We start from the raw sequence: 110,521 nt of genomic DNA, 5'->3' as shown, positions 1-110,521 counted from the left end.
AATTATGTTACGCACTGGCTGGAATTTGTCATCAATTTCCACACATTCCCAGGAGTTTATGATCAAACTGTCCAACTTTCATTTGGTCATGAAAAGGTAGCAACATAAATGACACAGGAAAGTTCAGCAGCATCTTTGCTACTGCTTTAGCATGGAGACATCTGGACATACATCTGCAGTGTCAAGTGGAGATAGCTGAAACCTACATCTTCCTCACGTCCGAGTCAACTGACGCATGACTCGTGTCCGTATAGCCATCCATCCCAATGGAAGCATGTTGGGGCAAGTGAGTCCAGCTTCTTGTTCTGGGTGTGAGCACATGGCTGATCCTCACCAGACACATGAGCCCGTGGCTCCCCTTGGGATGAGCTGCAAAATAAAAGCCTGAATTAGGTTGTTATCAGTATTGGTAACTTCAGAGCTCTGTGTCTGGTCCCACCATGGGTTGCATCGGACCTCTAACCCATTGCCTGTTATGGAGAAAAAGCCATGGTCAGCACCTCACCAAAAGGGAGACACAGCAACCCTAGGTGTAAATAAAAGGGCTGAGCCTCTTTCTGTGCCAAGCATCCTAGTCACTTGAGTGAGCTTGTACTGAAAACACCCATGCCACAGTAGCAATCTTCACAAAACGATCCCCCAGCTTTTCTCACTTCTCATTTACCCCACAGTGCTGAGCAGGGTCTCCAGCTTTCTGCAGAGTTACTCCTCTGTGCATGTAAAGAAAATACAGCTGCATGCCGAGGAAGAGAAGGGTGACCTGGAAAGATGGGGAAAGATGGATTTTTTTCTGAAAAAGGGGCCACAGAGCAGCTCTCAGATTCCAAGGTGGTTGTGTGGGATGGGAGCTGCAAAGTGATCTCAAGGCATCAAGTAGCATTTCCATTCCATTTCTGTCTGCATCATAAATCCCTTATAGTAAATAAAGGCTTTTGTGTGTACCAGGTGTCCCGATGGCAGAACTGAGGCGTGCAGAAAATAAAAGCGCTAGTTAAGTGACTCTTTGTGAGCATCAGGATGGTTTCATTCAGAGTTCAGGCTAAGGGGAGGATGATCTTGTACCTAAAGTATTCTGAGAGATTCAGTCAAGCCCTGGCTCTTTCACAGGGAGCTGCGGGGATACGTTTGTAATCTGGTGGGAGGCAGAGATGGAGGCCATATATGTAGATAAAGAGAGGCTGAGGAGAGAAGATTTTTTTTGATTTATCCCTGCTGGCTCAGGCATACATCTTAACCCTTCTAGCGTTAGCCCTCGTGAGCGCAGCGTAGTATCTCTGCCCAAGCACCAGGAACCTCCGTGTCTGCCATCAGCTGTGCTTCCCTGCTGTTTGTACAAAGCGCAAAGCTAACGGCAGAACAAATCTGTGCAAACAAACAGAGGCTGCATAACTGTATCCTGGGATGGAAAAAAATCCCCAAAGCTCACAGCCATTTCCTAGAGAAAGCTGGAAGGAAGTACGGGGCTGTGGTCCTGGAGCAGGTTGGATTTAATGGCAGGGAGGTTTCTATTGCTTGAGGGGGGTCCCCTGCCATGGCTCCCAGCTGCGTGCATGAGGGGTCTCATCACTGGCGGGTGCACATGTATGTGGTGCCTATAGGGGCGGGTTAGCCAGGGGCTGCTGAACATCGAGGGGCCAGGGCTGCACACTTGGCAGGAGGGAAGAAGAAGCTCCTGCCCTCGGAGGGCTGCAGAGAAAAGCAGTTATGCTCCCTCTGCGGGCTGGGAACACAGGATGGGTTAAGAGTGATGGGAGCAGTATGCCTCTTACATCCCCTCCAATACTGGCAGAAGGAAAAGCTACCTTTTGTTGGCCCTTCTACCCTGTCCTTCCCCGGAGGCTGCAGGCGCTATGTTGGCCATGGGGCACCTGGACAGTGCATTTTGGAAATGAGCAGGAGAAGGACCAAAGAGGGATGTAGCCATGATGACATTTCTGCTGAAGCTGCTGAGACCCCACCATTGAGTCTCCTCCTGAGCGAGGCCAAGGCTTCACGCTCAGTGGTCAGAGCAGCTTCACAGCAGCTCCTGGCCCCAGAAAGGTCTCAGTGAGGACACCTAGCACACCACAAAAGCCTTTATCTACTGAGCAGGATTTTTGAGACAACCAGACCTCACAGCATCTTTCCAGACACACTTGTTTTGTTGGTCACGACCATCCATGCTGGCCAGGGGGGCCAGTGGGGTCCTGGTATGGGCTGCAAGTATCTATCTGAACTGCAGCACCTTGTTCTTCACCAAGGCCAGCTTATGCCTGCCAGACTCTCCTCTGTGTGCACATATGCAAAGATGGAAAACTAACAGGCAATTACTTTTCTTGGAAAATGGTGTTGAGCATCACTTACCAAAAGTGCAGAATGCCTTCCACATCACACAGGGTCCCCACAATCATGAAGGCGGTGCAGAGGAAAGGGTGGCCTGCAGGAAAGGCTTCTCCCAGTGCCATCATTTTCTTAACTCATCTTTCAATAAAGAAAATGAATGCAAGCAAAATCCAGGATGGGCAATAAATCGGAGAATAGAAAATAAAGAAAGGAGGTTCCTATATTACTCTAGTCATCGTTACACGTGAATTAGGACATGGGCTTTTTTTCTTTTAAAGTACATGAGAAAGTGAAAGTGACAGTCTGACACTGTATAAAAATACAGGCATTATAGATAAAAGTTTTTTTATAAAAATCATCTTAATTTAAACAACAGTTCCACAGAAGTATTCCGCCATGGGTCAGCTTCCTGTGATCAAAAACTCTACCGCAAAACTAGGTTCTATTCCCTCTCCACTGCCATTATTTTTGTGTGATGCTGAACAGATTCCTTAATTGCTCCACGACTCCCATTCATAAATAGTTGTACTTCCTTTCCTGGAGATTTTGTTTTTGCTTTGTCTTATAAATTAATTATATTTTTTAAAAGCTACTAATGATACAAAAATGTGTACTGCAAAGTTTGGAAATTAATGCTGCATTAAAATTGTCTTGATTCTGCCTCTTGAACTTCCATTTTGGACTCTCCCTGAGGTACAAGTGATTCAGCAATTAAATTCTGTAACATAATGCAGATAGGGGACAGAATTAAGGTTGCACACTAATCACCCCTTTCCTTCATCTCCAATGCTTGACTTTGAAGCCTTAACAGAATTCTTTTAATGTATTGCTAAATGCCACTTTCTATGTAATTTTAAATAAAGAGGTAAAAACTCAATTATTTTATGCCTACTGTTATGTCTTTTCTTGTATGCGTTCATTATATGGTATTACTAGAAAGGCCATGTTGACTACTTGGCATCACTACTACCTCTGCCCATGTCTGGCCACACCAGGTGGTGCTTGTACAAAGCTGTCGTGTAGGGTACTGCTGACAGGATGAGGGGTGGCCCACCAGGAGATGGGAGGAGAGGGGAGGATTGAAGAACCCCATTCTCTCTTTCTTTCCATTTCCACAACATCTGATCCAGCCAGAGCTGGTCATCAGACCTGTAAGGGCCTCACATGGCAGCTAAGGCCACTCCATGCCACCCTTGCTCTGCTAACTTGGATGCCCTGGCAATGTTCTCTCTGGAGGAGCATGTCCTGTCAGTGGGTCTGGAGATGGCCCACCTCAGCGCTCCCAGTCCTGCTGTGTAGACATAGCCGTGCTTTGAGGCACAAGAGCAGTCATGATCAATTAGTTTGAAAATCCACTACTAACTTTTTCTAGGGAAAATGTGAAAGGACGGAAGAGAAATTGCCATTTTCGAAGTTCATAACTCAGCAAAATCTAGATGAATTTTTTATGGAAAAAGAAAATGCATTTCCATAGCTCCAGGGATTCCTTCTGCAACATTTCAAAGGCCGGCTGCAAACACCAGCAATGCAGAACCTCTCAGTAACAGAAAGTATTAAAAGATCAAAATAGATGGGTTAGTATTGACAGTAGTGGTAATAACACAGTCCTGCACCAATCCATTTGGCTGTTGCTATAATCAGTCCCTAGGTTAGTATGAGATTGCTGGGGTTCCTTGTGCTTTGTGTGCATGGGTGTCACTGGGTGCCTGTGTGCTGGTTTGTGTGTGTCCCCTCTGCATCAGCCTGGTCTGCTGTGGAAACCAGAATGCAGGGAGGTGTGTCAGTCTGATGCTCTTCCCTAGGGAGTGCTGGCAGCTCTTGCTGCAGGGAGAAAGAAAACATTCATTGACTCTGCAAAATGTGGGTTAGTGTAGCGTTATGGGTGGGTTTTGTGATGTATTTTCTTTCCATTTGGTATTAAACAATAGTATGAGAAAGCCCTTGTACAGCAAATGCCTACCCTGCCTGTGTTGTTTGGATTGCTTGGCAACAGGCAGAGATGTCATATCGGTATCAAAAAGTAAGGTGGTCTAGAGGATTGAAAACCTGCTGGTAACATCATCCGGTGATGAAAGCATCACAGCCTGCCTGTCTGGCCCAGAAGACTGTAGGAGTCATACGGTGATGAAACTCCTGGCAAATGGACCAAACCTGGTCCTCTCACCAAGAAAGTCAATGGTCTGAGTGGGAACCAATAGGGAGGGTGCAGCTGGGCTGGGTCCTGTTTATTGACAATTAAAATGGAAGCAATAACCATTTCTAAAGAGCTGATTGGAGAGAGGAAAACAAGTAAAGAAATAAACAGAACGAGCAGGATGGGCCATTTAGCCTCATTCAGATCTCAGGTTTAGGAAATGCAGAACAAGTGTTTTCTGTATTACACTCGTCAATTCGAACAGATCCAAGCACCATGGTTGTTTTTCTAGGTGCCAAGCCTCCTTATTCTTTTGTTCAGATATTTTCTGAAGATATGTGGAATAAAGTCATTCCAAGATAATTTTATTCACTGATGTAGCTTCTACAATGACTGTTTCAGGTAGAAACATGGTGTTCCGTGTTTCACCCAGTTAGTAAAATCCAAATCTGAGTTTATTAACCCTTGGAGGGAGAGAGGGGAAGTGGTGGCTCATGGCTCTGACCTCAGACATTCACAGACCTCATCATGTAAGAAATGAAGGAGGAGAAAAAGAGGGGAATCAAACCTCTTAATTTGGGAACTTACATATCCAGAGTTATTTGCCAGCTATTTCATTTCAGTAGCACTTCTGAGCCCTGTCGCATCTTGGTGTCCAATGAGAGGGGAGTTCATCCTGTTTATTGCTTACACCACGCTTGCTTCCTTCAGAGCAGGACTTTCTGCTGGGGATGAAAGTGGCTGCAGTATTTTGGCTGTGCACTGACCAGACTATGCACAACACCAGGCCAGCAGCAGCATGAAGCCCCAAGCCACATGGGTGGAGGGAGTTTGCAGAGCAGGTCCCCGTAGCCCCTGGCCATGGCAGAGCTGTGCAAACCACTCCAGGATTAACCGCATACCTGCCCAGGAGTTCAAGGTGAGACTGTGCTTCCCTTGATTCACATGCAACACCAAAGGCTCCAAACTCCCATCGGGAAAGGCTTAAAAAGCTGCAGAAAAAGCCAGAAGGTGAGTGGGAGCAAGCTTTCCTCCCTGCCCCCTGACTGAAGAGACTGGGAGTTGTTGTAAAAAGAAATGGTTGGTGAAACTTTGTATTTTGCCAGTGACTTCACTAGGACCCAGATCCACTCCACTGATTTCTTCCTCCTGAAAGGTAAGCACAAGCCCACATCAGTGGATAAACATACTGCACCCAGGAATTTGTGGACCATGGTCATAGCAAAGGATGTAGTAAACTCAGATATTGGATTATTTGCAAATTGCAGCAGTGAAACTAATCTAACCTTTCAGCGGCTCTTTTAAGTGATATTATTATTAGCCCTTGTTCAGAGGATGGCAGGCAGGCAGCCAGTAAAGCACTTAGAGTTTACCATCATCCATCTGCTCCTCTATATATTTGAAGACTGTAGAAATTTTCCTTTTTAGGACTTACTTGGAATATGATTAGTGGGCCACTTGCCACATTGCTATACAACTGTGTCTGTGTGCTTTAGGCAGAGGTATGTGACAGGTATTTTATCAATGAGGGACTCCTGATTGAACAGTATTTCCATTCATTCCTCTGCTTGTTTATTTGTGTAGCAAAACTGCCCCTGGTGTTCTCAAAACATGGATCAGGATAACAAACATCTTGCACTGCAGTAAGAGGGTTATACAAACTTATACACATAACCTTCAACCTCTCAAGGAAATTAAGGTTAAAATTAAAAGGCCTTATTTTTAAATACCTGAATGATGTTGGTTTCTCTTAATTTTTATAGTTGTAATTGCAAGAATAACTAGTAGAGCAGTGTCTGGGATCCTAGGTAGATGGTAGTCAGGGATTAGTATCATGGCACTGTGGGGTGCTGAGACACAAGAAAAATTTAGCCCCTGTTCCCAGACCTGTGCAGTCTAGGTAATCATTGTATGGTGCTTTTCCTGTGATTTTTCAAAATGTAGCCTGGCCAGCACTGGCCTGGCAGAGCTCATTGCAGAGCTTAACATTAATGGGGCTGGCAGCACTGAGGGCGAGTTCAGCCCTTCTGGTGAGGTACTGGCAGCTGAGAAAGGTGATTTACAACAGACCTCGGTTTATGGGGAGGGTTCATATAAAGTCAGTTCTTCCTTGAATTCCTTCAGGGTTCCACATCACTGATCTTTGGACAAGATCAAAGGTGTAATTATGTTAAATCATGTTAAAGAGCCTTCTGTTTCGGGCCATCTTGTGATAGCGCAGCTTTTACCTAGGCTTCTGCAAGCCCCTGCAAAGCTCCTGCATTTTACCTACACTGCTCCTCTGCTCCTGGCTCCCAAAAGGCGCATTTCCAGAAGCTGTTGTTTTTCATGTGCTCTCTGATGAGCTTGGGAAGGGCTCGGAACGTAGTGTCTCCTGATAAGCCTACAATATTCCTAGCAATATCTCTGAAATGGTCTGTGTGCCAGAAAGCTGGAGCTTCTCCTTCCAAGAGGGAATTTGAACTCTGGGGAGGTGAGCAGTATAAATATACCTCTTATTCACTGTGCAGCCTAGTTCACCCACATTATGCTCTGATGACCATAGCACCATACCATGCTGCTTGGTTTCTAAATGCAACTGCTTGTGGTGGGGCAGCGAGTTCAATTAAGAGGCAGCTCCTGCTCCAAGCAGATACAATTTCCTAACCCGGACTAGGACATGGCAGGACTTATCCAGCACATCCCCAACCAAAGAGACCGGGTGGGTGATTTCCAAGAGACCCAGATCTTTAGGTTGTAGATAAGCCAGTTCTACCATGAAATGCATAGATGGATGGAGGGACAAAATGATGCCTCCTTAAAATTTTTGCCTTGGGTACGGGAACAGTTCCTGGAGAGTAGTTAGTATTTGTGAGAAGGGCAGCTGACAAGGTCAGAATTTGGATGTGGGACCAGGTCACATGCGAGGTGACTGCTCCCACCAGCCTTGGGTAGGCTCACACCAACTGGGCACATGGCCCCTCGAAGCCTTTCCCGTGCACCTCAGCAGGCCCCTCTGCTCCCGCGGCACTCTTTCTGCCTCGCTCTCCCAGCCTGTGACCTTCCCCAGACACATTTCAAGTGAGCGTCTGCTGACTTAACGCACCACCAAACCTTTGAAGACCCGTTTTGTATGTCTTTCACAGGCAAAGTGTGTCGCATAATATTTCCTCGCAACTTTTAGTGAGATTTGAGTTGGCATGCGCCACGGGTTTCAAACAAGCAGGGGGTGAAGCGCTATGATCTGTGGGCAGCTCTACTGGCTTGTTTGTGTTGCTTTGGTACATGCACAGACCAGTGTGTGAGGAACATGGAGACTGGAAAAAAAAAAAAAGAAATACTATGGCTTTGAAAGCATCGAAGCATGTGTTCAACTCCTATGGGCTTCAATGGGCTGTAAGGACCTGCTGAATAGGGCTTCTGACTGGAGTAAACACACTTGGATTACACTTGGACAGAGAAATAACAAGCTCTTTCAGGTTCAAAAAGTACATCTTGTGGCTCATTAAAAATGGTTTTCTACAAGGCTCCTCTGAACACCTGCAGTCAGTGCTGTCCCTTTCTCCCACACAAACTCGATACAGTCTGTCCGAATCCTTTCCTTGAATATAAATGTGTTTTTATCTGTGAGAAGGTGCACTTCACCATGCAGGGCCCCTTTAAGCAGGGCTTCACACCCCTCCTTGGCAGCAACCTCCCTCCCCAGAGAATGGACCCTCCTCTGGCTTCCAGGATGAACACCCTCACACCTCTTGGCAGGCCCTAAAAATCAGGCATCCCATACTGGTTCCCACAATCCAGGCACCATTGTTGTGGGTACACTGGAAATTTATGAGTATTTAAAAGTAGCAATCATATTATTTCTTTCTTTGTATCCTTTGTGTCTGGAGAAGACGTAAGGGAAGTGGATAAAAGCTTTCAGAAACACTGGTGGCAATAGATTCCCTGTTTGAAATACCTGGACAGTGGCATGTCTTTTGTTTTCTGGTTTTCAGGGTTTTTTTCAGAAAGTACTGAGCACCTCCAGTTTTCAAATCAGGTTTCTCTGAAGACTTCTCAACTTGGCTGTCCAGACATACCAATCATTTTTTTGAGCATTTAGGATGTGAAACTCAGGCAGCCTGTTCCTTCTCTATATAAAACTGAAAGAACATGAGGAATAGGGGGAAAAAAGAAACTATTTTGCATAGAAAAATGGCAGATAGCAACTATGCTTAAGAAAATTGCAGAACATAAAAAGAAATAGAGAACTTCTTCACAAAGAAAAGCACTTTCACTGTACCTGCTAAGACATCCAAACTGCTGCATGGGCAACTAACCAAGACAAGGTTATTAAAACAGATGTAATTCTGGTTTTAATACTATACAGATTTGGCATTAATAAAGAACAATGACCAAAGGTCAGAAGTTGTTAACTCTAAAAATGTTTGGGGTTCAGACTATTTTGAGAAAGCATTATTTTCAGGCATTTTTATTTTCAAGAGGGCTTTGGGTGAGCCATGTCAGATACAGGAAGGGAGCGCTGAACATGTAAAGACTTTCTTTACTAAATTATTTAGTGCTCATGAAAGGTGCCAGATGGAGAGCCTTGGGGACTCAAGTCTTCTTTTCATCTGCAAAACTGCCACAGAATAAAAAGTGACAAATTTACCAAGCTCCTTTTACAGGCAGCTTCTGTGGCTGCCCGAGCCCTGACCTGGAGCTCTTGCCCCCAAGGGGCATGAGTTTGCTTTGCCACCCTGCCTGTGCAGCCCTGGATGTTCCTGTTGCAACGCATGATCAGGGTGATACGTGGTGTGAGAGACAAGGCAGAGACCCAGCTCTTCTCTGGCAGAAGGGCTGAAGCTTGCTCGTCCTTCACATGTTCTGCTGGCAGGTTGCTGATAAACTCGGCGTTGGATCATCTTTGGGTTTGAACTTGTTCAACAAGGTGAAATGTCTGGTGATGAGTAAAAAAAGAGATCGCCTGTTGCCAGGGGTAGGGCTGGATGATTTAATGGGCTATTTATTATCTGTCTCCCAGCTTTAATCATCCTGTAAGTAATGAGCCATCCAGTGTTCTGAAACACTTCAGATTTGTAAAGCCCAGTCAGTGTGTACAGTGCTTTGCAGCTAAATAAGCTGATGAATCTCTGTCCATATGGTCAAAGTCAAACATATAACAAAAAGTGATACAATAAATAAGAGAAGGGCTAAGGAAATCCATGGCTGCCATATGCCAAGGCACAAACAGGTAAAATTTTTCTTCATGCATTTTTTTTTTTTACATAGGACCAAGATAGAAGGCGAACCTGTTCAATCTGACGTGAGTTCCTTAGCGTAAGTGCAGCAAAAGTCTGAAATGTGACTGTCTGAAGTCCCTGGACTTCAGAAAAGTCTGAAATCCCTGGACTAAGGATAACACATCACCGCTGCTTAATTCAGTGATGCAAATGGCAATCTGAAATCTCAGAAATTATCTAAGTCCACCTAAAACAAAGGTTGCTCTCTTCAAGCCAGAGCAGGATCACACCACCCATTAAACAACTGACCATACAAATAGGAAAAAAGGACTAAAAGTAGAAGCACTGACAAAGCTCTCGTCATAGCCTAGTAGTGTATGAAAGGAATAAGAGATAAGGAGCCTCCAGCCCACAAAAGGTGTGTCCATGACTGATATATGGGATTATGCCCCAGGGGCTTGAGAGGAATGTTTCCTTCTCCAGCAGAAGAAACCTGATTGCAGAAACAAGCTTCAGGTCCTGAGAAGGTCCTCATAGGAAACCACATCAGTTGTCCAGTGATGTCTGACCATAGACCTGTCAGGTGGAGATAAAAGCATTGCCAGTTGCCTCAGAGCCCACAAAAGAGGAGGAGGGTTGTGTGTGCCAGCAGGCACCATGCCAGATTACAAGCAATAAAAGGAGTTTCTTTAGCCCCTGGAGAGGGAATGTGTATAGGATCTGGCTCTGATGCAGTCCAGACCTTGTCTGTGCTCTTCCAGGAGGAGTGTCAGGACACCTGCAAAGGCAAGTATTCTTGCTGGACTGTAATTCCAGACCATTCCTCTGGAGACTGGCTAGTGTACTTCGGGCTGGCTTTTAGCACTGAACCAGTGCCAGAGCACGGATGAATGTGACCAGCTCTGTTCTCAAAGACGAGGTGAGGGAGGGGCAAGATCTTGGCTGTCCTGCCTCCGAGCATGGGAAGAGCCAGCTGTAAAAAAGTAAGCACCAAGAGAGGGTGGTATGAAGGAGGGGGATCCATCTTCCAGATGTTCACATACCTGATCTTGTGGGAACACCAGCCAGTTCCAAGGAGGCAAGCCCCAGAGGGGTCTTTTCTCACAGCAGCTCTGAATCAATGGTCCCAAAGAGACCCAGGCAGCTGGATGTATTATTTTATGGATCTGAGCCATGATGTCCTACAGAATCAAATTACACGCTGAGGCCTGAGAATTAAATAAAAATATCCCTGATGTCTTGGTAGCTTTCCACTCCAGTCTGCCACTGTGTTGCACTGGGGAGCACCAAGTTGGACACCGGTGCAGTTTCACAAGTCCTGCATGGAGAACTTGTGAAAACCACCTCCCTCAACCTGCTGGCTGTACTCTCAGTAATGCAATCCAAACACAACCCCATAGTATCAGCCTGTCCCTGTTTCCACCTTCTTTGCAGTCCCTTGTTGCTTTGGAGCTCAGTCAGGAGTTCCTGTCCAAACCAGAAGCTCTTCCTTTAATGTAGATCGTGTAGTGCAGGGGGTGCCAGGACTGGTACTACTTCATTATAGGGCAGGTGAGAAATAAAGGCCATTTTCATTTACAGAAGAATTGTATTCATAGCTACAGCAAATACTGAGTTTTCTGAGGAGTGGCTGGAGTCAGAAAACCCCAGCACCCATTGGATATGAAGCTTTGTCAGTCTGCACGTGGGTCCCAAAGACTCCCATCTCTGCTGTGTGACCACTTGTCTTGACCAAAACTTGGTCAGCAGAAGCTCTGTACAAAGAAGAAAAAGCAAAAATCCAACAGAACCAGGATGATGAAGAGGTTAGGTGGTGTTTCACTGTTGCAAAGAGTACTGCAGAAGCTCAGATGCCATTTCAGGAGTCTGGGAGGCGTTTCTCATGGAAAGCTGGAAGGTGTGAGAGCAAAAGCAACTCTAGGGTAGAAACAACCCAGTTACAGTGCTCAGAGTCCAACAGCGCAGGCAGGCAATCACGTATCACAGCGAGAGGCATGCCGCCAGAGCACAACTTCGACAGAATATCAAAATCTTCAGCACAAAGATTCCTGGCAAATACAAAGGAATGGGGTAAGTAATCTCCTATCATAGAAACATCTAAGATTTGAAGTAACCTCCGTAGGCCTTAAATTTCATTGCTTCACATGGGGCTAGTGTGTCTCAGGTTAATTGTGTGGACCTCTGGTAATTGGCCCAAATATAGCACAAGGAGATTTTCATGCTAAGCCAACATCAATACTGTGCATCAAAGGCTGCCCTGAATTCTCCCCCTCAGTTGCTCAGTCATCTTTGATCTAAAAAATGAAAAGAATAAGGGATTTTGTTGTTATTTTTATTCCTTCTCCCCTACCTCAAGATTGAGGTTACTGAAAATACAAACAGAAAAGGTGGCAAAACATAAAAAAAAAAAAAATTTAAAGAGAAGCAGGGATGATGGAGTGAAGTAAACAGAAAGAAATAGGCTTAAAAAAGAAAAAAGAGTTGCTGATGGGAGAGAAAGTAGACACGGGATATGGCAGTGAATGGGGTGGTGAAGAAAAGCCCAGGCCTGGTATTATGAATGAGGAAAAGGCATCAGTCCATGACTCCTGTAGGGTAGGAGAATCAGGTCCTGTCTTCTTAAGCCACCCACGTGCCAGCCATCTGACCTCACTGTGGTCTGCTTCAGAAGCCACCAGGAAGCCACTAAGACCTGCAGCACATATGCAAAATGTCCTTGTACATTTGAACCTCGTTGAGAATAATAATTATTTGGGAAACAGTTGTTCCTATGTCACCCTCATACTACTCATTGTCATGACCCAGACTGGACAGACCAGGGAGTCGTGTTTAATTCGAAATTCCCTCGGGCTAAATTAAGGTGAAACGACACCAAACGATCAGTTAAAGATTTTATTCATGACAGAAGCAGAGCGAACTGGGGAGTTGTGGTAGTATGTGGCAGGGTTTCTCACAACAGGAACTGGCATAAGACTACTTCTGTAAACCGTGTAACCCGGGGTAACCATATACATCAATTCAGGGAATAAGGAGATCCAATCCGCTGAGTCACGAGGTTCAGAGCAGACCCCCTTGCTTTCCAGACTCCTCCTCAGAGAAGGGCCCAGGGGCGGCTGGATCCACTCTTAGTCTCAGACTTGGTCAATGGTTTACGTCTTAAAGGGATGAGGTGTAGGGATTGTGGAAAAGGAAAAGGAAAGAGAGAAGAAGACAGAGAGAGAAAAAGGAAGAGAGAAAGATTTCACCGGTCCTGGGTCCAGCGTTGGTTCAGTCAGCCGAGGGGTCCAGTCCCGGTGGGCTTGCGCACCCGGGGCTTCAGTTGGTGTCCTTTTATCATCCTTGCCCCTCCTTCAGGCGGGCATCCGAACTCGTCAGGTTAATGAGCAGTTTGTGAGCCTTTGGGCTTGGGGGTCGTCTGTGGAGTAACTTCTCCTTCCCTGCAGACAGGGCCATTGTTTGATCTCTATACCAGAACAGCTTATCAGAACAGGGAGCTGCGCACCCTCCAGCACGCCCTGCCCCTCCTGTTGCTGATGTCTGAGCTGATGGGCTTTTCACCTTGGTTCCTTGCTGTGCAGGGTTTGTCTTTAAGCAGAACTTGCCCCACCACGGTGGCTGAGACGTTAACTCTTTCAGTCTCTTACACTCATATAAAAAGCAAAGGAGGCCCATGCCACCCTCTGTTGCTGGCTGCAGAGGAGTGAAGGAGCTGCTTCATCCATGCTGAGCTTGAGGGAGTAAACCAAGCCTCTCATGGGCAAAAGAAGGAAACCAGAAGAGCCAGAGAGAGGAACGTGTAGAGGGAGATGGGAAGCAGGAGAGGACATGTGGAATTCAGGGAATTTGGGGATTCAAAGCCTTTGTTCTAAGATTGCACTGGAGACTCAGTTCTCCCAGCAGTCCTGAGTGCTTCTTCTTGGGCAGCTCCACAAAAAGAAAAACTTGCTTTCAGCAACACTGAGACAGAGTAGAGTTGAGCTCTGGGGTTATGAAAGTTTGGCTCCAGGAAGGATTGTTCACGAGCTTCCCATTCAGACTTGAGCTTCAGGCCCATTAATTACAGAAGGACAGATCCCCAACGTGGAAATCTGGATGAACTCACAAAATGCATGAGGACACTCAGACCTTAATCCTCCAGTCTGGCCTCACTCCTTATTTACAGCCCCAGGAAATCTGTTTCCAAGAAAGCGTCTTCTTCCTTATCCTGTGCTATTATCATCTCTCCTCCCAGCAGTCTTGCATTCACCTCCATGGAGCGCAGTTTTGGGGAATGAAGCCCAGCAAAGTGTTCCACACAACAAAAAAAATCAGGAGAGATGGATTCATGACCTTGCAAAATGAATTGTTTGCTCTTGTTTAATGCTGAGCTGATTTCTTAAAGCCGGTAAAAGTTACCTCCTGATGAAATACTGTGTTTCAAATCAGTTCCAAATGCATGGAGTTCACTGACCCTTTGTTTTCCAGCTTGGCCACTAAGCTGGAAAACTTGCTATTTGCACAGCTCTGACTGTGAATCATTTGTGTTCTTGGCTATGAAAATGATTTTAAAAATATGCAAAAAAGAACAAAGAGCAATAAAAAATCAGGAGCATGCAACAAGCAAAGAACCAAGAAAAGAAAGAAAGAAGAAATTCATTCCTGAAGCTGTTTGAGCTAGTTTGATAAAAATGTCACCAGAAATTTTTACTGTATTCATATAAAACCTGACCAAAAATTCTTTCTGCTCTGTAAGTAAATCAAGTACTGATCAGAAATACAACATTTCAAAAAGTTGCCCATGTGAATCACAAGCAAAAGAGACTCCATGTTTTTTATTAAAAATTAAAGCTGTAAAGCAAAAGGACAAAATTTTGTTAGGAGTGAAAATGTGTTTGTCTGGGCATCTGATGTGAAAGAGCATCAGGCAGCATCACCAAGGTAAACAGATGAAATATGAAGCCCCCTTCTACATCCGTGCCAGAAAAACAGCAGGTATGTTTGACATGCTAAAAATGCACCTACTGTTATGTTGACTTTTAATTGGAATCATTAGAAAAAATGACCTTAGCAAACGCAGCTTTACCTCCCCACCTTTTGTTGCTGTTTTTTTTCCAGTCTCATCAGTGTGCATTGCAGGCTGATACCTGAGCCTTGCCTTTATTGCGTGTTAGGGCTCTCACCACTGTGCCATCTGGAGCAGCACGGTCATACGGAAACCACTATCAATTCCCCTGCAAAGCCAGATAATGGGATTCACTCTCCCTTCTTCCCATTACAGTCTTCTAAGGGCCAAATCCTCCCTCCACTTACAGCCCAGAAAGTCCCAGCCACCCAGTGATGCTATGCTGCATTTACACTAATGCGACTGAAGGCTAATTTTGGCCCCGAGTTATTTGTATACTCAGATATTAACTTAATGTAGGTCATTTTCTGAGCTTGGTTCCTCTCTGCAATGTATATCAATTTACTGAAAGCGAGAGCATGCTTCTTAGCTTCCTGTATCGCAGGTATGCATTCAAGGCATTGGCAGGGAGAGAGTTTTCATTTTGCCAATTATGGCTGTGGTGGCAGTAGGATGAGATTGACTTGCACTTACATCCATTACTGTGTTGCAAGTTTTGTTTGGTGCAGAATATTTTATATGATGGGTTTCTTCTGTATCATTTGGCAATCAATCCTTCATAATTTGAAGTTCCCTTTCCTTGCTGAACTGCTCTCCTCCTGGTGGAGCTGGTTTGCACGTTGAATTGGAATAGAATGAAAACTCACTGAACTACAAAATCCTGTTGCAGAGATTTTTGGCAATGTATGACCAACGTCCTCTTTATTCCCAGCCCATTATTTCCTTCAGCATCTGCTCAGCTGATTAGTTTTAATGAGCAGTAGCTCCACCAGTGCATAAGGGAATTCACAGCTCAGTAGGTAGGGGAAAAGAAAACGAGCAGTGGAAAATGGTTGCGTGCAGGTGGCTGTCTCCAGAACATGTACCTTTATATGCATACCAGACGTACGATGGGAGGAAACATCCTGCTTGTACACTGCAGCCATTGAGAAACTTTCCTGTACTGAGTAGTGGTTCCCATTAGAAGAGGGTCTTTGAGATCCGAAACCACAGGTAGCTACTACAGATACACAGGGAAAAGTGAAGTTATGTCTTGGAACTGTTATGTCTCCAGGTACATGTAAGCCATGACCGGTTATTTGCCTAAAAAATGCCATGTCATACGATGCATGATCAGAGGAGGAAGCCTCCATGCTTGGATTTTGAATTTTGCAATTTCCCACTGCCTTGCACATTTGTCCTGGGTTTTTCCCTGGGACCAGGTTTCCCTCTCCTTCCCTGAGCCCGCACACGCAGAAGAGCAGCTCCGTGCTGAGCAAGGAGCACAACAAACAGAAACCAAACAGCAGCAGTGGGAGAACTAGGCCTGCAACGCTGCTTGCAGGCAAAGCTGCCTGCTTCAGCCCCAGCATTTGCTCCAGTTTCCATACCTGGAACATGCAAAAACCTTCAGGGTGTCGGGTCCCCAGCTGTTAATGGGACTCAGAAGCTGGAGAGCACCTTTCCGTAGGGCTGCTTGCTGGCTGCAGTGAGGGACAGAAATGCCAAGGTAAAACAAGTCAAAACAGAAGCAAAGTTGTTGCGCTCCTGGCCTGGTGTCTGTCATTCCCTGGAACAGTCTTCCTCCCTCCATCACTGCAGAAATAATTTCAGCAGGAGATTGAAGACGCTGAAGACTGTTGAAAAAATTGTAGCGGCCACAGTAATAGTCGGGTGGGAAACGTTTATTTTCTGTAACCAGACAGTACCGATGATACAAGCCCTGCTAACAGAACCATGTCAGCAAAACCAGATGAAAGTGATCTCTTTTTTCTTCTCTTTTGGTTTTTCAAACTGGGACAGGAGCTACTCAGCAATCCCCACTTTCATCCCCCCACAGGGGAAGCCCTGCACTTCCATCACGATAACTATGTGGGTTTGGGTAAGCAACCCCCAAATGGGTGAGGCAGGGGCTGTGGCTGACGAACACGCCAGACACAAGCCACCCCGCTGGGTATCGCAGCCCTCAGCAGCCGCGCGGTCCCTCTCCCGTGCAGGGATGCTGTGTGCTGCAACTTTCCGGAGCACAAAGCTGGGGGACTGTGCTTGCATGGGTGGCTGCGGCATGGTGCTGCAGGAGAGGCAGGGCAGTGCTGCTGAGCACCAGCGTCATCTTCTCATATGTCCCCCATGTAGGGGTAACTGAGATCAGACCTTAGGGTTCCCTTCCCCACCCGTGAGCCCCGTACCTCCCTCAGCTTTGGCGTCTCCTCCTGAAGAAGAAGAAGAAGAAGAAGAGGGAAGAAGCTGGCTGTGCTGCTGCATTGTGCAAGAGGCTGGGGCTGCCTGAGTGAGTCTGGCGCGCAGCAGGACCGTTTTTGACATCCTCCCCTGCGTACATCCCAGGTGCTGCAGGAAACAAACCCTTCCCACTTTCCCTTCCTGTGTGCATCTCTCCTCTCTAGACTGGCGAGAGCAATTTGCAGTATCAGGTCATATTTGTAAGGTATAGTTGAAAAAATAAAAGTGTATTTATTGTCCTGACTTGACTGAAAAGCCGATGCACTCGTAGTCAAGGCTGTTGGAGGAGTAGGCCCACCGCTGGTGGTACCTCTCACCGTAGGTCTACTGCTGCCTGAAGAAAGGCCGAGAGAAAAGATCCATGGTATGTATGGTCAGACCGCACTGCGCATAGCCCATATGGAGTCTATCTTTAGCCTTTAAAAAAAAAGAAACAGTGGCGGTTGCTCGGAGATACAGATTTTCCTCCCCTTGCCGTCTTGCACAGAAGGAGCCCCCAACGTAGCGGTGCTGAGCTACATCGTGTAGAGGAGCCCATTTGGCCCACCAGCACCCAGCTGCTCCACCAACAGCCATGCCGGTCTCTGAAATGCGTGAAGGTGATAAACACCTGGAAAGGTTTATTTTCACCTCCTCAGGCCTGTGTGACCGAGCTGTCAGCTGTGGCGGGGCCAGGCTGGGTTGGGCTGCCAAGAGCTACATCTCCTCTCTGGGGAGTACCACCACCGGGACTGCCGGCACGGCAGGGATTGCAGCTGATCCCTAACTCTCATCGGTCCATTGAAGTTTCCATTTAAGTTAAGCACTTTTTTGACGTGAATATTTTCAGCGGAGGCTTTAACAGGTAGGCTTTGGGAGCAGAATGGGCAGGTGGAGCAGTGGCACGTACCGGTCTGTGGAGGTGACCATTTGCCGCAATGGTGCGAGAGAGGTGGTGGGACAGGCTGGGGGGGCCTCTTGTGCCCTGGGGTAGCTGCAGCCAGGCCAACAGTCACTCTGTGCCCCCAGCTGCCATTGTGAGTGACACTGGAAGTGTTCCTCTCACTTCCTAAAAGCTGGTCAGACCAACAGAGCTGTAGTATCACACTCCAGTGAGGGAAACTCACAGAAATCCTCTTTACTCTCCTTTTTTCCTCTTTCCCCAGCAAACATACACTAGTTATCCAGCTTGTGTTTCTCCAGCTGTCTCGAGTGCACTGTTGTACTACAAACCACGGCGATGGCTTTTATGTGCTAGAGATGCCGCAGCTGAGTTAGACGGAGCCCTAGGCTAACATGTGGCTGGAGGAAGCCCTGGTTAGCCAGGGCTATGCTCATCCTTTGGCATGGTTCCTGTGAAACACTTGCACTGCACCACAAAACGATTTGGGAAGCTACCAGTTCCATAGTCAATGCAAATCAAAGCAGCCTGTGCCATCCTCCTTCGTGTTTCCACCCTATTAGGAGTTCCTGAGCCGAGGATGAAGGAGTAAAGCGAATAAAGTCTCTGTCCTAAAGAGCTTCCAGCTGAAGGAAAAAGATAGGACAGAAATGCGCAAATGTTCCATTAACTAAAATATTTCATGGAGCAGGTTATGACCAGCCAAGCATTGGTTTGTTCTGACAAACAGTAAGAGGACCTGGTGACTCTCGGACTCTAGAAATTTTAGGAAGGATGTGCATCTGTCCCAGAGTGATCTCATGAGACGGTCATGCTGTTAGCTGTTTCCCTGGAGTGATTTTGAGTTAGTTGGTTCTTTTTATGCTATATATAAACACTATCAGATGTAAGATTGAAGTTTCTTACCCATGAGACCCATAGGTCTAACACATTTGCTAAGGAACAGAGCAAACATAGAGTGCTCGGTGGCTGTTTAAGGCCAACAGGACTGAATGCAAACACCTTCTGCCTGAAATTGGTCATTTCCACTGGAGAAGGAATAAGTCTCATTCCCTCTGAGTGAGGATCATTTCCTATGCCTGTCCCACATCTCTTTGTTTATGTTCACATATTCCTGACATCTTCCAAATATTATCCTGGGTAAAACACTCAATGACTTATTCAGCCTCCTGAACGTTTGCTGACATTACACAGAAACCCCAGCCTGGATGCCCCTTGCGCATGTTATGCTTTGGATTGTTCAATTACTCTTTAATCACAGTTTATGACAAACTTTTTTTTTTTAGATGTTATTTGAGAAATAATCCTAATTCCTATCAAGGTATGCATTATTTGTGGAACAACTCTTAGAAATCCATTTCAGCCAGTGGATTACTTGTTCACCTGAAAATCTGCGTATGAGTGTGTATCATTTGTTAACCACTTTCTGAGGTTTTTCTTTCAGAAAGACAATAGTCTTTGAGTTAAGCATAGTCTAATTCAACAGTCAGGCCTCACTGCAGAAGTGTCTGCTGTCCAAACACAAAGGAGAGTTCAGGTACAACACACACCTCTTCCTTAATATTGTCCTTCCGTTCATCTCCCTTAGAGCCAGGAGAAAGAACTGGACATTGCAGTGGCTCCAGAGGGCCAGCAGCATGGGCCCTTCCAGTCCAGGAATGAAGAAATGTGCATCAGACCATGAGCACAACTGAGCTGCTACATTAGCTTCAGGATGCAAATATCAGTGTACTGACATAGCGAGATAATTCAGGAAGAGACCTCTCTTGTGGTGGGTCTGTACAGAGCTTTAACACAGCTGGGACCTAGGACATCACTCTTTCCCAGGTGCTGCTGTGGTGTGTGGTGAGACAAGGGAGTGCTGGATTTGGTCCCAGCTTCTCTCAGCATTCGGTGCTTCTGCGGTAGGATGTGGTCAGGAGTTTTGACAGTCATTTTCTCCACTCAGGCAATGCTGATCAGTTGAAAACAAAATTTTGCTTGAAAAAAATAGTGCTTTTTTTGAAAAACTGTGCATAGGAGGTCAAAATGAGTAGACAATAAACCCAATGTGAGCTCTTCCACAAATTAAGCATCCTGACCAGTGGCCTATTTACCAGCTCTTTTAGTGTCCTTTTTACTGTCAGCATATCAAAGATTCCTTTTCCTCTGTAGAAAACAGAAGAAAATTCATAATCTCAAAAAGTGTGGCAGACTGTGAAAACCCTTTTCAGCACAGTTTCATTTGAATTTAAGAAATTTAGTTTCTCTCCACTACCCACAACTGTCAGATCATTTCATCCTAGTAAGTGATACACTGAAGAGATGAACCGAATGAAAAATAAAAAGGAAGAATATTTTTAGTCTTATTTGTCGATTAAATAACTACTTATATCATGCATGTTAATTACAGACGTTGCAAAAATCAGAAGAAAAATAAAATTAATTAGTTCAACAAGGGCGTAAAACCAGTGAGTTGCTATCCACTGCCACCTGTCCCGCGCGCTTCAGCCATCATATAGCGGCAGCTGGACACACGGAAAGAGCTGGTTCAGTTGGTTTCCGCTTCCCCTCATCCCAGAGCAGAACCGGCGTTAAACCCGCCGTGGCTTCCCCCCCGCGACCCCTCCTTATCTACAGTCGGCAACAAACATCCCGCCGGCGGCCGTGGGGCCTCCTGAGCAGGGCACGCGGTGCTCAGCCTCCCGGGCTCACATGCTCTTTTCTCCTCCCGACAAAGGCGGTCTGGGAACCGGGGCATCGCGGCGGGGTTTAATCCTCCGTGCCACAGCCCTGGTGGCTCCCAGACAGTGCTTCTCTTGCAGAGAGAAGAAACATGTGATGAGGCGTCCGGCTGTGTGCACCACGAAAATGCCCCTATCTTCATTGATTTTCATGAGAAATCCCTCGAGCCTGTGAAAAGCTGGTATTTCCTGGCTCGCAACCTGGCTCCATCACCGCCTCCGGGCAAATCGCACCCTGTACACCCCGCTCACATCTCCCCCTGCCCTGCTGTGGAGCTGCGGAACACCCTCTTGCAGGCACTGGGCTGGGAGGACAAGGTTTGCAGAGTAAAGGGATGCTAAGGGCGAGCAGGCACCCTTGGCGCAAGGAGGAAAGCAAGTTCTCCATCACACAAAGTCATTTCCCAAATTGCAGAAACCACAAATGCCCACTTTACGTCCAGGGCAAATGGGGTTGCCACTTCGGCGTGGTGCCTGCCGAGGAGCACATAAGGCTGCTTGGCATTGTGTTACCTCTGAAATGCAACATTGAACTATTAAACTTTAATAGCACTAAAGAGGCTGGGTCATGAAACCTTTGATGCACACTCGTAATGGGCAAAGGGAGAAAGAAGCCTTTCAAGCCAGATTTATTTCTGCACCCTCGGATTCCTGCTGAGACGAGACAGGTCTGGGTTGCAAGGCTCCACCGTCCTTTCTTCTGCCCTCTAGTGCCAGATAGAAAAATTGCATGTAAAGAAAGACTGCAATTTTCTTCTCATAATGCACTAGCTAAATAGAAGAGGAGGGAGAAAACATTATTTGTAGCTGCATGCTTTGATACTGGTGAAGGGAAAACATGCCACTGTGGTGGGCTGACCCTGGCTGGACGCCAGGTGCCCACCAGAGCTGTTCTATCACTCTCTCTCCCCCCCAACTGGACAGGGGAGAGAAAATATAACAAAGGGCTCATGGGTCGAGATAAGGACAGGAGAGATCACTCACCAATTACCGTCTCGGGCAAAACAGACTTGACTTGGGGAAAATTAACTTTTAATTTATTGCCAATCAAACCAGAGTAGGATAATGAGAAATAAAACCAAATCTTAAAACACCTTCCCCCCACCCCTCCCTCCTTCCCAGGCTCAACCCCACTCCTGGTTTTCTCTACCTCCCCCCCCAGCGGTGCAGGGGGACGGGGAATGGGGGTTGTGGTCAGTTCATCACACGTTGTCTCTGCTGCTCCTTCCTCCTCAGGGGCAGGACTCATCACTCATCCGCTGCTCCAGCGTGGGGTCCCTCCCACAGGCTGCAGTCCTTCAGGCACAGACTGCTCTAGCGTGGGTCCCCCGCAGGGTCACAAGTCCTGCCAGAAGACCTGCTCCAGCGTGGGCTCCTCTCTCCACAGATCCGCAGGTCCTGCCAGGAGCCTGCTCCAGCGCGGGCTTCCCACAGGGTCACAGCCTTCTTCGGGCACCCACCTGCTCCGGCGTGGAGTCCTCCCCGGGCTGCAGGTGGAGATCTGCTCCACCATGGACCTCCGTGGGCTGCAGGGGGACAGCCTGCCTCACCATGGTCTTCCCCACGGGCTGCAGGGGAATCTCTGCTCTGGTGCCTGGAGCACCTCCTCCCCCTCCTTCTGCACTGACCTGGGGGTCTGCAGGTTTGGTTCTCTCACATGTTCTCACTCCTCTCTCCGGCTGCCGTTTCTGTGTATCCTGCAACTTTTTTCCTTCTTAAATCTGTTATCCCAGAGGCGCTACCACTATCGCTGATGGGCTTGGCCTTGGCCAGTGGCAGGTCCATCTTAGAGCCGGCTGGTATTGGCTCTGTTGGACACAGGGGAAGCTTCCAGCAGCTTCTCACAGAAGCCACCCCTGTAACCCCCAAGCTACCAAAACCCCACCACACAAAAACAATGCAGCCAGAAAAAGTAACGTCACGGAGGCCACTGTCAGGTAGGGTTTATGGTGCTGTTTGGGAGCCAGCCGCGCCGCCGCAAAGGCCGTGCTGGGGACAGGACAGTGGTATTGCTCCTGCTGTTGAACTGGACCCAAGCCTGCCAAAAGCGATGGAGAATCCCAAGCAAGGCAGGCGCTCACCGCTTCGTGCCGCAGGTCGGGACAGGTGTATCTCTGTAACCGCCGGAAGATGTGTCTGTTCCAGTCTCGCTGCTTCCTTTAGATTAAAACCCTGACAAATCTTTGTGCCAAAATATTTACACTAGGGAAGTGCCTGCTGTTTAACACTTTGAACCTCATTTAATTCACACTTGTTCTTAATCTCTTCCTCTGAACACCATCTCATTGGGCTGAGTCAGACCTGTTACCCTGACTGCTCTCTTCCAAAAAAGTGGTGGGAAAGGCAGCTGCGCTGGGGGAGCGCTCTCAGTGCTGGCGTTTCCTTTTGTGTGCTTCTGTACTTGACATTTTTTTGCTCACCCCAGGTGTAGGGGAAAAGCCATGCTGCTATAATTTCAGAAGCTTCTGTAAAATAGGGGAGCTGTCACCTGCATATTCAGCTGCCAAAAGCAGACAGAGCTCCAGGACATCCAAGGTAAAAACATCAACAGGAGAAGATGCGAAAGGGAGGCAAAGGACTGAACAACAGGGTTGACTGATGCAGTCAAAGGATGATGCTGAGGACCTGGTAAGCCAGCATGTGGGGCTGGAAATCAATTGCCCCAAGGTGACCGATGCCAAGCAAGCCTAATGACAACTAATGCTGTTGAGCAGGCTTGGTCACCAAATGGACAAGGGGCCCGTGGGAGGACAGGCAGCACTTCCCGAGCCACCGAGCAGTGTCGCACCAGCCTCGACTCCCATCAAAACTGCAGTTTTGAAGCTCTAACGTCCTTCTGATGCTCGAGGCAGCACACTGGATGGGGGTTCCTCACCGAAAGGGGGAATCCTGATGGAAAGGACATCCCTCCAAAAGGGCACTGCCCGGGGACGCATGAACTCTTCCTCCTTGCATTTCTTCTGTACCCCACTATTTTTCTCCTGCCTTCCTCTCCTGCTGCTTTGCCTTTCACCTGGGCCAGCGAAGTGAGACCCTGACCCATCCTGTCCATGGATGGGACCCATCCGGTCCAGGGGTCTGGCTGCCACTGATGGCTCCCTTGGAGCTGCCATGGGCACCAACAATATCCTGAAAATGCTGTGTCCCCCCAGTCTTTTCCCATCCTCTCTGTTTTCCTCCTCTGTGCACACCTTGCAGTCACAGAGGAAGCAATTAGGAGGAATGACCAGAACCAAGTCTTCTCTCTTGTATTTGTTGCTTGACAAAACATGAGCTTTAAGCCACATCCTCCCTTTGAAAAACCAAGTTATGATTATGTACGTTTCGCCTAACTACTTGTCGTGGTTTAACCCCAGCCAGCAACTAAACACCACGCAGCCGCTCACTCACTCCCCCCCACCCAGTGGGATGGGGGAGAAAATTGGGAAAAGAAGCAAAACCCGTGGGTTGAGATAAGAACGGTTTAATAGAACAGAAGAAACTAATAATGATAATGGTAACACTAATAAAATGACAACAGCAATAATGAAAGGATTGGAATGTACAAATGATGCGCAGTGCAATTGCTCACCACCTGCCGACCGACATCCAGCCAGTCCCCGAGCGGCGAATCCCTGCCCCCCACTTCCCCGTTCCTATACTGGATGGGACGTCCCATGGTACGGAATAACGCGTTGGCCAGTTTGGGTCAGCTGCCCTGGCTGTGTCCTGTGCCAACTTCTTGTGCCCCTCCAGCTTTCTCACTGGCTGGGCATGAGAAGCTGAAAAATCCTTGACTTTAGTCTAAACACTACTGAGCAACAACTGAAAACATCAGTGTTATCAACATTCTTTGTTCTGAACTCAAAACATAGCACTGTACCAGCTACTAGGAAGACAGTTAACTCTATCCCAGCTGAAACCAGGACACTACTCAATTTCAATTTCAAAATGCTTATTCTTGTTTTTGATCTACTTCTTTTGTGTATCCTAATCAGGACGCTTCGAAACTTTGGCATGAATTTTCCAGTGTGTTAACCTCTCAGCTCCAAGCCCTGCAAGATGACGAGCTGTTCAGTGTCACAGAGTGAGTTCAGGTTTAAATTGCTGCTTCTCTTGGTCTGTTTATTTGTTCAATTAGTTCCTCACATTCTCCTACAAACAGGACTCCATCCTCACCATAAAAAAGCTTTTTCTTATCTTTCAGTGTAATTTCCTGTGTTTCAGCTTGTGCCCCTTGCCTCTCATCCGTTCTCTGGATACCCTGAGGAGAACCTGGCTCTGTCTACTTTACTCCCCCCAGCAGGTATTTATACACACAGATAAGATCCCCTTTCAGTTTCTCTCCTCCAGGCTGAACAGTCCCAGCTCAGGACTGGAGAAAAGATGTAGCAGGAACCACGTAGGTGATGGATAAAGAGCTAGTGACAACTCCATGGGCAGGGTGATGAGGATCTCAGCAGCAGCAGGACCCACTGAGCAGCTGCTAGTCTCACTGATTACGTGAACACCGTAGCCCAAATGAAGCCTCTTCCCTTCCCAGCCCAGCTTGCCCCAGTAGTCACCCATTGGCACCAGGGCTGGAGCGCTCTGGGTGGCTGATGCGCTGGGCCCATCATTGAAATACAAGGAAAGCAAGGGAGAAAGGGAGACGATGGTCCATGTTCTTCTCTTACAGCGATGATGCGTGTGTTTTTCTTACAGCAACATTGTCCTCCTGGGTTTTATTTTCTGTTTTGTTCTCTTTCACTTCTCATGTTTGTGTTTGCAGAAACCATCCTACAGTTGCTATATGTAAATAAGTCACCTGTCAAAGTGTCACCTCTCCAGATAAGCCTTCCTGTCCCAAGCTGAACACGCCAGCTGCCCCCAAGCCCCACGCCATGCCCTCTGCTGCTGCAACCCATGGTGAGCTGTGCAAGCATGCTGCCCGTTAGAGCCGCACAGGGGGGACCGCACGGCCACAGCCCCTGTTTGCGCACGCTGAGAGCATTGGGTGGTGAGTACAGCAGGGACCTGACACAGTCCATGGAAGTAGCCACCTTCCACTGCTTCCACCACCTCTGGTACCGTCGTTGGTCAGGCCCTGCCTGGGATCTCCTCCTACCTGAGCTAGCTCAGCTGCGTGCCTGCCTCAGCTCTGCAGCAAAGATGCTCCCTTCATCCAGCACGGTTTTGCTGACCTGTGCCAGATACTCTGAATTAAACCCACCCTACCATCCATTGCTGCCGGTGCCGATTTGGGATGAGGCCGAATGTCTGCTTCCAAGCTTGGCACCCAGAGGAGCTGCTTGCTGCAGGTGCCCTAGTGCCTGAAATTTCAGCGGCGGGGCCCAATGATGGCTCCATGGCTCCTCTATGTCCCCTGCTGTGCAAAACCATCCGATTCCCTGTAGCCCGGTCCCCGGTGACTCAGATGCTTCAGAGGCAGCGCAGTGCATCAGCTGCCGCAGAGCAGCACTGACAGACGCCGGGGAGAGGAACAGCCGAGAAGAGCCGAGGCACAGCCAGAGGCTCCCAACATGAGACGGTGTTTATTTTTAGAGTGCCGTAGCACTAAGGATATGGCATGAGCCGCTTCCCTCTCGTCACTCTGACGCCATCACCCGCCGCCCACACACCCACTAAGTGGGTTATCGCAGCCCATCAGGCTCCCAGGGGGAGAGGAAGAAAGCAAAAAGGTCACTTCTCATGCCAATAAACGGCAGAATACATTCAGTGCTGTGGTATTTATTAATGGACTTTGGTTTAACGTGCTGAAGGTGTCTTGTGCAAGACAACATCTCTCCTGCCTCTCAGGGCTCTGGGACCAGCTATAAGTCACCTCTCCCAAACCCATGACAAATCCCAGAGCTACAGCACTTACAGAGGGCTTTCCTCTGTCTCAGCTGATAAACCACTTTCTGTATCCTTGTTTTTTTCCTGACCTGTCAGTATCCTTTTCTCTCTGCTAGACATCGCTAAAATCACTGTGATCCCAGCTACCATCCCTCTTCTCAGCTGCCTTCTCTGTCATTTTAATTTTCCCACCTGACATATCAAAATTCACACTTGTCTGAGATGTTTATGTGTCTTTTGTGCCACAGTATTTAAAGGGACTCTCAACTGATGTTGTTATCCTCATCTAACACAGGGAAGCAGTGCAAACTGCCCACCCCCCCATGCCAGGGAGAGATGAGCAATGTGCTCAACACAGCAGAGACCATCCCAGCCCATCACACCTCAGGGTCACACTTTTCCCTCCTTTCCTGTTTTTCCTTCAGTTAGAGTCAATTCACTGATCCACAGACCTCGCTCCTCCCCAGTCACCATCCTGCATGTCCTTCCAGCACAGAGCTCCTCACCAGGAAGTTTCAGCCCATTCTGTTGCACTTTTCTTGCACATTTTCCTTCCTCCAACTCGCTTTTTAAAATTCTGGCACCAACAAGGCGCTTGCTGAAGTAGCACATCTCTGCTCTTCATCTGCCTAACCATCTGCTTGAGATAGTGTGGGGCAGGGGGTGTTTCTGCAGAGATTTGTAGACTGAAGGCCAGAAGGAACCAGCATGATCTAGATCAGCTGCATAATAAATGTCGTAGACAATCAGGCAACAGATCCCACAGCAAGTCCTTTATCACTCAGTGCACTATCCCTAACCAGTGAAAACCCAGCCTTCCTGCCTTTTTTTTTTTTTTTAAATGGCATTAATTAAAATATTTTTTGTACTATGAAAATATGTAACTTTACAGGGAGAGGACAGCTGAGGTTTGGAAATCTTAATGACCAGATTTGGGAAGACTGCAAAGTCTCAGGTGAGCAGCAGTTATTCAGGTACATGTACACAGTGACCTAGTATTTTAAGCTTGCACGGTTTGATGAGAAAATAATTCTATCCCATAAACCATGTTGAAATTCCTAAATGTTTTGTCCCAGTGAATATTGATACCTGTCTCCTCAGGGAGAGCTACAACGGCCAGGAGCTGGTGCTGAAGTTAAACCCTTGCATAAACCCAAAGCAGTGTAATGGGCACCTCCTATTCATGCCCGCCCAAACACTGTTGGGAGAAGCCCCAAAAATACCTGTTGCAGCAGGAATTAATGCCACCTCACCATCCAGCCCATGGCTTACAAGCCCCATGACTAAAGTTACCCCAGAGAGGTCTCTGCAGCTACTGATCCTGGGTAGCTCTACACCCACAAGCACAGATCTAGCTTTGCTCCCAGCCATCAAAAAGCTGTCATTTCAGCTCACTTAACGTGGAAACATGATCACCATTCCTTAGCCTCAGGAGACTGAAGAAACTAAAAAACCTTAACCTAGATGGAAGGCTGCTATGCTCTATTCCCAGCCAAGGGATACATGACAACACAGGGGTATTTGTCCAATCCTAGCTCTACTAGGTGCCCTATATGTCTCCATTTTAATCCTGCTTTCTGGTAACACTGCCAGAAACAGGGAGGACTAAAGCCTCCTCACCCCGCAGCCATAACCAGCAGACTCTTATTTGGCCCTGGCAATAAGCTAGCTCTTACTAGCTCAAGTCAGATCTCCCAGCAAGTCTTCTCAAAAGCCTAATTATAGCCCAGATCACCAAAAATAACATTAGCCTGGAGAGGTCTGGAAATTCCCTCCTCGGTGTCAGAAAATATCCAAAGCTGAAGCCCAGCAGCATGGGTCTAACCTCTACTCCAGAGCCTGAGGTAGGATTGGGGGGGTGATTTAATCAGCCAGTTGTCTCCCTAAATAAAGGGCAAGAGAAGCTAAGAGATGTAAACTCATTAAAAATGTGCACAAAAGTATTAATTTTCTTTGTATTTGTAAAAACAGTCTTTTAGTCAAAGAATTGGTGCTTCCTTCTTAAAATATCACTAAAGCTTCCCCAGTACAGGCTGAGTCTCTTTAACAAAAGGCAGTGTGATACATGGTGTTCGTTTAGATATCTACACATGAGAACATACTGCAGGCATCTCTGTGAAGTGCTTCATAAAATTATTTTTTGTATCACTAATGACAAACAGCTTTGGCATCTCTCTGGGTAGAAGCTGACATCTTGCAGATAGTTCACTTGGGCCTCCCATGGAGAAGAACATTGAGAAGCAACACATAGAGCTCTCCATCGCAAGCTGGTGGGAGAAGGCGGGTGTGCCAGGCTGCTATGCAATTTATGTCCAAGAATATTTGTGTAACTGGACAATCTCTTAAATACTGTAAAATATGAAAAGGATCCTTCAAATCCTTATCTGCAGATTTCTTGCTTAGTAAAAAATACGTTGCCCATGGTCAAAGAGAATTGGCACTGATAATTTAGTATTTAATGTCATATTTTAGTAATTTTAAGAATCAACATACTCTAAATAGCATGGCAATTTGCTAGCTCCGGCAAATCCCTTTTTTTAAGGATTGCCTTAAGTAGAAGTAGAGTGGTTGAGAGACACTTAGTTGATTTAGCAACATTGGTGGCTATTTCTTTTGAAAGACACTCTCCTGAAAGAATACTGCTTTCTCTCCAGACCTTTTGGCTTAGACTCACAGTTACCACCAGGGAACAGGCAATGTGCAGCAATTGACCCCATGTATGCTCTTTGTCTCTATCAAATACAAGCTTATTTGAGTTAGTTCAGCCTTCTTCTGTACAGTCCTAGACCAGTGCTGAGAGCAAGAAACAGCAGATGCATCCAGATGATTTCCTTTGAACAGAGCAGCTGAGCCACATCCAAATGACTAAGTTCAGATAAATTGAGTCATCAGATGCCCACTTAAGACAAATTAGTTTAGAATGGCTACGCTGCATTTGTCAATGGTTTAATGCACTAGAAGTGTATTTATAAGACAGGGCTAATTTCCTAGTCTGTGAAGAAGAACACTTTGAGAAAGCAACTGCTCCATCTAGCAAAGTATTCTCAGATGCAGTCAAAAAGGCATTTGGAGCATTAGTTTACTATGATACATCTTTGGCCAAGAGTCACTCTTAAGGTTGAAGAGATACGGTCTTTGGTTTTTATAATACATACAGCTGAAATAAGTGCCAAAACACTGAAGACATAATAAAACATGCTGTACAAGTTCTCTGCTTCTTCTCTTTGACCAGATTAAATAGCAACTGAAATGCAAACCAGCACTACTACTATATTACTTTTTGTCCACTGGATTTTAAAATGCCAACAGGGAATGATTCTCTTACTTCAGTGTCATCTGTATTGGGTTTGTGGGGCAAGGTTTTGGTAGCTCGGAGGTGGCTTCTGTGAGAAGCTGCTAGAAGCTTCCCCTGTGTCCAACAGAGCCAATGCCAGCCAGCCCCAAGACAGACCCGCCACTGGCCAAGGCCGAGCCCATCAGCAACAGTGGTAGCGCCTCTGGGATAACAGACCTAAGAAGGGAAACCTGCAGCAGAGTGAGGAGTGGGATGAGAGAACCAACCGTGCAGACCCCCAGGTCAGTGCAGAAGGAGGGGGAGGAGGTGCTCCAGGCGCCGGAGCAGAGATTCCCCTGCAGCCCGTGGGGAAGACCACGGTGAGGCAGGCTGTCCCCCTGCAGCCCAGGGAGGTCCACGGTGGAGCAGATCTCCACCTGCAGCCCGGGGAGAGAGGACCCCACGCCGGAGCAGGTGGGTGCCCGAAGGAGGCTGTGACCCCATGGGAAGCCCACGCTGGAGCAGGCTCCTGGCAGGACCTGCGGATCTGTGGAGAGAGGAGTCCACACTGGAGCAGGTTTTCTGGCAGGACTTGTGACCCTGCGGGAGACCCACACTGGAGCAGTCTTTGCCTGAAGGACTGCAGCCCGTGGAAGGGACCCATGCTGGAGCAGTTTGTGAAGAACTGCAGCCCGTGGGAAGGACTCACGTTGGAGAAGTTCATGGAGAACTGTCTCCCATGGGAGGGGCCCCACGCTGGAGCAGGGGAAGAGTGATGAGTCCTGCCCCTGAGGAAGAAGGAGAAACAGAGACAACATGTGAGGAACTGACCACAACCCCCATTCCCCGTCCCCCTGCACCGCTGGGGGGGGTTAGGTAGAGAAAACCAGGAGTGGAGTTGAGCCTGAGAAGGAGACTGGGGTGTGGGGAAGGTGATCTAAGATTTGGTTTTATTTCTCATCACCCTACTCTGATTGGATTGGTAATAAATTAAACTAATTTCCCCAAGATAAGTCTGTTTTGCCCGAGACGGTAATTGGTGAGTGATCTCTCCCTGTCCTTATCTCGACCTGCGAGCCTTTTGTTCTATTTTCTCTCCCCTGTCCAGCCAAGGGGAGGAGTGATAGAGCGGCTTTGGTGGGCACATGGTGTCCAGCCAGGGTCCACCCACCCCATCAGCAAAGCATCTCACTTGAGCCAGCGCTGTTTGGGAGAGACATTAAAAAAAATGCGGCCATTTTTGCCGATGGTAGGGTCAGCAGGAACAGGCTGGTGGGGCAGCAGGTCAGCTCGACCGGCCAGCCCATGCAACCTCCCTCTATTGCTGGCCATGGCGCTCTGCTGCTGCTGGCACACAGGCGTGTGCAGTGTATTGAAACCCTCCTCGCAGCAAAAGGAACAAAAGCCTTATTCTTCAGGACTGTAAATTTCTTCAGCTTTTCCCTGTCTGTCCTTCCCTTTGCCCCTGCTCATGCCCAGTTCAGACTCCTTCCCTGTGTCCCAGAGGAGCAGGGACAAGAACCAGGGTGGCCAGCTGAAGGGGAATAGGGGAGGAGAGTGGGAGCAGGGTAGGACAGGACAACACTGGACTAGATTGCTTGGGAAGGTAGTTTCCATTGTAGAAACAAAATAAACATAATAAATCATCTGTCTAGCATGGAGGGAACAAAAGCAAGGCAATAGACTAATTTCCTGAAGGCTCTTCTAGACTTTTTTTCCCTATTACACTGAGACGGCAATCCATACTTTCAAAAATTTACTGTCTCATAATAGCAGCCACTGGGTACAAGAAAAAACCCAAACAACAAGTACTCATCAACTCTGAGAAGCAGTGATCAGGGTTATAAGCAGCCACTGTGACTCACTTCAGACTTCGTCAAATGTTACACAACCTCTTAAAAGAAGGGGACTTCAGAAATTTTCTAAGTCTCCAGTTATGCAAAGGCAAGAGACAACTAGAATTATTCTCCTTTGTGTGGAAAACTGCTGGAAGGTAGACTGCAGCTAGAGTATTGGGTCCAGTTTTGGGCCCCGATAAAAGAAAAACATCAGCAAACTGGAGCCAGTTCAGAGGAGATCACCAAGGTGGCTGGGGCTGGAGCACTTGCCATGGGCAGAGAGGCTGAGGGAGCTGGGCCTGGTCAGCCTGGAGATGGGATGGCTTTGGGGAAACTTACCTGCAGCCCCCTCATACCTATAGGGAACCATCAAGGAAACAGAACTGCACTCTGTACAGCAGGGCAGAGAGAGGATGAGAGGGAAGGGTTTAAGGAAAAACTCCTTCCCCATAAGGACAGTCAAACATTGGAACAGATTGCCCAGAGCGGTTGTGCAGTCTCCATCCTTGGAGGTTTTCAAGACCCAACTGGGTAATGCCCTGAGAAACCTGCTCTGATCCTCCTTTGAGCAAGATGTTGGACCAAAGACCTCATGAGATCCCTTCAGACCAGAATTACTCTATGTTTCTATAGTTTTTACTGAATCTGCATCTAGGAAAAGATTTAACAGCAAATCCAAAACATGCTATGAGTTGCAGCCACTTCCAAACAAAGACTATCAATTAACTGTCATTCAGGCCACTAAAAATGTGCTATGTAGTTTTAAATTAATAAAGAATTGTATCACTTGGCTATTTTCTTGTGTGAAATTGAGTTCGCAGATCAAGACATCCAGCTATAGGTGTCTATACAAGCTGTGTATATGTGTGTCCTCATATTTCAGTGGAGCCTGAAGAGCTACTCAAGCTGATCAAGATGCAGGATCAAAATTCAGCTGATGAAGATGCAGATGAACAGCTCTCCAGGCTCCATTGCCTATTGATCCGATCTCCACGGACAAAGCAGACAATTCAATTTATGTACATCCGCAAGCTGAGTCCCAACCACTGCCTAGTAGTTTATAACTTAATTTCTGCATATTACATACACATTCCTTGCTCTTTTATGCTGTATTAGCAGACAACAGCCTAACACAATCTCCCATTTAACTGCTTACAAGGCAATTCTAGTGTCATTTGCTTGGGAGTTTTTACCATGCTGAGCTCAGTCTGACTTGGCAGCTGTTGGTTAGGGATGGAAAGACATTGTAAGAAGCAGAGTAGACCAACAAAACTTTTTATACATCTCAGTGGAGAAGCGTCTTGCAGTCATGGTGCTCATGTCTCCTACAGTCACCTGGCTAAGCCTGGTGCAAAGCACATCATTTCCCCTGCACTCTGCATTGTTTCTGTTTACTAGACAGTACCTTTTATTTATTTTTAAACCACCAGTTCTTACAGAAATAGAATCAAGCCAGAAAACATGTAGGTGTCTCTGGAAATGCTGCCAAACACCTGAAGGTGGTTGTGGAGCAGCCCATTAGTGCTGCTGAATCAGCAGGATTGCCCACAGCCTGAGGACCCACAGACAAACATGTCCTGACTCAGGACATGCTCGAAGAACTTGGAAGGCACAGGGAGATCCCCATCTGCATGTAAGCATCATGTCACACTAGCAAGACTCTATGACTGCTTGGTATTTATTTGGTAATGACAGTGGCAGGTGCTGCCATAAAACACCAGCATCTTCTGTCAGTCCTTGGCCCTACCTATCCATGGCATTGCTTTTTGTTACCTTTGTTCCTAAAAGGGCAATAATGGCAAATGTTGTAAACTGGTCAATAGTCAGAATTTGGACCAGTTACCCAAGTAACTCAGCTTCCATTTTGACATGCAAGTGGACCAGCTAGATGGAATTTGGGGAAATATTATTGGAATGTTACCATTTTCTGTAGAAATTTGAGTTCTTGTTCAAATTTGGTCATTCAATTTAGATGCTTTAAAACAAGCTATTAAATAATATATTCTTCAGAAGATTTCACCTTGATCATACACTTGTTGATGGCTTTGAAAGACAGTTAATAAAATGCATCAAGTATGAACTGTTATTTCACAACATGGCAGGAAAAAACGCAACCCACATTGAAAACTATCTGCTAATAAACCAGAGCTCTGCATGAAGACCTAACAGTGGCTCTCACTGGGGATTAGATTACTCAATGAACAGTATCATCTGAATTTTTCTATCAACAACTAAGCCAAAGCAAGACTCTCTCCCTTCCCAGCTAGCAGCTGGGTCACAAAATCCCAGACCAGTTGAGGTTGGCAGGGACCTCTGGAGATGATCCTGTCTGAACACCTGCTCAAAGCAGGGGCAGGCAGAGCAGGGGAATCAGGGTTGTGTCGGGTGAGAATTTGAGTATCTCCATGGATGGAGACCTTACAACCTCTCTGGGCAACCTGCACCAGTGTTCAATTGCCCTTAGAGCAAAAAAGGTGTTTCTTCTGCCTGAACAGAATTCCCTGTTTCAGTTTGTGCCCATTGTCTCTTGCCCTGTCACCGGGCACCACCGGGAAGAGTCTGTCTCCATCGTCTTTACTCCCCCCATCAGGTATTTGTACACATGAGTAAGATCTCCCTGAGCTGTCTCTTCTCCAGATTGAACAGTCCAAGCTCTCACAGACTCTCCTTGTATGACAGGTGCTCCAAATCCCTTAATCATCTTCACAGCCCTTCACTGGACTCGCTCCAGTATGTCCATGACTTTTTTGGACTGGGGAGCCCAACACCGGACCCAGCACCCCAGGTGTGGCCTCACCAGTGCTGAGCAGAGGGGAAGGATCACCTCCCTCGACCTAGTGGCAATGCTCCTCCTCATGCTGCCCAGGACACCGTTGGCCTTCTGTACTGTGAGGGCACGTTGCTGGCTCATGTCCAATTTGTTGCCCACCTGGACTCCCCAGGTCCTTTTCTGCAAAGCTGCTTTGCAGCTGGTCACCCCCCAGATATATGGGGTTATTCCTCACCAGGTGCAGGACTTTGGATGTCCCTTTGTTGAACTTCGTAAGATTTCTTTTGGCACATTTCTCCAGCCTGTCAAGATCACCAAGTCTACAACATTCAGGTCAACAAAATGAACCTTTGGTATATCATAGCCAGCAATACAATAGATAAACATCAGCAACTCACCCTCTTACCGTTAAAGAGCAACCTTCGATAGAAACTACAGCTTGAAGTTACAGGAAAAAGGGTAAGTACATCTGGTTTCAGACAATTCTACGCCATTTGATGCAGAAAAGGTAGGGGCTTTTCACACCAAAACACTGCTAATGTCTGCTGCATCTTAGGGTGTCAGAACCACTGAAACAGCAGCACCTGCTACAGCTGAACAGTGAAGCATGTGGTGCACTGTCTGCATGACTTGCTAAGGCCAGCTCTGCTGTACTTCCCTACCTTCCCATTCTGGAACCACTTGTGGTACCTATATCCCCTTTTCCATGTCAGAACTAAAAAACAGTTCCAAAGAGCATCTCTTGTTTTTTTTATTTTCAAGCTCAATGCACATTAAACCCAGTACCTAACTTCCACGTGTCCAACCCAGTGTGGCTGCCTTCAGATTTTCTAGGCTAAGATGAAACCGTGCATCAGTACACAGGATGGCAGCCAGCATGGCTGAGCTTAGGTCTCCATGGGAAGAGCTAATTCAAACGAAAAGTAAAATTCAGAGGTTTATCTGAAACAGCATTTGCTACCAAGGAAGCATTTGATTGCTAGTCCCAGCAATCAAATTCCCTGAGAAAATCACTCCAGCAAATCCATCACTTCAGTGTCTACTGTCTGAATCAATAGGTCTCTCCAGCGCTTATTTGCCATAGCTTCAAAGGCAGACATCTTCCTTCAGTACCACCATCAGTCACACTACAGAAGATGGACCTAGCATTTGCCAGTATGCAGAAAGGACACAGATTCCAGCAAACATAGAAATGAAGAACGTAGTATCTGACAAACACCATAAACCCAGCAACAGCTATAAATATTCAAAGATAGAGCATACTTTTTTTGGAATTTATTGTATACATAATAGTTTGGGAACCTAGAGGCTAAGAATTGACACATATCAAGATAATCCTCTTTTGAGTACCAAATTTGCTGTAACAAGTGGGACAAAAAAATAAAACTCCAGCGAACTGAAATGTTCCAAAATGCTGAGCCTATTGTATTTCTGAAAATAGGTGTAATTCTTAGGAGCAGGGATCAACAGCTGCCATCTTCCACAAGCAATGCAGCTCTCAAGAGTGAGAGCACCGAATCACTAAAGGAGAAGGAGAATAATATACCAGGAGAGGGAAAATGACTAAAAAATCTTACACATCCTCTTTCTAAAGGGAAACAAGATAGAAACGACATTCCTCCTTGCGGAAGCGTAAGAAACTGCATTTGCGAGGCTAGCCAGACACCGCAGATCCCTGAGAAGCATCATCTAGGAAACAGGCCTTCTCCCCCAGAGAACCTATTTAACTGCCCATCTCCAAAATCTTTGTTCCCACCACAGAGCGCATCCTGCCACCCTCCTGTCCCGGCAAGGCCCACGGCTGCCTCCCACACCACACCGGGCTGGATGGTGGGAGCTGCGAGCCACTGCAGCATCGAGAGCCAGCTCTGCTGCACGAGCTGTACACTAGCATCCAAAGCCCAAACTACGTACATTGAAGTCGGAGACACAAAAGCAAGAGCGATGAAGGTTTCTCACGTGTGCTACAGCCTATGAACTGTAGTTCTTGGAAAACACTCCCAACCTTGGAGATGAGAGAGTCAGTCAGGCTAGACCTGCTGAACCTTGCTCACTTGTTCTGCCTGGGCTGACATCTCAAGCTGCACGTAGAGCATACATATGACTTCAGCTCCAGTTTTGGAAGACATTAGACACATTTCATTAGGTATCAGTAATTCCATCCACATATATTTCATAGATCTTTCCAGCTTTGGTATGTTTTACAACTCTAAATTCATCCATTTATCCCTCCTTCCTCAGAGCATCCTTAGCCATGGTAGATTTACTACTCTGCAGACACCATCTGCCTACAGTAAATGGGATGTAAAGCTATCAGACTGAGGATGGTTTCCACACCATACGTGCATAACACAAACACACAAAGCACTTTGCTCTTCAAGCTGATGAGAAATTAAGAGAGATTAGGGGGCGGTTTTCTCTTAGACTCCCTTCCCCAAGCACATACATGTTTTGCCCTCCATTTTGCAAAACAGTGAACTGCTCCCAAACCAGTTGTGACAAGTCAATGCACAAAGACTTCCGATAGTCTATCACCATGAGACAAGATTTAAGATTTAGCACGTTTACAGCTCATACCTCAGAATAACCAAAAAGGCTAAAGCAAAAACCAGACCTTTTCTCCTCTCTTCTTCTCCCCATTGTGAAAACAAGGCTCAAAAATGACCAAGTTGATGAGTTGAGTCATGTCCACCTGAGCAAGCAAGGCTACAGTTAAGCCAAAACTTTTTACCTTCCATTCGTCATAAGCTAGTTGTACAGATACTCAGTTTGCTTCGGCTGATGTAAGACACTGTCCCTGCCAGGACGATTACCATACTAGTCTCCTCTGGGCACCGAAGGCATATTCCCGTCCCCTCCTCCATTCTGCTGATGGTATGACAAGAGCTTCTGATCTATTCCTCTTTCTCAGTTACTTTTCAGACAGGCCAGTGTGCTGACGCAAGGGAGACGACTGACAGGAAGGACATAGCACAGCTCAGGCAGGCCAGCCTCTTCACAGCATTTTTGTGCTTATTTGGCATAACAGTTCAGTTAACAGTATTCCTTGCACCACTTCAATAGGAGCAAATTTCTACTTGATCAACTTAAGTTGAACTATACGAAAGATGCATACCCATGCCGAGAGTGGGTGTTGCAGTAACTGAGCTGCTCTAGCCAGATGGCACCAGGGCTCTATACTGCTACATAGCTTATTCTCTCAAAAGCAGAGATGAAGTGGGTACCATTACTTCCACCTATAAAGGAGCAGAATTTGAAATTCAATCGCTTCCCTGACTTAAGATGTTGCACTCATAAAAGCCTGGCCATGATAATCAACAGAATAGGAGGCTTTAACTTCCAGAGGTTTGTGAAGTAAAAGCATATTAGAAAACTTAAAACTTCATAAAATCTTTTTTTCTAAAAGAAGCCTTAGCATCAAAATGCAATGAGTCACAGTTTCTGTGACAATAAGTAATCTCTGGATTACATTAATCGCATGTAATTTTCCATAGTCACTCTTCCTCCTCATGCCCAAGAGGAAACGAAACAATTTGTTCAACACAAACGTTGGTGCAGCCATCATCGAACATCACTTTGTATTGGGGAAAACTAGCACAAAGGGGACACTGCCCAATTTTGTTGTGTGAACAAATAAATCTCCAATTTCTGCCAAAGCTGGGGTGGCCCTGAAGAGCCACACTGGGATTATGGCAACATTGCTGACAAGTTTCCATGCATTTTTACCCTTTAAGTAAAGCCGAGTTCCAAGGGCAGAACAGGATACTCCATGCTGAAAATTGGTTGTCTTCAAGTACTTGTAGTCCACGTCACCACCAAAGCCTAATGTTTAACTGACTTTTCTAACATGGAGAAAGTTGCAGTGCCCAGTGTACACTGGTAGTCCTGTATTGTCCTACTCTGTTGAGCAGACAGTAATGGGGAAATAAAGCAGCAAGCAGCCTAACCTGTCCAGCTTACAGGATATCCAGCCTGAAGAATAACACTGCAATACTTCCCAAGACACTTATCAGACACAGTAATTGTTACTACTTCCATGCTTACATCTATTGTTAAACTTGGTCAGATATAGCTGAATGAGAGACAAACCTAGGAAAAAAATAAGGGGGGGGGGGGGGGGTTCAAGTGTTTCCAAAATAGATCTTTTACTTAGAGGGAGGATATCCCAGAAGCTCTTCTTTCCTAGGGGTGTGACCAGGATAACCTCTAAAACCAGCCAAAGCAAAAAATAACCCCAGGACACCTCTGGATTCAAGAGCCATGCAACCAAAGCACTAACCCAAACTTTAAAATCCACATTTAAGACCAAGCCAACACTTTATCTGAGGAAACCACTAATGAAGATGATAACCTCTACTAAACAGAATATCACATCAGCTTTTTTTGTTTGCTTTTAAAAGAGTTAACCAGTCGCAGTTACCTAATAGAGACAGATATTGCCGCCTTCAGCATTATAGGTGTTCTTGCTGCTGCTACATAGCCTTAGGTGATGGTTACAACAGCTGTGCTGAACAGTAAAGCAAGCAAAGATTTTTTTTCCCAAAATTAGAAATATATAATTTCCAAAAATGGGAGCAAAAGACAAAAGGTAATGAAAAATACTGCTGAAGAAAGGTTTAATTAAAAAAATCAGGAATTCAACAGTGCCTAAATCTTTATTTTTCATAACCTACATATTTTTTTCAAATTAGACAGTTTTACATTTTATGACACAAAAGGAAACTTAAATTACTGATAGTTTACATGTAAGCTTGATTCCAGTCTTAATGGAAGAAGAACAAAAACAAAAACCCTCAGGAAGGCTCCCATATTACACTTCTATTTCGTGAATTGGCAGCTGTTAGGTCTCCTTAGAAATCTTCGATTGTCTGCTGCTATTAGTGTAATAGGTTACAAAGCACATAAAAATCCCCAACTGTAGCTAGCAGAAGGAGATACAGAGATAGGTATGCACCATTACAGTCAGCTGTTGCTCGTGATACACTGCACCACACTCAAACAAGGGCCTTTCCATGCCAACTGCTGAAGTCTTTGAAGGATAATGCAGCAACATAAAAAAATTGCCACTGTTCACAGATTTCTAAGTGGCAAAGGACAGTGTCATGGTGGGGGACTGATCTGAAACAACATTAAGTTTTAAAAGCAATCTTTGTTTTTTTAAATTCCTGGAAGAAGAGTCTCAGATCCCATTTTGACTTGTTTTCAAAATGAAAAGCGTCACCACACAGTCCTACAAGGTAAAATGCCAATTTTAGTTACTGTACCCCTGAACCTTTAACTCAGCTACTGCTTTTGGGAGGTTTTTCATTTTAATCTCTCTATGTATCGTAGCAACAGTCTGCATGCAACTTCACAACTCTACTCCAAAAACTCCATTTTGTCACCGAGTGGAAAAAAAATAAATCTCAAAGTGAAATGCAGTAAGGATAGGTTGTATATTACACAGCTATTTGGCATGTCACTTTTTTTGTTTTTTAAAAAAAGCTATAAAAACCACATCAGAGGAAGGTTTAAACTTTCGATGCAACAGACTGTTGCTGGGTAAGCAGTAATTACAGTGTATTGACCTAGCACAAATGGCAGCAGAATACATTAGAACAGCACAACACATCCCGCTGGTCTCTATATTACCTTAGGTACCAGTTGAGTATTATGACTAGCTGTACACAGTCGCTGTAAGGAACCACTTGTGATTGTTTGCAGCTGGTAAGCCTTTCACTTGCAGCAGACAAACAAAATGAATCATACAGCCAGCCTAAACCATACACAAATCTAGCTACCATTTTCACTGCCACTGGGGAAAGGAGAAGCATATTAAAAATCCAATGACAGAACTAGTTGAGCGGTTTTGGTGATGTTGTCAGAGTCCTATCTCCTCCCACAGCATTCACAAAGTGTGCTTTTTAAACAAGAAAAATCAACCGATTCCAGCATGCCCTATTTTGACCAATTCTGCAGCATACAACAGGCTGGATTTAAAAGGTCAACTAGTTACCAATTGATGCTTGTAACAGGAAATTTATCAGGAGTCAACTTCTATAGTTACTTTACAGTTCTAGGAATCATACACTAAGGAAAGCACTGATATTCTTGAAAGCAGACAAGCTTCGTGTATATTTTTGTAGCAGTCTAAAGTTTTTTTCCAATTAAATTTGATTTTATTAATGACTTAAAATTACAATTTGACTGCTGAAATTCACTATTTACATTGCAGAACACTTTTGAATTGGTTAAATTGCTTGTTTTTAGAGGGACTTAGGAAAACATTTGAGGGCTTTCAAATAAGACTTTCGTTCCGTTTCCCTTTTGCAGTGAAGAGGCAGAGTCAGTTCAGCACACCAGAATAAAATAAGAAAAAGAAAAAACAACAAATTAAAGTAATATTCAAACCACAACATTTAGTTTATCTACATCCAGCTCAACAGCAACATTTATAATATCAATAATTTTTATCAGATTTTTTCTTTAGGGTACCTTTTTATATGTTCTGATTATTTACAACTGTACAAGCAAAGCACACACTTCCAAGTGCACATATTTAATACAGTATTGACTATTTGCATTTACAGGTTTTTCAACAATCTGAAAAAGATCAACTGTTTAAGATCTTTAAGGTATATTACAAAAACTGCTGCTAGTTCCTGTACTACAGTATGTTTACCCAGTAAGACCAGTGACAATAGATACATACTGTAACTGAGTAATTCTGTATTCCACTCACGCTAACCCTCCACGGGGTCAGACCTCATTAACTCTAAGCTGTCTTGTACAAAAGTTAAGGCAAAGTCATTTTCAAGTTTAAATAAAATTCAAGTCTTTAAATATTGGATGGAAATAATTCTTTAAAAAAATCAGTTGTTTAAATAAACATTTTTGTGGAATAAACTGTACTGTCATAGTCAGCAGGAATGAGTTTTGTCTGAACTTCCTGCAGTTTAAACACTTAAAGAAAAACTTTAGGCATTTTAAAACAAAAATAATTTATATTCAACTTTATTAGAAACTTGCTAATTTAGTGCATCCTTGTCCTTCAGAAAGCGCATCACTTCTAAAGTAAATAAGTGTGAGAAACCTCATCCCAGAGGTAAATAGCAGGGATCTCTTCCTCCACCACACAAAACAAACACCATTATCTCACGTCTTGAAAAAATTTAAATCTGTATGCCAATGCTTGTAGTTACAGGAAGATGTCAACACAAGGCTGACTAAGATATGAACTCTTTCAAAGAGCACTTGGGGCAGAGTTTAAAAAAAAGTCTACACAGAGCACAGGGGTAACCAGAACATACAGCGCTGACTCAGTTAACTCCCTTACAAGCACAGGGAAGCTAAGGTTATCACAAGAAGGCTACAGTGCTTTCTCCTGATAACATCCACTAACAGGCTTCACCACCATAGAAGCTCACAGACTTAATTCTTTCTATTCACAATGTGCTTTGTATTTGCAAATTATAACATCAGTTTTATTCTGGAGTGAGAAGATGGTTACTTGCTTGCAGTAAGTCAAAAAAGGAAATATTTTAGAAAGACTGCTATGGTGCTCCGTAGGATTCATTTTGTGTGTGCAAAACATCAAAAAAAAGATTAAATTTTTAAAAATGCTAGAAACAACTACTCCTTTAACCTAAAAGTGCAAGTTCATTTGCTGACACTTAGTACAGCAGCCCAATAAAAAAATCTTCAAGGTCACATACTAATTTGTAAAATACATCTACTTCCTTGCACTCTACACACTAGCTGCCGTTATCAGTCTTTTGGACACTTTAGATATGTACTTGCAGACCAGTTTATTAAAAATATTGCAGCAGCACATTTCTGCTTAACAGTTTAGAAAAAACTCACTATACAGAGCTTGCACTCACACAGCCACAGAGAGGCTTAATAAAAAGTTGATTTTTTTAAAGACAAATATTTTACATCTTGAAAAAAAATAATCACACTAAGCTTCACCTCCAATTAAGCACCAACCTAAATGTAAGGTTTAGAACAACTATCCAGAAATATCCAGAAAAATAGAATGTTTGTTCTAGAGGGGAAAAAGTATTTCACAGAAAAATAACTTGCAGGCATTGTTATATGCCTAGTATCACTGCAAGCTCCTAACCAGCAACTCATTCTCAGGTATCTTAGTGGGAACATGGGTTTAATTTGTGGGAAGCAGACCTCTTCTCAAATCCCTCCCAGGTGTTAGTTTCACTGAGGAGATTTCGGAGGGGTATTCTGTTCTTTATTTAAGCGTTTGCCAACGGCTGGAGGGGACGATCTGCGTCCTGACTGTCTCCTCTGGTCTTTGGGTTGTCCAGGATGTGACTTTGCAGGAGGAGGTTCTCTGTTTTTCTCTATTGTTTCTGTGGGCTTTCTTTCTTCTTTCCCACATGCTACAGTGTTTGGCTTCTGTTCTTTCTGGGGTTGCAATGTAGGAGGATCCTTAGTTGTTCTCTGGCAAATTTCTGCATAACTAGGTTTTCGCAGTTCCTGTGAAATCAAAAGCAAACAGAACAGCAGTGTTAAACAAAGCATCCTGAGGAAAAAAATTTATTTACTTTTATGAACAAAAAGGGTAAAAGTCTTTGTCCCAAAAGACTGCTGCACTAAAATATGCAGATGAGGGCTAGAGTATGAAGTTTACAGAAGCTGTAGAGACAATAAAGTTCAAAACAAGGCAAAACGCAAAAAGGTATGCTAGAAAAATTGAGTACTGTGATAGGGCAAAATACTTCCAATTCAAGAAAACTCTGAAACAGCTGAAAGACAATGAATATTCTGGTTTAAATATCAACATATGTATTAATGCTTCTACCTCAAGGATACTATCAAGAAGAGAATTCAGATAAAGAGCTATCATTTGCCAAGTTATCGTGAACAGTTTTGCACTGTTAATTGCATAATTGTATCATACGAGTAATCAGGAGGCCACCAACATGCAAATTTAAGGATGCTGGGATCGTATGATTAAGCAACACTGGGTAGCAATGGAAACAATATTCTGTTAAATGCATCAAACTGGATCATTAAGAGAAAGTGAAATAATAAGGTCACTTACTATGGCAGCTCCATTGACTTGTACCGATTTACATGCAGTACTGAGTGTGGAAGAAGAAAGCCTTTCTGTACTCTGTGTCTCTCTCTGCTGTTTATCCACAACCTTGGAGTCCCTGTAAGCATCCAGCAGGAAGCAAAGCTCATGAAAAGTGAAACTTCAGGATAGATGAATGATCTAATAACTGGTCTAAAACTTTGAGTATGACTATAAGAAGTTATAGCTATAATTTGCCTATCACATTATGACTAGCATTGCATTTAAAAATGCTATCAAATATTAAAAAAGAATATTCCTGTGGAACTTGACACTACTTGTAATTTGTGACATTCTGATAATATTTGGTTATTCAGTTATCCTACTCCTGTTACTCAAACACCTCAATTTGATTTGCAGGTTCCAAATAAAGTCTTACTGAAAACTTTCTTTATTGTATGGACAACAGTACTGCCCACAGATCGTGGATTTACTTGCTATGCTTCAAAGCTATCTAAATACAATACAGTCAGGTATTCATTAAACTTTTAAATACTTGCAGAGACTAAAACACAACACTAAACTTTTGTCTGCTGAATGACTGTTACGACTGAATCACTGTTATGATATTGTTCAGAAATTAAGCTTTATTGCCTTTACAAGTACAATATACAGCAAAAAATTATTTCTTTCATTGATTAAGATTTTAATAGCTCTTTACAGTGTTCCACCTAGCCTTCTGATGACAGAGAATGCGAATGTGATTCAGAGCAGAATAGTTATAGCCATGTAATTAAATGCTTACTCAGAAGACTGGGATGGCGAAGGAGACCTTTCAAACGTCCTGGGCAATGTAGAAGAAACTGGCAACAACGGCTCTCGAGGAATTCCCGATGGAATAGTATTTGTACTTGCATCCACATTAATGTTCTGAAGGAGGAAAAAAGGCACAGAAGGGCAATCATAGTATCAAATTAATATGGTTTGTCTGAAAATTAACACAATCGGGAAACAGTTTATAAGTTGATTTATAAAAGCGTAAATTAACTATAGCAAGATACAGAAGGATCCAATATATGTACTGTAACAAATAAGTTTTTTCTTTTATAATTATTTAGAAATGCTGACAAATAAAGCACACACTATGGCTCTTTCCCCAAAAGTTGGAAGCTTAGTTCCCTTTGAGACATACCTGGATGGCAAAATCACTTCTTTCAACCTGGGAACTTTGCACCTGCTGGTGACAAAGTAGGCTTTGTGCCTGTTCACATAACCATAGTTAGCCTATTAACACAAATGTCTCCTATAACTGTCACCTTCAAAGCTCTAACTCAGCATCATCCCAATAGCTGGTGCTAAAAACACCTAACCTTAAAAAAAAAAAAGTTTTTGCAAACTAGGATATGACCATCATTTAAAAGTCCCTTTCTTATGCTATAGTGTGATTTGCTACCAAGCAAAAGAGACTTTTTCCATAGCCCTCAAAAGATTCTGCTACTGCCAATGGATACTGTGCTTCCAGATAAAGGCCAAATAGGTTCAAGATGCACGCATGAATTTAAATTGTCACAAAATAAGAATAGAGAAAGAAAGAAGGCTTTGTATCTTGAAAAATGTATTTCTGACATTTATAACCATTTTGTTTGTTTTAAGAAGTGCTACGTTCTTCGTAGTTTTTCTGACCTAACTCTAGAACCAGAACAGATTCTGGTGCAGAAGGGAGAGCAATGGGAGAACACAAGCACAGGAGGAACAAGATAGCCACCCCTTTCCCCCAGCCCAGCCACCATTCAAAGGTAATAAAACATGAGGCTCCTATGGTCACTGTTAGAAAGGAATACTGTACTTGATAACACTGTTTTAAAACAGGTAGCAGAGATTATTGCAGTAGATCTAAGCCTAGTTTTACTCAAAGTAAAAGTAAAACCATAAAAGGTGCATGTTTAGAAATAAAAGAACAGCTTCTATAGTTTTACTCACTATAATAGTATGTGCAAAGGTTTGCAATTGCAAGCTGCTGAGCATTCTGGCCCAAGGTCATCAAAACTTGTAGGTACATGGTTAAGTGTGAATAGTTTCAACTCAAGCAGATATGCAAGTGCTGCTCCTAGGCCAAAACACTCAGCCCCTGATCTGACAGCGCTGCAGTTTCCTCGTTAGAAAATGTGGGATGATTAACACCTGCCATTCCCCAGAGCTACATCTAAAAGAGTGCCACAAAGCAAAAAGCATAAGATATGATGCTTGGATAACAACTGTTGGAAATTATACAACCTAAGTTCACTCAGCTTCTGTGCACTGGACTTGCCCATCTATAAAACAAGAGTAGCACTGTGTAACTCTACTCGGCACTTTGTCACTCTACATCAGTTGACATGAAAAAATGTTGAGATCAAGGTGAAAAGCAGCCTATATACATTAGCAAGATTCTAACGTTAACTCAAACACCTTTATAGTAGAACACAATTGCTCTTTAGAGCCAATTGCTGTTATCTTATTCCTTAATAACGTCAACAAGGAAAGATAGCACAATCCTTTTCCTCCACACAATGGTACAGACTAACTCATGCAAGCCGGAAAAAGTGGGAAATCAAAGGAAGCTTTTCAATGTAACAGTGCATTGCACTATCATAAAACCTCAGTGCCTGACTGATATTAAGACTGCCTCTACAGGGGAGAAGTGTAAGTTCTTATACAATAAGTAGAGTGCAAAGCAAGTACTAGATTTGTAATGGGAGGAGCAACGGGTTTTCAGCTGCAGTATTGTCGTGGTTTAACCTCAGCCAGCAACTAAGCACCATGCAGCTGCTCACTCACTCCCCCCCCCCCGCCCCGCAGTGGGATGGGGGAGAAAATCAGGAAAAGAAGTAAAACTCGTGGGTTGAGATAAGAACAGTTTAATAGAACAGAAGAAACTAATAATGATAATGGTAACACTAATAAAATGACAACAGCAATAATGAAAGGATTGGAATGTACAAATGATGCGCAGTGCAATTGCTCACCACCCGCCGACCAACACCCAGCCAGTCCCCGAGCGGCGATTCCCGGCCCCCACTCCCCAGTTCCTATACTAGATGGGACGTCCCATGGTACGGAATAACGCGTTGGCCAGTTTGGGTCAGCTGCCCTGGCTGTGTCCTGTGCCAACTTCTTGTGCCCCTCCAGCTTTCTCGCTGGCTGGGCATGAGAAGCTGAAAAATCATTGACTTTAGTCTAAACACTACTGAGCAACAACTGAAAACATCAGTGTTATCAACATTCTTTGCATACTGAACTCAAAACATAGCACTGTACCAGCTACTAGGAAGACAGTTAACTCTATCCCAGCTGAAACCAGGACAAGTATCAAATAGCAAGTGCTGGAATTGTATTTAAATCTGAAATATGACAGTCAAAAAACACTTCAGAAATAATAGAGGTAAAATACTTTAAAAATAGTTAGATCTTGGCCAAGAACAGACTACAGTCTGGAGTACCGGCTGACAGTAAATTAAACACTGCTCTTACCATGGCACTGTCATGCATATTCCCCCTAAAAGCAACCCTGGAATGTACTTGTCCCTATTACCACTTGCAGGAGACAAAATAGATGGCTTGTCTGCACAATTACTGCTTTAGGTGCAGGCTGCCTTGCTGCTTCCTCTCTCCTTTACCAACAAATGGCCTCCCTACCCACCCCTGGTACGTGGGCACCAAAGAAAACACTTCTGCTATAGACTGGTTTTAGAGATGAGACACGAGAGAGAGATTTTGGTGTTTCATCAGGTTGCTTTTGCACTGCTATATCCAGGGGTTAACTTCTTCAGTTGTGGTACAGCTACAAAAACACAAATTAGAGCTAGCAAAAAACCCCAATATAGACTTCCATAGCCTAGATTGTTCCATAGTGCACAGGATTATATGAGTCTTGATGGAGGAAAACATACTGTCACTCACAGATGGCATGGCAGAGACAGTTCTAAGAATGAAATCTATGAACAGCTACTGAACATTAATTTTCAACTGTATCTCTACTACATCTAGAAAGCAGTGGTTGCCAAGTCATTCTGATATATTTCTATCTTTCCAAGCAATATGACAAGACAACGCTGGGATCCAGCTGGTTTTGGTAACAGTTCTTGTTCCAGCTATGATGCCTAGTGTACTGAGTTTATGTAGGGAACTTCTTTATATTTCAGTGCTTAAAAGTTTGTCTCTGTCACTTTAAAGTGTTTTATATACAACTCACAAGTCTGACTTTCAAACGGGAGGAAAATTTATCACATATTTTTCACCTGAGTCTATCAAAAAGCCTGAGGCAATTATGAACAGCAAAGAGCATATTTTCTAATCTCTGCTATTAACACCTACTTATACTGGTGCTCATATTCCACACCATTTCAAAGAGAATACCCAACAAATTGTAAGACATAAGTGAAGAAAGCAGTGGCACATCACTTGACAGCTGTTTTTTAAAAGCATTTCTTATGACCCATGAAAAACCCTAAGTTTTTTCTATGCATAAGCCACCAAATCTGAAAACAAGAGGTATGCAATTCTTTGTTTTCCCAACAAAAATGAACACCGGCTACTCACTCTTTCTTTTGACGTTCCTATTACCACACTGGACAGTCTGTTTTCAAAAAGGTCTTCGGTCTTTAAATTGCCAGCAGCCCCGGGTAATGGAGGAAAGCTAGATAAACCCAATTCAAAGCTAGGAGATGGAGGTTTTGGGGGTGGTGGAGACTGTGTTTGGCCTCTCTGGAATAGAAATAACATGTTGAGGTTACTGCACTGAATGACAGAAAAGACAGGCACAGGACTCTAAACTGTATTTTGCATTTGATTTATATCTGTGAAGCCCTAGAGAGGCCTCCCCCATCCCACCTCCCAAGAAAACCACACAGTACCGAGCAATAGATGCTTTTGTTGTCCACTGTTGCCCTTGAAATATTTAGCTATTATTTAAGTGGGATGGCATAAGCATTCTTAAAAATTTCATATGCATAAGCTTTAGTGATACTGGTATAGTCAGAAAAGTCTTCTTGCTGACCCTCCTTTCATGACGGACACTTACAGTGACATAGAAAGGAAAACAGACTGGTTTAGATATCACGATATACTGAAAATGTAAAGCCCATTGATGTGCAGTTGGTAACATTCTAAATGAAAGTCAGGAGTCAACAAGAATCTTATATCATGTTCAGATATATTAAGAAATAGCAAGACAGCATGCCTTGTGTGTCATGTAGGCAACAGCAATTTTCATCTAATTAATATGAATTTATATGGTCACTTCGTAAAAATGCAAAGATAAATGCCAAAACTATTTTTGAAAGAGGGAGAGTTCTTCTAGCTAAATCTAAGAAGAACAACAATGTCCCAGGCAAAAAAAAAAAATCACTGGGCTAAATGCAACTATTTTGCACTACAGACAGCAGTTCAGGAATTAAGAGTACCACAGTTAAAGATCACTTGTGAGGACGGCTTGTAAGGATTTGTAAAGCTAAATTCTATTTACACTGAAAAAATAAAATTCCTTTTGTAATATGCTGTAACTGAAGTTACCAATTAACTTAATCTACATCATGTAAACGAAGAAGTAACTGTGCTCAGGCCTGTGCTAAGATGATCTCTGCTGCAAAATACCAAATGCAAAGCAGTCTTTGAGACAATTGCTATTTTGAAAAGGAAAATATTTACGGGTATATAGCCAAGATGGTCTGAATCTGAGAACAATGCTTCCAGACAGAAAGGTATTGCATTACTTACTGTTTTTTTCCCTTCCTTCTCATGAAGAGCAATAGATACAAAACTACCTTTGAGGTCTTTTCACAAACTACAGTTTATGTCAAAAGAAGTGTGTGTCAAGAGGGAAGTAGGGAAAGAATAAATACAGAGGCAAGGACAACTGCAACTCCTGGGACTGCTATTGACCCAGCATTACCCCCCATAACACAGTTTGAGAGTGCTACAGCAGTGGAGGCTGCAAAACCAGAAGTCAGGTGACCTGCCAAAGAGTCATGGAGACAGACTACACTTATCCAGCTCAAACTGCAAGAGGAACAACCTTTATTTATTTATTTATTTATTACAACAGTTCTTCAAATCACAGCACTTAGTTTTCTTAAAGGGGACTAAAGTCCTGCAATAGATAATGCTTTTATATTTGTTACAAACATTTTCAGTTATGCAGGGGAGTCCTAAAAACCCCAACATATTAAGAGACAAGCAGCATTAACATCTTAAATTAGTGAGACCAGGGAGGGCTTAAGTGGATTTTAAGCTGCCAAATGCATACAATTTCTCAAGTCAACTTGTTATGACAAGTTGAGTAATTTGCTTATGTCTATAGCCTCAGATACAATCAGATCAAAAAGGTTCATGCTCTCTCTCATGCAAGCATGTATACTATTATTTTTCCTTTAAAAAAAAAAGAAAATCTAAAGAAGCCATCACTCCATTCAAATACAACTGGTTGTAATGATGTCCTACGTACACTATCTAATCACTACAGAATCACACAAGAAAGAGGACCCTGGATTCAATTATTTCCAATTTAAAGCAGTCAAATTTTAATCTTTCACTTCAGAGTACGCTCCTTCCCAGTGTACACAGCTGTGGGTACGCAGCAGCTCTCACCTCTGTTCAAACTGCATCACTGGACAGTACAGACCAAAGATTCATGGGCCAGAAGAGACTAGAAGGAACCTGGCTGCACAGGCTGCAAATAAAGCCTGGTGCTGAGAGAAGGGAACTGTGCGTCTCCAAAGAAGTCACATCTACCAGTTTTACATTCAAAGTTAAAATAACCTGAAATTCAGCTGAGTCAGAAGAGCCTCTCTGCTCAGTAAGAGCGTCCAAGGTAATCCTTTCAGTCCAGCCACTCACATGCCTAACCTGTATCACTTCTTTGTTCTTTCCAAAGACAGAAAAAAGAAGTTGATAGGAAAACATCAATCTAAAAATTCAAGCAGCTTTGAAAGGGCAAAAGAAAGAAGTATTGAGAATCCTACACGTAATCTGATCTCACTGAGTTTTGAGAAGTTTGACAAGAACTAAAAGCAACTGAAGGCAAGGAACCGCTCGTTGTTTTATACTTTCCAAACCTTGATGTTCCTTCATCCAAATCCCCTAAGGCTACTCAACAGCAGCAGCCACAAATACACAAATGCAACGATTCTAGACCTTTAAGAAAGTGTTATGGCTCACGCAGTGGAGTTACTTTGCAATTGTGATATGAATAAGGAAATAATCCGGTTCAACTTCATGAACGAGCCATGTGTGGCAAAAATGAATTGCAGAGAAGTGTCTGGTTTTATCAAATCAAACCTTAAGTCCTACCAAAAAAAATTACATTTTTTTTCTTCTACACAATGTCTAGTCCAGCCTTTTCAAGCATCAAGGCTATTTAGGTATTGACCTTGAATTTAAGTTTACCAAAACTGTAATATTTCAATAGTGTTAGTATACACTTACCAAGTGGTACTTTGAGAGGCATTAAGAAACAGAATTGACGATTTAGTAACTAACATCCTAGCTACACATTATGACACATGGATCTGTAAAATGTTCTTCAATGTCTACATGAACGATAATCAAGTATCAAGTGTTTTGAACTTTAGCTTAGCTGTTTAGCTCTCCCTTAACATGAACACTGGTATGCTGAAAAAGTAACACTAAGATGGAAATTTTTTGCTACTATAAAGCAGTAATTTTAACTTTTTCCTGACTTCTGCACTGATGGACAATCTTCTGTGATACCCAAATGCAGTAAACTCGTGACTAATGAGCTGCTGTCTTCAGTCAACTGTGACATACAACTGCTTGTGCAGTAACTGATCTCACCTGCTACTCCACATAATATCCACACTATTGCCTTGTTACCCTACTTTTATTACAGATGAATATGATCATGAACACTCACTGTAAACTTGTCCTCCCTTTTCTTTCGGTAGCCATATGAGTTTTTCCTAAGGGAAAGAAAGCAGTTATCAGAACCTTGCCTATACATGAATGGAAGGCAGTTGGTGAAAACAGGAAAAATTAATTCAAATTGCTATTTCATCCATCTTCATTCTAGACAGGTTATTAGAAAAAAATATTTTAGGGAAAAATTTCTAGCAAGCTCTCATTAAAATAAAGGTACGGATCTTATACAAGTCAGCATAAGAATACACTGGTTACAAATAATTCCTGTATTAAAAGCGTCTCAGTGCCAAATACATATGAGGTTTAGACAAAACCTTTCAATATCCAAAGTAAAGGCTTTAATCTTGTCTTTTTTTCTTTTTTGATACCTATGTAACTTTTGAAATATGGCTAACTATTTTCAATTCAGGTAAAGCCCCTCCAAAACATTTTCAGCGCTTCTCCCCCAGCCCTACTTCAGGTAAAGCCCCTCCAAGCAGCAGTTTAAAATTTGCAATGCATTCTAACTCAGTTTCAATATATTTTCTAAGTTTTCTGTTTGACTTTTAATACTCTAAATAGATTTATATTCTGATGTTCGGTGTTGAATACAAGTACTGACTATTCCTGTACATTTTTGTAGTCTATAGTTTGAGCAATCTTGTTTCCTATGTCCTTAATCATACTTTCATCCACTAGTTATAACACAATTTGGCAAATTAGATTTAGAAAAGTATTACAGTCCTTGCACAAAATCCCCACTTAATTTTGCAGTGATACAATACAAGTCTAATATAGCATCATCTGCAAAAGACTTGAGTTATCTTCCAATTCAGTAAGTCACTCAAAATGTGATTTACTTGGAGACAAACACAGCCATCATTAAACAAAGCTACACAGTACTTTTTATAAAGCACTTATTAAAACTGTACTGTATTTAAAAAGTTCCAAGATAACCCTGCTAAATTCTTATATTAATATTGGTGACATCAATTTTCAGCTCCCCGAGTGAGGTTTTTTTGGTTTGGTTCTTTCTGGATTTTTTTTTCTTTTCTTTTTTTTTTTTTTAAACTGCATAACAACAGTTTTCTTAGTTGCATGTAATCCTTTTCCCCCCTCCATACCAATCCATCATTTCTGTTGTTGTAAATGTCTAATTAGGGCAAAATTCTGATCTTTCAACTGAAAAAATTAACAATGAGCACTGCTAGTACAGGTTCAGCTGCACAATCTACACTGCTGAACAATGGAATGGGCACAACAGCTTCATTGAAGTCAAACAAATAATATGCAAAAACTTTCTTACAACAGATGAAAAAAGGATGGAGGATTAGATCTTACGGCTGTAAATTGTTCATCAGTTGCCATTAATGATTTTCATTTGGTAGGAAAGCATGCAAGTCCACTTGGCATTTGTTCTATATTTAGCACTTTCTCTGAAGTACTTTCCAAGATTTCAGCTTTGAGGAGACACAGTCTCAGTTTAAAATAGTAATGAGAACAGTACTAGTACCATACCACTTTACTAAAAGAAGTAGTTCAGAAGCAGCAATACCAGATTGTTCAGAGGACAACTACAGAATACACTCACCTTCCTCTACCTAATCCAGGAGATGAGTCAACGCTGGTCTGTTCCATCCGTCCAGTTCCTACTTCCCTCTTGGTATAGCTTGTAGTAGCATTCTGCATCCGTGTCCTGTTTTGTCCTGGCTGCCGCGTCTGTGGACTCCTGACGCCATTGATTAAACGATCAGCAGAAAAGTTGAATATTGTAGGACTGTCTAGAAGCCCAGGTCCCCTTTCTGCACTGGGTATTGTATGTCGTATATGAGACTTGCTAGGATTCCTACAAATTCAAAAGTCATTTCAACATACGTACTATGAGATATCTTCTGAGGCCTAAGTCTATACACAGAATTCAGAAGCAGCAAAACATTTAGTCCTTTATTGCATATTTCATTTATAAGAATGATAAATATTCACTTTTAACAGGTCATGTGATTCATCAAAATTAACCTTTTCACTGTCTATTTTCAACTATGCCTTTACTAAAAACTACTGGAAACTGAAAATACTGTATGAATAATCCTGCTGATCACATGCCATCCTTCAGAATATTTCATCTGAATACCCTAAATCATGGAACAGACAAGTCTCAGTTTTCAGACAGGCCATTTACATTTAGAAACAGTACATTCCCTAACAATAGCAGCACCATCTGCCCTTTGGCCTCACTTAACCTTGCACCAGGTTCAATTTCACAAGTATTTTCAAGTTAGCTGGTGTTACTAAAATAAGAAGATTAAAACCCCACATGCCAGATAATAAAACAGTATTGTTAAAAGATGGCTGAACTTGCCTGTTCCTGGGGGGATATTGTCTGAGTGTAGTCAATGGAGAAGCAGCAGGCTTGAAGGTTGGAGATGTGAACCCATTGATAAATCCAGTATTTGGAAATGGTGTTACCTAAAGGATATATTGCACGGTCATAATTATAAACAAACTGAGTACCACTTTTTCTTAACCCCATATTTTATGTCATTCTATACAGGGCAGTACGTATAAGACTGGTTCGAACAGCAATACAGCATTTGTTAAGAGGACTGAAAAACACAGAGCCAAAACTCTTGGCTGTAAGTTAAGTAACTCCTATTTCACACCATACCATGCGTGACTTCAGAGTACAGAGATACTTCTTCCTCAAAGACCCTCTAACCTAAACAATCTGTAATTGTTTTTCTTATATGTGAATCCCTCCCCAAAAAGAAAAAAATGTCTTTTTAGTTCCTTATTCTACTTATCTTCCACGTAATACCTAAATAAAGCCTAGAGAATAAGTGGATGTTAAGTAGACCTCTGATTCTTTTCACATCTTACCACCTTATTCTAGGTGTGAATTACTATCTTGTCACCTGAAGAAGCAACATTAGCAACAGATTTTTTGGGGTGGGTGCAGATCAATGTCTTGTATTAACATGATATCTCAAAATCTGAAGCACGTTCACAGTAATTTCTGCAACCTCACTACCACACTTTTTTCTTTTTTTTTTTAAATATATGAAGGAGTTTCATTTAGAAAATGTTATTATTACCAACACCAAATGCTTGCTCATCTTCTCCCCCCGAAAATAACTAAAATGCTGAACAGTAAGACTTCTATGTAGCACCCTTTCTACACTTAATTAAACAATGAGAAACAGCTCTGGGATTAAGACTGTTTCCTATACAGGTATCTTTAAGTTTGTCTAACCTTTCTTGCAAAAATTAAAGCAAAGCACTAATCAATGAAAAATGAAATTTAACACTGAAGCTGTCATGCCAAACTACTGTTAGCCTAACCTAGCACACATGACAGCAAATGCTACTGCAGACTCCAAAAATAGGCCATTAGGAGTTTAATAAAGCTATTTTAGGAACAAAGTTTCATCAAAATACTGTTTTGAAGTGCTTTCTGCTTTAATAGTTACAACTTGAATGCTGTAAAATTCAATCAAAGCTAGTAAGCAACTACTGAACCCAAATAATGAGAAGACATTGAACATACTAAAGGAAAACAAGTTTAACTCATTGCTTAAAAGGACACTATCAATATTTACCTCTTCTTTCTTTAGAAGGATTGGTGATGTTTTTGAAGGGAAAATATAATTTTCATTTTCCAATAATACCAGAAGCATCAATTTGCTTTCTCCACAGAAGTCATCTGGCTCATCAAAAGTATACCTATTGTTTTTACAAGCAGGACAAACTAGATCTTTCCTCAAATACTATTAAGTACTTGATGAAGAAGTAGGTATTTTTAGAATTTTGAGGACAGGTGTTGCCATATTCTAGTTTCAGAACTAACTATACCACTACTGGGTGTATTTAATCTCAAATTAGAGATGAGACAAAGCACTGTTAGTGTTTATACCAAAGCAAAATAGAAGAGAAACTTCTGCTATATTTGCACACATGTATCTCCATGCAAACTGCAACCCTGTCTCTTGCAAATTATTCCTGTGTCATTATTCCTGGTGGTCCCTGTTCTCCTCACAAGAAGTTTCTATTCAAAATATAGCTCTTCCTATAAAAAGTTCAAGAAACATCGTATTACATTAACGTATACAAGATGCAGCTAACCAATGACAATATGCTGCAAAACGGTGGGAGGCAAAGCTCTGCTAGTTAATTTTCTGTTTTTACTAGGAAAGGTATGAGATCTCTAATGCTGGCAAACTTGTAATACCTTCCCCCAAAGGAAGGGGGACTAGTAAGCTTTCTGGAATACAAGAAGTTCCAGGATGATGTAAGGCAGACACACACAATGCTGGGCTTGAACCTGTGGCCAATTAATCTACGTCTTCTACACCAGTGCCATCCAACTACTTCACTATCCCACAGCAAGACTGCAATAGTCAGTCTTAGTTTATCTAGAGGAAGAATCACACTCACTGCTGCTTAATAATGTGGCTTTCTCCTGGAATAACATCGTTCACTATGCTACCTTCTCTCCTCCGCATTCTTCATCCCCCTTAAAAAGCCTTCCCCTACAAGGGCTCTGGCTACCTTCCCTGCGTGTGAAGTGTTCAGCACACCAACTTTTTAATTAGCTTGGTGTTCAGTACACCGGAAGTTTGCTCAAGTTTGTTCAAGGACACTTTAATCCTCTGCCAAAAAACCTCCAAAAAGCTTCTAATTTTGAGCATTGCTACCCTAGTTTCTTTTAGCCGCAAGAGGCATTTAGAAGGGAGAAAGAGGTTCCACATAGGACAACCTTAGTCTCCCAGTCATTACAGAAAACTATATTCATATTAGTTTTTGTAGGATAACAAAGGCAGACTAAAAGGGACCAAGGTAATTCTGATGCGACTGTCACAATAGAGAAGATGAAAAGCAGCACTGCAGGATGCAGAAGATGTCCTATTAGAGTATATTAAAGACTTACTGCTACCACCCTAGCTCTAAGGCTTACCGATAGCCCCTTTAAGAAAACTTTTTAAAATTAAGCAATTTAAAAGTGAATTATTTTTATTAGCAAAAGTAATTTTATTTTTTATTGCCAAAAAAGATGTTACTTTTGCACAGGAAATATTTTGCTTTAAGAACATGCTGAATAGGGTAATTCAGCATGTTAACCTAGAACTTATTTTCCTGCTGGAAGATCAAGATACTAAGTTATCCTTATTTATCTGATTCCATTAAGTTTATTCAGTACATACCAGAATTGCTTTTTCTGGTATTCACATATATATTCTGAAGATCTAATTTCTAAAGAGGCTTTTAACCATTACTAAAAGAAGTCTTCACTGAAGATTTCTTTTGATAATGTTTAATTAATAACCTTTAGTAAAGAACTACCTCAAAAACTAAAAGGTTAAGAGAAACACACTGCAGTCTGAGACCAGATGCAATTTTCAAGTAATTAATCTTCTACACCATGGAAAGAATTCTGAAGAACTGTTTTTTAAGAAGAATCAGTACCTTCAACTCCCCTTTTCAGGATACATATGCTTCTTACACCTCAAGACTTCATAAGAAAATAATACCAACTTTGAAAAGAATCCAACTGTTTCATAATCAAGAGACTTACCAATGAAGGGTCAAGGTAGCTGTGTGTGGCTGACCAGGTCTGTGGGCCAATTAAGCTGTACAATGGAAACTGCTGATGGGGACTGTATACTGGAGGTAAGTAAAAGGATGTTGTGTAACGCTGCTGCGTGTAGAGGTTCATATCCAGAGGTCTATATCCATTCTTTGGCAAAAATGTGTTTATAGCTATTGCCTTTGCTTTTATTCTTGCCTGCAAAGGAGATTAGATTATTTATTACAGCAACCTTTCCAATTAAATCAGGATGGTTCAAAACTAGCAGCTCTCGAACTTTTACTGGACACTTGTCAGTCACTGCGTTCTCCTTCAAGGAAGGCAGGAACAGATGAATGCTTCCCTGCTGGCCTGATGCTAGGACAGATATAGCGCTGCCAGAAAGGAGGAAAAGGAGAAGTAAAATGGCTTGTGCTACATTTCGAAACCCATCTCCAGGTCAAATGGCTGCTGAGATTGGACCACTTAAAATTTATATTAGAAAACACAGTGAGGCTCACAAAAAACAGAACGTACACACACATGCCCCCAAAAAACCCATAAAGCTCTATTTACCTTAATTGGTTTTCCTTGGAAAGTTTTCACTTCTTCTCTAAGGTATCTGTAAGCCTTTAAAGAAAGTAATTATAAAATTTGTCAAATATAATTTAAACAAAGGAAACTTAAGTTTTGACAGGCTAAACCTAACAATAATTCTTGAAGTGTCTGCTAGACTATAGAAAACCCTCATATGTAATCTGCATTTGGCAACATTTAAGTTATCACTGCAGAAGTGCTTCAGTAGCATTAAAACAGGATTTTAACTCCTATGATTGAAGCATTTAAATGTGTCATCCAAAATATCAATGTTCCTAGTACAAAAAAATTAAAGTTTTGTCCAGGAAGCCAGGATAGGCAAACAAGATAAAATTCTTACAAGGTTATGTTTAATAGTATTGATAACTAGACATTAGGTAAGGGGAAGCATTATGGTTTTCAGAGGTTTGGGTATTTTGCTTTTTAAATTGCTACACATTTGTAATGCAGTTTATGACCCGTCAATCCACCCTCATCCCACCCTTATTTACTGTTATATTCTAAAATGCTTCAAAAAGTGTTACCTGCTGTGCATCGGCTTCTGATTCAAACGTGATGAACCAGTTGTCATTATAGGCAAACTCACAGTTGATAAACTTAGGCAAATTATCTCCTTTGAAAAGTGCTTCAACCTCCTAAGAAAAGTGGTTTTGATAAGGAGGGAGAGAAAAGAGTGGGAGAAAAAAATGGATGGACAGAAGAAAACATCAATTTAACATGCGGAATTCTGGAACTCTAGGTAAGAAAGATAAAAAACACTTTTGGGCTTACAAAACAAAACTGAACTTCGGAACACCTGCAGTAGTGTTAGCTCTCCCCAATCACTCCACTAGGTAGACAGAATGAATCCGAACAAGCATTGTCTAAGGCCATACTGCAAGTAGAAGTCGCCTGATGCCTTTAAATCAGGGAAGATAAGCTATTTAGGCCATAGACAGTCACTTAAATTTGGCATCAAGTACAGAAAAATGTCTATTTCTCCCCTCTCCCCAAAACAATGAAGCCACATGAAAACCTGTGCATGCTGCATGGGATAGGAGAACCCCACCCTTTCAGCAGACACCTAGAGATACACTTTAACTCAAAGTGTGTACAGATTAATATATTTGAAACAGGGTTTATATTACCTCAAAAACAGTCAGCTAATTTCTACAGAAAAAACACATGTTGGACTTTATATTTGTTTTAATCCATTTCCATATTTATTTTTTTTTGCCATAGAGTTGAGGCGAGCAGCAGCAAAAAGCAATCCAACTTGGGAGGCCTTACAGTATTTTGGAACTTTGCTGCTTAAATAAAGCCTGACCATACTACTCCAGAAAACATATGCTATTAAATCTGGCCAGTTAAGTCTAGATTTTCCAGTCTGGCAAATGTAAACACGTAACATATAAAACACTTCACTTCAGACCACCTTTTTTGAAAATTAAGACTCCTCAGAACTTTGTTGTTGTTAAGCATTTAAGAGCAACCACCCCGTGCTAATATATCCAACCTGACAAACTGATGACAGAAAAAACAAACAAACAAACCAAATCTATAATATTAAAAGCTAGGCAGTCTTTGAAAGGTTATATTTCATTTAGAAAGCTAAAAGCCACTGATATTTTTAAGTTATGTATATAGTATATCTAACTTCCTCCCTCCAATTCCTTTTAGCTTTTTGTTTCATGCTCCTGTTTATTAAGGCCACTTAGTTCTTTATTATGAGTTTTTAAACTGCAGTACTTTTTATTTTTGTATGAAGACCATCAAGAAGAGCAACTCTTTCAGAATCTTTATTCCTTCTTGTAAAATTAAATAAAGGGGAAATTAAAATATCTACCCATCATCAAGAATCTGTGCGTCCTCCTCCTCTTTGAAAATTCAAGATAGTTTTATCTATGGCCCAATCATTTTTTTTCTAGTCTTTCCATTAGTCATAGCCCCAGCTACATCAGAGTTGCATTGAGTGTATTTCACACAATCACGTTCTCCACTCTCACACTCATTCCATAAGCCAGCATAGATCCTTCACGACTTGTTGACACCTCTACCCTCACCATTATGGAAATGTTTGCAAAGCTTCAAGTACTTCACCCTAACAAGCTTCAAGGTGCAGCAGTGGCATTTTCCATTCTAAGACTTATCTTCCCTCATCTTCACTTGCTATTTATCCAAGGAGCTGAGCACTAAGTAATATGGATAAGCCAGAGTCCAAGAAAATTATGGTATCTCTACCAAACACAGCATTGTCAGTTTTTCAGCCCTCTGCAGAGCTACAGATTTTACCACAGTCTTCCTATAAGCAACATGCTTCTATCAAATATATCTATTATCCAAACACACACAATAAACTAAGGTTTAGAAATATTGTTAGAAACTAACAATGTAGTAGGAAATGCGATATGCTTATTGAAATCTGGAAGAAATCTAACTTCCAAATCCTAAGGGAAAAGCATTCTTTACTGAACAATTAAACACTTACTTCAATGGGGGTAGATTCAGGTACTTCACGTAATATCACAATACAGCGATTCTGATTTGGCCTAACTTTTTCTCCCTTCTCATCCACTTGGACTAAAGGCAACGCTAAGGGAGAAAAGACAAAAACGTGTATTAGATGTCAGCAATCATAATAGCTTTGCACACTGAAAGATGTGGTGGACACAGTTTTACAATGCAAAGCTTTTTGTGCTAAACTTCAAATATTTTTGAACATTAAGAAACAAGCAGAAGATGACTGAGGATACTTTCAGACATATGAAACTGAGTAGACATGTTCCTTGAAATCTCCACACTCTTCCTACTCTTCCAGCCTAGAAAATCCCAATTCATTAGCTTTTTCTTCTAAGGCACACATTGAGTCACGTTCTTTTTTGATTCTTACCTTAGTGGTAATGTCCAGCAGGCTTTTCTGAGAATTTAATCATAGAATACCAGGTTGGAAGGGACCTCAAGGATCATCTGGTCTTACCTGTCTTGGGAAAAGCACAGTCTAGACAAGATGGCCCAGCACCCTGTGCAGCTGAATCTTAAAAGTGTCCAATGTTGGGGAATCCACCACTTTGCTGAGGAGATTATTTCAATGGCTGATTGTTCTCATTGTGAAAAGTTTTTCTCTTGTGTCCAATTGGAATGTCCCCAGGAGTAACTTGTATCCATTACCCCTCGTCTTTTCCATGTGACTCCTTGTAAAAAGGGGGTCTCCATCTTCTTTGTAGCTACCCTTTAAATACTGGAACATGGTGATAAGGTCTCCCCTAAGCTGCCTTTTCTGAAGGCTGAACAAACCCAGTTCTCTCAGCCTTTCCTCATGCGGCAGGCTTCCCAGTCCTTTGATCGTCTTTGTGGCCCTTCTCTGGACCCTCTCCAGCCTGTCCACATCTTTTTTGTATAGTGAGGACCAAAACTGAACACAGTATTGCAGGTGTGGCCTGACAAATGCTGAGTAAAGTGGGATAATTACTTTATCTCTGCTGATGATGCCCTTGTTGATGCAACCCAGCATCCTGTTGGCTTGCTTTGCCGCAGGAGCACACTGTTCACTCATATTGAGCTTGCTGTCCACCAGGACCCCCAAGTCCCCTTCCACAGAGCTGCTCCCCAGCCAAGTAGATCCCAACCTGTGCTGCACTCCTGGGTTATATTTTCCCAGGTGTAAGACTTTACACTTGTCCTCACTGAACTTGATAAGGTTCTTGTTAGCCCACTCTTCCAGCCTATCCAGGTCTTCCTGCAGGGTGGCTCTCCCTTGCGTCCACTTCCCCACTCAGTTTGGTATCATCAGGGTACACTTGATCCCATCGTTCAGATCACTTATGAAGATATTAAACAGCACTGGGCCCAGTATTGATCCCTGATGGACCCCACTTGTGACAGGTTGCCAGTTTGAAAAGGAGCTATTTACCACCACCCTCTGGGTGCAGCCTGTCAGCCAGTTCCCCACTCACTGCACAGACCACTTGTCGAGACCGTAACGCATCAATTTCTCTAGGAGGAGGCTGCGGGAAACCATATCAAAAGCCTTGGAGAAATCCAGGTAGACAATGTCCACACCAATGCCCCACGCCAACTGGGCAGGTTACTTTGTTGTACAAGGCGATCAGGTTTTTCAAGCACAATTTGCCCTTGGTGAATCCATGCTGGCTTTTCCCAATCACATGCTTCATTTGACTTGTGATAGCCCCCAGGAGGATTAGTTCCATAACTTTCCCAGGGACTGAAGTAAGACTGATGGGCCCTTCTTGTAGATGAGGGTGACCTTAGCCTTCTTCCAGTCTTCTGGGACGTCCCCCAATCTCCATGACTTCTCAAAGATTACGGAGAGCAGCCTCACAAAATCAGCCAACTCTCTTAACACCCTTGGGTGGGTAACGTGAGGGCCCATTGATTTGCAGGGGTCAAGCTCCTGTAATAGTTCACATACCAACTCTTCCTTCACGGACGGTGGGTCTGTTTTTGCATCAACTTGGATTTTTGTTCCCAAGGCCTGGAGCCCAAGAGTGCTGGTACAGACAGAGGTGAAGGAAGTGTTGAGAACCTCTGCCTTTTCAGCATTGTTGGTGACTAATTCACCTCTGCTGTTTAACAGCAGCCAATATTTTCTTTCTATTTCTGCTTGTTGTTTACATACCTGAAGAACCCTTCATTGTAGTTTGATACCTTTGGCCAATTTCAATTCCAGCTGAGCTTTTGCTTTTCTAACTGCATCTCTGCACGCCTTGGCAATGCCCTTGTAGTTCTCAACAGGTATTCATCTGCTTCCCCATCCCTGGTACACTTCTCTTTTGGCTTGGAGCAGACTCACAAGCCCGCAGTTAAGCCAAGGGGGTCTCTTGCTTTGCCTACTTCCCTTACTTTTAAAGGGGATGAAATGTTTTTGCGCTTCCAGGAGAGCATTCTTGAAAAACTCCCAGCGCTTGCTAGCTCCTTTATCCTCCAAGGAAGCTTCCCATGGAATCCTTCCCAACTGAGCTCTGAGCAAGCTGAATTTTGGTCTAAAATCTAAAACCTTTGTCTTAGTACTAACCTTCAGCATGCTCGGCAGGATCCCAAACTCCACAATACTATGATCACTGCAGCCAAGGCTATCACAGAGATATTACAAGCCAAGGCTATCACAGAGATATTACAAAGCAGGTTTTCTTGGTTTGTGAGTAGCAAGTCCAGCAGTACCTCATTCCTGGTTGGCACATCTAACACGTGTATGAGGAAGCAGTCCTCCGTGCATTGCAGGAACTTGATGGATGACATGTGAGCTGCTCTACTGTTCTTCCAACAAATGTCTGGGTAGTTGAAGTCACCCATAAGAACCAGGTTCTGTTGACCTGAAGCTTGCTTAAGTGACCCAAATACTGCTTTGTTGGCCTTACTGTCTTGGTTGGGAGGTTGGTAGCAGATGCCTACTGTAAGATCCCCCTTGGAGACGAACCCTCTGATCTTGACCTAGAGGCATGTGATAGGGCTTCCACTATTGCCACAGCCGACTTCTATTTTTTCAAGGTTCTCCTTAACATAGAGTGTGATTCCTCCTCTTCTTCCCTGCCTGCCTTTATGAAACAGCCAATAACCATCCATCACAACCCTCCAGTCATGTGTGTTGTCCCACCATGTCCCACAATTTAAACCCACATTATTCTCATTTACGCAGATTACTCAATACCTCAAACATGATGTAGCTTTGATAAAACTGCAGTCCTTAATTGTGATGGTCTAAACTGGAAGCTGCATGCTCTATTTAATGCTTTACAGAAAAAGGATGGCATTTTATTGCAATACATAACAAGAAAAAGGACGAGAGATTGAAAATCCAGATTAAGAGTCCTACAGCAACAGCCAGAATGCTTTCTAGCATTGAGGGACTTTTACTTACATCTCAGCACTTCAACAATCAAATCCATATCAGTACTGAGTTTCTTGACATGATCAAGGTTTGCTACTGTCATTATTGGCACATACTGATCACTGTCCATCTGTGATATAAGGTACATGTCACTGGCAAGATTTTCTCTGTTGGGAGAGAAAAAAAAATTGGGAAATGTCACAGATGTAACTTTTGCCAATAAACTTGAGACAAAAATTCATCACACAGTACAAGCCAGATTCCTAAACTAAATTTTGTTTTCAGCATTTTCACCAATTCCTCAGTCCATTCACCTACTATATTTCACTTCCTAGAAAACATGAAAATGTCTTTTTTTCCCTTCATGCAACAGTACTGGCATCTTCCTGTTCAAGCAGCACATTACCCCCCACCCAAACATGTAATATTGTTAGGAGTTTACTACTTCAAATGACCACTGACTGTAACTGGTTATGCAGGAGTATACAGATTAGGAATTATTCTAGGTTATTAAGACATGTGGTTTAGGATGTTTTTATCTAGACACAAGCACTCAGAATAATTAAGTACAAGTAAGCTGCTTTGAAGATCTTGCATCAGTCTGTAGTGGAATGTGTATGATTCAGAGCCCTTTTTTTTTTTTTCTGTTTTAAATTGATCCTTAACTTAAAACAGAAAGGGATCTACAGATGCACATACAAAAATCCTACTTTGTATCAATGCAAATTTCAAAATTATTAGCTTAAACAAAGCTTACCAAATGGCTTAAGTTACTCAGTTTTAATTTGCAAAAAACCAGTTGCAGTCATAAAAATTCACCTGATCTGTAATTGCTTGTAACTACTCTCACTTCAAAACAATGTATTTGCTAGCTTATGTTTTAGGCCCAGAAGTTTCATGTAAGCTTTAAGAGGTACATCAATACAATACTCTGGAATTTTGTGTTACTTCCCCCAAACTCTCATCCTTTCCACTCAGTTTTAAGTGACAGCTGAGAAATATATTAACATACATCCCAAGTTAGGTACTGGATCTCGTTAGTTATCCTCCAGTTTGCTACATTTAGGTGTATACATACCTAGATAAACAGAATTCCAGTGTTTTTTTCAGTAATTCTCGTAAATCTTCCTGACCTTCTGGCTGCAACTGTTCGTTTCCACCTAATAATTAAAATACTGAAGTTTAAAATTTAATTCTGCTATATTACGTAACAGATACTTTAATCAAGCCATCATGTCTATTACTGGCTGTATAAGTAGTAACAAATTTTCCAATTCAATAAATGTTCATTGTGTATTAGTTCACCACCCACCAAAATTGCACAGGAGCGCTTTAAGACAGAAAAGAAAAACCATGACTAACTTCACTTGTTAACCTCTGTTCTCCAAATACATAAAAAATTGAAGCAGTTTTAGAAGAGCAGCTACAAAGGCATCTCAAAGTAAATACTGAACTGATTTAGCTTGTATATCTGTCTTCCAGTCTTCAGAAACTAACCAATTCCTAGCTGACTAAACCCTGACTAATGCAGCGGACTAATTAAGCAAGCGAGCAATGTAATGGAGACACTTCATACTTCTGGCCTCACTCTAAATGCCCAAGACACTTCAGAAAAGAGAGTTTCAAAAATGTAGTTATGAAATACCAGCAGATATCCAATCAACTAACAACAGATGTGTGATCAATTAACAATCTCTTGGTTAAGAAGGAGAAATTAATTTTTTTCTTATATCTGGAAGTTTCAAAATTACCACATGGAAAACACTGATTTCATGTTTATTTTAGTTTAGATCCAATACACTACAGTCAGTCGAGGGTAAACTAATTGTGTCAGTGGGAGAACTGCTTAAAGATCAGAAGTTTAGTGTGGCTTTCAGAGATTTATAAAACATTTAGTAAACATGTTACATAAATGTAAATTAGTTTTTTTAAAAAGTATTTCACACCAACTATTACCCTCTACACCCTTCCCTTCTTCAGTAACTTTCATCCTTTTCTTCAGCTCTCCTAAACCCTTCTTGTTCCTAAAGTAACTTTTAATTTTGTCCCACCATTTTGTCCTTCATGTGTTCTATTCTGATGCAGATAGTGCCAACACCTGAGAAATACGCATATCATGCACTAACCACTACTTCCCTTCCCCACCTCCTCTTTCCTCCTTGCTCAAAACCTAGCAAAGACCAAAATTCTATGCATTTTTTAAAATAATAATTAAAAAAATAAAAATCAGCTTTCAGAATTGGGACCACCTGAGTAACTATTCATCAAGGAGAACAGATCCAACCTGCTGTTCAGCTGCTTTACAACACTATCTGACTCTTGTTAAAAGTTAACTATTTTAGGCACATAAAGGACAGGCTGACAAGTTCTAACACTAAGCTGAGGAACACTGCTCCCTTCTAGAGTGCTAGGCACCATTAGTATCATTTTCTATTTGCCAGTTAGCTATTATTTAGTATTCCCCAATAGTACCCTTACGTAGAAGAGTCAAAGAGAACTTTCAGTTTTCAACACAAGCAAGGATGATGCCACAACCGTGTCTGATTTCAGTTGTCTTGATTTCCGACTATTATGGATGCTATACTGATCATTTTAAATACATGTTATAAAATCCGCTAAGCACAATGAACAAGGAGCAGACCTCATGAATCTCAAGAAACACCCAGCACATTTTCCTCTCTTTCCCATCCCTCATCTTAGTTCAAGTAGTAATCCTACATGCATCTTGCAGACCTTCTGTCCCTTTCAGTGAAATATAAGCATGGCTGAATCTCTATGCTAGTTTCCAGAAGTTTCTTAAAACATGCCTTCCGGTATAGACTACACCTACTAACAGTTGCACTGAAGACAACCATGAAAGTTCATTAAAAAAAAGTATGCAAAGAAGTTAGACTAAATTGTTGCTTTTTTTAGCATTTTAAGTACAAGACTTATCTTTTGACACATTAACATTACTACTTGAGACACAAATGGTATGTGAATTTCACCTCAGTACCTGAACCAACTAGAAACATGCAGCTTAGGTAGATATCTAAATGTAAACGGCTACACTAGGGACTTGCATTCAGAATAACATTTCAGAAAACAATACTCAGTTATATCCAGAACTTATGATCTATTCTGTGCAGTATCTCATAAGGCCTATACTCAAACAGGAGGAGACTGGCTTCCAAAGGTCTAAACCTGAGAGCAAGAGAGACAGGATTTTCTGGCGTCTGTTTACAGAACACATATATTGAACAACCGAAGTGGTGTCATCTTTCTTTTGGTTTGGGTTTGTTGTTTTGGTTTTGTTTTTTTTAATTGATGCTCACTCTTCAACTCAAAATATATTTTCTTTTTTAAACCAAATCCAAGCAAATATTAGCTTTCTCTTACCTGTCTGGGTGGTTTCATGTATAGACTCATACTCAGAATGATCGAGAGCCAAAGGGTTCATATCCGTCTGGTCTGACACTGAAACAGCTGGTGATGGCTCCTGCAGCTCTGTCAGCACTGCATTCTGATGCTTTTTGTCACCATCACCATTAGCATCCAGTCCTGCAGCAGAGATGACAAACACACTGAAAAAGCATTCCTTCTAATCACAGTAACATCATAGTTAACACTAAATCTGAAGTAAAGTTGCTTACTTAGTTGCATTTTTTTTTTTTAAACAGGAAATTAAAATTGAGAAAGTTCTGCACTTTTGCTGAAGCAACAGCTAGAAACTCTTATTCATACCTTCTTTACAAGAATCTGGAGGTTGGTCAGGTATTTCTTCCCACGTTTTGCTCACGCTACCATCAGTGGCACCACTTGCTTCCAAGTGTAACATATGATTTCCCCACACCTTTGCATTAGGATTTAACTCAGAAACCTTGGTTGACTCCTACAAAAAGAAATTTCTTTGATTATGCACTTTGTGGATGCACAGCACGCATCTGTGCATACAAACATACAGTCTCAAATAACAGTATCAGATGTACAACTCTTGATTGTATTGTCAAGGTTTTTTTCACATCTAAATATATTAACTGAGTTGCCATCCCATAACCATTTCAGTTACAAAAACAACTGAGTTGTGCAGCACAGAATTCATTTCCCTGATTAAGAATCACCAGAAAAGGCTAGACAAGCAGTGCAAACTACAACAAACATTTCATTCTTTACCTTTGACAGCCTAACTCAACCTGTACTTGCCCTAGACTTCAGGCAGCTCTCTAATAAAAATATTAACTCAATGTTGACTATATTGTTATTGTATCTGTTTCTGTGAAATAACATAAAAACCCCTAAGAAAATACAAAAGCACAGGATTTTTTTTCCTGGACTTATATTAACATGTTTTAAGGAAGCATTACGGAAAACTGAAAGCAATGAGATGTGCATGACACCTTCTGTCATTACTTCGAGAGAAAATACAGAGCATTAACAAAAATTTTGGTTAGTTTTCCCCTAGGCAGGACAAAAAGAATGAATAACCAGATCCAGTTAAATCATCTTTAATTAGCAGACTTTAGTCTCCTTTGACCTGGATTGGAAATGGACACATTTAATGGTCATATATAACCATTATATAAATGGTCATATTTGTGCTTCAGAGAGATTGCTCTCTGCAGTGCCAACACCTACAGTACTTTTTGGATAGTAACACAAGACAGTTTTCACTTGTTTTGCTAATGTTTGAGCAAAACGCATTAAGTTATTCCATACCCAGAATATCTTTGGTATGTTTTAATATGATGATTATACTGGGAAAGAGTATTGCTCATGGTAACACATACTAAAAAAGCTTATTAAAATTTGTTTTGCGAATTTAGCGATGCTAGGAACATTACAGAGTTTAAACACAGGCACTTCAAAATTCCATGAAGCTTTAATTATTCTGAAACACATGCACTCAGTCATTATCATAGTGCATAGAAAACACATCCAGCAGGTAAAAAGATGTAAAGAATCTCAACTTAAACACACCTACTGAACTATAGAGAAAAGACTTATAAAAAGTGGAAGTGCTCAACATAACTACTTGAATAGTAAGGATTCAAAGATGACAGCAAGTTCCATCAGTTTCCATTTTTAATACAAAAAGTTCCCCCAGGAGATAGCAAACTTAGCCTCTAGTACAACCCACTGCTGGCACTGCAACTGCTGGACAAGGTCAGAGCAGCTGCTGTAACGCAGTCGGTGCAGAGAACAATACTAAGCACTGGCTCTGCTCAGCAGGGAAGAAAGAGGAGCAGCAGCTTCCGCAGGTTGGCTTTGCTTCTTTCTTACTCCAGCTAGCCAAAATCCACTCTAGCTCATTTCCCACGCTTCTCCTGCAGCCACTCCTTTCTGCAGCACTTCAGAAGATCATCTCCAGAAGTGAGCAAAAGGTTTCCTAATTGCTACCAAGCAAGAACTTTAAGATTTCAGGAAATCCACAAACATTTCTTCCTACATGAAGGTAAAGAGCACTGCTAACAGTCTGGAGAAAGTTTCCCTTCCACATACTGAAGTGTCTATCTCAAGTTCATCTAGAATTGAGAATCTGCAATCAAGATACTTTGCCCAACATTTAAACTTTCACACAAGGTTAACAGACCAAAAAAAGAAAGAAAAAAATTTATCAATATTCAGCAACATTTTGAACTACTACATTCTGTATAGTATTTGGTTTTGCAAAGGAGAGAGAGAATGGTCAGCTTCAGGACAAAATAACACATGATATATTTAACTATCTAATGAAACCAGTTTGACTTGGCTTATTCCAATCCCTAGCTTCTGCTTTAAGCTTTAACATCAAATCACTTCTGCAGAATACTTACAAATTCATCTTTATCTTGCCATCCCCAAGTACCAACATTTTCTGGTGCTAGCAGCTGATGCGGGTAACTTCCCATGGCATATGAAGTACCTGTTAGATCTTCAGGTTCGTTCTGGAAGTTTTCACTAACTATGCATAGTCTGTCATTCTTCATGGTATTGTTAGAAATTGTATTATTCCATAAAAAGCCCATTAGATATTCACCATTACCAGCAGTAACAGTGTCAGAAAATAGCTCATTTGTCCAATCAGCATTGCCAGTCTGAAGACTGATGAAATGTGACCATATTTCAACTTGGGGATTTTGTCTGTCCACTTCATAGGAGTGCTCTTGGTCACTCGATACGTCTTCCATCAGATCCAATACACACCGCTCACTGCCTCGCTGAAATCCTGCAGCACCAGGAAAGGCACTGTGTATTTCATAGGAAGGAGTAGCAGCGTATTTGTCTACCTGCTTTGGGTCAACAAAAACTCCAAGCTCTTTGTTTGAGAAAATCTTGTGATCTGACTGCATCTGTTCCCAACTTGTGGTCAAGTCATTCATTTCATTATTTAATATGTAACTGCTGTTTTTCAGTTCAGTAGCCTTGGCTTCTAATTGCTTTAAATTCCCCGTGGTAAAAGCTTCTAGACTCCCAGTTGACATGCTAAAACTAGTAAGGCTCTCCTCCTTTGAGCAGATGCTGACACAGAGTTTTACTTCACCATCCTGAAGATTACATTCATTTACATCACACACATTTTTTTCATGAGCTTCTGATCCTACTTCAGTAAGAGGCCCAACAGAATCTTGGGTGTTCCTGACCTCTGGCTCTGGACTAGCACAGTGACGTACCTCAGGCTCTTCCACTGGTTTATCATGCACATGAGAATAAGAATTTTGACACAGAGAAGGTAAACAATTATGGGCTTTATGTAAGAGATTACTGGCATCTTCCAGATTTTTAGTGTCATCTATCAATTTTACACTCTTGTACATACAATTGTCCAAAGCTACAGGTACTGTGGAGTTAGAGTAAGTATTCTGATCGTGAGTCAAGCCTTTATTGCAATTTAAGAAGTTTTTATCACGATCAATAACGTTAGTACCCAAATTCTGTTTTACATTTTCTGCCTTGTTATCAGTTGTCTCGTTTAGGTGAACTTCAAGTTTTGTTTGTTTTACAGATTCTACTACATCCCCAGCTATTTTGGTCGAGTCAGTCCCCACATTCCATTCATTTTCCACTGCATGGAAGGAACATACATCCTGTTGCTCACCTTGTCTACAGTTCATGTCCATTTTGTTCATATCCTCATGTTCCATGGACACAGAAGAGAGACTGTTTTTGTTATCTGACTTTGAATATTTGCATACTTTACCTTTACTCCCTGGTGACTCTTTTGAAATCTGAGATTCTAGGCTGTTTTCGTTTAGGAATGTTTCATCTGCGCTTGTGTTATGTAGTTCATGAGATGTCAAAGTGCCATCACTTACCCATGATGGAGTTCTGCTCAAGCTACCAGCTTCCTCAAGCATGTTGCCTTTTAGCTCAATGATACTCACACAGACATCTTCCTCCATGCCACTGTGGTTTGCAACTTCAGTTGATGTCTTGTTTTCAGTACAACCCTTAATTTGAGTTTGAAAATCAGAACTTTCTTCCAAGTTTTCATGCATTTCAGTCATATTCAAAGCTTCACAGCTATGCAAAACTGTACCTGTGCATTCCTCTTTATCTTTCAAGAACTCTTCCAAAATGCTGTGATGTTCACTAGAGTCAGGTGCAAACATCTGGCTACCATCACATGTTCTTTGAAATGTTCTCTCTTCCACATTTGAGTTTACTTCACTTTCTGGCTTTCGGAAGCAGCCTTCTTCAGCAAGTTTTTCTACATGTTGACTCATCGAAAAAGAATCATTGTCCATTTCACATAACTCTAATGGTAATTTAAAGTTACCCTTCATGTTCTCTGCCACCTGTTTAGTATTTATTTCCCTTACAACACTTGAGGGATGCCTACTTAAACCAAATGGTACAATCTCAGAATCATGACTTCCCTCAATTTTTCCTGAATTACATGCTCTACTGTTTAACAATGCACTGGAAATACAATCATTGCGTTTCATGTTTTCTGAATTAGGGCTGTATCGGTCCTCTTCAGCACCATCTGCAAATTTTACTGAATCACAAGCTCTATGGAGTGATTCATTCCAACTGACAGCATTACCTGTGGTATATACCTCCTCTTGTCGATTCTCAGGCACAACTTCATCATATACTTTCGCTCTTAAGCCATCTGTTACTGTATTGTCAGTGTTTAACCTACGCACCTGACACCTGTTAGCCAGTAAGTTATCATAAGATTGGATGTCTATGCTACAATATTGTTTTGTTTCCTTGTTCTGCATGTTTGACCTATCCTCTTTTTTATACTCAAACAGTTCTTTCTGTGAATTAAACTTAACTTCCACTTGTGCCGACTGCTGCATTGGATATTCCTCCCCAGTGTCTAGAGGTCGTGCCATGCTGCACATTCCTTCATCAGTAACAGCTGAGTTATCTATGTCTGCTGCAGTCTCTTCATGCACGGTAGCTGGCAGCTCTTCATCCCCTTTCAGATCTTCAGCATCTACAACACAAATACTGTAAAATTCCCTATCTTTTGTATTTTGTCTGTTGTCTACATCAAGATAGGAAAATGTTGGGGACATCTCTCTATATGAACTTGAAACTTTTTGTAGGCTGTCACTCTTGCTGTCTTCAACATTTACTGTTCTTTCATTCTGCCTTGAATGGTCACATGTAACCGCATAATTCTCCAGAAAATTTCTATTTAAGGAAATTTCACCCTGTAAGCCTTTGTCTAGGATGCCTGGTGCATGTGAAGTAGAAATACAATCAAACAAGCAATGCTCTTCTGCAGCTACATTTTCATTATTAGTATTACTATTTTCTATATTGTTCATGTGCTGACCATTACTACTAAATTTTTTAGGTGCTCTTTTTTTAGTTACCCTATCTTTCTTGTCTTCACTTTTCTGCAGATTTCCGTATGTACCAGAGACCTTCAGGAGGTGACTAAAGGAATTAAAGAAGGTAAAAGGTCTGTCATACGTTCTCCTAGAGCTCTCACAGGGAGTATTCTCCATGCTTTTGTATGACGGATATTTTGCTTTTCTATCCCAGAACCCAGATTTAGAATTTGACACTGCGCAATCATCACTACAAACGCGTTCAATGCCGATTATAGCAGCTGCCCCATTAACTGTCCTTCCCACTGTATGCAGATCCTGGCTTTCCACAGTTCCTAAAATTGAAGATAAAGTTTTACTTATCCTTGACTCTGGTGCTTCCTCTTCCACAGATTTTTGTAACAAGCTGGTTTTCTCCTCATTCGTGCTGTTACTCAATTCTTTACTGAAGCAGCAGCCCATGTTCAATAAGTAGTGTCAGAGGAGTCTTCTCATTGCAAATCACCTTCCTCTATATACTAAACTAACTTTCTACTGCTATTGAGGAGACAAGCCAACACCCAGCTGCCAAAAATAGCACACTTTAAAACCATGCAGGGGTTCATATGTCATTGCCACTCAAAGTCCAAATCCCAGTTGCTGAGCAATGTTTTAGTATTTCATCATATGCACTGCAATATTCAAGCCAAATAACTCTCCTAAAGAGATTACAGTCTGTTTACAAGTATTACCAAGTCTTATGAACCTCCATTGTTTAATTTCCTGAAGAGTTTCCTTCATCCAAATCATTAAAATATTTAAATGACATCTTTCACAATGTCCTTGTGTGACAAAAAACCTGCTTGCCTTCATATTTAATACAACTCCTCCTTTCTATACAAGGATAAATGCATTCTGGCTTCACACATTTAAATCTAATTTGAAGACTAAACTAGTGGAAGCTATTAGATCAAACACATTTTGGACCATTTTCTCCTTCTCCTCCCTTCCCCCAGAGCTGAACCTACACCAAGATTACTTCTTTAGGAAAAGCAGGCTAAAGATAGATAAGACCTCATGTATTCCATTGAACAGTCATTGTATGTTATCAGAAGCTAATTCTGTTCCAAGCCTTTTTTTATTTGTTATCTACATGAAAAAAGAATACATAATCCCTCAGTGACTTACAGCACTGGAAGGGGCCTCAAGATCATCTAACCATCTCATGGCACCGTGGCAGGATTAATTATACTTAACCTCCAAAATATTTGTGCATTCTTTTACAAAAAACTCGGACGGATTTAAAAGGTAGTTCGACTAAATGCTACTTCTTCCAAAAGTCTATCCCCAGTATAAGTTTCCTTTGTTGTACGTAAACAGAGTTCTTTCTGACCTTAGGACAGCTAGAACATCTTTATACACATGTATTTACATATTAGAAGATTTATACTACTGTAAGCCCCTTTACTTGCTAAAAAAGTGGTTGTTTCTTCAAAAATAAAAACCTAAAAAAGCTGAAAATACCCAGCAATCTTTTCTGCTCTAAACAGAGTTGTTCTTATTTGCCTTTACATAACCTTACATCACTCAGACCTACTCTCAAATCCGTTGCTATTATTTCAAATTTACACCCCATCCTTCAGAGAGCTTGCAGACTGTACCACTACGGCACCACTCTACTCCGTTACTTAAAAGATACTGAAAACACAGAAGAAAGTAAGACAAGACAGACCCTTAAACTATTTCAAATGTTCTTTCAGCTATACATTGAATTGAGTGCTATTTTTCAACTGGTTGTGCACCTTATGGCAAATTTAATTCAAGATGTACTTGAACTAGAGTTTTAAGTTAGCCTTGCAATTTACCTTCACTGTATTCATATAGCAGTATATAGGGGTACTAAGGCTAATTAAAGCAGTTGCCTTTCAACTAACTAGTAAGAGATCTGTTTTAATTTCTGCTGTAAACTATACTTGCAGGGTAAAGGCTGCTTAACACACAGAGATCCGTGCTCTAATATTCCACTATCATTACTTTTTTTTTTTCCATGATTGTCATTGTGACGTTCTACAGTTGCTTTCATGCATGGCAAGTCACATAGCCTATGTAAGGTTTAAGACATAATTCAGTCTTATCTATGTTGTCTATATGGTCCCTGTCACTGCCACACTGCAAGACTTCTGCTCTGTTTCCAAAATTTCAGGGAAAGAAAAAAAAAAAAATCCATCTTTACCAGAGAAGCCCACAGTCACTTCTTCCTTTAAATCTCCTCTGCTTACTTTACTTCTGACAGAAAATCTACTACTATCAACACAGAAATAAATAAAGCATCAGTTCCTCTTTTACTCATTCATATCTATTTGGCAAACTAAGTTCACATCTGTTTAAAGTAACAAACCAAAAGAGAAGCAAGCATTTTTTGTTTACTTTTGTCACCTGAAGATTGAGAAAAAAAAACGATGCTGCACTGAACCACAGTAAGCAGAACCAGGCTGGATTAAAATCAGGTAAAAGAGGGGAAAAAAAAAAAAAAAAAAAAAAAGCCCTTGCTATCCCAAACTGTTCAATCATGATAATAACTTGCAAGTACAAGGTAGTACTAAGCAAGCGCAGAAGCACTCTAAAAATTCAAATGTTTCACTTTAGTCTGCACTGCAGTCACTATGAAGCACTCCTGCAGTAATAGTAGTAGAGTTCACATTTAGCAGCATAAAACAGACTAGAAGTGAATCTCTCTTCCTTATAGAGCGTGAAATGCTTCTATTCTCTTCTCTGAAGCTTTTGCAAGGTATTTGAATAGTTATTTTCAGTCATTTCTTATCCTACTTCTCTTTATAAATACTCTGTGTAACATAAAAAAGTGGAAAGCTGTAATATAGCCACCAATGCAGCTTCTTCTCCCCAGACAAGTATTCTGCTCATAGGACAAATGAATCGCAAAAAAATAATGTGCTTTAGATTCTTAAACACAGGTTACCATATATTTAAGTGCCATATAAACTTAAATGCCATAGGCAGACTCAGATTTGTATACGTGAAAGAACCGTATTGGCTAACTTTCAGGGAAAACCTCCTATTCACCACTAATCCTCTGACCATAGAAAAGATTGCTGAATTGGCTAGGGAATACATGCCCTCCTCAGCAAGTCTGCTTTGAAATTGCAAAGTAAGAAAAGAGGAATACTACCCTGCCCCCCCCCCCAGCTTATCCAATCTGTGAAGCCTCAAAGTGCCTCCAGAAACATTGTTCTTAAGGACAGGAAGTCTGATGCATCATTGCTGCCATCTGCTGCATTTTTTTTCATTCTCCCATGGGACAAAGTTATTCAACATGCTTGGATCCAGACTTAAAACTATGCCAAGTCACTCCTCTCTTTAGCTTTCCCTGGAACCAAGTACAGGGAAAGGGGGAGGGAGTTACTTATAATAGTTTTTTTGAAGAAATGCCACAAGCAAACAATTCAACTGTTTTTAACGTCAGCATAAAGTCACAGTAATACTTGCGAAGTTTACAACTACTCAGAAAACTCCCGTCAGTTAAACAAATAGCAAGATTTTTCCCTCTGTGATTTAACCATTACTAACTACGTGGTTTCTAGAGAGGAACTAAGTGCCTTTAAGAGACGGACCAGGGCAAAGTCCACTTTTCCAGTGCCTTAACAAGCACTTCTGCTATCAACTAACAGGGAGAAAATGGGTGAAGCAGTTTAGGCAAGCAGAAACTTCTTCCAGTTTTCCCATACCCTTCACCTTATGTGCAAAGGCACATTTTGTACCTGTTCCTTTGGTTTTATCTAAGAGTTCCAGTTATAATTTCTATTTTTAAGCACCCACAGTGCACACTCATTAAGTCACATTTCTCAATACTGTTTATTGTGGGATCACCATAAAAAAACCCAGCAACATAAATTTAAGCTGAAAATGCCACACTGTTGTTATGCTATATCACCTGAGGTTGGTTGTTTAACTTCCAAGACTCAGTAAGTCTTAAAAACCTTCTGGCTGAGCTAAACACCACCACTGACTTGATAAGCACCATAACAGAATTTGTGCTCTGCCACTTCAGAGCCCAACTCAGGCAGGGGGTGGGGTGGGGTGGATTTTGTTTATTTTGGTTTTTTTTCCTGTATACATATATATTTTGGCTGTGGTGTATTTCTCATCTACTCAAAGCCTGAATAGGTATTCCCTCTCCATGAAATGAAACTGCTCTGAAGCAGCACTTTCATAATCTAAATATTTTTTAGTAAGTATTTTAGTCCTGTGTCCTGCACACACCTACACAGAAGGCACGAAGTCAACATGTCTTATTAACATTAATAATGTCTTATTAACAAGAGTATATCTACCTGTCTACTTTCATTTCTACATGTACCTATTCCTTGCCAAGGAATAAGGGTTTATCCCATATATACTCTTACAGAACTAAGTTTTAAAATATAGTCTACCTTTAAAGTTACAGTAGCACAAGTTAAAACAGTCCTTATAACCTTCTGATACCTAACTTCATTTACACTTTTTCTATAATAAAGTCATGCAACCACAACGAGCCCTGAAGAAACAGTGATTATTCTGCATTCCCAGGCCATACCTGATGTCATGCCCACCACCAGTTAAGGGAAAATTGAAGAGCAGAATCACAACAGACATCGCAACGTCACTACTGCAGGTTTTTGGAAATAGCTGGTCAGATAGCTTAACTTTCCCTCCAACATATCAAGGTTAAATGGACTGTTAAAGAGTTTAAGTACACATTTTACAGATTAAAGCAATTAAACATTAGCATTAGAAGTCATCTACAGGTGCAGAACTATTCAGCACTTTTCTTATGGTCTAAATCTACAATAATGTGACAGAAAGAGTGAACACTGAGCAGTATCTATCCTTCATAACACTGATACCATGCATGTTCAGTTTAAGGTCTAATCCTCCCATCTCTTGTTTAAAGCTATTTATGACCTCTTGAGTTATTAAATATCACCTACATGTTAAACTGCTACTTAACTCTTAATTGGCACATACTGTATGTAATACTGCGTATCATCAAATGATCTGAGGATTATATGCTATACTAAATTTTCACTAAACTGTTAACACAGGATCCTATATTAAGCTAGTAAATCTGATTTCCTCAGTCCCTTTTTATTCTATGAGGCTTATTGTTGAATTGATTGCAAAAGGATTTTTGAACAACATAACCTAGCAGCTCTAAGCCCAAGACATCCTTCCATATAACCTCCTATGAAAAACATTTTAGGAAGTACAATTAAGTCCCACCTTAAGTTTTCTGACTTGATAGCTATTTTTCTTGTGCAATCAACAACAATATGATTGAACTTTTATTTACAGTACCTATAAGCATCGTCAAAAAACAGCACACCACATTGACTTGAATTCCCATTAAGAGAAGCCCATGGCAGCACCTGATAATTATTCAACTAAGGAGGGAATAGGTGATGCTTATAACACAACCAGACAGCAAGTTTAAATGGCCCCATGGTAATATCCTCCACTGGAACATACCAACATTCACAGAACCTGTTGCTGCTTGACGATAAGAATCCCTTCTAAATTTAATTTCAAATTTCCAGATCAATTCAGACAATCAAGGAAAGAAAATTGTTTGCTCCTTGGAAAGTGCTCTGAAAGGCCACATATTCCAATGTGGGTATGGCAGAGGAAGAGTTTAGGATCAATGAGCAAGGAAAAAGACTGTGCCTTTAGCACTAAAGGTTAGTTAGGTCCTGTCTGGCAGAGACAAGTCATATAAACTACCTCCACCATGGGATGTGGGTCTTGGCCTCTTCCCTCAGAGAGTAACCTCAAATTTCTAGCAGCAAAGTGTTACTGATTGAAAAGGAAACAGAGAAGCGAGTCAAAAGGGAGTGAAACATTTTTTAAACACTGAGTTTCCTGAGTCCAGTCTGACAAGGGCTTTCTCAGAAAGGTAATTGTCAATCAGGATACAAAAAAAAAAAAAAAATCCAATGACAAATGTCACCTGAAGTGACAACGCCTGCCTCCAGGTTAAAAAAAAAGCCAGAAGTACCAGCATATTTAACTCCCACATTTATCAAAGCTAAGAATTTGCTAGTATCCTCTAAATTATCTACCTCCAATTTGTAAGTGTAAGCTACTATTAACAAGAAATTTACACGGACCCTCAAGTTGCCAATTTCCTTCAATCGACTTGCGTGCAAAACTGCTGGAATTCTGCCATTTAATACTACTAAAATCAGCCAAATTCAAGAGGAGCTGTTGTTGGAAACGAACCAGATAGGCTTGAGTTCAATCTACATTAGGCATTAAATAGCATATAGTTTTATAGCTACTTCAAGGCAGAAGAAATTACTTTGCCTCCCTCACCATGAGGTTAAGCCTTTGAAAACTGTTAGTAAACAAGTGACCTCCATATCATTAACATAAGCAACCCTGAAAAGCGATTTCTGAAGGGTTCCATCACAACATCAAAACTTTTATTTTAATTCAGTCACTGCTGACTATCTGCTCAACATTATAATAGTAGAACGCGTGTTAAGTTTTGTTCCTGCCAAAGAAAACACACTGACTAAAATCATATTTAGGAAAATTTATTTATTGTTAATATTAAAAGATATAACAAAAAAAAATACTTTTTGCTAACTTGTTCCTGCACTCCATGATGTTTTTCCTCAAACTATAGCCTTGTTCCCAAAACTTGCAAATGAAGTCCTGAAGCATGGGCAAAATATACTCATGCAAGCATGCCATTATGGAAGGGACCATCTTGAAAACAACACTTTTAACAGCATATATTGGCAATGATTCTCATACAACAAAATGACCTTCTGATGCTGTGCATGTAAGAGTATGATACTGATATAACTTTAAAAAGCTTAATAATCTACAGGTCTCATCTATTTGGAATAAAATATTCAGCAAAGGAAAAGCTTTAATCTCAAAAGAATTAGTTATTTGAAATGCACCATTATAGTACTATGGATACATTCCAAGATATCCAAATTGACATTAGTCTCCTCCACTAAGGAAAAGAACAGACAGATTTTCTGAAATTGAAATAAATGGTTACTCTCTTCCTCCAAATAAGTATGAAAGAACAGAAATTAAGATTTAGATCCAAGTTTATATGTAGCTTTACAAAAACTCTAGCATGCCAAATTAAAAGAACTAGCATCAATGTGAAAACTGATCAAACCACCTTTAATACTAATGCACCTGCTCTAAGTGCACTGACAGTTCAAAGCTTTTGAAGCAAACCTGCAAGAGCCTCTTATTCAAGCTTACACAGTGGTTTCTTGCAATTAATGCCTTGAGTACAAGAAAAAAAAATTAAAAAAATCACAAAAGCTCAACTTTCAAAAGTATGGCACAAAAGTGGGTTCAATTTTTTCCTCTACTGTCAAATAGACAAAATTCACATCTGAGAAAGGTAGAACAGAGCAGAAGAGAACCCAGAATTAAAAAAAGGGGGGGAATAACAAACAAAAAACCCACCAGCTTGCTTAGCAAAGAACAGCACAAGTTTAGAAGGTCTTTCGAAATGCTCCTTAGTGCTTGCTGCAAGGTTAAGTTGAAGCAGCAAGCATCCGCTGCTGCTGCAAGGTTAACTTCAAGCAGCAAGCATCCGCTGCTTAGTATAGCACAGGCTAAGCAGCTAGCAGAATGTACACTGAAACCAAACCCTTCAAGATGTCCCAAGAAGAAACATTCCTCCCAATATAGTGAACAAAGATGAAAATATGGTATGAGTAGAGCTCACACAAATCAAGCATTAATCTTCCTGAAGATATATGCAACATTTACTGCAACATATATACACACAGTACTATCTGCTGTATGATCTGCCAAAAGCATCCCACAAAGCAACTTACTGGATCCTGCACAGTAGCACAGAAGCAACACATGCCATTTGGCAGAACTGAGCAAAATTCCTGTTACAGGATGCAATTTCCTATTTGTAGGGGTTTGTATTTTTTTCAATTACAGATACATGCCAAGTGCATTTCCTGCATTTTCCTCACAAGTTAATGTGTGAGCTAGAACCTAACTCAAGATTGGTAATGCAATTCCTGCGTAGCCTAAAAAGTCCTGTACCTTAAATGAGCACAAACTGTTGTAACTTGCAGTTTATTTAAATCCCATGTAGGGCTGAAGAAAAGTTAAGTTGAGGCTCCTACTTGGTATGGAGAATTAGCCACCTTCAACAGCTCTGTTCTAGCATTTTATGTTGCAATGCTATCAGCCAACTGTCTTCTAAAATGTTCTGAGATAGTTTTTTACTATGTCTTAATCAAAACTGTGTTTCTTGCAACACTTACACCAGGCGAGTATGTAATTATAATACTTACCAGATGAGAACCGTCTTTAACTTCTTGTACTTGCTGCACCTGCGGTTCAGCCACAACTTTAGTGTCCTGATCAGAAGTCATGAGCTGTCTGCTTTTTGGCTGCTCAGAGAGAACTTTACTGGTCACCTTTGTAAGCTGCGGAAACAGGAAGGCAAAAGATTCTGTAAGAGGTTGCTGAAATTCCTGAGAACCCACAGCCATTCCAGACGTGCCATGTCGATTCAGGCCAAAGTCCAAAGAACTTCCACACAACACGGTCAAGATTACCTGTTCAGAGAAAACGTTATGGCAGAAGGTGAGGATAAAGTGATCTTGCAGACACACTCAGCTCTCAGTCGCTGGCTGCCTCAGGAGTGCAGATGAACACTTGCCACAGCACCGGGCAGGGAAATTCCACCGGGAAACTTTCACTCGATTCTCACCTTAATTACTCAGATTGGTTTTCAAACCATGACTTCTTCATACCACCTGGCAGACTTACTTAGCTCATTAAGAAGCATTTAGTCACAAACCAACCTTTGTCTTCTACAACTACTGACAGTCACTTAATCTTTGCAAATTTTAAGCAGCATGTTACAACAGTTCTGCTAGATTAGTAACGCTCAACAAGTTGTTCTGCTCCATCATCCTAAAATGTTATTTGATTAGACAAGTAGAAAACTGAGTAGAGTTGAAAGTCTGACAGCAACTTTGCTTTGAAATTTGATGCTATTATTTAATACCATTATTAAAAAAAAGGTCTCTAAAAAAACCAAGAAGAGCTCATTTAAAGCATAAAGTCTCAGAAAATAAATATTGGGGTGTAAAAGCAAGGCAATTTTTAAATTTTCTTTTCTAAAAGGACTACAAGCAAGTTGCAATATGCGTTTTGAGTTACTTATTCATGCAGAAATCCCAGTACTGCATCTGTAACAATGCGTGAGAGACATTTATTGTCTTCAAGTTGGTGACACCACACTTCAGGGTAAGATTCTCTATCATCTCCTTAAAAAAAAAAAAAAAAAAAAGTAAAGATTTGCAGCACATGGAAGGTAACGATATGATTCCTTTCTTCAGCAGCATAAGCTACTTTCAGGGCATCTTGACTCCAAAAGACTGGAGTTACAAAATATATCTTTCAGTTTGGCATTATGGCCTTCCATGGAATCTCCTCTATGCTATGGACAAAAGCCTTTCATACAACTGATTGAATACATTCTGAAGTTTTCAAATAAAATTATGACATTCACCTATGAACTGATTCAAGCATCTGTATTATGGGATTATGCAGAAGGTAAGATAATTTGCACACACATCTGAAGAAACATACTGACATCCCTGACAGGACAAAATATTCAGCTTAGATGAACAGTTGCTTATTACTTCATGCTACTGAAGTGAAGTCAGGATGAAAAACATGTTTTTGAAAGAAACACATGCACTGTGTCACTGTTATATTCCTGGAAGTTTTTTTTCCTAACACCCTGCCTCTCACCTTGGAATAGAAACTATTAAAGTAAGGTAGAAATGACACAGACAAAAAAAAACCCACAAAAAATGACATTAAAAAAATTATCCTGCCCCTTACATACAGCGTTACACACACATGAACACACACAGAGTCTGCATGGCAGAAAGTGTGGAATTCATTCAGGATGTTTGTATTTTATAAAATAACCAAAAATCATCCTCAGGATGAAAGCAATTTTTCAAAAGCTAGTATTAAATAGGTAGACTCTGTGCTGCTCAAACCCACGCATTGGAAGCTGTATGCACATTAACACTGCGGAAGGTGTCTAAGCTTCTTGGAGAATGCTTCTTAATATTCTTTAAAGAAATTGGTTTTAGCCTTTTAAAATTTTGGATTAATGTTTTTCTAAAAAGACTTCTTATACATTTTGTGTTTGCTGTATATAATCTCCACTGCTGTTCATACTAACCTTGAGCACACACATTAGTACAGATTCATAAGCTAAAGTCTACTTTACAGAAAGACAAATGTGTTTCAGTCAGCGATGATGTTATCTACTCAGCATTTTGATCCCCAAATCAATGCCAAGGTACTACTTTGCATCCCTCTATGTCGCCTGCTTATCTCGCACTTTCCCATTCCCTTCTAAGATCAGCCTGTCCCCAGTCATGCTCCAATCTCTTCCATCCGCTGGTATGTAGTGTTAGCACCAGTACTTTGTAAATCTATGGATTGTGGAAGGAAAACTGCTAAGAACATGTGAATCTATCAAATGAGTAAAATTCCACTACACATATGTCCTTTAAAGCATTTGCTGACTGGCCATCAAGCACAAAATATTCAGCTAAATCATTAATTTCAGCTAAGGTTAGACAAGCTGTTAGCCAACTTGATAGATAAGACGACTGCAATGTGCACATTGCAACTTCAAATTTCTTGGGCAAGCCACCAGCAATCAGAGCAGCATATCATTCTACAGCTTTTCAGAAGTCCTTTAGATGAGATTACACAAGATGCTTATCACATGCTAGGTCTAGATTGAAGCTCTAGGTAACTTTGTTTGGATTACTCAGACTAATAATCATATTCTCATCAGCTACACAGATTTGTTGTGATACACACTACGCTAAATCCACTCACCTTGTGAGCAAATTATTTTTAATAACTAAAATGCCAAACCCATATCATTAAGGATCAAAATGGCTCTCAAAACAAGTGAGATACTATTATACTCTGTTTAAAGAGAATATTCAACCTGCCTTCTAAGTCCTGTGCTTTCAACAGCGATCACCTATTGCCGTTCTGCAAATGGGTAAGCCATAGAGAAAGACCCCAAATGCAGGAGTTTCCTTTGCAATTTTCATCACTTACTATGTCACACTGCTACAAGTCCCCAGGACATCAAGTGCTCTGCTGCAAAATCCCATCTGTTGTGATATACTTCAAAAGGACTTCAGGTGCAGGGCTGTTCTGGAAATTTAGTGCCATCAACTTTTCCACTGCAGAGTTGCCACTTACTGGTCTCGTAAAGCATAAAACTTATATGACTGCAGGCTTCCATGACCATCACGTCACAGAATACAGTGTTTGTGGAAAAGACAGTGTTACTTCAGGGAGAGAAACAATAAAAAAAAAAAACAAACCAAAAAAACCCCCAAACCATCACAAAATGTTAAAGGCTCTTCACAGGATGTGTTTTAGCATGTTTTTCATTAGTATTGATACATATCTTCATACAGAAGCTTATTTACAGGAACCACAATCAATATCTGGTAGTACTAGAAACTACAGATCAGGACTGATAGTTTGGAAGACAGTTTATCCTCTTTTGATGCTAGTTTAATAGTCAAATTAGCGAGCAAGTTAAATGTGGCATTTTAATGCAGCAATAAAAATTATCATTCCCCTGAAGAGTTAACTTGCCCACCACTTTAAAAGATAAACTGAATTGCTGATTGGTAAACCATACCTTTGCATAAATACAGGCTGCTGCAATAAGTAGGAGACATTCAAGAGAAAAACCCAAGTCAGCAGACCGATTTGGGATAGAGATAGCAATACCTATGGCAGAACAATGAGCTGTCAGAAGTAGACTGCAATTTTTTTTCATTCAAGTTATTAAAAAAAAAAAAACACAAACCCACAGGAAAAACCTTCAAAGGCACAATCTTTTAAATAAGCTTTTAAATAATACTTCTAGTCTATAGCAAGCAGATTCACAGAACAATCTGTGTCTTCCACAAATTATGTCTACTCACATAGTCTACAGAATGGCCTGCATTTATTGATTTAGAAGTACACAATTATAATTTTGTAATACTATATATAATTTCAATTCTGTAAATGCATATAGTAAATCTTTATTTTTCCTTCTGGCTTGCCATTCAGTCATCACAGAGTAATTAGTCAAGTTCAACAACTTCTGATATATTATGCAAAGAGCAAAGTTACCCTTGAGATATACAAATACTTATTTCCAGAACTACCTAATACAGGAAAAACTGCATGGATTTTACTGAAGCTTATCATAAGCAGTTCGAACTTGGTTTGTAAGTAGGCAAGACACTTATCCCCCCAGAAGTTTTGAAACACAGGTAAGAACATGTTTCTTTAGAAACCACACAACATTCAACCATGAAGTCTGCTAAATTAGTAATTGCAACAGGAAGGGGAAGAGCGCCTTACTACAGTTGTTTTCCCATTAGAACAAGGGCAATGGACTCTTCACTTATACCGATCTGTCCCTGTGGGCACCTGGTCAGCAGTGGTTAATCTGAGGAGTTACAAGAATATTCTCAGAAAGGACTGAGACCACCTGGCTGAGCGACACAGGTAGCACTATTTCAGCCCACTGGCTTCCCTCTGCAACATTGACAACCACCTTCACCAATAAAAAGTTGTGGGTCTTGTTTTGTTTTAAAGTTGACAACACGGTTCTTTATTGGCAAATATTTTCGAATGTATCTTGTTATAAGAATTCCATCATTTCAGAAGATACCAGATACAAACCAGCAATGGTCCACAGGATGATTATGCAGCTAAGTACACACAACCACATGACCACTCCTGCTCGGGTGCCAAGACAAGCAGAGCTGGGACCACTCTCATCCAAAAGCCACATGTGTGTTATTGTGGTGCCAACATCAGGCTAACCTTTACACTGCATTTCAGTTCAGGTTTAGGTATCTTATATTACTGGCAGAGTTAATGTTCAACTGTCTGAAGATATTTATATACACACTGCATCCACATATACCACAACCTTGCAAACAGCTCGGAAGAGACATCTCCTTGATTGTTATATAGCCAACAAAACCACTACTGCCCCCACCAGCCCCTCCAAAACCTCCCTGAGTGTAGCCCCCAATCCTCCTGCTTTCATTAGTAGTCGTCTCTAATTTTTCTAATTCATATTCAAAGCGTGCTTTTACGCAGTCTGTTTTGCTGTCTAGAGTTACAAGAGTATGAGTAGCAGCATGCGTTCTCTCAATCAAACCAGTCAGATAGATCTGTTATTTAAAAACATGCAAACCCCAAACAATGCTCTAGGGCTGAGATCTTGCCTGCCAACTTTCAGCCCAGAGTAATCAGCCCTTAAAAAGAGATTTACAAATGCAAGTGCTGACAACTAACTTTCACACTGCGAACACCACCACCATAAAACAAAAAAGCTCACTAGAATAAAAGATCTTTTCATTGCTCTTCCAGCAAGCACAAACAAAAATAGATTTGAGTTTGGCTTTGTGCAGAACTCTTCCTAGCAAACATTTTAGGAACTTTAAACACAGATTAAGATAAACTTTTCACAAGGCTAATACAGAAATACACTTCCAGTTACATGAGAAAGCCTAAAATGTTTTCAAAACAGAGGTGCACTGCTTAACTTAAGCCTCATAACAAACTTCCAGTTGCAGGCCAGAAACCCTCTTTCTATTGTCAGAGATAACATACTTTCTCACCATCTTTCACGACCTTATGTATCCACGAGGATCACGACACCACAGCAGAAGTAATCAGAGCCACCACTGACCTCAGTTTTGAAAAGAATTTTAGCACCTGCTGAATACATCACATAGTTGATACAAGAAATAACAGATGCCTCTTCCAAAAGTATGCTATTAATTTAACACATGAGCTCCCATTTAAACATTTACCTTTCTTCATTAGTTTCACAAGTGTTTTGAATACCCAAGGGATATGTAATACATCAAGAGTTAATCATGCTCTCAGCCCAGGTAAAGCTGCTAACTCAGATATAGGATAGTTAAGCTTATAGAGCATCATCAAGAAAAACTGACAAATCCTAATCCTGAAAGGCTGCAAGTTTCCGTCCATGTTAGCATTATGAGTGGTGATACAAACTACAGCTTCCAATTTTAATCAGATGGCTGTTTTAGAAGACTTTCAAATAAAGATTTCAGCTGTTAATGTAAGCGCTGAACCATCATCCTGCTGCATGCGGCACATGTTACCATTCTGTAGATGAATAACCCTACAAAGCTGTATCATTCTGATACAGAAAGCCTGTGACAGAATTCAGGGGTTTCCATCTCTCCTTTCAAAGCAGGAAATCAGTTTCTTCACAGAGCAGATGCAACAAGCAATCTATCATTCAAAGGATGGCATTATTTACAAGAAAATATACTGTGAAGCGATACATGACCACAGTGGACAAAATAGCTGGGAACGAAAAATCTAACCACCCCAAAAAGCACATCTACTGGTGGCGATCTCTGCAATCACCATTGTGCCTACGTCAGTTGTAAACTCTGTATTACACAACAGCAATTAAAAAGCTGACATGACATAAATATTTAGTCATAGCATGTGTCTACAGAAGTTAAATACCAAATACACTACTATTTCAAAAATCATCATAAGGCTCTGAATTTGTTTAACTGCTAATTAGCTAAGCAGTTGGGGGAAAAGTTGAAAATTTCACCTCTGGATGTTAGTGTGACCCAGACATTTATCGAAGTCTGCCAGAGGAAAATTTCAAAATGTACATGCATCCAGTGTACGTGCCAGCATGGTGGCTTGAAAGTTATATTTCAAAAAACCCGAGAGAAGTACCGTCTGATTTGTTTCAGTTTTCCTTCCTGCCAAGAAAATTACTCATGCCCTGGCACCCCCCAGGCAGCACCCAGAACAACACAACTTTTTGGTTCTTGAGGAGGAACATGGACATAAGCACCGGGGGTGAACCTGCAACAGGACACTTGGCAGGCGCAAGGCATTTTAAAACCCACATGGCAACTGGGTGTTTGCAAGAAATGCACTGTGTCAGAAAACCACCTAAACCTTAACGCTATACTTTTTTAACATTCTGCAGTAGAAAACTCCAGCTCAAATAGTTTAGAGCTGCTGCTGCATCTACTTCACAAGTTTTTTTTAAAAAACCTTCTGTTTTATAAGGTTGATAGCCTCCAAAACTGTTCTGCAATTCTATTAATTATCTCTTCAAATGTAGTCTCTCCTCTAAGAATGGCTGAGATTTCAAGAGAAACAGTAAACCTTGCTATTTAAAGGGAACACTGCATTTGCTTAATTAAAGATTTATGAAACGTTTCCATGCTAGGCTTCACAAGTGATTTGCAACTCCATCATTTACTGATCTAACTCACACACAAACCCGTGCTATGGAACCACACACCAGAACTGATTACTCCTCAAGTCTAGAAATTCAGATTGTTACAGTAATTAGTTGTCCAAGAGATATCAAGCAGTAAGTTACTAAACAAAGGTCATAAAATACCAAAGAAACCTGATAGTGGTAAAGAAGGACTCTATATAGAGCTATATGAAAAACTGTCAGTCAAGAGCAAGAAAAGTGGGAAGGGGGTAAAGTTACAGCCTTATTCACTCACCTAATCTCAAACAACAGGAAGAAAGATCTTGATAGTACACAGAGGATAACAGGATGATCCCCAACAACAAATAATCCTGATTATCTTTATGTCTAGCCTTTTATGCATTGTATTTTAAATATATATGCTTAAAATAAAAGGAAATCTTTTCACTGTATTGAAAGGTCTCACACAGAACTTCCACAGTCCTCTTGCACACCATGATAGTTTTACACACATGTGCCATCTGATGTGCACTCAAACATCACTGAAGAAACAGACTAATAAGCATGTGGATCATAACCTCCTCAGTAATGTAATGCACTAGATGTTTAATAGTATAGAATCTAAAAAAAATCTTACCATTTAGAATACTAGGAGTGCCTACCAAGACAGGAATAACCCACTGTGAAGAAATTTTTCTGCCTGGTGAGAGTATCATGTGCCTTGAAGACAAGTGTGATTGTGTCATGAGCAGTTTTCAGTTTGCTTATAGCTTGTTCTCCGTTTTCAAGTCTGAAGCAGCACTCTCCTGACTGCAGGCTGAAGCACATAAGATTAAGAAACCCAACTCATTAATTAACAGGGGTTGCTTCATGTAGCACATCCATCACAAAGCCACAAGCTTGTTTTCCTCACTGTAAGTGGACTAACAGCACACACCCTGCAGGTTATCCATAAAGATGCATATTTAATTTCTATTATAACTATCATGTCAGATAAGATATTCTTTTTCAGATGATGATTTCAAAAAGTACCAAACTGTTAATTAAAATAAACCCTTCACTCTCCCATTTGTGCATTATCTGAGCAACCCCTCAAATGGCAGAGTTAAAGTTGTTAGCAGCTCTGCCAAACCATGACAACTCTGAAATGAAAGGTGGGTTGCTACCTTAATATAAAGCATCTATGATCATAATCCTCCACAAGCCCATCCTCTCTTGAAAAGTTGTTTTTTATCTAGTTGAATGTAGAATCACAAATTCTACATTCATGACCAAGGCCTACAAAAAGCAGAAAACATTTCACACTGGCGGAAGAAGGTCTTTTATCTTTCTCCAGAAAGAGATCAGCAATTTGCCACTCAAGCACATTAGGCAAGTACCTCAAAGTATGATGATTTTCCACTAAAATACTCCATCACTCGCCCTCTATTAGGTGCATGAGCATTTGACTTCCTCCCTACCTCCCAGCCCTGGTCTCTCTTTTACTTTTCCAGGACAGAAAACATCACCAGCAAGAACAGAATTTGAATAATTTGAACAAAACCCCTTTCCTACAAGCAGTTAAACAGAGAACTACACAGTAGTTGCTTGCATACACGCTTTACTTCTGGGACCACGAGAAGAGTAGTAGAAGAGAGAGGACCCAAGTTGAAGAACTGATGCCATTAATCCTTCTTTCCTGTTCTCCAGGAAACCAGCAGCAGCAGAGTACTGCAAACCATGTACGGCAGTTCTGAGTGAAACTTAAAAGGTCAAGTCCACGTCACTCTGCTGCTATTACTCTTGCCTACAAAGCATCACAGGTAGTTCGTACTACAAGTCAAAGAAAGGAAAAAAAAAAAAAAAAAAAAGAGGAAAGAAAAGAAGACAGTAACATACCTGCAGGACTTTCACAAGAGAAATCCCAGCAGAATGTCTGTACTGAATTAAAGAGAGAAAGAACAGGTCAATGCAAACCACTGCTCTTTTGCATTGGAAAAAAAAATTGGAAAACCAATTAAGCCTGAACACAGGGCAACAATGCTTCAAAGTACCTGCAGAAGGACAAGCTTGGAGTTCCAGACCCTAAACTCTACACAGCATTTCACATCTACCTCTGCTTCCAAGCTGTGTAATTGAGAATACATTTGTTATATGAGCCTAACCGTAGGGAGAGACTAACTTTTTATATAATTTTCTAAAACCAGCCAGCCTAAATAATGGCCAAGTATAGAAAAAACCCAAGTTTACACCTAGCATGGGTTAACAGAAACTGCAGAACGTGATGGAAGCTCCCTCCTTCCACAAGATTTTTAAAAATTAATATATTCTAAAAACTGACGAGGTTTTCATCAGAGCACAGGCATCATATACTATACTAATCCACTGCTCACATTAATTTCTTGTAACGCTCCCATCCACCTGCATTTACCTGTTACACTTGACTAAGCCGCAACGCAACAGGCTGTGCTTCCACAGTGTCCAGTGCAGTGGGATTCTGATCTGCAAATAACAAGTCACAGCTGAGGTAACGCAAATAGAAGTGTTGGTATTTTTACTAATATACATCATTTTAACTGCTAAAATTGTTTACCTACTACACAAATATTAACTCTAGACGCTTTGTTGTGCTCTTTGATGGACTAATTACATTTTTTTCTGAAAGTCAAAGCTTCTCAATTACTTCACATATCTTTATGCCTACAAATTAGCTGGGAGACTATTCCAGGCTTTTCATGTAATACCAATATTTAATGTCAAATACTGTTCACTGATGTGGAAATTAATTTTTTCACTTAATGCAAACATTAAGAAAGCATCGCAAAAATCTGTTTCTGAAGTTTAGCACCATCAAATGAAAAACCTCACCTAATTCATCAACTGTCATCATCCATGTTGCTTGTCTGCACTGAGGTCACATGAGTTAACAATTGCACAATACATCCGTACACACAGAAAGCAGAAGACCAAGACACAATTGACTAGAAGCAGTAGATTGAATTGGAAAGAAAATTAAAGCTTGCCCTGGAGTGGATAGGGCAGGAGCTGATACCTATTAGTACTAACGACTATGGATTTCACAAAATATTGTTCATTTCTGTACTATTTTTAAAAAGGCATTTTCAGAACACTAGACGGTAACTTAAAACTCTTAAACTCTGATTTATTTAAAGGGAAACTTTCCAAAAACTTCCACATATCTTCAGCCTATATTACTCCTTCCCATAGCCAACCAAGATACCACATGAAGAGATTAACATAGCTATCAGAAAAAGCCACATGAAAGTCTTCTCAGATATTTTTTTCCCCCATAAACTATAGTTCTTCATTTTGACACTCACCTTATTTCCAGCAGGTGAGTTTACTTTGGCACTCTGGATACTAAGCCTGTCTCATTCTATCATATCTTCTCTGAACTCATGCACACATGAGGAATTATTATGCAGTGATAATATCTTGCATAATAATGTACTTTCCTTGTTTCCCTTCACTCCCCACATAGCTGGCTTGCTCTCACTTAACCAAGGGGTTTTGGGGGGTTCGCTTTTCTTTTAAGTATCTACTGAAGTGAAGTCAGAGATTAATCTTCCTATTCCACTGCTGAAGGAAGCAACAATTAAGTATGCTAAGAGCTCACACAGAGCAGTGAAGTTTACAGAAACTGCTGCACCTTCACCCATGAGAGGCAGTTTTCATTCTAAGGCTGAAACTGATTCCTGACTTGAAGTGAAAACTAGAAAAGATACCGAACTTTGCTGGCTAACAGACTCACCAGCATCTCAGCATGCCAGTCTTGCAGTAAGTGGACCTATCATTTTATAAATTGTTTATTTCACAAAACAACTGCAAGTTCTACAGTATTTTACTAGCTGCTTCAAATTTTTAAAGCTAAGGTGCAGCAATTGATGATCAATTTGGCCCTTCCTAATTCTTCAAAGAAACACTAAGTCTTCAAAAGATACAACACATGATAAAGTACCAGCAGCTTTAGCACTTGCTTAGAGGGAACAAGTTAAATGTTGTGCATTAAGAGTGCCAGTTTAGCAATGCTGGGAACAACGAACTTCCTTGTTTCAATTACTGAATGTTTCTCCTCCGATTTACCAGTATGATATTTAAGTTTTCCGCATACTTCACTACACTGCTAGCCAGAAGGTGGCCAATGCACACTCACGATGCTGCTTGTGACTCTAGGCAGTGCAGTTCACGAAGGTAAAGGAAATAACTAACCCAGCTCTGCTGGGCAGGATTTTATGGGCAGCACCTTCTTCAGAAAAATTCAGAAGGTGGCAGAGGAGGATGCAGTATTTTATGATGAAAGACAAGACTAAAAACATCACTTGAAGCTATAAGGTTAACATTTAGGGCAGTTCCAAGGGTGAGGTCAGAAGTCTGACATTCTTTAACAGGTCTTAATAGGCCTATCTTAGAATATTGCTATTATTTGGATTCCTTGTTTCAAGGCTGCAATCAGTGCTGTGCTTAAGCAAGAGGAGGTCAAAAACTGTATTAGCAACTTCTAGGACACTTAATATTTTTAATGCTTTGAATTATTCTTTAAGACACACACATAGTTTCAAAGCCAATTTTCTAAGTTCTTTATCATCACATTCTCAGATCACACAAACACCTAATTAAGGGAAGCAGAAATCTTACACCAAGGATCTCCAATTCAAATTCGAATGCACACAGAACTAGGATTCTGGAGAAGATTTGATGCAGACTGATGGGACAGCTATTACAGTGCTCCTAGAATACATCTTCGGTCAGAACAGCTCTGAGAAAAGTGAGATAGAAAAGGGTCTACGCCTACATAAAGTCCAGGTGAGAGGCATATAGAGAACCAAATAAGATGTTGATAATTAAAGTGATAAATGAAAAGGTACAATGACAAGTTTTCTTCCAACATGAATGTATACAATAATCCTTGACTATGCAAAGACTATTTTAGTAAACAGTCCTTCTGCAAAACAAACAGCCTAGGATGAACCCCCCTCAGGCTTTGGGGTTTGGTTTGGTTTTTTTTTTTGATGACTTGAAAGGCATTCTTTTACCTAAAATATGTTAGTTTAGGTTTTGAAACATGTTCAGAACCAAATCTAAAGTGAAATTAAACTATTACAGAAGAAGCGTCATTTAACTTTAAGGTTTCGTAATAAGAAAAAGGAAGCTAGTGCTTTTGCCAATGATTATTTCATTAACCTCTTTGCCAAAAATAGAATTTAACCCAAATAATCCAGTCATTTTAGTATTACTTCCTCTTTTGAAAAAAGCCACCATCCTCCATTACAAGCTTCGCTGAAATCAGAAGCAACTCTTGCTTACTTTTAAAACACTGTATGAAAGACTATCACCCACTGGGTGCACACTTGTTCACAGTTAGAGCACCCCACCTTTTTAGAGTATCACTGTAATCAAAACTACTGGTAATTCAGGTTTTGACTCACTGTTAAAAGGATGGACTGTTCTAGCATTTGAGCTTGGATTTAAGGACAATAATTCTTCCTTGCAAGTCAAAATAACTGGGCACAGACCCTCCTAAAAATTCCACTGATTCCTTGAATCCAGGCAGTTAAAGTACGCAACATTAATTAAGAAACAGAAAATTATAATCATAACAAAATAGATTATAAGCCAAGCTGCAACATGTTCATAAAATAAGGATCCCCCTCCCTTATCATACAAATCTCTTAGACATCTATTATGAAGAACTGGACAACAAGCTTTAAACAGGAACAGGGACACAAACCCAAGATCTTGGAGACAGGCCAATGCAGGCAATGATATTTTGCCCAATTTGTTTGCCTTGTTGTTTTGAACAGCAACATGTTGACCACTTTCTGTCCCTGTCTGTTGGGCAGCAACAACACTGAATGGGAATGAAACTCCCAAGATAAGATTGCAAATTCTGCACATATAGGTAGCTCAGCACTTAAAAGTAACCGTGCCCCAATGCATTCTTCACTTTTGCTCTATTTTTCTAATTCCTAGAGCAAGAATCAGAAACAAGTAGGATACATCAAAACATTTGAGCATAAACCTTCAGCGCCACAGTGTGAAAAAGCAAGCTACTTTGGACATTGGCCTGTTGATTCATCAGTTCCTTGTTTGAACAGTCAGAGTCAGACTCTGTTGTGGGGCAACCTACAACAGCATCACAACCTGTAAAAATATGCTTATGGATACCAACACTGACCGAAAACAAAACCATAAAGCTGCCAAGAGACATCACCGTAAAGCTTCTTAAGCATTCATTAAGTTTTTGACAAGTGAGACTTATCAAATAGTTAAATATTCTTTGCTCAACATAAGTACTATTTAACTTATATTTTGTTTCTCAAGATGCCCTGTCAGATCACTGGCATCCTGTGATTATAAAATACTTGAAAATAGACTGCAGAACATTAGGTCTGCCGAGAAATATGGAGAAACACTTTAACAGAATAACAGAAATCTACAATTTTGTGAAGTAAGTTTGTAACTCCATTACCAAGACAGATGGAAGTCTACCTTATGAACACCATCAAAGAAGTACTAATATTGATCGCTGTTACTTATTTCCAGAAGCTAGCAGGGAAGGGCCAGTATGAAGGTGAGGGAGAATTAATCTAAGCAAAGGGAAAACACCGTTCTGATACTTGTGCAAGAAAACACGGGAAAACTAAAAGCAAAATTAAGCGATACAATATTTAGACATGCAAAAAGCCCAGCTCAAGCTTTAGATAAAATAACTGCATGTTCTACAACTACACTCAAAACTCAGTATATTCCTGAACAAGTCCCATGTGAACTACTGAAAGCATCTGAAGGTGTAATTTCCAAAGTCTGTATGTATCACCAGTGTTTGCTATTTTCAACAGTGAAAGTGATATAAGCATTTTAGGAAGGAGTCACTGACAGATAAAGCAATTGTGGGTCTAATTCATCATAAGTTACCATGCCAGATAGATGTCTATAGATATCTATAGGCACCTACGTTTCTATCATATATGTGCAACAGTCCAGAACTAAAAGCTGTGTATAGCTACTACTACCTCAAATAATGCACACTGAACTCGAGATATCCATGAACTCTAGATGGTTACAAAGGCAATCCAGAATAAACCTTTACTGTAGGATATATTCTTGGGGACACCAGCTCCTTACATGCCAACAGCCTTATGCGAATAACAACAGAGCTGCTGGAAGTGCAGAGGCGGCAATCCATTCAGCTTATGAACCAATGATTCTTTTTGTATTACATCATTCAACTACCCATTAAGGAGCTGGACTGACAGGATCCAGAATATGCATAGCCCAGCCCTCCACGGTAAATGAGCGTTAGAAAGATTAAGGCTCAAAGAAATTGGTGATTCATCAGGGCGTCAAAACAGCGTTTCCCCAATTCCCTGCAATGTTCTAGGCCAAGCAGCTAGCCACATATTAGTAACCCCTGCCAGACTTCCAATTTTGGAGTTAATTGCTGTTCCTGAAACACATACCCAGACACAAAATACCTGCAGCAGCACACATCACAGAACGAACACTGTCATGGCCATCCTAATCACGCAATTATGCTGTATTACAGTCACACCTAATTTAAGTACTCCAAAGTACCTCTGTTGTCTGCAGGTATTAACTCTGTAGCACCTGCTTCCTAATAGAGGGGGACACACACCCCCCTTTAGAAAGGGTACGTAACAGCAACACACACACACAACACACAGACATGTGAGACCATTGGAAAAAAATGTCCTCGGCTCCATCACATCACCAAAACTTGAGAAATATCAGCTATGAACCAATTAATAGAATTTGTTTCTCTCTTGCACTACTTTGTGGAACTCGGCTAGATTAATTTAAATGAATGGGTGGCACAGAAATCAACTTCTAGTCTCCTGTTTCTAACAAGTTCCTCAATCTTACTGGTTTTAGATAAATTTTTTATCATGAGCTAGTCAAAGCCGGCACATCCTTAAAGAGAAAGAAACAGACTGTTGAATAGCAATGGGTCTTCTTCAATTACCTAGTATTTACAGCACCAAATTATTACTATTGACCAGGTGAAATATCACCGAGTTTTCTATTCAGAGAAAGTGCTTCAGAGGTATTCTGTTTTCATGTTTGACTGTTATGACACACTAGCTTGCCTTGAGTTTAGCACAGAGGGGTTAATACATACGGAAAGAAAACAGAACTTCCCCAAAGCATTAGCTTACAACTGTATTTACAACATTTTCAACTGGTACTTTTAATAAAGCATCTTACCAGTTCAGAAGAGCGTGTGTGCATGTGTGTTTTCTCTTTTTTGGGGTATCACATAGAACCAGCATTGTTTCAAAGTTTAAGTTTTACATCACTTTCCCCTCCCTAATTTAATGACTGGCTTACATGGTGAAATCCACCTGTCTAGATCTTGTTTTACGTGGACTAAAATAATAGTATTAGTTTCAGCATGCATATGCCTTGCTTTGGCAACAACATTGCTCAAATACCTTTCCAGGGCCCTTACTACAAGAGTAGCTTTTACTCTCATCTTCTACACAGTTCTCAACATACTCTTGCCTCTTACAAAACTGCATGGGGAGGGGTTAATTTTCTTCTTTACAACGTCCTGTTTTGTAACATCCTTCCTTTCCTACTAGTACCTGCGCGCCTATTCTAATGCAAATACAAGAGACTTGCAATACTCATGTTAGTTTAACATCACTGATTACATATAGGAATAAATGCAGCCAAAGATTATCTTCTACAGTTATTTCTATGTTACACAAACTTGTTGTCTAAAAATGTCATTTTGCTACTAAATGCTTAAAGGAACAGAACACTATGTAAACCACATTTTTGACTTCTTACATCATATAACAGTTCCTCACATGTGCACGTACACACACGCACACACACACACAACCACACTCCCAAAGCTTGATATTCTCCAAACTTGAAACTGCGTTTCCTTGCTTTCTTTATCTGGTCTCTTTTGCCTTTTTCTCTGTGCCAGCGATAGCCTTCTTGACACTGCATTTGTTAGCTAGCTCTATACAGTCACCTTTGCACCTTCCTTCACAGAGCATCTCCAAGACAAGAATGCTCTTCTTCAAGAGGATCAATAAGGCCGCTGCCCTTGACAAAACCTGCTCCTTCCAACGTAGGCACAAGAAAAGATAAGTCAAGTGCTCTACATGCTTATTTGTGTACCTTACCTGTTATTTACGAGAACGTGAATGTCTGATGAATATATACAGGCATCATGGAATTAAACATTAATAGCGCTGAAGGGCCAAAAAGCCACCTAGATTAAAAAAATTAAACTGATGAAACACATCTACACCTAATTACTTAGTTCTTTATAACTCCTTTCTTGCTACCTTTCAGCTGTCACTTTAGGTTTGTCACGCACCACGGCCAGGAACATGCCTCTTCCGTGTCTAGCATGTGCATTTTGTGAGGTAATGTAATAAATATTTAACAAAGAGTTTATATTACCATGCCAATTAAGCTCACAACTGATTTAAAGCCAGAGCCACTGCCATATATGAGACTTAATAAGAGACGCAGCAACAGATCTCCACAGAACACATAGATTAGACAAACCTGACTCTATTTATTTTGCATTTCAGTAAAATAAACCAAGTAGTTAATTTCACTCTAATCAAGTAAAACATCAGAGCCAGAAATTGCCTACATGGTTACTGCATGTCTCAAAGAGAAACATAAAAAAACCCAACATCCCAAAGCCCCCACAACTGCCTCGAGTTCCAAGTCTTCCATCTTGCTCTGTGCTGAAGCAGATTTAAGGTCCAGCCACATATCTAAACAATATATAGATGTACATATCAGTTATCCATATCTTTATGTATATATTTATTTGCATTAGAGCAAGCTATAAAAAGCAACCAAGGCAGAACACACTTGTGCCAACACCTTTATTTCCTTAAGGGGTTGCTGTGTAAACACTTGAAAACCCAGAAAGAATTACAAGGGAAACAATTCAACCTAACCCAGAACATTGTGTGCACTTAAGGACCTGATTATATACCATGAAGATATACAATCACTTATTCAGGAACATCCAAGAGGTCAAATGTTTTCTATTAATTCATCTATGCAAAGCTTTTATTTCAGTTTCACTAAGGATTTCTCCCCCCCCATCCCCCAAAATCTAACACCAATTAAACATAAGAGTGATTTTGGCTTCCATATAAACAATATACACATATAAATGGCAACACGCCTAGAATAAAATTTCCTATAGATATTATATATAAAATACATCCTGTCTTCTGTACGTATCTTATCAGGCCTCACCCTAGTTTTCTCCTCTCTTTCACTTCCAGCAAAAAATAATAGTAATAAAAAAAATTAGAAAATATCAATGTTCCTCTAATAGCTAGAGTGATTAAGCTGATTAGCTTCATATCTCAAGAATTAACTTGAAGAAATGCTTACATGTCAGCAGGAAACAAGTAAAAGTTCAACTGATAAAAACAGTTACCAGATCAGAATCAAAACCCTAGAGTTGTAAAATCCCAGCAAGTTTAAAAAAAGAAGACAACACGCTTTGACCTTTGAAAATTTATCCAATCCATAAAAACCAGGTAAGTTTGATGCAAAACTTAAACCACATGAAAGCTGAAGGCCTTTCAATAGCAATCCTGAGGCAGCATTTAAGAAAGGTTCCTACTCCAATTTTACTAAGGATTCAGACAGAGGCCAACAAAACTAGGCCAGAGACAAGACACAGGATCGGAAGCCAGAATTCCCATGGTTTTACCCCAACCGTGACTCAAGTTTAAACAGTGGTTTTGAAACCATCTCTCCCTCTCTGTGGCCACAGGCAAGTCTTAACCACTTTGCCTCAATTCCCTTACCTGCAGAATAAAAATAATTATACTTATCTGCCACACAGGAATCTTGTACAACATTGTTTGGCAAGTGCACATCTGTTTAGACTGTGGACAAAGCTACGTAGTAATTTTGAGCATCTGCACAAACTGAAACCGAGAGTGAAAACAGCTTCGCTGAAGCAGCTAGCGAAGGCCCCACGACAACAAGATCCTAGGGGCAAAAACGCCGTCTGTGCGGCAGCTGCTTTTGCCAAGTCTTGCTTCGTAACCTGCGAACACAGCTGGCCCGCCAGCTCCCGCACGACCAATTCACCTATTCAGGACACGGCTCTCACGAAAAGCCAGCGCTGCCCTGCGTCTGCCCGGAGCCATGGGCCAAGGGCTGCTACCGCCCGCGACCGCCGCTTACTCCCGCCGTGCTCTTCCAGCGAGGGTCACGGCTCTCCAGCCGCCACGGGTGGGCAGCCGGGAAGCGCTGCGAAGCCAGTGCCTCAGGCGTGCCCCCACACCGCTCGCCCCCTCCCCGCTGCCTCCAAAGGCGCTCGCCCCCGCTGCCCGCGGAGATCTCCGGCAACGCCGAACCGCCGCGAGGTTGGGAGGGGGGGGGAGGCAAAGCTCGCTCGGCCGCTGCCCGGCCACCGTTCGGGGCCCGGGCCGGGGCAGCCGGCGCTGCTCGGCGAGGCCGCAGTGCGGGAGCGGCCCCGGCGGCCCAGCCCGGCGGCCCAGCCCGGCGACCCGCCCTACCCCCCGCCACCATCGAGGCCCCCGACCGGGATCCCTCCTCCGCCTCCCTCCTGCCTGTCCCCCGGGAACCGCCTCGGGTGGGAAGATGGCGGCTCCGGCCGCCTCCCCGGTGCGAGGAGGGTGGCGGAACGGGGGAGGGGGGTGCCTCTCCCCCTCCAGCTGCGCCATTGCCCCTCGCACCGGGAGCCCGGGGCGGGGCGGGGGGAGCGGCCCAAGCGGGCGCCGCCGCCGCCGGCGGGGCGCGGGCCCCGGGAGGCCCCTCGCACTCACCTGTCACCAGCAGCAGCCGCCGCCGCCCTCGGGCCGGGCCTCGGCGGGGAGAAGGCGGGCGGGCGCGGGGTCGGGGAGCGAGGAGGGGTGTCTCCGCTGGCGCCGGGGCCTCTCGCTCCTGCTGGGCTTTCCGCTAGCGCCGGGGCCTCTCGCTGCGCCGCCGCCGCCGCCGCCGGGGCCTCGCCGCCGCCGGATGCCAGGAGGAGGAGAGCGGAGAGCGGGGCGGGGGCCGGGAGGAGGAGCGGGCGGCGGCAGCACAGCGGGGAGGGGGGGGGGGCGCGGAGGGAGGAGGAGGAAAGAGGAGGAGGAGGAGGAGGAGGAGGAGGAGGAGGAGGAGAGGCGGCGGCGGCGGCGGCTCCGGGGCCCGAAACGTCTCCGAGCCGAGACTCAACCACCCGCTCGCATGAGAGACCCGCTTCCGGCTCCCGGCGGAAGTCCCTCCTCCGCCGGCGGAAGGGATTGGCCGGCGACGCCGCGCGGAGCGGCGCGCCCGGCCGGCACCAGTGCCTAGGGATTGGCGGAGGGGGCCCCGCGCGCGGCGTGACGCGCGGGCGGCACGTGACGCGCCTGACGTCACCCGCTCTGAATGAGCGCGCGGGGGCGGGCCGGCGCCGCCCGCCCACCCGAGGTGTTCTGTCTCCTCGCACTCGCCGTAGGCCCGCCGGCGGGGCGGTCGCCTCGGCCGGGGCCTTACCCGGCGGCACCTCCCGGCGGTCGCTCGCCCGGCACGGCCCCGATCGTGGCGGTGCCGCCTCCTCCCGGCCCGGTGGGCGCCTTGTGGCTGGGGGGACACGTACACCGTCCGGCCTCCCCCAGGAGCCCCCGACAGCCCCTCAGCGCGGCGTTCAGGGCAGGGCGGCCCGCGCTCGGGCGGTGTTTCCCTTTCAAAGCGGGAAGGGAGGGAACTGGTCCCAACAGCCCGTCCTTCGGGCAGCGGCCCGGTCAGGCAGGGCGCCTTAGCGGTCAGTGCCCGCCCTCACCGAGGGCTGTAAGGCTAGGAACGCTTTGCGGGCTTCGCGGTGGGACGGGGCACGTCGTCGCCTTCGGAAACGCTGTCAGGGCCGCAGCGGGAGGGCCCAGGTGCCCGTCCAGAGCTGCAGACCCTACCGCGGAATATTCTCGGTCTTACTACAGCAGCTTCTGTGGAGTCTGGCTCAGTAGTTGTGGCTTCAAAAGGAAGCGATAAACATAAATAGGAGGATTTTAGGAGAGAAGAATATTTCATGGAAGAGCGTCCTGTTCCGTGTGGGTTACGAAAGCCCAGAGACCATTGTCTCGGTAGGACTCTTCTGATTTCTCAGCCTCAGTTTACCAAGTTGGGGAATAAAGTATATCCTCAGTCATATAAAACTGGTGAATTCCAAGAGATTCAAGAGCTCTTCTGTTTGACCAAAGAACAGAAAAGTCTTGTCAAACGGCTCTGGTTATTTCGTACAGATCATAATTTGTTTTTAACTTTGGTTAATTAGGCAAATGGAAAACATGTGGTTTCTTCTCAGGACTTGGAAAAAGAAAACCACTAGAAAGAATAATCTTCCAGGACTGCTCCCAGTCCTCAGCTTGCCTTCTACCTCAAATGTGGCAAAACTATATCACCTCACAACCAGCTGGCAATAATTATCTGTACCATGTATTGCTGCCTATCTTTGCATCTCGGAAATGAATGCAGAGAGGGCCTTCTGGATCCTGTTTTTAATCCTTACTGATCAGAGTCATATTCCTGCCTTCAGGGTATCTGCTAGAAATTCCCATAGAGACAATGCTGCAATTAACTTACGAGACCTATTCTAAGGACGCTCAAGTACCCTTTGGAACCGTTTTTGAGGTTGCTGTATTGTTCCAAATCCCTAGCTAGTAGAGGCAATAAAAGCACATCATAGTGCCTGAAATTAGGTCAGGTCTTATCAGACATGAAGCTTTACTGTTCATCCGAGGGGAGTGTGTCTCAGTGTCCATTCTTGGGCAAACAAGTGCTTCTGCGAGCACAGGTGATGTTTTCCTTAGTAAGTTCTTTCAGTTCTACAGAACTGTTATGAGGAAGAAACCCTGTGTGAAGGAAGATGGCTAGGCTAGAGCCTGATCAGGAAAAGGAATAAAACTTAACTTAGCTTTGAGTGTAGGTATTTAGGAGAACAGAATATACCTCAAGCAGTGCAGGAAGAATGACTGATCCATTAGGTGGTCACCATGCAGCTGCTGTATAAAGAATTGATTACTTAAAAGTCTAAAACAGTGAAACAATTGCTATTCCTAATTCTTTTTTATCAGGGAGCTCAATATAATTTTTTTCTTTAATGCCAAGCTATTTTTCAGCAGACTGCAGTTCTTGTCAAGAAAAGGAAATAAAGAAAGGTCTAATTTTAAGCTCTCAGATATCATGAGCCCCATTATATCCTTGTTCTACAGGGGCCTCAAAATTCCTGATACTTACCCCTTTAGACATACAGTCTTCATGTCTTCCCCAAGCCGTACCCCCACGCAACACTTCAGCAGAAAACCAAACACATCAAACCAATAAGAAGACTGCACTGTATCATTCATTCTGCTAACTCAGGGTTTATGATTGCAGAGCTCATCTCGCTTTCTGTAACTGAAGGAGTGTGAGAGAGAGAGAAAATGACTGATTCCCTTCAAAGACCAGGACATGGAGACAGCCTCATTGTAGGTAGAAGTTTTCTTTAATGGATAGTTTGTTCTGTTTGCTTTGGTTTTTTTTCCCAAAGCAGCTTAACTGTGTTATTAAAGGAGAAAAATACTCTTGAGACTAAATTTTTTAAAAGCCCAATGTTACAAAAGTGCTATATATTGATAGACATATCAATATAGATGTGTTTGGTTTCATTTTTATTTCCTTATTTTTAAGTTTTATTGTGGTTGAGTAACAGTCAAACTAGTGCACTTTTTCCATAAAGTAATATGAGTTTTCTACTTGCCTGGGCCACTTCTAATTCCCTTCTCAGTGTGGGGGATGTAGAACTTAATCACTGAATGCTTCCATTTTTTAATGGCACACTGCTGAGATCAAAGAGATTTGATGTTTTTCCTTGGTACGCTGGTAGCTGAGGAATGTGTGCACGGATATGAATAAAATATTACAAATCGACAATGGATGCTGTGTGGTAATAGAAACTACTCCTGTTTCTTCTACAGCTCAAACTCAGCAGTCTGGAGAGAGAATGCATCTCTGAAGGAACAATGTGCGTGAACAATAGGATTGTTAGTCCACAAAAATTAAGAAAGATTAGACTAACTAGTTGGTTCTTTCTTGATCTGTAGTCAAAGAGATGAGGAAGGGACTATGTAAGTTAGTTCTCAATATATTAGTGATATATTGTTAAAATGATATTTTATAAGTTTTTTAAATCAGGATTCCTAGTTCAGCAAAAAAGAATGCGGTATTTGGTATACTTAAGAAGAGAACTCCTTATGAAGAGGAACTGCAAAAAATACAGTATTCCTGGAAGCTAAACCTAGAATTGAGCAGTCAGGAAACTCAAACCCTTAAAAATCACTAAATGTATTGGAATGCTTGGGCTTTACAGTCTTTACGATATCCTCTTAAGTATATAGAAAGGATAATATTTCCTTCCTCACAAGAGTGTAGAGGATTAATTCATTAACGTTTGTGAAGCACTTGGGTGATGTGATAAAAACTTTCACTGAAACAGGACTAGATTTCTACTTTGTAAGGAAGTTCCTGGTTTGGGCTACTTTTTTTTTCCCCCCTTTTGCTCCTTTAAAACACACTCTAGTAGTTACATTCTCAAAATATTTTACCCTGCAGATCTGTGGGATAAGGCTTCATGAATCACCAGTATTTAAGAACTGCTGACCTGGAACACTTGCCAAAACCCACAAACCACTCAATACTTTGCAGCTTGTGTGATCTTATGAGCCAAGTAATATTTTACAATTCCTGATGCTGTTACCCAGCTTTGCAGGAAGAGAGAGATCTTTTCAAATGTAAGATACTAAATGATTGCATGCAATGGGCTATTCCTGTCATAAAACTGCAACTTAAATAGAATCCAGTAATCATTCTGCATCGCATTGATTTGATGAGTGGCATTTTAAGTATAAATTATTTCTCCATCAGTGTCTTTCATAAGTCACAGGTAAATAGTTGACTGTCTGTGTAAAAGACAGTCCCTATTCCAAGTAGACTACCATCTCAACAGTGAAAGCAGACAAAGATTAAGAGAAACTAAATACTGCTTCCAAAGGGAGGGGAAGGTAAGAGAGATTAAGTGACCTGCCAAAAGATTATACAAGACCTCTACATTTGAGTCTCTGCTCAGTGTGTGGAATCCTATAGTTTAGTGAAATGTTCAGGCTTGCTTTGTAACTAAATGAAAATTAATTATCAAGTAAACTGATAAAAGTCCATTATTGATCACATAGATTTATGATCCCCATTTCTAATAGTAGGAATGATCCAGGTTCACATGAGGTAGCCAGAGATATGTTCCAATACAACTCTTCTTCTTATTTGATTTTTAATGACATAACCTTCATTTTCTCAACTAAGTGCACATATGTAATACAGAGTATACAGTCCTGATAAAAACAGACGTGATAATTTGGATCTGTTTCTTTTCTAGTTGAACAATCGTTTATAGCATAGTGGTGAGGCTATCATGAGACAATTTCTTAATTATGTCCAGTGCCAAAAATTGTTTGACTGCAATGATATTCCAATGCACAGATAACAGCACTGAGTACTTACACATGTGATTGACAATGTGAACATGTGCACTTTCTGACTTTCTTGGATCAGCTGCTATGTTTGGTAACAAACCTTGTAAAGTGCTGCTGTAGAACTAGTTCAAACAAAACCACACTTAGCAGATTTTTCCCTCTAGCCTTGTCCCTTCGGCAGGTCAGTCATACTTCTTTAAGACATAGAGACCATTTCAAAATAAGGTTGTGGTGTAGGTGCCAGCCATCATTAAACCTTGGTTTTCATTAATGCAATGTAAAAAAGTCTCAGCTGTAGATGATACCATAAATATTAAAACCATTGTTAACCGCAGCTGATAACAAACTTTCAGGAGATGGTTTAACAGTAATTACTGTTAATTGGGCATAATCACAGGTCTGAAAATTACCATTCTATTTCATGGACTTTACACTATCATCAAACTGACTCGTATACAGGCCTTACTCTGTCTATATGTAGCAGGTCAGTAGCAGAGCCAGGGCTTGAAACCAGATCTTTCATGGTCCATGTTTGAGCAATATTCTGTCTTCAATTTAGTTATTGTTTGTGTGTGACAATATTTGTTTCTTTAGCTTGAACCCATTTTTAACAGCTAATTAAACCGTAATAAGAAATCATGTCATTTATGTAAATTTTGTGGCTGAGTAAGAATTTGCTGAAGGGATCTGAAATCAACTCAGATTTTCTTAGCAGTAAACATGTTAGCAATTTTCTGCCTTTGTACTTATTTTTGTTACTCTATTACTATTGTTTCTGAGCTCTTAACAACATTCTTTAAATATCATTGTAACCACTGTGTGAAGTATGAGTGTATTTATTCCCAATTGACAGGTGGTAAACTAAGACATGAAGATGTTTGAGCTCAGTGTTGTAACTGGTCCTGTGCAAAAGTTGTGTCTGCTCTGAAAAATGATTATAATTTTGTACGTACATCCTCTTGAGCCCTATACTAAAATTCACTGGGGATCATATATGCGTATATTTTTATTCCGCAAACTTCCCATTTCAAACATGAGCATCTTTAATTGTATTTCCTGCTCTTGTTCTCAAAGATTTTAAAAAGATTTTCTGTTTCTTTTTTTTTTTTCTTTTGGATGCAATTTTGGTTCTTGCATTCTCAATTATATTGGAGATCTGTGAAGAAAATTGCATGAAAAATTTCAGGCCAGTAGATGAATGATTTGCAAAGCTATGGATATCAAATGTTTCTAGTTATACAAGGTATATATTGTATAAGGCATAATAGTGAGCTGGGGAAAAAAAGTTGAAAGGTAATAACTTAAATTTTGAAGACTTGAAAAATAAGCAAATATCCTCTATAGAAACATATTTGTGGCACCTTTGCTTCCAGTTATTCAGGAAGAATGTACTTCTCGACTGAAATTAACATTTTGTTTGGCCATTAGTCAATTTAGCATCAGATAGACTTTTTAATGTGACCCGCCCATCATAACAGAGTATTATGTACAAAAAGACCAAATGTAGAACTCAGGAAGTGTCTTTTTTTTGAAGTTTTTTCAGGCCAAATGAAATATTAATTACAAAAAATGTGGTTCTAAAGCAACACTTTTCCCTGAATCTAGCATTAGTCATATCACTAAGTATTAAGGCATGTGTTATTAACATAGAACACAATTTAAATCACAGAGGTCTCCTAAATTTTCAATTTACTTGAAGAAATGTGGTTTTCTGCTTTAACTCTGCATCAAGTATCTCTCTGTGACACAAAAATGCAGAAGTTTTTAAAAGACAATTCATCAGAAGTGTATCTGTTCAATTATAGTGATAATGAAGATCCTTTAGCTCTTATTCATGGGCATATATTCCTCAATGGATAAAGAAGCACATCTGAAAATTGTAAAACTTAGTAACGAAGAGTTAGTGGATTCTCTGCTCACTTTTCTTGAATGTTCATTTGAACTTGGAAACTGTATCACTAATTAGTTATAGAGCTATTCCATTCTCATTGTATAAATGACTGTAGTGTTGAAAGACAGGGAAAGTGGAGCCCTCACCTTGTCTTTTACAGAAATGGATGTTTTCAGATGATAGGTGCATCATTAAATCTGTGCTGGGTGTGCATCCTACTCACACCTGTATTTACACACAAGTGTCTGAATTAGTATAGGGGAGAAGGAGATTATTTTTTTTTTCTCATCAAATTGGGCTGTGGATGGATTGTGGAGCTGGGATAGTGTGATTTTTGTAATAGAGCTGTAAGGGTTGGACTTCGGTATTTCTAAGAGGTCATACTTACAGCAGGGTGACACTGTCATCTTGTTCATTAGCAGACAGGCAAGGCTGTACTGACGGAAGTAGTGAAGAGGTACATTGTCCTTCGCTCTTCAGAGTCAGGATTTCTTGTGTAACCTGCATGGTCCGAGTGATGTTACTTCAACTGTGCAGCTTCGGGGTTCTCCTTCCACTCCTTCCCCATCAAATACCTACAACAGCAGGATGCTGAGGGTGTAAGTTTACCGTAACACCACAGAAGAAAACTGCTGCAGACAGCTATTTCATATGTGTATTGGATACAAGACAGGTTTTCTATAGTCAGGTGGCTAAAAGTTTCAGGTTTATGATAAAGAGCACTTGATGGAGACTGTGGTAAATATACAAGAAATTCAGACACAGTTTACTGTTTCAAATGCCATAAAACAGTGACTATTATTAGTTTAAAAAATACATTGAAATACTGTGGGCTACTTGTAGGGTCTGAGAGATGCTTTAATGTCAGCATGCTGGATAGTTCTCTTCATCAGGAGTTCCTAAGGGCATAGTGGGTTGCAGTAATCTCTTTGACACTACTGCTTTTTAGGGTCATTGCGACTCAGGATAGAAAGGAGTGTATCCAAAACACCCTTTCAGTGCTAGTGATTCCCAACTGCTATTATAGTCCTTTGAGACCACCAGCAGCTGGTGTAGTTGGGAAGGGTCTGCCCAGACCATGCCAAGAACAGTGGAATTGCAAAATTGGCTCCAGGCAACTGTGCTATGCTCTACTTCAGATGCACCAAAATTGCTCAGTCCGAACAAGGAGACCATGTATCCTTTTTCAAAGTACTGGATGTAGAGTGCCTGACACTTCATTTCAGCGTCCCCTAAGGTGATTGTTCCTGGCCTTGATGGCTTTTTCACAGCTTCAAGAACTGATCCATGCTACTGCTTGTAACTAAACCTATCCAACAAAAGGGATTCTTTTGAGAGTTTTACACCTTATGGCTGGATTGTGAGGTTACGTCTTTCTTAGTGGTACAAAAAGTACTTTTGCTAGAAGAGGTGATTAGGGAAGATAGCAGCAAAAGTGGCAGGAAAACCCCAGTTGTTGTATTCATCAGTCAGGACTAGAGGCCTTTTTGGTTTGTTTCTTTTCACATATCCTTTTGAATTATAGGCTTATTGCTCCTGAAGCTGCAGAGCTCAAGGTGATTATTAGATAAGTCAAAAGAAAGTATCATTCTTCACATGCTGAAATGTCTAAAAGCTAATTCTGTTGTAGATCACCTGTACTCTGCTATATAAATAAAAACAGATAGTGGCAGCTTATGCATCACAAATATGAATCACATGAAAGCAGGGTCTGTAGTCAATGGGAATCGATAACATCCAGTCCTGAAAATCTACAGATAATTCTTAAATACTTTTAATTAATTAATTAATTTAATTTTACCATGAATTTTACCTGCACTTGCACATATATTTCAAGAGAGTGGGGTTTTTTTTTTGGTCCAGAGATGCCCACTAACCTCTGCCTGCTCTCTGATAAACCAATTCCAAGTTCCCTGTAATTCTAAGGAAAGAGGGAAAAAAAGGGATAGAGCAGAGCTGGTTGTCTCTGAGTTCCTTTGTAAGAGGATCCCTACCCTTGTCACCTGGGGTGGAGGGGCAGAGTGGCTTTATGTCTTGCACTTGGCTAGCTCTGCTTGTAAATACTTCTGAATTGCCATACATCACAGTTACTTAGGGTTTATCAATGTTAAAGATGACTCTGCTGACCTGTCTTCAGATATTTTATGCCCATAATTTACAGATACAGTATAACATATACACACTCTACTCGGGTTCTTTGATGTGTCTCTTGTGCTCTGCAAAAGCAGGCAGGCCCTCAGAGAAAGAAACGGTTCCCCAAGAAAAGACCATTAGCTGTTGATATTCTGTGAAATCATGTCTGGTTGTTCTCTACACCTCTTCCCCCTCAGTCGGAGGAGACGGTTAGTCTCTGGAGGCCTGTAAAAAAATCACTTCATCCTGCTGAATCCTAGAAATTGTTGAGATGATCTATTCAACACAGCCTTATGACTCCTTTTCCCTGTTGCAGAGCCCTTTTCCCTGACATGGGGATTCACTTCTGGTTTTTAGCCAGCAGAAAGATTCCAGTAGGAGGGAGGGTTTCCACACCTGTTATTTTCTAATGCTCAGAAAGATATGCAGTTAAATCTTATTTGAGAAGTCACAATGCTTTCTTCTCAGTTTAAGCTTCAGGTAATGGTCTTGGCATCTCAAACATGTTCCTAACCAGAGGGCCTTGATCCTCAGGATATTTTTCAGAGGACGTGTTTTCCTATATAAATTGCTGTTGCTTTCATAAAAATTTCCGACCTGTTTCCTCATCTACAACAGAGCCTTCTGCTAAGGCTGCTGGCTGCTTCAAGACTCTCAAAGAGAGCTCTTGCTAAAGCAACTATCTCTAAGGAGGCAGGGGGTTAGAGCTTATTCCTCCTGTCTTTCTAGTGCTTCCTTGACTCAGCTGTGGTGCCGGCATCAACACCAATTCTCTCCTCTTCCAAATTATGATGATAACACTTAATGGCAGCTGGTTTACTTGAAAACTTGCTATCTTTTTTCCAGTCTAGAAGTTTCCCCCTTCCTAGGATCTTGTGTGGGTTTTTTCCAACCCTATTGATGGGTCCTTTCTTTAATCCATGCCTTACTTCTCCCTGCTAAGTCTCTGTCATGCTTTATCAGAGTACCTGACTCCAAGCAGCTGGAAAGTAGTGTTTGCTGTTTGATTAGTATTTGTAGCTCCTGCCTGGTTAATGGATTCACCCAGGCTGAGAAATGCAGGGTTTTTTTTAAATCATCCACAGGTTGAGCAGGGCCAAGCACTTGGTGGAAACTCTGGAGCTGAAGCTACGCTCATGCCCAGACTGCCCTAGCAGTTGTTGCTGCCCATGAAACAAGGATGTCAGATCTGCATATAAGAGAATGAGTTTCTGTATCTCTACAGTTTTCAGCCCAGTGCATGAAGATAAACCAAAATTGAACTACAATAAATCAGAAAAGATACGTTGAATGAAAGTACATCTGTCTGGGTGTACCACGCTGACTGAGAGCTGTGGCCACCCCCGAGTCGATCATGTGTGCCAGACTTTGTGAGTGGAATGGCCTGGAAAAGGAGTGGAGGAAACCCCCACGAATTGTGACTGCTAGAGATGTCTCATTGTAACCTACTGACACATGTGTTAGACATCTGAACTGAGTATATTTAGGTCAGTGTGGAAGTCACTGTGCACCTCAAGGTACACATAAAGACAGTATCTTTTATGCAGAGTTTTTGTGCAATCTCAATTTTAACTTCCCCTCCAGTCTAAGAGAGGAAATAGAAATCTGGTTTAAAAGCAAAAGCAAAACTGGTATATACTATGGGAAGCATGAACAGCAAGCTCCAGCTGGCTGTTTACTGAGCTAAATGCAACATGGAAAATTCAATGTGTCAGGGAAATAACATAGCTTTTCTCTTCTCGTGGCAGGCAGCCATGATTGCTGTTACTGGCATGGTCAGCTAACACTGACTTTGGACACAAACTTAATATCATTCATCCTTTTGGTATTATGACAGATGGATAAAATCACCATGAGAACTACCCAGTAGTGAAAAGTACATGTTTATACTGTATTTTTCTCTCCTCAATACAGCTAGGTCAGTTCTGAGTTAGGTCTATGGGGCTGGAAGCATATCTGGTAGCTTCTGTGAAATGTGCAGGTGGTTCAGTGTTTACTGGACAAATATGTGCATCAGAAAATATTCTGCCTCACTGCCAGGATACCTGGCAAAGGCCAATGCCTGGTAGCGAAAGGATGAGCCAGGTGAGACAAATGCTATATGACCTATGCATCTAAGAGATGTTTTCTTCATAACCACCTTTCTGGCACAGAAGCAGAGTGTTTCCCACCAGGCTTCTGTGCCTCTTGTGTGTCTGGAGAGAGGAGAGCTCTGCGAGTACACCTGTGAAATTTGAATAGGACATGAACTGTGCAAATGCATGTAGTGTACATCAAAACCCCGATTTTCAATACACAGTGATTTTTAAAAAGCTTAATGCCTTTTGCACTTCTAGCACCTCTTCTCCTATATGTTGCACCGTAGTAGCATGTTTTGGTGTCTGCTCTAATATGGATAATATTTGTAGTCATATGTTTCTAATTTTCATCAACTTGGGTAATAAGTGGGGGGTATCCTGCGGATAACACAAATTATCTTTTTAAATGAATGGTAAAAGTGATTTTGTGTCTGAGGAAGTGTGTCCTTGGATCTTATGAAGTTAGTTGGCTGGCAGATAGAGATGAGCTGGAAGTCACTGGGGAGGAGTGTGTGGGATAGTGGTGGGTGATGTCCCAAGATGGCACAGCAGGACTGATGGTCCCAGGAAATCCAGAGGAGGTCTTGCTGAGGGGCCAGTAGGAAACCTACATGTTGATACACCGTCCAGCCT

At 41.7% G+C, this 110,521-nt stretch overlaps 1 protein-coding gene across 6 annotated transcripts; it reads right to left on the bottom strand.

The window, feature by feature from the left end:
* Positions 1–38,916: 38,916 nt before the first annotated feature.
* Positions 38,917–99,364, bottom strand: LARP4B (La ribonucleoprotein 4B). 6 transcript variants are annotated; one of them, XM_052806415.1, is made up of 17 exons: positions 99,089–99,364; positions 80,248–80,382; positions 66,894–67,041; positions 66,549–66,710; positions 64,249–64,330; positions 63,201–63,337; positions 59,814–59,917; positions 57,871–57,981; positions 57,326–57,379; positions 56,759–56,968; positions 53,549–53,655; positions 52,781–53,035; positions 51,206–51,251; positions 47,875–48,039; positions 44,102–44,226; positions 43,324–43,435; positions 38,917–42,755 (listed from the first exon to the last, which is right to left on the bottom strand). In XM_052806415.1, exons 2-17 carry the CDS (start codon positions 80,326–80,328, stop codon positions 42,474–42,476), a joined length of 2,181 nt encoding a protein of 726 aa, XP_052662375.1. In that variant the 5' UTR covers positions 80,329–80,382; positions 99,089–99,364; the 3' UTR covers positions 38,917–42,473. The 6 variants fall into 6 exon arrangements, with proteins under 6 accessions (XP_052662375.1, XP_052662383.1, XP_052662393.1 ...); XM_052806423.1 differs by lacking the exon at positions 99,089–99,364 and adding an exon at positions 89,148–89,171; XM_052806433.1 differs by lacking the exon at positions 99,089–99,364 and adding an exon at positions 80,515–80,733.
* Positions 99,365–110,521: the final 11,157 nt, after the last annotated feature.

This window comes from Harpia harpyja, chromosome 1, assembly GCF_026419915.1.
Source record: "Harpia harpyja isolate bHarHar1 chromosome 1, bHarHar1 primary haplotype, whole genome shotgun sequence".
NCBI lineage: Eukaryota > Metazoa > Chordata > Aves > Accipitriformes > Accipitridae > Harpia > Harpia harpyja.
This window is presented reverse-complemented; position numbering and strand designations above follow the sequence as displayed.

Bases quoted from the DNA above. Each gene is read 5' to 3' on its own strand.
- LARP4B (XM_052806393.1), bottom strand. From the start codon at position 71,482: ATGTGCAGCATGGCACGACCTCTAGACACTGGGGAGGAATATCCAATG. The intron at 57,982-59,813 runs GTAAGTGTTTAA...CACTTTTCTTAG, and splicing joins CTGAATCTACCCCCATTGAA to GAGGTTGAAGCACTTTTCAA. The intron at 51,252-52,780 runs GTGAGTGTATTC...TCTTTCCCTTAG, and splicing joins CCTGGATTAGGTAGAGGAAG to GAAAAACTCATATGGCTACC.